Source organism: Odontesthes bonariensis, chromosome 17 (genome assembly GCF_027942865.1).
Source record: "Odontesthes bonariensis isolate fOdoBon6 chromosome 17, fOdoBon6.hap1, whole genome shotgun sequence".
Classification (NCBI taxonomy): domain Eukaryota; kingdom Metazoa; phylum Chordata; class Actinopteri; order Atheriniformes; family Atherinopsidae; genus Odontesthes; species Odontesthes bonariensis.
The window spans coordinates 18971191-19075023 of NC_134522.1; the positions used below are offsets into that span (position 1 = coordinate 18971191).

Genomic DNA, 103833 nt, shown 5'->3' on the forward strand with positions numbered 1-103833 from the left:
CAAATCTAAACACAACATGGGAACAATAGATTTTCTCAGTAGAGCAACAGCAAATGCAAACTTAAATCAAAACTACACTTTACCTATCCAGCGCCATTCTGCAGAGTTTTAAATCGACGATAAGGAGAGCATTTTGCTTGCACATTAACTATAACTCGAAGTTATACAGTACACAAAGGAAAAATGGCTTTTCTTGAACCTTATTCAGGAAGATACCATGTAAATGCAGCATTAATTGTAGTCAGTAGTAAGTTTGTGGCATCAGTAGGAATAGTTAATTGGGTTTTTCAGCACTTTAGCTATGCAAACATATATTGTGTGCTAGTTTAGCAACATCTGCAGGTGAAGTTACAGATTTCAATCAATTCAATATCCCTGACATCACTCCCCTCTCACAAGTATGAAGAAAATGTGGCCAGAAAACCTGCGGCCTACCTGTAGAGTAGAAATGACTGGCTTGTTCTAAGATAATGAAAACACGTGTGTCAGTCTTTACTGACACATGTCAGTATCAAATTTACATATGCGTAGGTACATTACTGTATCTATGCAAGCAAATGGAAATTGTGGAAACACACTGAAGATAAACTGTAGGGGGACGTGTATGAAAACAATGTATAACTGGTTGGTCACGTTGTCCACTACAGACACGTGAAAGGTGTAACTAATGAGCTTCCTTCCCTCACAACAGGAGGCATCCAGGAGGGTTCAAAGCTCTCAAACTCACTAAAAACACAAACACAATACAAGATTCACAGTGGATGGATGTGTAGAGTAGATGAGAAGATGAGTAAGAAAAAGAGTAGCAATTAGGTTGTAGCAGACCACCTTGACGTGCTTGTCTGATTTTAAGATTAGTAATGTTTTTTTCCAGATCCCAAAAAAAAAAAAATCTAAATCTCCCAACAATTTGTGATTTCGAATCAAAGATAAAAGTCTGACATCAACAGTATCTTCTGCTCAGTAAGAAGAACTATGGGTTTCAAAGGGAGTAAACGTACGTATGTTACAAAACAGAAGTAGCCCTGATGTAGGAGGTTTATGTAACGAGATTACAAGCTTAGTACAAGGGCCAATAACCTCAGAGTGATGCATGAACGCTGCCAACAGAAGTCTTTCCAGTTCTACGTCCTCTGAATCCAGCAGGTCTACAAGAAATAAAACTGAAAGTGCTGGAAATTTTTTTTTTGAAATACTCTGTCCTCAGAGTGATAGTGACACCAAGGCACCTCCGGCAGGAATATTCACTGTATAAATTAAACATAGAGCATAAATCAAGATGCAGTATCTGAAACGCATTTCTCATAGGCTAAAAGGAATGATCAATTATTTATGACTGTGAATTTCTTATTGAACAATATACACGGATAAAGATAATTTTTACTTTAATTGTGAAGGCTAATCAGATAATAGAGAGGTTTTGTACAGTACAATATTGTTATAATATTACAATATTCAAAGACTGCACTCTCATGTTAAAGGCGCTGATATCAAACTATTGTCAGATCTAATTAGATACTTAACACAGACTTGAGATCTGCCGGAATACATCATTTTCTGTCTTCTTTACCAGTAGCTCTAATTTCAGCACTGTCACAGCCACAACAATCGACCCTCATCAGACCTTATCTCCTCGTTCTTGTCTTTATCACATGAACCACTCTTACAACAGCAAAAGACACAGATGGATGACCTTTGAATGGGATAGAGATCAGACTCGCAGAGGTTTTGTGTATTCTTCCAGGGCAGCTATAAAAGAACAGCATCACTGACAGCACTGTGCAGATCCTAATCCATCCTTAAACACTGACATGATGTTAGAGTATACTCACATTAGTCAAACTGCTGTAACAGACAAGGCTTAAAAGCAACTTTTGTGTTTTCATTTAGGGGTATTCCCAACCAACAAACAGCTCTTTAAAGTTTCTAACCCTCTTTTTCAGAGGCTCCATCGTAATTGGACAAATTAACATGACTATAAATAAAATTTTCAGTCCAATTTTTAATATTTTGAGAATACTTTTTAAGCAGTGGCCGCCGAGAGCTTGGAACCCAAGCAACCTCAACAAGAATAGGTTTGTTCACCCATATTAAAGCTGTCTTCTAATGTTTGTGAGTCTTTACGTGGTTAGATTTATCCTCATCAAGTGAAATGCAGCTAGATTGGGTGATTGGCCTTTGCATAATATTCCCTTTATGAAAAAAATGCTCCTGGGATACTCCTGGGATATTTTTGGAGTATTTTTTTGGGGGGGTCTATGTCTATACTGTGAAGCATGGTCTCAAATACTGTGTCAAATCAACTTTGCTGCATTTGGCTGAATCTACGAAGACAGCCGCTACACTCTAGAGTCTCCCCCTGCTTCTGTGTTGGCTCACATCAGACCTGAATAATGATAAGTTTACTTTCTGCAAAAGTATTCCTCACTTCGTTGAAATGAGTTTTTATCTCACAATTTTGCAGTCATGGATATCCGTTTTTGTATATTATTTATTTATTTCCTGTTGCTGATTTGTTTTTTTATGTTGTGGAGCTCATCAGTCTGTTTTTGTTTTCTAAAAATGTATCAAACTGTTGATTTGGTCACACTTGTTGTTTCCACTATCTCTCTGATGGATTTGTTTAGTTTATCTTGCAGAAGGATGGTCTGTTTCTCTTTAAAGGAAAGATCCAACAACCAAATTTTGGGTCCACAGCAACTGGTTCAAAATGAAGTTCTTTACTTCACTTTTTTACCTACGGAACTGACGAAGAAAGTTTTTTTGAGTCAACTATTCAATTACATTTTAGCCCTTGAAAAACTGGGCTTTACATAAGAAAGACCATTTTTTTCTTCCAGTGTGGATGTGAACACCTTCAAGTTTTAATGTCATCACTTTAAGCCCACATGCATTATAGAATTAAAACTTGAATATGTGTAGGTAACCAGCTAAATTGCATTGTGTTAATTACGTGAATACAAGGTGCTATTGTTCTGTGGATATACTGTCCTGTATGTTTAACCCTCCTGTTGTCTTACGGGTCAAAAGTGACCCACCACCATGTTTAGCTGTAGAAAAAATACCTTAAACTATCTTTTTCCAACTTGAAATTTTATGACTTTTCGTAAAGGGACCCCATCATTAGAAAAAGTCATACTTTATTTTTGTTTATGTTTCCATGTGGGCTCAACATCACTAGGGTACAAAGATGGTCTTATGGGTCATTTTTGACCTGTGAATTATAAAAACATTTAAACACCAGAAAAAAGTTCACTGTTTTTTTCCCTTTCAATATAATTAATTCAGAAGTAATTACTTCAAATTTATATAATAGCAATAATAAACCTTTATTATGTAAAAGAAAACTGAGAAAACAAGAAAACTGTTGGTCCAACTGATAGTTGGTTTGTGGTAAAAAAAAAAAGTGTAATCCTGAAAACTGGGAGTAAACAGAATGTTAAGACCGCACAAGGGTTAATAAAGAAAATTCCCCTCAGGACAACATGACCCACCTGTCCTTCTGCTTAGTTGCTTTATCATTTTATTCTGTTTTCTTGTTTTTAACTTAGATAATTACTAATTACTAGTTCTGCACAAAAAAACCGTGGCGATCATACAATGACTGTAATTTTGAGCAACAGTTCAGCATAAAGCCTACTTTGGATGTGGCTCTGAGGGAATTTTACTATGCACATGTTCACAGATATGTCCTCTTTGGTGTGGTTTCCCTGCTAAGTTTGGTGGGATTTGGTGACAGCTTCCTGTCCCTGAAAGGAGAGGTCAGGTCACTGCTTACCCATTACAGTTTACTCTGCTGATATCTGCCTTTTTTAGAGGTTAGAGCATGACAGGACAGGGAGGATTCTCTACATCCTACATTGACATGAAATATCTGCTGTGACACTCCGTTGAGAGAGCAGGCATTCCATAAGAAATTCTGCTGATACCTGCAGATGTCAACTTCTATTACACAGCAGAGAGCAAGTCATTTTCATTGGACAGTCTCCTCCTGGACAGAGTCCCCTGTTTATTTCAACGGTATCCCGTTCTTCACTTTTATTTCCTATCCTCCGTTGCTTTAGTTTTCTGCACAAATAAGTGTTTTGATCACTCAATGCAATCAAAAGATTTGGTTAAAAGGATATATATTGTCCATTCCAAAGCTTTTTTCTGTAGTTTTCCTTTCTATTCATCATTCCACACGCTTTGGAGATTTTCTCTCTGTCCCCAATGTAATGCTCGACATTGGCTGGTTATGGCTCACCAGCTACCATCAGACAACCAGTGTTTGGACAGCAACTCCATGGGATTGTGATAAAAGACAGGAATGCCATGTGAGCTTTAAATTTTTTTTTTTTGCCTTGATGTCCTACTGTCAAAACCATCTATCAGTTCTAATAATTGAGATAATTTTATTTCCAACACCACAGCCCATAAACAACGTTCCAGGAGTCATACACCATGTGATTACTGGATGATTAACCAGGATGGGTGAACAGTTGGGAACCTAATAGATTTGTCTATATTTCCAGGTTAACTGTGACCTAAAACACAAGTACTAATAGTAGATAAAGAGAACCCAAATAGACAAATGAAGCATCCATACTTGGTCATTTGTCTATTTGGCGAACACTATGCAACGTTACATATTTATGAGTGGCATAATTACATCGGCTGTGACTCCTTTGTGCACCAATAACTAGAACTAAATGTCTCTGGTATCAGTTAATGAGTCCAGCACATGGTCTTGAAGGAATTTTAGTCCATCGAACTCTACTCTTCTGCATTGTCCAAGTGATCATCAGCAAACCGCAGACAATCAGCTCTTTTTGGAGAGAGGTGACTTTCTCCATTGTAGCTGTGCCATGCACAGCATTGTTTTCGAGAGCTCTGATGTGGGTCTTGTGGACATAAGCATTAGCTCATGTGACAAAAGTTTGTGGTTGCATAAAAATTATTCTTAGTTTCCCTTTTTTTTTTAAATAAAGCACTCTCACTTTTAATTGAATGATTTTAATTAAAAAAGAACGGACTTGAATTTCAGCAATACATTGTCTGCTGAATCTAGATCTTGATATACTTTGGCTGCTCATAGACATATACTGTCTGATGTCCGATGTCTGATAACCTCAACAGATTTAACAAAATTCGTATGTTTAGTTCAGCTGGGTTCTTTTGGTCTACTTTTGGGACTTCAGAGAGGTTTTAAAACATATTCATGTAGAAACATTAAAAAATTCTTCATACTAGTGCTTGGCCATTGAACATGCTTGAAAGGGATGAGGTTAAAGTATTAGGTATCTTCAAGAATTTGCAACTTTGCATATGAAGACAAAAAAGCCTACACATTAAACAGCCCAGAATTAACTAGAATATAGAGTGCAGCCTCCCACAGTAATACCACCCCTAGTGTTAATTTCAAGAGGTCTGCTTTATAACGACATCGGTTTTTCCTGTTTTTTCGGCACACATACATGGTAGCGGTACAGAATAATGGGTTTTAAATACAAGGCAATGCCCACACAGGGATTTCAAACGGTAGGTCCCAGCAGCAGCAGCAGTAGGCTTTTGGCTTTGTCCAGCTCAGCTTTCTTAGCTTACATCATTAATAACCTCAGAAAAGTGGAGAGAAGAACAACAGTTCAGTTACATTTGATTTATGGCACAGACTCTGTATCCAAGAGCTGTTCCAGAGTTCCACAACACAGATCCAACAGCGGTGAGTAAACCACAGTCCCTGATGTGCAAGGTCAAGGTTTCTTTTTAGAGAGGGCATCTCACTCTGGACCAGGAGAGACACATATACATAGAGAGAGGAGGAAAGGGTTGCCCAGAATGACATAGAGCAACACCTTACTGTTTTCCATCCAGCCCTGAAAGGAATTTGTCCCTTCAGTGACTCACTAAGTCTGTTCTGCTGCTATTTCAGAAGGAGCGTGTCTTTGGCTCGATCAATACATACCTTAAGCAAACAGCCTGTGGTGCCTATATAACCTTACCGATGCAGTGCAAGGTGTGTGAACTCCACAGTGTTCTAGGACACAATGTTCAAAACTGCTTCCTAGCAGAGAGGTTTCCAGGTTCCGGGAGATGGAGAGGGCTGGGTCAGATAGAGATTTTACATTAAACAAACAGAATCGCAGTTTTCTTTCCTTCTTTCCAAACTTTATTCAATCTCTTGAGTGGTGATATGTGACAAGTTTTTTCCAGGTAAAAAAAAAAAAAAAAGATGAGCGAGAGGTTTCTTTTCTTGACAGCATGAGCAATCACAACAAGTTCTCAACAACGGCGTCGGCTAATACTCAGCCTCGATATGCATACGGAAGCAAGGGTACAGGATGTCTGTCATAGTTGAAATAAGAACCCTGCTGTCCTGTCAGCTATTTTCCCCATAGCGGCTTTTGAGGCTTAGAGTAAAAAAAAAGCAAAGAGCGAGTGAGACGGACAGAGTGGGAAAGATAAAAATTTTTAGATATGACAGAGACTGAAGGGTATGTATGAGCAGTGGTAAAAAAAAATGGCAGTGAAATAATGATAATAAAAAAAGTTCTGAGTCATGCAAGAATGGGTAGATAAAGCCAGCAAATCTACAAGCATAAGCACAAGTACAAAGTTAAGAATTTTTGTTGCAGCAGCAGTATTTTTCTTAGATACCCTTGCTTCCGTATACATATCGAGTCTGAGTCTTAACCGACGCTATTGTTGAGAACTTGTTCTGACTGCTTATGTTGTCAAGAGAGATAGGTGGACAAGAAAGCTCCAGATTAAGTTTAGGTTTTGGTGGTTTGGGTGGATGTGAAAGTTCAAGAGGAGCAGATTGAGTCCTATATCACAGAAACATATCATTATTTTACATCATTAAAAAAATTACACGTAAAAGTTGTGTTGTTTTACTGTGAATAATGAATGTGTTTCTGTCTTCAGCAGTTTGACAGTTCCAGCCAGATTTAGTTTATGGAAGCAAACACGTTGCACATGCTTTTGAAATATTCCGGTTCCTTTGGGGAAAAACACCTGTGAACTCGATTCCTGTTAATTATCTAAATAATAAGATATACATACACACTGAGTTAGTACCAATTAAAAGGCATATAATTAGGCTTTCTGAAAATAACACCCTTCAGTCTCTCTTAAGTCTCCAATGCATAAAGTAGCCAGCATAAGCTGTAATGAAAATAATATCAATACACATTTACTGTTGTTTTTTACTCAAAACATATACAAACTATTGGGTTTATTAAGTTTTACTTTTCATAGCATATTAATCTATGACCTCTGTGAGCATTAATATTGGTGTGTTTAAAGGGTAGGTTCATAAATGCACACCACCTTTAATCATTATACAAAAAGCAACAATAAACAATCTAAAATAGGTATAAAATAGGAAAATAGTCTTTTTGCTGATTGTTACCCTTAACCCTTGTAAAACATTGTCTTTGTCATCGACGTGTCGTGTACATACTGTAGATGTATCCAATTAATTTTAATTTAGGGTGACTTCACCAGTCACTGAAAATGGCTTGATTATTCACTGCCATCCAAGTAAAGGTCAGATATCTGTAGCAAAAATGCTATGGGATTTCACAAGATATTTTCAGTCTCTAATGAATTCTCAGTCTCATTCTCTCCTTTAAAACTTAAACTTATTTCATTTAAAGACATCCCAAAACTCCTGCCCTCGTCTGACTTGCATTGTGGAAGATAAGGAAACTCTTTTCTGCAGTACTGTTTTAAGAATGAAAAGTTGAGCTTAATTTGTTTTAATTTGAAAACTTTATGTTAACAAGAGACAAGGCTTTATATATAAGGAATAAAAACACAAAACAGTGTTTAACTTGTGTTAAGGGAGCACCTCTAACATAATACTTAGTCCTCCTCAGAGACAGGCCTGTGGGGATCTTAAGAAGAACAACAGTGACCTTATACCAGGTCACCTGATTGGCCAGGCTGCTAAATACTTCCTTATTTAAGGAATGCCTCTTTACCAGAACACACAATTCTCATATTACCCTGCTGTAAACAGAATGATACATACTCTCTCAGCACTTTTGTTGCATCATACTTTATTACAAGGTTAACTGAAATGTCAGCTGCATCCGCTGTCGTGGCATTTAATGTCCCTGCTACATTGTAGTTCATGCATAAAAGTTCTCTTACTCAGTTATGGCCTTAAATCAGTAGCTATTCTACACACATGGATTCAAGAATAAAGAGCTATGTGGAAAAGAAATTTAAGATTAGGACTTGACTTTGAAAAATCTGCTACAATGCAAAGATAACATGCAGCATCATCTCTCCTTCAACATGGTTGTCACTTGTCTCTTCCTATAGATACCAGGAAAAAGAGCTAGAAACCCTGATCCGGGATATGTTACCTTATAAAGTTTTTTATAAAGCTACAAAAAATATATGAAACCCACAATCACTACATAATTGGTGGGAGATATATTAAGGCATGGGTTGTGGCACATTTTAAGCACCATTAACTCTCTGTATAGAGAGATTACTTTAAGGGTCTTGTTGGCAGAATGCTTTCTGTGAGGGTGATTTTTCAAGGGCCCTATCAATATCCAGTGGCAGCATAAGCTCTGAGGGCAGAGTGGTGAATGATGAGCACAGCACTGTCATCATGCAGGGAAAGCTAATGAAAAAACATTTCAGGGTGTGCTCCTGCATTGCATATATGATTACAGATGAGCAGTGACATTGTGAGAAATAATAGTTGATGACATGAATATGAATTTGCAGGTTCTAAGCCATCATATGAGTACCATAAATGCTGTAATCCGTAGCCTGGTACTTCTTCATGAGCTGTAAAAGCTTAGATTGAGTTACAGTGACCTGCCTGTTTCCCTGACGTGGCCTGCACAGGATGGGTGGGTGGTTTGTCGGGCAGAGGAAGGGGAGTATATTGGGGGATGAAGGAGTCAAGGTTCCCCAGAGAGAAGACTGGACTGTAATGTGGAAACAGGTGTAATTAATCTCCAGATGGGTGAGGGGGCGCTGGGCAGCAGAGTATCTGTCGTTCCGCTCTGTACTGGGGTGTTTCGTGATGGCCCCCACATCCTCCTCACCCTGGGCCCCTGGGGCCATCCTTCATTCTTATTTATGAGCTTCCACATGACCACTCAGCTCTGCTGTACCACCTCTGCATTGATCCCTCAAGGTCGACAAGGAACTGAGCTGCTGCCGGTGAGCTGTATGCATGAGCATCAACTGTATTAGAGGAGGAGTTTGTGTGTGTATAGGCACCGGTGTGGCCTCTGACATTATTTCTGTCTGTCCTGTCAAGAGGGGTTATACTATTGAGCAGCCATGCAGCAAAACCTCCGGAAGCCACACCCATCGTGATGCGGTACACCCTTAGGGCAAGGTTTCCTTACTGGAGACAGTGATAAACTGAGCAGGGAAGTGCAGAAGTTAGCAAAGGAGATCAAGAAAAAAAATCAATTTTTTAAAAGAGGACATATTGTAGGGTGAAATAAAAAATTTTCTGTAATTAAGTTTTAAGAATATTTGTGTGTGCTGTTCAGATTTGCAAGGGAGAAGTATGTCATTCTCCTCTCAGTCCAGCTTCCTCATCATTATCTTCAACCCGCTTGAAGTTCAAATGATGCTGCATTGGCTGCCACTCAGAAGTGGGAAGTCAAAAGTGTTTCTCTTGCTTTTTGCTTTTACATTAATAGCTAACTCTAATCAGGAGGTTAGATGAATGAAATAACGATGTTCGAGCAGGTCTTTGTGTAGTGTTTAATCGCAATTTAGCACTAATCTAACTCATCCTAGAGATCCAAATTGCAATAAAACACCTACAAAAATAGAATTTTTACTAAAGAGCCAAAATCAGTTTATCCATCTTTATTCTGGGTGACTTAAAATATACAAGCACTACAAATTGGCTGGGTTAAAAAATTCAACATCCTGCATATGTGTATCAAATTAGCACACAGCCTATAAACCAATTTATGCAGAGCAAGTTTTTCATAGAAATGGAGGTGCATTATTTGGTCCTCACTTTGCTCATTTCGGTTTATCAGAAGCACAAACTTAAGTAGAGAAGAGACATGTGTCATGCCTTGTCCCAATTGTAGAGGTGGTGTGTGGAATACTTAGTTGGTGGTTAGTCATGACGTCATCATTAAACTAACATGAATCACCAAAGTAATTATTTGTTCCTGTTGTTTTCCATGTGTCTTTAAAGTTTTTTTTTTTTTACTCCTGAAGTGCAACATTTCTATGATGGTTTAGTAAGTGAGTCCCCATAACGCTGGTAGAACTGAGCTTCATATCGCCAAATGTGCATTCCACTTGGTTGTCCAGTTGAGAGAATTACTGCCATGCTTCACATCATTTTGTTGCCAACATCTGTTCCAGTCTGTTGCTTCCGCTATAGGTGCAAACTCCTGCAGAAACAGCACCATAAACACGAGTTCCACGTCTCTGCATAGTAAATGAGCCGTCTCTTAAAAATAGTATTCGACTATGTGAGCCGTTCTGACTAATTGAATAATCGCGCGCATCCCTACCTAAAAGTACACACACAGTCCCACTTGAATATATAACAATAAAGAAACGAATACCCCTGTAACACTGTTTTATGTGCAGGTCACAGAACATTCAAGCAAAAAACTGCTGGTTCCAACAGGTTGGGTCTGTTAAGTGGGCCGCTATATATTTTGGGAATGTAGGTTACTGATGGCAGCCAGGAGAGCTAGAGCCTGTGTGGTGTGAGACATGAATTGTGGAAAGAGAAGATTAATTAATCACAGCTTACTGTAGTGCAGTAACACCGCATGACTCACTGACTGGTGATAGATTTGGTATTAAAATGATACCGAATGAGGGGATGGGGGGGGGCACTTAAGCTACTGCTTGATACTGATATACATGGATCAGCGGATGCTGGAATGGTTGTCGCCCTTCCACCAATGGTTTGTCTACATCTTACAACTCTATTTTCTGACATGTATCTTTCATAATGGCAGCCTTGAGCCTGTTTTATCGCTCTGCAACTTCCATGACTAATCTACTAAAAACTAAATACTTCTCAGCATTTGCTACGCTTGCCTGGTTGGTATGTACTGACTGCAAGGCAAGCAAAGTTTTCAGTCGAGCTGTGAGCAAAAGTCTGCTGTGTCAGAACTTTGTGCTCTTTGTGCCTATGTGAAGTCAAAGGTTAGCAGGAAGAGCAGCAGGATTCGAGATGGGGGACAAGGTCATTGCTCCATCAAGGCACAGAGATAGAAGCTTCGGGTATGGGACTTCCTGCACTCTCCTTGGGGGGGGTTAACAGTCACTGGGAGGGGGAATGACGCATAGCTTATAAAGCCCATGCGGACTGAGTCGCTTCATTTCAGGATCTTACTCATGCTGCTCTGGAGCATCCCCAGTGACTGTCAATCTCTGAGTCATACCTGCCGTTTCCATTTGTCTCCAGCTTTGACTTTCATAAAGAAAGATGATCATATGCACTTTCTTATAAAGCTTTCATTAAAATGGCCGCAACTATCCCTGGCGTCGCCATATCTCAAGGTAAAATGGTTTAGTGTTGTTGTGCGTTCGACTGTCACGAGAAACAAAATACTCATTCTGTAAAGACTCACGAGGCAATGATTAATAGGATGCTGAAAATATCCTACCGTATAAAAAATGTAATCACATGTTCTTTTATACTACCCTGTAGATGTCTAGTTCCTTTACTTTATGTAAATGCCTGTACTTAAACTACTTCCTGTATTTTCAATTATGCCGACCACCCTTTTGATTTATGATGCATCTCAGCTGCTATTGATATTTCAATTGAAAACCATAAATTTGGTCATTACTCTTCCAGCCTATATGAAAATACCTGTGAGGAACTGAATCATATTTATTGTTGAAAGAAAGGAAACCACAGCTTCTATTATTTTACTGCCTTCCAGCAGCAGTAAAGCATTCTCGCTTTTTATGGTTTATACGGACAGGTGACAAATTAAATGAAAAAACAACATAGTGGGTCTAAGTAAGATGGTGGGTCACCACATGCCACCAGAACAGCCTCCATGTGACTTGGCATTGATTCGATGAGTCTGAAAGGCGAACAAATCACAGGCACTCCCAAATTTTGTGTTTTTTTACGATCATAGTAGAGTGCATTGTCTAACATGTCCTCGCAAATCTCCCATAGTGTTTCAGCTTGATTAATACCAAGTGACTGTCAAAGCATACAATTGTGTGAATCCTAACTATGGTGATCCTGTTTCTCTTTATCGTTATTATAATTATTATTATTACGTACGTTTTTTTGGACTGTCAACTTCTCCTACATATTTTTAGCTACTTCAGCAAATATTCATCATCAGCATCAAAATATTCTACTATTTCAGGAGATTTGTGCTTTGATTTTTGGTGTTCTTTGAAGTTATAATACATTTTCAAAATTTAAAGCAGTAAAATGATTGGACGACACTTAATTTGTTGGTAGAGACTTCTTGCACCATAAGTAAGTGTCCCTGCATTCTTAGTGTCTGATTAGTCAGGCACTAGTATTATATAGTTTGACTTTAAATAATACACGTTGTATATCACTATTAAAGGTTCTTGATACCTTTACCTGTTTAAAGTTGAAGTATTTTTGTTGTTGTAAAGTAGTTAAATAATTGGAGAAAAACTGGTTAAACAGATGTCTAAACTGGTGCTTGTATACAGGAGAACCTGCTTCAAATCACAGCTCCTGCTCTCTACTATATGTCTAATTTTTGTTTTTAAATGAAAAAATTATTTATATAAAGCATAAAGGACTTTAAACAGTTTTTTCCGCAAATCACATTGCATTCATTCAACATCAGCGTTCACACCACTGTTTCGCAGGAACAGCTTTTTCAAGTTAGTATAATTTTCAAACTCATCAAACTGCATAGAAAGGATTCCCACCAGGGTGGCATAGGTGTTCAGTCTCAGAGGATGACACTTGTCCATGCCATTTGATTGGCACTGACAAGTGGCATGCATGAAAAATAATTGACAGCAGCTTGTAATTGCCTATTATTATTTTTTTATCATTCATAATACATTGCATTTTCCTCTTGCATCTGCCCTGTGATTTGAAAACATGACATGCCATAAAAATGTCAAGTGTAAAAATATTTGTGCTGTGCTGCTCTGAAATAGTTGCCATGGTGACTCCATTCAAACGAAGCCAATTTAAGTTATTCCTTGCATTTTTGTCCTGGCTCGCGAAATACTGTAGGAGGCTGATGAAAAATGCATTACAAAAACACATAAGGGAAATCATCCACCCCAATATACCTCGCTTCTTCTTCCACATGCCACAGTGGCAATGGGCCATTGCTGATGATTTTGCTATTGCTTTGATGCCATTTGCATTGTGAAAACTATCTAGCAGGCACACAAGCATGACCTCTATTTGAGTGCAACTCATGTAAGAGAACCATGAAAAGGAATGCTATATCACATACATTTGGCAGTTGATTGGAGAGTATGCGGTATCTTTTTTCTTTTTTGTGGTTCTTTTTGCAAACAGTATATTCAAAGACGGGCAGCTACCGTCCTGTAACTGTAAACTCTTGCAAAACGGGAGTTTACATGACATCATAAAAACAATTCATTAGTGTGGTAGTCTGTGTAAGTCAAACTACGCCTGCATATATACGTTCAATGGGCCTCAAATTTGGCCTTTGCATTTAGTGCACGTCCCAGCTTTGACCCAGAATCAACAGAAGATGACAGTGACCACAAGGGATATCATTTGTAAAAAAAAAAAAAAAAAGAGAAATTGTGAAGAAAGAAATTGTGTATTAAGTTTAAAATGGTACTAATGGTACTGTCAAATGTTTGGTCCACACCCAACTTGAAAAAAGTCAAATTCTAAGAAGCTGCACAGGGGCATGTCACCAAATATCATAAAGGAGGCTGAAATCCTGCGATTAATGAATTGGTTCTCCATCCGTGTTTGTACACTGGGACTAGGAAAGTAGTCTAATTAAATTGCCCAGCTAAGCTGTAACTGTAGCTTGACTTAAACATGCATGAAAACACACTATCTAATGAAAGTGTGAAGAAAATTTAACTAAATTTTATGATTATATATTTCACTGAATTATTTAAAGCAATAGTTTTATATTTTGGCAGAATATGTACACAAACCTTAGAATATACTTTAAGTAGTTCAAAATGAAGAAAGAGGAAAAAGTGTAATTTATAATAACAGCTGTAGGTCTTTGCTCTTTGTCCAAGACTGACAAATTAAGACCTTCAAGGGACACATTGTGAAATACATGACTCCATCCTGTCCTTTCATACATATCATGCATGCATGTATTCAGTTACACCAATATCTCCTCTCAGCAGTATTTGACTTGATCACTGTATACCAGCACCCAAACTGGCTTATGGAACCACTATGGCCGGAACATTGCATAGTGAAAAGGCTGGGCATGGGGCTTGAAAACAGCTTTGTGAGGGAAATTGAAGAATGCTGAGAATAAATGTTTGCTCTATAGGATGTGCTGGCCAAAGTGTGCTGTGTTGGTGAATAAATGATGAAGAGGAAGAAGGCCCTGTCCTGCTGAGCTTGTCGGTGTGTGTGTATGTGTGTGTGTGTGTACAAAGCTGACAGGATAGTGAGTCCTGGCCCAGTTAGTTTGTGTACAGTTACATTTCTGTGTCAACATATTGTGGGGACTAAAAAAAGACTTCAACATAACAGGAAAGATGAATTGATATGAACACTGATCAAATTCTTCTTTTTATCTTACACCAGTGAAGCATACTATTGTTTTGTCCGTGTTGTATTTTTATTATTGTAGCATCCATAACTAAGAGTTATTTCACACGGCCTGTGAAGCCCACAAAACTCGTGTGCACTGATGTAAGGGCATAGACTGTTGTCAGTGAAATGCTGCTTTACTTTCTAAACGAAAACTAAAACTTTTAGTCACAAAGCAAAGAAGGCCATGTTTAGGATTTAAAATGTTCTGCTATATTCAGATATTCAGATATTCAGATGCCTTTTCAAATATGCCAGGACTTTTACATATTCAAACCTGGACTGATGAACCTTTGTTATGCATCAGTGTCATACGTAAAAGTACAGAGACAGCACTGAAGGTGGAATTTGATCTGCTGCTGATACGCGGCTTAGATGTCAAGGGGGCAGTAACAGGCAAAACGGATTATATGTGTAAGGTAAGACAGCATTGCAGAACACACAACTCTAACATATGATGCTGTCATCACTCAACTGATTCTGCAATGCCGGTTTGATGTGTGTAGGCACACACTTAAACGGGGGTGACCTTCCTCAGTCTGGTATGTGTTAATTACTATGGAGGAACAGCAGCAGAATAACTAGGAATCTTTTATTTTTTCCTGATAAACCTTGGCTGAAATGTGAAAAGGGCTTTTGTTGTATATGTTAAGGTATAACATTTAGCTTTTAGAATTTTGGAATCCGCTCATGGTAATATCTTTAGGGCAGTTGTCCAGAAACAAAAACACCGGACAAACAACCACTGAGTTTTTAATGATAGAAGTACAGCAGCACAAGTGCTAAAGCTGCAGATAGAGTATACCATCATCTCTAATGCAGCAAGGAAACACACACAAGCTCTTCACTGTACAATCCAAACACATGACTTCACATAAGAATTCTGTAAACCAATAATGCGTCAGGCACAAGGTGGTCATGAGCCCTCAGAGGTTTAGTCGTGTTCTTCCTCTGCAGCACATGAGGCAAAGATGATGGGAGGTCAAGGTCAACATTTCTGCAACGAGAAAAGTTCAGAGATAAGGAAATGAGGCTGATGTCATTTTCTTAGGCACCAGTATGATGATATCACAGATGTATATGCAACATTCATCTTCCAACAAAGACATTTTCAATTCCTTACTAATGAAAACAGACAAATCTTCAAGTTCCTTCATATTGAAATCTATGAAAGAGGCGAAATGGCAGCTGATTTTGAAGAGGTCTAACACATCATGCACTTGCACCAGCAAGGACATCTACACACTCAAAAGTTGTGAAGTAGATGTGTGCGTTGTGCGTGTGTGCAGTAGTGTGATGAGCCATGGCGGGGTCACCTGCTTCTGCATGTGGCTGTGTTTCTCTGGTGTTGACAGGGAGAGAGGGGCTTTGGGATATGAGTGGCGACAGCAGTCTTTCCATCTGCAGCAGGTGCTGTCAGCCTATTGTGTTCCCTCTGTCTAACCCTTCATCTTTCTTTCTTGCTTCCCCACTTATTAGCTTGCAGGCAGGCAGACAGGCAAATGGATAGATGTTGTATGGAATAAGAAGAAACAAAGGAATTTAAGCTGACAGCTGTCAGTCAGTGTTTACGTTTGCACATCAACAAACATTTAATCACCCCAACTGCTTTTAATTCATATCCTATGAATATGTTATGCCACAAAGTGATAATATTGTGGTGATTTATAGTTAGCAGAATGGAGAAAAACATCTCTGTCGAGTAAGGCTGAAATTACGAAACCATGCAGTCCATTGCAGCACGACACCCTTTTAATGCAAGCATAATTAAAACTGAAAAATGACTGACTGCAATAACAATGCAATACAAGTCATATACAGAGGAGGGATTTAAATTTGAATTATGTGGAACTATTATCATAAATTTGCTCACTAATTAGATTCCTAAACTGAAATAAACACACTGGAACACACACACATTTATGAACGGAAAAATTAACTCAAACAACCGACAGTATGGTACATTATCTGAATGCTAAAACTGTGGCAAACCATACTAACCTTTTAAGGTAGTTGTACATTTGTCCATTGAGGCCCAAGTAAGGCAGTCTTGTTAGGGAGAGCAATTAGTGCCTTCTTGTTGAAAAAAAAAAGCCATCAAAGGACCGGTTCCCAGATTTTCAGCAGTATGCTCAGATGCATTGTCTTGAATATATATTGATCCGATGAGAAATGAAGAGGAAGAAAATCAATAGCTTTTACATGCATGCACAACAAGCAGTTTTAGTGAGTCGTATAAGCAGACAGAACAAACACACTGCAAATGCACACACACTCGAACACATGTTGTATGACTATGCATGCACTGACATGACCAGTAGCATGGCTACACACATGTATACTCACCTACAGGATATCCACAACACACAACATGTTCATGCTTACAATATAGTGTTCGCTGGGGTTCAAACGTCCAATCTTGTCCACGAACCTCAAGGAGCAGAAGTTAGGGCTGACGGCAGTTTATGCTCATTGTGATAAAAAGGTTAAAACTATCCAAGTTTCTGTCTCTCCCTAAGCACTGTATTCTTTTTGGCCTCCTTCCTGTCTATCTCTTTCTCTCATTTCAGAGAATTAAAAGACACGCAGAACAACCAGCCATGACAAATTAGTTCTAAATGACTTGTCATTATATTTGACCAATGGCCAATCAGAATAGAGGTACAGACAGGCAGACGCCTGAGCAGATCTTAATGTACTCAATGTGCTGCTTTCACAAAGGTCTACTGGTCTTGACAGTAATTATTTCTCATCCTACTTGGGTTCAGCAATCACAGACGGGTTTAATTTATATATATATATCTTATTCTGTTGCACTACTGTGAGGTTAATATAGTATTAATATGTTCATCCCACCATAAGGCTGATATCAGTGTTTTCAGACCGGTATCTTTCCATATAACTAAAATGATGGATAAAAAAATGACAGGCCTAATATTTTGAATTATTATTTAAAGCTTGCTAACGGCATTACCATCAGCCCTGTGTCTTTTAAGTTGTAATTAGAAATTAGAGTCTTCACACCTTGAACAAATATTTTAACCGCTAAATATGAGCATATATTCTTGCCTGGAGCTGAGCACCAAAGATTTGTGGTGAGAGTTTGTACTCAGCCATCAAAGTGACACATCAAAAGCTCCTCTGAGTTGCAGTAATCAAGAGAGAGCTCAAATCTGCCAGAGTGAGTAATTAAGCCTTGCTGGCATTACAAATGGATGGATAAATGTTTGGTTCAACTAATTCCTTCACTTTTCATCAGTGCAAACTTGTCAAAGTGTAGGCTGTGTTGTCTTTCTTCTCCTAAAGTCAAGCAAGGCAAATTCAGGCTACTTTTACTGTGCATTCCATAGCACAAAAATGTGGTAAGAGAGTGCTTAAGTGATTCTATGTTTGAGGGAATGGTTGCTCATTGACTATCCTCGACAGGGACAAAATCATACCCGCTGTTGTGTAGTTTTCAGCTTCGAATGATGATCAAACGGGTTTCTTTGATTAACGGAACTTTACTTCCCAAATGCACAGTATTACAAAGAAGTAGTATATATAAACTAAGGCAGGTTTGCGACTTGCAACTTCATCTCATGGAATCCGTCATGAGGCTAACGTAAAGCATTACTCATTACTTCCTGTTCATCAAAATAAAAGTATCTTCAGTCATCACATTCAAACTAATATAATTCTACCATCAGGAAGTAAAATATTCTCCACTATTCCCTGTAAATAATGTTAATACCTTCTCTTAATTCTTTTTAAACTAAACAATATAAATCATGTCAATTTACTATTAGATTCAAATAATAATTCACAACACCCGCAGCTGTCAGTGTTGGGTGTTCTGCTGCTGAAATAGAGCCAATTTACCAAATAATCAACCTTTTCAGTTGAAACTTGGATTTCAATATGATTTACTAAATCATGGCAGGGTGAGTGTCTTTTCACAAAACAAGTTTTAAAAAAGCCACCATTCTCTAAATCCCAAACCATCGGTAAAGGTTTCTGGGAAAGTCTTTTCCTCAGTTGACATACGTCTAGAAACCGATGACCCCCAACAGTTTAACGCTTGCAGATAGATTAGTCACAATAGAGGCATGCTTTGTCAGCTGGGTTAGATGGATTACATCACATCTGAATCACGTGGTTCTTTTCTGACCTTCTTGTTCATACAAATCAGATTATCAAGGTTTCTCTTAATTCACAAATACTGTTTACTCATTATAACCTGCTCCTAATCTTTGGTTGGTAATGTGTATTTGTTTTATTTCTATTTGTTTTGTTTATCCATCAATTTTACTTTATTTAGCTTATTTGACCAGGAAGGTCCAAATGAGATAAAGCCCTCTGCTTCTAGGGAGTCCTGGCTTTGTTTTGTTTTTTTCCTCTTTTCCCTAGCTGCAGTAAGGAGATGCACTTATGTGAACAATTAGATGCTGGTAGATCACTACTTTCCTCCAAACAAAATTTTAATTGAAAGCATGAATACATACCATAACAATGCTAGAAACTATTGAACAGCATCCAAACATGAAATGAGCCAAAAAAAAAATACAAATCTCATATAAACAGATTAGATGCACACTGTTAGTATGAAACAAAGATCCAAAAAATGACACCCTTTATGAAGAGTGCACCTAGAAATAATCTTATCTGAATTTGTCAAGCTGTTGATTGTGTACCTTTCTCTAACTTGGTTTTGACATTCATCCACTCATGGAACAAGGAGTAAACAACGTATTGAAATGAATTATTTCCCACTAAATCAGAGTTGCTCCGTAGATCAGTGATGTCCTCTTTAGACAAATGCCAAAAGACATCAAAGCAGGTGTAACAGGGTAGGTGGTCAGAGGGGTGCATGAACCCACCAACTGCTAGGACATGACATTTCAACATAGAAAGCTACAAGTAGGGGGCCAGAGAGACCTTGAACAAATTTACACTCTAGATCCCAGACTTTCAAATCAAACTTCAGAAGCACAAACACACATCACTTTAGAGGCCATATGAGCGTTCCCATAAAGCCATATGACGGTACGTTTTTTTTCTCCCTGGCACAACCACTGAGGAGCCTGCTCCTCTCTTCAAGAGAGAATGTGGACAGAGTCCAGGAGCAACGCTCGTTTTCTTAGACGATTATTAAACCCTAGCCACTGAATTCAACCAAGCCCTGGAAACATTTCACCTGCTGACCTCGCAATATAACTGAGCAGATTGTCAAAACACACACACACACACACACACACACACACACTCACACATAATTATAACTGCTCCTGTGACTTTTGTTTCCTCTCTCATTTTAATCTTTTCATACTGTTTTTCTCCCTAAGCTTGACCTAAAGCGTTTTGAAGTGCCTTTATGTATGAAATAAGTTATTTAACTTTTTTTCTACTGGTCTCCCTCATCTCTGCACCATTTTGGTTCCTCGGCAAGCGAGAACTTTCTCATCACAGTACCTGCTGCTGATTAAAGATACATGTCACCCTCTTTTGTGCCCGACCATCAGACATGCTTCACACTGTCTGGGATGTGATTTTCTATATACACGTCTGCAGTATGTAGTTGTGCCCTGTATGTGGGCTTATGACAGGAAGGGGAGTCATTTTTGTGCTGCGCTGCAGGCGTTCATACGCTCTCACCTAGTCTGTCGGGTAAGTTTGGTAGGTATTTCTGTCTGCTTTTTTTTTTATTTCTGCTTGACAGTTTTTGCTTCAGTGACGTTATGGATTTTGATCTAGAGTCCTTTTTTTTAAAAAGTCTTACAATACAAGAATTGAAGAGGTGCAGAAAATTTGATTTGTTGCTTATTGCAAATGTATATTATATACTAATAATACATATTATATACTATACAAATAAAAAAGAACTAAGGCAGCTCTTGGTTGAAATGCGCAGGGAAAGGGGTTTCCTAAACAATTTGTCTGCTGTGGATGGAGTAGGTGAAGATGATGTGGAACCTCCAAGGCCTGGACAAGTTTTTGGAAGTCATCACTAAGATCCTCCTTTAGTAGGGTGGACAGCTGAGGAGCTCCAGCTGACAGGAAAGGAAATAGAGGTGAGAAATTTGGAGATTGAGGAGGCCAGCGCCAGCTGAGTGTTAATCCCCAGTCATCTACCACAAATGACCTGTGAAATCTTTGACATGAGTCTACGTGCCTATGAGTCGGTGCCTGAACCAAACGGGAAGAATTTTAGAAGCTGTGTGAAAACTGTCATCCAGACATATGTTGAGCTTGTGCATGAAAAAGGAGCACTTTTCGACAAACGGTGTGAAGCTAGTAAGGTGTCAGACTTCGCCCGGCTACGAAAATTGATATGATGAGAGGATTTTAAAAGGTGTTTGCCAGAGCACTTTCTCATTGAACAAGGAATGGGAACGACACTCTCTGAAGCTGCAGTGTCCGCAGACAAGTTTGAGTTTTTTGTGTTACCCAGCCCATCATAAATCATCTGTTTCTGCAGATAATGCACAAACACGGTCCCAGATGGCATCCCAATGCAGATTTGTCACGATTGAGAAGCGTGAGTGTTTTTACTGTTATGAACCCGGTCACCTCACTGCACCTTTGATAAAGAAAAAAAGAATTATGTTAAAGTAAAAGTCCCTGTGCAGTAGGGCTGATCCAGGGCAACCCTGATTGGTCAGGACGTTGCTGGAGGCTGCCTTAAATGGGCTCTTGTAGTTGCTGGCCTTTGGCTCCTCGTCCTCCTTCCGTGTTCCCAACCCGTCCATGCTGAGATCATTGTGAGAGATGGGCGATGCTATGCTGATGCTGCTTATGTTTAAACTAAAGAGTTGAAAGCGAGCATGTCATATTTGAGTTGCCTGTGGTATGAAATGCGCTATATAAATAAAGATTGATTGATTGATTGATTAACAACCAGGTAGTGGTAGGGGTGTGAGGCCGATTTCTTTTTTAAATGTTTTCTCCCGTTTATGTTCTGGGAGGTATATCATCCCTGTATTTTGTTCAAATGTTTCTTTTGTTTCAGGTAAAGTAGTTTTCCTTTAAACTTTAGTTTGTTTGTTTGATGTTTTGGCCATGCTCACCCTGAAGATTAAATCTACCCTTTGTAAAATAAAAAATATTGTTGAGTGACTGCAGAAACTGATGTGGTGTGATGTCTTTCTTGGGAGGGAGTCACTTTTTGTGTTGCACTCTGATCACCCCTAAGCCGGGCATAACAGTGGCAAGCTTTAATCAATCCGATGCTACAAACCGGGGTCCTTAAAGTCTCAAAAGGGGATTCATGGCCAACGGTCGCCAGCACAACATCTTTTATTTCACTCCTGTGTTGACTTTGCAGTTTTTACTTGCCTAAAAAAGGATTCTGTATTAGTCGTGCAACAAACCAACACCAATGAATCACCTTTCCTAATTGGATCTGAAACATGTGTGGATCTTTCATGCACAACACAGTTCGCACTCCCTTTCCAGATATGTCTTCCTCAATTTATTTTATTCTTGCCTACTAACTAACATTCTCCCATCTGTCTTCGTGCTTTATATTCAGTCATTGCATCTTTTTTTAATGTTATTTTGTATCATCTTTTTTCAATTTTTTTGTTTCTATTTATTGAATTCCTTAGCCTTATTCACCTTGAAGTCTTCTGTCCTCCCATCCTCCCCCCCATTACCGGCTGGTTGTGAGAGTATCTGTTTCACAGCCAGAACCACAGAAAATGCAGCGACTGAGCTGAAATTAAACAAACCACCAATACACATCTCACAATACACCCAGCAAGCTACTCTTTCATTCCCCTTACTCCTCTGCACAGGGATCTATGCATGTGTAGACAGATGTGAATGAAAGTCATCTTGTCACTGACTAAGAAGCTAACTTGCTTCTGATCGGAAATTTAAATACCAGCCGTGTGTTTTAATTTTTTTAATTTTTTTCATTGGTTTAAGCTATCTTTACAGCTGTGAGGACAAACAGCATGGAAATTTACCGAAGTAAAGCAACGCTACAGGGTTTGGGCTTTAGTCTGCCTGCAAATAAGTTTGCAGTGTGTGGTTAATATGTCATGCTATAAATAACTGCTTTATTGGCTGAAAAATATGCAAGTGACCACAAATAGCACTTCCGTTATTGATCCTTAGCCGGTGACCCTTAATGAGGCATGCACATGAGGTGAGTGAAGGGCATTTAGCTGCAGTGTATTTATGTAACTGCATGAAGAAAATCCTCAGATGTTGGTACAAATGAATTATTCGTTCAGTTCTATGCATTACATTGCTTTCTATATGACTATATTCCCACTTCATTAATGCTATTGGACATCTTTGCCGTGCCTAATAGGAACGGAATGTAATGGGGCAAATCTGTCTTAATGTGTCTAAATCCACGAATAAAGAAAATGAGCCCTCAACCAGTCAACCAGACAGTTTTTATTTCACCCTCTCCTCCCAAAATGCATTGAAGTACTGTGAGATAGCACCTCCGGGAGGACTTAGCAGATACACTGCTTTCAGTGTGCGCTTATTCACTCCCATAATCCCTCTCACATTTCATATATTTCCACAGAGCATCAACTAGTACATTTGTTCTCGACAGTAAGTAACTCTGTTACAGATTTTCTGTTACAGATGTTCCATGTCCTCTCTCAAAGGTCTGCACAAGTGCAGGCTTGCAGGGTAACTTTAACCATTACCAATCTGAACCACAGACTACACAGATTAGTGAGCTTTTCTTTCTTGGTTCATTAAATGAACATTGGCTGACTCATCACATAGTTCCTTACAATGAAAAACCGGTCAAGAAATACAAAAGATATTTTTGTATCTAGGACATGATTAATAAGATGAGCTGTGAAACGTAAACCTTGCTCTTTATATTTGCTTCAGCCCCCTTGTAATTTAGGACTCTACAGGCGTGCATTTCATGGTTGATTAAATCATTAAATGATAACAAGGTTGTGCATTGACGCACATTTTGGTAAAAGGGCCATGTATTGATCAGCCTTTGATTACAATGAGGGTCAGTTATTGAAGACTTCCAAACAAGATCAATCTGTGCCCTTTAAAAGGTTCAATAGTACACTGCCTCAACAGAACAAAACCTCTTCATCTTGGTTACCATACGAAAAAAGAAAAATAAGGGGGCGGGGGGCAGCTAAAACAAGCTAGTATTGGTTTTGCCTGGGAAAAAAAGACACCATTGGAGGTATAGAGGTTGAAATGTTGCCAGTAAATTACTTGAGAAGCAGTAGCTGGTCTTCAAAGAATATGGATTTTGTTTTTCTCTCCGTGAATCTGTTTCTTGTTTGAGTGCTGATTTTTTTAGAAAAACCGCAATGAAAATACAGATCCAAAGTAGAAACTCTGCGTAAAAACAATGTATATGCCAGTGATCTCAGAAACAAAACTGAGCATATATCCATTATTTCCAATTAGCCTAACTTCACCAACATGTGTACAACCTGACCTGAGAACTAAAGAGTGTCATGGTGTGTTTAAGGGAGGACCCAGGTGCAGACACGGACGGGAGGCAAATTAAAGTTAAAGGATTTATTAAAAAAATATATATAAACAAAAGGCGCAGCAAAGCTGGAGTTATAAAAAACTAAACTGAACATAAAACTAAGAAAATAACAAAACAGACTTAAATACTTGTGGAAGGACTGACGAGGAAAAACCAGGGACCAGGGACAGGAGTGAGAACATAAAGGCAAGGAATGCAGACTTGGATTTCAGATCAGGGGACAGGGACAAGACCAAAGTGTAAGACGAGGATCCGGCGAGGACTGGTGGAACTAGAAAGGCATATATACTGGGGAGGTGATTACTGGAGCAGGAACTGGTGGCTGATTAGTAATGGGTTTCAGGTTAGAGTGAATGAGAGCAAGAGACAGACTGAGGAGAGAGAGAGAGAGAGAGAGAGAGAGAGAGAGCTGGCAGAACACAGGGGTCGAGGGAGAGCACACTAACACAAAGAATGAACAAGGACTAATAAAACATAACTGAATACTAATAAACAGAACTAAGGTGAAACAAAGACTGATCTAAATACAGAAAATACTAAGTACTGAATAAAAATAACACCAATAACTCAGTCCAAAAACATAACTAAAAACCCAGATCCTGACAAAGAGATCAGTTCGAAAGGGGATTTTTGCTAAGACAGAAGGTTGAGCTTCGATATCCATTCTTAAGATTTCAAGAGCAGATTTTTTATTCATTTTTTTGCTTCATTTTATATTGTTTCAGATTGCCAACTTTGGAAATGTGTAAATATTTTTACTGGGTTGTCTAGATTTTTAGGCTACTGTCTAATAAAACAACATGGTCAAAATGCACACGACAAAGTGTCCAATACAAGTTTTGTATTCTGTTTGCATATACACATCACAGCCTGGTGTACGTGCACTCAGATTGTCTTTGCAGAGTAATTCTACTTTTCACATCTTCCTTTCAAGTCATGATACTTTCCATGAAGGTCAAGAAAACGTGTTTGGGAAAAGAGACTATTTGACCATACATCAGATCGTTCTCAGTGTTGGACCTATGTTTTCACCATCTGCATATGTGTATTATGGCTTAACATCAAAAATATCTGATTATGAGACATCACATAGATGTGAATTAAATGAATATATGTATAAATTCAAAGATCGTGAAATCGACAGCTCAGTTGATATCTGAGTTTGTGTGACAGCCTAACAATGCGAAGGCTATTGCAAAATAGCGTTCAAGTTTAGACATTTTTCCATCGCTCCAAGTCGAGAGGGAAGAAGTCTGTCGTCAAAAAAAACGATACAAAGCAGAATGTTCTTAATTCTACAAACAAATACTCTGAACCGTCACTCTACAACATACATCATAGTCTAGTAAAAACTATCAACAATCTGTGAGTGAGTGTGGGTTTTTACTGTATGATTGCAACGCAGCCTCAGCACCCAGTCGAGGTGTTCCTAATAGGATCGCTGTGGGATTCCTCAGCACACTGTCAGCACTCAATACAGACAGAACCAGAGCCTGAAACTAATTGTGTGAATGCAGCTGTCACTGACTCTACCCACTTTCACAAATAAGAGTATTCAGTATGTAAAAACCACACTAGAAAAAGCTAAACAAATGCATTCACCAGCTTCCACTGAAAAGGTTTGTACCTTGTTAGCATGTCTACACCGCTTGTCTGTTTTCCTGAAAAATTCTAGGCGTCTTCCTCCTTGGAGCCCAAAAGCTGTTTTCTTTTCATCTTAATATTATCTTAGTATTTAGCATGCATTATCTAACTTACTAAATAAAAAACAATGTCAATTTGTTTTGCCAGACACAAGAAACACATTTTAGCTCATTACATGGGGCTCATTAAAACGCTGAATATAAAGTGGCTGAAACTAAAATAGAGTCTTAAAGGGAAAGTAGACAGAATAACTAGAAGGCTCATCTCCCCCAGTGTAACATAATATATCTCAAAGCCCGAGGAAGTGGCTGGTGAACATTATAAGAAGTAATTAACCAGCTCCTCTTTCCAGCTAATTGGTGATTGTAAGTGCGATAGTCATTACACAGCTAACATTTACTCACCATTGCTGCAATGCACATGAATAAGAGATTCAGCTATAAATTTAAAGGATGAAATTTGAATGTTGAGTGCTTTTCTTGTTGAGACTTTGGATACTGCCAGCTTCAGTTTTCACTCTCTCCCCACTGAACACCTGATTTAGCCAAAACACACAGGATAGATGATCGATTGAAAAACATCTGTGTGATCAAAAAGTAGCTGAAATAAAGATACTCTGTTTTAATCACACATAAAAAAAAAAACAGAAACAATGTTGAGGCTGGTTCATGGTGTCATTGTGTGTCTTGTTACAGTTACTATATTTCACGTGTAAATTATGAGCCTTAATATTTGTTTACTTTTCAAAAACGGGGTAAGTCTGGTTAGAAGCATTTTTGCCCATCTTTATAGTGAATATAGTTCAACTCAGAGAATGAACTCGTCATGCAACTAAAGTTGGCTTGGCATGAGATCAGAGCAGCACAGCTAGGATAAGCAGCTGCTCTGTCTGGTTTAATTTCAGTATGGTGCAGATGTTCAACTTAAGGAGCTATACTTGAAAGTAAAAGTTTTAACTTTCACCTCTTGCTACTGTCTGTCTTTCTCCTCCTGACTTTGTCACGGTATAACCCAGATATAACCGCTTTGTTTCACAATCTGTCTCTATGAAGTTAGAGACATCCAGGAAGGTCAGACTTCTAGAATAAAAAAAATTGAAAGACTTGACAGCCCTCTTTATCTTTTCTTTATGGCACCAGGAGGGCACAGATCTTCACAGCATAGATCAGAAACCAAGAGTGCTGTCTCAAATATTGCTTGAGTGACACCATACTTTGTAATCTATATTTATATACTGTTTATGAGTATAACATTATTATTGTGCTGCTAATGACAGTTAGAGAAACTGCACACAAACAAAAACAAAACAAAGCAGGTGATGTTATTATCATATGAGATGTACTCTACAAAATTTATTAGGAAAAAATCCTATTTATTGGTCCCTGCTTTGTTGGCTTTGACTGTGTTCCCTGTGGAGTGAATACAGTAGCCTCCCTCCTTAACTGCTTGTTTTGCATGCAGGAAAATACATACGGACATACTCAAACTGAATAATTTTAATGTCATTTCATATTTTAGGAACTGAATGGCAAAAAATAGGACAGATAACCTGACAGTTAGCAAATCTACACCTGCATGGAGAGGAAGCAGGAAGCGTTTTGTAGCTAATGCCGACAAGTTTTAAAAATGAATGAAATTGATTTCCTGCTCAAGCATCGGTTTGAAACCCTTGACCTGAGAAGAAAAACTGGAAATGAAGTGCTTTGGTCTGTGGTTTGTGCAGCCAGGCTTGCAGGGCAAAGTGAATATTACTACCATAATGGATCGTGGGTACAGTTGCTCCACTGAGCAAAATAATAAAGAGAGGAACAGGTAGGTGCTTAGTCTTATCAAAGCATCATCAAAGTCAGGAAAACGTGAAACAGCTCACCAGGCCTGAGTGCAAGCATATTTTTATCAGTGTGAACTGGTCACACGGTACTGGTGAAGTGAATTGACTGGTGTCTGTCGTGTCTCAATGCCATATTCCATTTGTTTACTCGCATCTCCGGGGTCGTCTTTGCGTTGCACTGTGATGAAGCTCTTTGCTGGCTGTCATGGCCGCTGCTTGAGTGAACTGATTGGGTTGTGTCAGATAAATATGAGGGTAATGGAACACTGTACACTTAATTTTAGACCGATACCAGAGGCAACGTGAAAACAGTTCAGTCATAGAAGTGGCTGGCATGAAGACGCAAGTCCTTCAGTAGGACTTCACTTATCATTATCATTAGTTCTAATTATCTATTTATAAAACTAAGTTCTGGCAGGACCATTCCTTAAAAATGGAACACAGGTTTGCAGTGTTTGTTCGCTTGTTGTTATCAGTTTTTGGTTAGGCATTATGGTTTGGTGATGAATTAACTGGTCAGTTTGTCCCTCAAGCATTTCTGATGTAGTGTTCCTTTGTCTTTTTCCAATTTTGAAGCATTTTGAGCGTAACTTCAGTTCATTTGAGTTAAGTAGTGAGAACAAGTAGCATCTCAGTTGAAATAACAATGAAATGAAACAAAGATTAGATCTTGCCAACCAAAACCCTTTTCTCCACACGGACACATGAAAAATCAAGTACAAACTCTTTTCACAGCAGCCTCCTTACATATGCACAGCAGAAAATACTCACAAAACATTCTTGCCCCTGCTGATAGACACACACTGCCACTGATAATGTTAATCAGCGTGTGACTGTAGAGTAGAAGCACCGTATGCACTATAAATAGTAAATATATGTTTAAAAAGCTCTACGTGATATTTTGCGTCAACGAGGAACACAATGTGGTGCTTTAAAGAACCAGGACAAGGTTAAAAAGGTGCTGTAAGTGTGAACCATTTCCCACTTACCATTTTTATGGGAGGGAAGCAAAGTAATGGTGGACAGAAATATAAAGCAGGAACTGTTAACAGTGTGCACGCTCGCTCGTATTTATACAGAATCTCACTCTGCTATTTTTAGTACTTATTACTAAAGGCTGTCAGGGCAGTCTCTAAAGTCTAAAGATAATGTTGTGGATATTTGTATTTCTCGCATGCAGGCAGGATGGAGAAAGTTTAGAAAATTTCAGAGCTGCAGTGTGTTTGTGAGAGCAGAACAAAATAGATTACCGGTGCTAGGATTAACTGATAACTACACTAAATCAACAAATGGATGAATGTGGCTGTGAACCATCTATTTCATAGAGTAGTGCCCAGAAAAAGACACATAAATACGAGCACATTTACACACGCAGCTCATGCAACAAAGTTGGAGAACTACCATCAAAAGCTTGGAAAGCAGCCACGTCACCCTCTGAACACTGTGTTCAGGTACATATGCACAAATCAAAATGCAATGACAAATAATGGGTTGAAAAACACAAAATATACAAGCAAAGACTCCCAAATATAATGCACAACCAACACACAGTATAGTACAAAGTATGACCTTTGGGAAATCATCGTACTTTTGCATAAATAAATATATTCTGTATTATACAGAATCTTTGTCATCTGCCTGCTGTGACATTAAATTCATTTCCTTTCTGAACTGAGCCAGGAACTCAAGATCATTTTGCATTCACAGTACAATGCTGTGAGGAAAGATCAACTAAATGAAAAAAAAACAAACATCTGTTATATCCAGGACTTTGGAGGTTTACATCAGTTGTCTCATTGCTTAATGACAGGATTACTCCCCACACCCTCACTCCTTATTTTGTAAAATCCGAGGTCCTTCCCTTTTTTTTTAGGCTGTGTATTTTATGTGAGCATATTTACGGCCCAAGGACAATCGCACAACAAGCACACCTCTTGTCATATTCCTGTCCTCTCAGGGAATATATATGTGTGTCCATGCGCGTGGTGTGCGAGCACATGTAGTGTGTTCCTGTGTGTACATTTGTGACATCCTGCTGCTCCTCCCAGCATCAGACACATATCCTCAACACCTCCTCAAGGTCACAAATCAGGCCAGGTGGCCATTCGGAAAGATTAAGGACACACTCCTAATAGAGAGACACGTTTGATTTATCATATTGTATCTCTGCTGTGGAAGGGCAGCAATGAGGAGTTATGTAGCTGGGATTTCAGCAGACACCCAAGAGGTTTTAGGCTAGACTCACAATCCCTCTTAAAGCCCTTCTAAATGTTACACCCCAAAATGCCGGTAGTGAAACAAAAGGAGATGAGAAGGGGGGAGAGAAGGGAGAAAGAAGGTAAAAGGCAGAGTGTAAGTGAGACAGATATATTAAACTCTCACTAGACCCCTTTGACAGATGCCAGCTAGGGCGGCATGCCAGGGAGGCACAGTCTTAAGGTGACAGGCTCTGCCATGGTGAGCAAAATTGATAATGCCATATGGCTAGAGGAGGGCAGCTGTGGATTCCAGTCACGAAGTCACGAACGAGGAATAATCCCCCTGCTGCTGTTGTAGGTTTTACTGTCCTGAGTGTAGGAGGTGGATTGGGAAAAAAGAATGGGATAAAGGTAGAGGAGATGGAAGGAGGAGGGGCATGCTGCAGGAAAGGCCACACTGATGACCCCCGCCTTTCTTGTTCTGTGCATTCTCTTTCTACCTCCTAACTGTGTCAGCTTCTTAGGTAGTTACACAAGAGCTGACATAACTATTCCTTGTGCGATTAAAATCCAATAAAACCTACTGGGATTTTAAAAGAAAGCAAGGCAAGCGCCATCGAGGATCCCTTGTCCAAAAAGACTGCAGAGAAGGGAGTGTGTGTTGTCACAGCTGACACAGAAGCTTTATTGAAATGGAGAGTGTGCAAAATGCCGACTCACGGTTACCTTTTCGCCAGGTACAAAGGGTGCCAGAGCAGACAATGGGAGGTGGTGGGCTTTTTCTGTGGCAAGCAGCTTTTAATTTGGAATGCACGGCACAGGGAACTGGGAGGTTAGACTTAAATGGAGCACGGCCAGCAAAAGAGCCAAGGCTTAATTGTTTGATTGATTGGCTACGACTGCAAGGCATATTTCTGAAGCCCCTCTGTGCCGATCAATGAGTCAATGAGCGCCTCGCCAAACCTCGCAGCTTCACAGCCTCGCAATTCAATTATGTGGAGGCCTTGGTGGCCCATGCCTGCAATCATGTTACAGACACTGGAGACAAGCCTCTCATGCACCCCCCAATCCCCCCTTTTCTCTCTCATTGAACTGGGAGCTCATTGCGGCAGATAATAGCTACAGGGGGCAACGTGTGTAGAGGAGGAAAGGGGTTGAGAGGAAGATGCAAAGGGGGCGGGGAGGTTGACTTTATTAGATTGGTAACAGACACTACATACTGTATTGGACACAAATCAAGTTTCCCTCCTAATCTGTCATTTAAACAAATTATCTTGGGTGGTGATGCATCAGCAGTATCACTGCTCCCTAGGGGGTTGAGGGAGGGGGAGGGATGGAGGAATGGAGAAAGGGAGGGGCAGTGATGGAGGGCTGAGTGTAATAGAGACACGAAAGAGACTGATACTTTGTCAGGAAAGCAATGAAGGGAGAAAGAGATAGTGAATAGTCATTGGGAACAAGACTTTAGGAATCCTTCAGGATACATTGTATTACTTCAGTCATTGTCATGGATATCCTAAAAGAAAATAAATGAATAAAATCAGATTAAATAAGATCAAACAGAATTTTAAAAAAGCTCTAAAACTGTGCACCATTTGCATGTGATATAAAATAATTATAAAAGAATGAATAAAAAATTGCCAATTTTGAAAACTTATGTAGGACCTGTGGGACAGTGGAATATTCGCTCTTACGCCATGAACCTGAGGAAGGTGAGGATGGCATAAAAACAAACATACAGTGGCTTTTAATATGGCTGACAGTTCTGACGTGTTAGGTCCAGGTCAGGGTCAAGGCTGAAGCCACCATCACTGAGAACTGACAGGTTCATTGGGGAGTAAACATGAAGATAAACAGAGATAAACTCTGGGGCTGCTCCAGTGGAAACGCATATAAAGGTATCTGCAGTCACAGTGTTGTCTGACTACAATAGAAAATTACATCTGCAGTATTGTCGAGTACTTTATCATTTTTTTTAAACTAGATAGTCACAACTTGTATAAAAATGTTCTAAATGCAGTAAATATGCACCTTGCCTTTATCAAAACCTGTAACTGTCAGTGTTGGTGGGTTGGCAGGACACGGATGCGGACTCAGAGATGTAAAAAGCAGACTGGGTTTATTTTCAACTTTAAGACAAAACAAAAAGCGCAGCTGAGCCGGATAACAACACTAAACTGTGGGATAAATACATGAATATAACTGTGACAAAACAAAACAAAAGACTTGACATGACATAGAAAAAAGCACTTAGCTTAGCGAGGCTTAAGTCGTGGCTGTCAGGTTTTGGGGTTGGGGGTGAAGGTGGGGAAGGTAGGACACGGATGCGGACTTCAAAAAAAGAAAACTGGGTTTATTAAGAAAAAACAAAGTAACAAACAAAAGGCGCGGCTAAGCTGGATTCAAAAGACCAAACTGTGAAAAAATAAAGAACTAAACATGGCATGGATAAATAAATACTTAACTTTTGAAAAACGACATGGAACATGGAAGTACCGGGAATCAACACAGGCAGGTCAGGTATGAATGGCAATGATCTCACAAAGAACACAAAGGACTGAGAACCTAAATAGGGAGTGAGAGTGATTGGGGACAAGGTGCAGTGAGTGAACTAATTAACAGAGTGCAGGGTAACTAAAACATGACTAAAAACTAAACATGGACTGAAACTCAAAAAAGTGACCTAAAACATGAAACTAAAACCATCAGTCCATGGGCGTGACAGTGGCGTGGCAAGGGAAAGGTGAGATCGGGGAAAGAAATCACAAACTGAAAGGGGAGCTTGGAAACTAAATAGTGAACTGAGAGTGATTGGTGACTGAGTGCAGCTGGGGACAATGAAAAACAGGTGACGTGAGTGACAACTAATGACCTGGCATGGGAAGTGAGGGGAAAAACAATGGCAAAACAAAATACGAAAAACTAAAACTAAACATGAGCTAGAAAACTAAGACATGAAATAAACTAAAACATGATAACAACACAAATCTAAGAACTCAAAACATGGGGAAAACCCCATGGACATGACAGCAACTAAACCAATAGAGTTTCTTGGAGCCAAATGAACCTGAACAGAAAATTTTCCACATTGTCCAATGTTGCAAAACATTTCGCCCACCATGCAATGATTCACAAGCTGAAGAGCAAACAATCACATAGTATCTAAGTGCTTTAATTGAATTATTTTACATGTTCAGTTCCAGCTCATCTTTGCAATGACCATCTCAGACTCCTGCAGCTGAAGAGAGTAGATAGCTCGTCTTTGCTGGTTGTACTTGAGTAAAGTGTGAACTGAAGTAAGCTATAACAGCAGGTTACATCATTTCCTCCTGGTTGCTGATAGGAGCTATAAATGACTGGCTATTTCTTGACATGCTGAATACAAATGACATCGTTAACTTGTTTGAGTGAATGACATTTAAATAACCAAAGCAAATAATGTATCAGTGAAACTAGATATGTGCTTTGACTGACATATTATTATTCACGGTATATTTATCCTCTTCTGCTATTAACATAAGATTTTAACATCTACATGAACGTTTCCTGCTGACCACGTAAGATATCAAATACACTCAAGAATGTGTAATGAATCTAGCTTAAACCTAAAAAAAAAAAGGCATCCTAATGTTCTACCCTGGATAAAGGTTCAGCCAATAAGAGAAACATTTGTGCTTATTAAAAAACATTATTATCTGTCAGGCTTTAGACGTGCTGGTTCAGATATTACTGACTGTAAGACATAATGAGTGATTGCGTATGGCAGTGATTTATGCATGCCTGTGCGCATGCATAAATCTTGGACAGTGCAAAATTCATTTGAATTACATGAAATTAGGTTTTAATCTCACAGGATTGTGGTTTAGCCGCACCACAGCTGTCTTTCCAGTCAATTTTATTTTCTAAATCCACATCCTATCAAACTGTCAAGATGCTCTCACAAGAGAAACCGCTGATGAAAATAATAAAAAAAAAAACACAAGCATGTTATGTAACAAAGAATATGGGACCTGGAGATCAAGACAGGGCTCGGTGGCCCAGTGCCACGCTTTGACCCACCAATCTCTGGAGCTCCACTTAAAGATTCCCAGCTCTTCCCATTTCCTCTGACTCTTCAGCTGCCTCTGTATCCAGCCATGAGATGCTGAGTGCACACTATCGAGCTTTGCCAATTCAGAGAGGGGTCAAGGAGCAAAGGTCACTTTTAAGTCTTTGACCCCTGCTATTCACATGACACCAGCTTCCTCAGCAGAGCTCGTTTCCTGCTGGGTCCATTGCTTTTTCATTAAGTTTTAATTCAAACAGCTCTTTGCATGCATTCTTCTTAGCATGCTAAATGTTATATTACATTATTATCTGCACTGGAACACTTCTCTGAGTGTGTGACATACTCACAAATACATTAATTATGCATACCATTCATTATATAATGGCACCGCCATTCATTATTGTGTAGACATAATAATTGACTGGTTTGACATGATTGTTAAGCATTAGTAAATACATTTCTACCAGTTCTGAATCAATCATTGGAGCGTCATTACAATCACTCATGACTGTTAGGCACTGACTATTTATATTATTCAGTACTTAAACAAAAATATATATTTTTAACAAAGACTGAAGAAAAATGGTAACTTGTATTTAAAGGCTTAAAAATACTTTAAAATATGGAATGTAAAATAAGAGTTTAAGTGGAAATATAATGCAAACTTAAATGGAAATTCAGTTTTGTACGAGTGTTTCAATTTTGATACTCGGATGCAGTACTTGAGTAGGCAAACTTAATTCACTGCAAAAGAGCCACTACGAAAACATAAACGCAAATTGATGGTACAATACAAACATATACATTCTAACAACTATTTCAAGTATCTCATGGCTAATGGTCAATAAATGGAAAAGCTGAAAGTATTTTGCTAACTGGACAGTAATTTCTGAGTGTCTGACCAGCAACCATCTCAAGGCTTACCGAAGAAACCAAACAACACATCAACATCTGAGTTCATACTAGAGTGACAAAAACTTATAATTATCCTGATTAGATTTGGGAAATTTTCCAGTGGCAGTACTAAATGGATTCCGCATCTCAAAAATAATCAACTCCACGGGCAAAGCAATGAGCTGCAACTCTGCTCGCAAATGAGATTTCATTTAATTTTCTTCTAATTGCGTCTGTGCATTGAATAAGTTAGTAGTTTTTAGGCATAATGTGGCAGTGTGCATCTGAGTCCCGAATATCACATTCAATTTATTTTTTTATTTCATGAGTGGAAAAAAACATCGGAGTTGAAAATAGCTGGGCTCTGTACACAACACGGTCGTGTAAGCAGACTGACTCCAGAGTGAAATTGTATGTTTGATGCAGTGGGACCTGTTCTCTAAGTGCCGTGGTTAGTATTTATGTGTGTGCATGAGCATGTGCATGAGCATGTGCCCTCCGCTCAAAATGAATCTCAGCCCAAGTAGCGTTTGAAGTATGAATGTATGATGTAAATGCTCTGCTATCCCACTTTCACATTGCTTTGCGGTTACTCTTATCGCAATGAGCTGTGACAAGGGAATTCAGGGAGAATGGGTTGGCTTGAAAAGCCATTTCTACTGTCACTAATTGTCTGTCATCCCAAGCTGATAGGCAGCAGGGCACTGACAACACTGAACACTGAGACTGGACACAGTAAAAAGGAACTCATCCCAAATACCCAATAAGCAAAATTCTTTTTATCCAAGTCTACACCTGCAACAAATGATTAACTGATCAAATTGGAGTAATTCCATTATTTAATGTAAGCACAACTGCGGTCTTATTTTCACATAAATGTCATGTAAAATGTAAAATGAACCATGCAAAACAAAATAATTAGCGTTATCACATTATTAACGAGACTAAAAGTAGAAATCTTAATGCTGGAGTTGGCTGAATTGGAGCTAGTTTTTAACAGTCTAATTCAAAATGATTTTGCCTGATCCTCAACAGCAAGATATTTCCAAACTGGATGTCAAGACCTACCAAACGACCACATTAATCAATCTGAGGGGTTATGAGGGGATTAGAAGGAGGGAAAATTATTTGTTTTTATTCATCTACTTAATAAATAATCAAAAACAAAATCTTCCCTGAGAGCCTCAAACAGTTACACAAAAAGCTGGGTCAGACTTTTAGCAATGCAATACTATGTATGTATGTATGTACATAACTGTGATGTTGAAACAGTTAAACAAGAAATGTGTCATGTCTAATCTGATTATATACTGAATTGCAGGCGATACTGAGATGAGACTTGCTGCATGTTTTGCATTTTCATGTCATTCCCGCCCCCATTTATACTTTCTATAATTTTAGTGATGAGAGTGAGGATGCTCCATATGGCATTTCAATTTACTCTTAACCCCCAAAAGTCAGTGTTATATTTACACTCAATGACATCTGGTGGGTACTGGATGACACCCCTTCGCCTGCCGTGTTGGCGTCAGGCCTGGCTGAGGTGTGAGAGCAATACAGAACAAAAGGACAATGCAGAATGGAAAACACCTGTCTGGCTTGCTTACACAGCCTGCAGTAGGCTGAGACGACACCGAGAGGCACTCAGGTCAGTTTCTGAAAATATCCCTAATACCCCCGTGTAAGCAGTCTGGAGAGATGTGTCTGAAAAACATGTAATGTGTGGCATAAACATCATCAATATTTCCCTTTGTGAATGTCTTAAAGTCTCACGTTAGAGATGGTTACTCATATGCTCATTACTTTTCCTCTTTTTTTAAGTTTCTTGGTCTGTCCTCTTATTTCTCAGTCTCTCAGTCAAGCTTCCTTTTATCTCTTGAGTTATCTCCATCTCTCTGTAGTGGTGTAGTCATGCTTAGACAGGAGCAATCTGTGTGTGTGTGTGTGTGTGTGTGTGTGTGTGTTTTTTTCTTCACCTCTTTGAAGATCTGTTGGATGGGCAGCTGACCCGATATAAATCCACATTCTGAAAGCACAGGGACTCTTTAAACCTGCATTCAGGCTGCGATGACAGTCCACCCTCCCTTTTGCCTGATCTGAGAATAAGACCAATGCTGTTGTTTTAGCTGCATTGCAGTCATCCTGAATACATCCATATTTCACTGGGGAAAAGAAGATAGATTAAAGAACAAAAGGCAGCTGAGGACAGTGCTGGAGCTGACGAAAGTTTTGAAAATACACCAAAACAGGACCACTAAACCATATATTGATATGCCTTGTGCATTCCTCAATCATTTGTCCGCCATGGTTTGCCTGAGATGTCATATGTTGTTTGTTGAAAGACACAGAAAGGACATTTCCACATGTTGCTTCTTTAATTGCAATCAACCCTTATGAAGTATTATGTAAAGACAATATATAAAGACCCAAGTCTTTGTCATTCACTCCGTCATTGGATAGACTTCTGGACACCTCTGTTTTACAATTCTTGCCATCCAGTGTGCAAAGCGGCACCGATTATATTCCTGCAGTCTATAGTTGGGCAGACATCAGGCATGAACTAAGAGCTGAACTGTAGCCGGTATCTCATTCTCCTCACCCCCTTAGGGAGAGAATTAAATAAGATAAACCTGAAATCGCCAGACAGTTGACCTATAAATTTACAAGTGGGCCATGGGTGGCAAGGGGAAAAGACAGAGAGACACAGTTAAAGGAAGAGTGAGACAGAGAAGTATAATAAAAAGAGAGGTCAACACAGATGGGAGGTAAAAACAGAGAGAGACACAGGAGAAAAAAGAGACGGACTCATGTAGGAATATTATTGTGTCCTTTTTTCCCCCCTTCATCTGTCAGGCAGGACAAACACCCACAGAAGGGTGTGTCCTGTTCGGCCCACTTTCAGATCCTGTGAATGACTAGTGTGCCTGGCCCTAATCCTCTCACTGAGAATGACACTGTTCCTGCACACTGGATTTTTTTCCCCCTCTCTTCTGTACTTTTACACAATAACAGGTTAATGGAGGACATGTAATCATCCCATGAGGATAGAGTGCTTTCATTCTTTTGACAATTCCAGCTGAGAGTTACTCAGACAGAAGAGGGAAAGTGAGGCAGACAGAATGGAGTGGCGGCATAATGAAACAACTGGTATTTTGATGCTGTGAGCAAGTATTAAAATGGATCACGAGAGGCGAATAACATTGAGCTTATCTGTGAATGTGATTAAAAACCGAGTGCTGGGCCACAAAATGTTTAACCTACATACCCTATCTCCAGTGATTTCCATGGAGAAAGTCCCTCTTATCTGCTAATAGACCTTAGTAATCCCTCAAACACGCATGTACTGCACACTAGCAGCGTTTAATATAGACCAAAAAGAGTGTAGTCCAGAAAACAACAGATAGTTCATGCTTAAGTGACAGGTCTGCACACATCTGCCAGAACTCATGATATCGAATGCACTATTTTATCAATGATTCTTGGTCATTCGAAAGCTTTGACAACACCCAAAATATATGGTTCAGGTTGCAGGACAATTGTACTTCCTGAAACAGTAAATACAAATCTTAGCTATTAAACTCAGTACAGAATGTGGTTGCAATACATAATACAGAAGCATAAATCAAATTCAAATCATGTAAATAAATCATGACCTTTAGAACTACCTGACAGACTTGCAAAGCAGTGACTTAATAATATAAAGTGATGAATCCCCTTAAACCTGATGAATCATCAGCATGTACACCCCAGCTTTACTTGGGCTGTCATTAAAACATAAACATTATGTGAAAGGAATTACAACACCCAGAAAGATTGAACTGTTTATTTTACATATTTTACATCAAATTTCCCATTTGAAACTAGCCACTGAAAGTTGTTATACTTTGGATACTCTCACCAGATCAAATTAGCGTCAATCAGTTACTTCCTATAAGCAATGCAGAGAGAAAGTGTGAAAGAGCAGGCTCTAGGGGATTTGGGCACAAAATCAGAGAGCAGAGAGAGAGAGATTGCAGAGAACCAGCAGTGGAGATCAGCAGTGTGACCATATCCAGAAAATTAGATTAACTGAATTAGAGGGATTAGATTGACTACAGCTGGATTGCAACTGATGCCTCTAAGAAAAGAGGGCGATAGAGTAAGCGCAAACGAGAGGGAAACAAGAAGGAAAGCGAAAGGGAGCATAACCAGAGGAGTAAGATAGCAAAAACTTTCTTTGGGAGTTTGGTGGAAAAGTCATATTGCGGTAGAGAGAGGAGCAGAGGGGAGGAGACAGCTCAGCAGATTTAGGCATCCTGGGTAACTTTTAGGGGCTGGCACTGAAGTGAGCAGCTGACGCTATCTTGATTGCTGCACTCCAAAAGGTTCACTTGGGTTCTTCAGCTTCACATGACTCAGCTTAAGCTGCAGTGCCCCTCAGTGGCTGAATATGGCGACATGCTGAGCTTCTGAGCAGGGGAGGTAAGGAGGTGAGAAAACACTACACGGATGCAAAAAAATTGAATATTCTGTTAAGTAACATTGTCTTTGCTGTTATAACGTACTTGATGCATATGACACCTGCTTTTACCACTTATTCCTCCAGTGAAAAAAAAAAAGATAGCCCCACTAATTTGCCCAAGAAACATGGGATTACAATCCATTATCAGCTCATTATTTGGAGCAGATCTAGTGTAATTTGTGAAAACAGGTAAGATGTGTGTGCCTGTGAGTATTTCGGAATGGGAGAATCCACAGCACCAAAAGTCAGAGCTCTGAGCAGAGGTGATGGAGCCTAAATCAATGTGATTAATTCATGTTAATTGCTGCCCTCTGGTGTTAGTGCCACGCTTGTCGTTACTTTGCTGATATACACGGTTTTCGGTGCCGCCCCTTTGTCCGGAAGATAAATCTCTCAAGTCGATTTAGAGACAGATACAAACTCCTGCTGCCTCGCAGCTTCACACTGCAGTTACTCCGGCTAAGACGAAGCAAAAAAAGGAAACATTTAATAAAGAAAAAAAGGAAAAAAACTCAGACCTCTCCTTGCTGCCTCTCCAATTGTCTACTGGAATATGGAGGATATTAATGAGGCTGTGGTGATGTATCATAGACAAACAGGAAGTGACAGGTTTTGCTATGAATTCTCCCTCCTGCATATTCCAGAGTAATTTAGAGGCCTCACACAGCCTGCGCTGCAAAACTGCAGGGCGTTGTCTGCATACTGATGTCCTGCTCACACGATCGAAGGAAACGGATGTATTAAAGGCACTCCTAAAGGCCTCACTTCAAAGGGAAACTCAGCTCAAAAACAGAAGGAGTGAGACAAGGTGATGCAATCACCACTCCTTTAAAAACGCAGCATCTGTGGTAAAACTTCCACCCTGCTCTGGTCATAGATCACTGTAAACTGAGACCAATGGGAGCTAATATTTAAAGATGATTAATGACCTGCAATCAAGCAATGCCATGATTGTGCAGTGCTCATGTGTGTGCATGTGAATCCTATTACACAGTGTCATACAGGCATGGGTCAACTTAGTAAATGTGTTTTTTTGTTTTTTTTCCGTTTGAAAATAAAACCTTTTCTATTCAATGTTCTCACATGCAAGTTCGACTCACCTGCAGCCATTACACAAACATCTTGACCGAGGGCTGACTCACACGATCATTCCTCTGAGGTTACAGAGGCAGAGTGCTCCCGGAGGAGTAAAAGATTGCATGTCACTGCTTGTTTGAAGCCAATCCGTTTCTTCAGTCAACTCAATATTGTAACAGCTGGATACTCTACAAGAGTGGACCTCTGGCTTTAATAATGACACCATGTTGTACCATGACACTCGTGGTGGTTTGTTATGTGTCCATAAAGACACACATGACTGCCAACAAAACAATTGATTTTTTACTATAGTACATGGTGTTTCATAAAAGTGCGACAGGCTTAAAGAGAGAGGCTTTGCTTTGTTTCTCTCACAAACGAGATGTTTGGCATTCATTTTCTCTTTCGGTGTCACAGAAACAGTTAGTATCCTCAATGCTTTATTCCCTGTTTAACAAAACTAAATCAGTATATAGTGAATTGTGCAGATAAATGTCATAGAAGGAAGTGGGGCACTGCAGATCTTTTCTGTCCATCCCCATTTGTCCTCCGAAGCTAATTTCCAGCAGGCACGTATGGTGATATTTATACTCAGAGAAGATGTGTTTTTTTTTTTTCCTTCCCAAATATCTCTTTGGGTTTATTAAAACAATCCACCAAAAAGCTACTCAAACTAAAGCGCAAATTAATTCCGAAAACAAAAGAGGTAGAGAAAGCGAACGCTTTGAGCAGCAGCAACAGGATTAATATTTGAAAGAATGTGCACCCTCATAGAAGTGCGAGAGGCAATACATATCAGCATAATAAATGATGATTCCAGCACATCTGACATTGCACTCCACAGGAACTCAAAGGCAGAGAGGAGAATTGGAAGAATAGGCTGCTCAATTTAGAACAAGCAGCTGTTATGCGCTTGCCTCACTACACATCTGCCAAGTCACTGTGGGCAAGCACTGAGGTGACCCAGGTTGCACCAGTCTACTTCTACCTTTCAAATTCTCTGCATTAAAACATGTTTTTCCCCTCCTTGTGCTTCCCAGTTGCAGTGATTAGGATTCATACAATTACAAAGTTGAAAAGGAGCTCTATTAATTGACAGGTCTGGAATGCGGTACTCAAGGAGCGCTGTTAAGGTGTGAATCCCTCCCTCCTCTTTTTAGCTTATTCAAGAAGCTGCATCAGATGTGCTGACTTTGTTCAAGTGAGATGCAGCTCTTTTTTTTTTATAGATGCCATGTGACTATGTGTGGCTCGGCTCAGCAGAGGTAAACAGTGTGTCTTTACTGTACTCTGCCTACACTGCATAAAATCAGGCTGACCTCTCAACCTTGCTGCTATGAAACCTTTTGTCTGTTTTTAATGATTTTGATGCTAGAATCAATTTTCATATATTTTGGGAATTACTATTAAGCATATTTAGTGGAACCAACAGGGATTGACAAATCAATACAGTTCATACAATTACAAATCCTCCACATAGGAGCGTTGCTGATTTAACTTGGGGTGGGGCGTGAACAAACATTGCAGTTTTGAGATGAAGAGACTCTTCGCTGTCTGTAGATGCAAATAGTTCAACAATTGTTACGTTGACATGACTCTACACAAGTGAAAAATATTGATAATATTACTGTGTATTTCTGCCATTTATAAACCCTCAATAAAACGACTGTAACACTGACTCTGGTTATATGCCTCAACTCAAAGCTTTTTTGCTTTAGACTTGGTGAAAGCTGAATGGTACTGTATGTCTTCACATTCTGGGAATTCAGTCCGAATTCAACAAAATTCCCAAGGCACCATTGTGTCGTTGGCAATCCTCCTGCCAAGCGCTCTATCACACTGAAAACTGACAAATGGAAAGCCATGTAAATTTGAGGCTTTGAATTAAAAAAAAAAGAAGCTCTAAACATATTACAATTCACAACTAAGTAAAACTTGTAACAGGTAAAGTTTATTCCTGCAGTATTAAGTTACATAATAGCTTCAATGCATTACTAATTTAACCAAGTTCTGCGAAAATTTGGAGTGATCAGCTTGTAGATCTCTTATCAAGGCACATTTCTCTGAATCCCACTCTCCAGAATACCTAAAGGACACAGGCAATATCCTGCTGCAGTTATTAGGCTTTGGCTTTGAGGTAAAATCGAGTTCTAACTAATAGGACAGCTGAAAAATCACTGCAGAGATTTGTATGCGATAATGAGAAATACAAGCGCGGTGTGAATTCATTCGTATTTCCAACCTCTAGGTGTAACCTGTAATTACTGCTGTGGAGCTTTTCAGACGTTGGCAGATTAAAAAGGAGTTACCCTGGGGCCGGTTGGCCAGCCACTTAAGTCAGGCAGCCGCCAAGACTCTGCTGAAGCTGACACTCTCTGGATGACAGGAATGCCAATGCACCTCTCAAGGTGACACCTGACCGGATATACTGTCCAGTCTTCTTCTAAGGTCACTCAAGAATTAAGTTTTCGCAGTGTGTCATGCCTGGCAGTCTTCCCTCTTCATGTGGAAATAATTAATCACAGATATGGGCAGCAGTGACTCGAGGGGAAGCAAAGACATCCACGGGTCAGCGTGTTGGTGGCTGAACCCACAGCTTCCCCCAGTCCACGTGTGAGGATTCTGAACCCAACGTTCTGCGCTGCTGTGTGTATCATAGAAATATGCTCGATGTGTTGAATTAAAGTGCTGCATGAAAGAACATGACGTGTGGTGCAAAGAGCTTTGAAAAAGCAACAAGGCTAGAAAAGCACTACAGAAACATAATCCATATAGCAGTTTATTTACCAAACGTAAATACATTTTTCCACTCAGAGTTGTATGAAAATAAAGTGCACCCTCTTTCATTTGTAAGGTTTTAAGTATGTGGGCATAATAATGTAAAATAATCAGAATCATTAGAAATCATCTGATCTTATCAGGTTGTACAATTAGGTAAATAAATACTTAGATGAGCAGCTACAACTTGACGTATAATACTGTGTCATTATTTTTTTTTCTATTCTAAAAAAGCAAAAATGTTGAGGTGGTATTTAAAAACCTAAACACACATCATGACTTAGAAGCTTGTAGAACTACCTTTATTCCTGTGGGGGAATACTGACCCACTCTTCTTTACAGCATTGCTTCAGCTATTTGAGGATTGGGAACATTTGTTCATGCACAGCTCTTTTCAGGTCCCATTAGAAGATTTCACTCAAGTTTAGGGACAGACAGCCTTTAGAACCAAAGTGGTCTAGAGTCAAATGGTTGACCCAATAATGGCAACAAGTGTTACGCCATGTGACTGCAAAAATAGCCCAAATCATCAACCCTCCACCGCTGTGCTGGACAGATGGTATGAATTGTTTGTGCAAATATGCTGTATTTGGTTTTTGCCAAGCCTTGGCTTGTATGTTATGGCCAAACACCTTCACTTAGGTCTCATAAATCCAAAGGACATTGTTCCAGAGGAATTGTGGTTTGTTCAGATGCAACTTTGGAAGCCCAAGCCATGCTGCCATGTTGGGTTTTTTTCTCTTGGCAACCCTTCCAAACAAACCACATTTGTTCAATCCTTTTCTAATTGTACCATCAAAAACTTTAATATTCAACATGCTGAGGCCTGTAGAGTCTGAGATGCCAACTCCTGGGTTGTTCTTTTTAATTGTTCTGAGGTTTTCCACCAGTGAACAACCAGGGTTCGAACTACGGGGGGACTCGGGGGATCCGGGACCCCCTGAAACTGACACGAGACCCCCCGAAAACACGATTTGGGAAATGTTGGGGGGTCTCTAAAATATTGGCAAAATGTGATTTCCCCTGATGAGTTATGATTGCAGACGCGATGCGTGTGTGGAGGGTGGAGCCTGTGTGCGTAATTGGCATAAAGCTGAGCTGTCCACGTATGATTCTGTATAGGCTTCTCATGTGTTTTCGAGATCCGCGCTCTGAGTCAAGCGCAAGCAAGCAACGCCCCCCCCCGCCCGAGAAAAAGGGACCCCCCGAAAATCTCGGTATAGGCTGCAGGTCCAGATGGTGTCAGCCCCCGAGTCCTGAAGGCCTGTGCAGAGCAGCTCTGTGGGATTCTGCAACACCTTTTCAACCTTAGCTTGACCCAAGAGAAGGTACCACTGTTGTGGAAGACATCCTGTCTGGTTCCGGTACCAAAGAAAACTCACCCTTCAGACATCAATGACTACAGACCTGTTGCCCTGACATCCCACATCATGAAGGTCCTGGAGAGACTCCTGTTGACCCACCTGTGTAAGCAAACCAGCACATATCAGGACCCCCTGCAGTTTGCTTATCGCCATGGAGTTGGAGTTGAAGACGCTATCATACACCTGCTTCAACAAACCCACTGTCATCTGGACAAAGCAGGCAGCACTGTGAGGATCATGTTCTTTGATTTCTCCAGTGCATTTAACACAATTCAGCCTGATCTGCTTCGTCTGAAACTCCAGAAGACTCAGGTGGAGGCCTCAACAATCACCTGGATTAATGACTATCTGACAAACAGACCACAGTTTGTCAGACTGAAGAATTGTGTGTCTAACCAGGTGATCAGCAGCACAGGAGCACCACAGGGGACTGTACTCTCACCATTCCTTTTCACTCTGTACACTTCAGACTTCCAGTACAAGTCAGACTCCTGTCATCTACAGAAATATTCAGATGACTCTGCAGTGGTCGGGTGTATCAGAGATGGACAAGAAGCTGAGTACAGAGAGCTGGTGGACCGCTTTGTGGCATGGTGTGGGAACAATCATCTCATCTTGAATGTTAACAAAACAATGGAGATGATTGTAGATTTCAGGAGAAACAGGGTCAGATCAAACCCTGTTTCCATCATGGGAGAAGAAGTGGAGGTGGTTGAGGAATATAAATACCTTGGTGTTCATGTGGACAACAGACTGGACTGGAGACACAACAGTGAAGCAATCTACAAGAAAGGACAGAGCAGACTGTACTTCTTGAGGAAGCTAAGGTCCTTCAAGGTTTGCAACAAGATGTTGCAGATCTTCTACAAGTCTGTTGTTGAGAGCGTCATTTCCTCTTGCGTCATCTGTTGGGGCAGCAGCATCAGAACCAGGGACCTAAAAAGACTCAACAACCTGATAAAGAAGGCTGGTTCTGTTCTGGGGACGGCTGTGGAACCTCTGGAGACAATAATGCAAAGAAGGATTTTGCATAAAATCAAGAGAATTATGGACAACCCTGAACATCCTCTCAATGAGACTGTTATCAGAAAACAGAGTCTCTTCAGTCAAAGGCTTCTTCAGTTTGGATGCAAAACTGACCGCTACAGGAAATCTTTCCTGCCCACAGCCATCAGCATCTATAATAACTCCTTGATTTAATTGAGCTACATCAACATTTAATTTCCCTCTGGGATAAATAAAGTATTTTTGAATTTGAATTTGAATTGAATTGAACACTGTGAGCAACCTTTCTCAATGAGGGATTTCAAATGATCCTGAAATGGCCTTCTAGTCCCTCTCAGATTGATGAGCAGCAACGATTGCCTCTCTAAAATAACTGCCAACGTATTTCCTCCTGAGTATTGTGTTAATACACATCTGAATGCTACAGACCAGCAAACTGACAAGACTTCTGATTTTATAGAGGTGCTCACACCTGCTGATGATCAGTTAATCTGATATGTAGCACCTGGCTGCTACTTACCTTAATTCCTATGGAAGCAATAAAGATGGACTGTGTTTCACACATTTACAGTTAGCTTTTGTCAACATAAATGACATAGTGTGTGTTGTTCATCCAAGGTATGGCTGTATTTATCTAACTTTAAGACATGGTAAGGACCAGATGGTTTGTTTTATTATATTCTGACACTAACATTTCAATTAAAAGAGTACATTCTTTGTTTTTCACATTCATTCCACAGAAGGTGGTTTATTTACAGAGCAAGTTGTACACTGAAAATTATATTTTCAAAACCACACAAATCCATCCAAAATAAACTTCTTTGGTCACAGACAGATATCAAATAGGTATACATTAGTGCATTAGAGATACGTGTTAAGAGAGAGCATTAATATATGCATTTATTGTACGTGCAGATACAACAACTGAATCCAATGCGAAGAAATACAAGGGTTTTTTCCCTCTAAAAAGGTGCTTTCAAAACTTAAATAGCATCCTCTACATATTAGGGATCTCGTTCTGAATTAATCTTTGCAAAATAGTACTGCGGTAATAATAATAAGTCAGATCTTAACTATGTGGTCCTAAGTAGTTTACGTGTACTGACCAACCTGCAGGATGGGAAAATGTGATAGTCTTGCTGCCTACTGGCTGTGCCGTGTCATTAACTGCAGCAATTACTGACATCGAACGGTTCTCAGCCCTTAATTGGCAGATTCGATTGCACATGTGATCAATGTACACAAACAGAAATTACACACTGAAAATCAGCACTCTATACGCCACTGGACAGCAATGTTAAATGGAGAGTTGATGGTGCATTTTTTTGAAGACAAGTCCACCCCCTAGTGGTGAACAGAGATGATCAAACAAGTCTTGTTGTAAATGTAAAATGTGCAGCGGATTAAAAAAAATGATTTGTTCACCCTTCTGGTTTGGATTTTCAGTCTAATAAGAATAAAGAAAATCATGAAAATGCTTTCACTTGACCTTGTGAAGAGTGAAACAGAAGGGCTGTCTTATTCATCTTCATAAAACACACAACATTTTGTGAATCTAAGATAAAACATACGCCAGTTCTCACATGAACCAAACAAATCTTACAGTGTCCGAGACATGACAGAGATAAAAGACCTGAACTTAAGGTCAAAACTTATGGACAATGTCTTGGACCTAAGCATCAGTATGAAGCTGGGAAGGAAAGGGAGTGGGGACCTGAAGAACTGTAGGAGGATTTTAAGAGGGAGGCACGAATGATTCATAGAGGATGGCACAGTGAGTAATTGTAGGACTCCTGTGCAGGGGCTTTAGCCTAATGAGGTGCTTACTTCCCCCTCTCTGGTACTAAAAGTTATAGATCATGTATTTCAGCTCTGTTACTGTGCTAACTGCCTCTCTGCAGGTCAGATGCATTTGCATTATTAATTGGAAGATTAAAATACTATCAAATGGAGGAACAGAGGGGGAAGTAAACCCAGATGGCAAGATAATATTGACCTCTGCCCACTTGGCCCTGCTGTGTATTTCAAAATGCTTTATTTGGCCTTTATTTTCCCCCTTATTCAAAGAAATCATTAAATCTCATTCATGTCCATCCACATGTGAATTTTATTGAAAATAATCTAAGAAAGTCCCAAGAAAGAAAAAAAAAATGTTTAGTTATTCTATGCTGTATGTGCATGATTTTTTTTATTTATTTTGCCAATAACATACAAGAAATCTGTATCTGTGTAGACATTTTTTTAAAGAAAAAAAGACAAAGATTTATGTAATTTTTTCACCCGCACAAACTTACTGAAATGGGATAAAGAGATCTGTAAACACAAATGCAACCTGATTTGAAATAAAAGGTTGTTCAAAAGTTGACTTTTCACCTTTGGGGCTTTTGAGGTTTAATATTCAGCAAAAAACAGGCTTCCTGTGCAGAAAGATGTTCAAACTTGTCACGATGAGATAAAGTCCTTTGAGTACTTGGAGGAATTTCAAAGCCTGTAACAAGAAAGCCTGGATGACAAAGTGGAGATGTGTCCTTTGAAATAAATGTATTTACCACATATGAAGTATATAACCAGGACCTGCTACAATATCCTGCTGCTTATTGAAACTGTGGCATTCAAAATTGTTAAAGGTAAAGCTCTATTAGAAGACAAATCTGTATCATTTGCTTTAAGTGTTGTAGTGGTGTCTGGTTTTGTATTGTGACCACAGATTGTCCTTTCAAATGACACCACATGAGGGCAGACTTTGATGGAGCTAAGCTCAATGTGCATATTTTCAGATCCTATCATACGTGCTTCTGTAGTTGAAAAAACTATTTCATATGAAGCGCCTTCATCTTTTCCAAGGAAGAAAAAAAAATCCTTATTTTGACAGCACTGGAAAGAATTAGCAGAACACGAAGTGAGGTCTTTACTACTCATTACGAGACGAGCACAAATGCTAGAATTACAATGTTCCCATTTACTCGAACATATTCTACATCTGCAGTAGATAATAAACACAAACTGTAAAGTCAGTAACTTCAAACATTATTTAAACTAGTGAAAGAGATCCGATATTAGCATATAGAAAAGACTGAACTATTCAAATGTATCATCATTAAAAGCTAATACTAAATCTGCACAGGGTCATTTTCTATGTACTATAAACAACACTGTGTGCTTTATTCACATGAAGCCAAAACACTTAAGTCATTGAGTTGTGAATAATTTGAACTGCTGGATAATGACTTATCTGCAGACCGAAGTAAGATCATCACATATAGAGGAACTAATGAGGAACCATTTCCTGTGATTATGGACTGGAGTTTATTTCAAATCTTACAGAATTATAGAGTTGAGATCAGAGTGATAGGAGCAAAGTTAAAGCATGAAGTGAAACTGAGCACATCAGACAGAGAAGGTGACATATTGATCTTTGAGACGCTTAAAGCTATCGGCACCTTAAAGTTTTTGAGTGGGGAACATCAATGCGAGTTAAAAGCAAAAGTGCAATAACAAAGAATAATCTATAAAATAAATGTACAACTCTGGATACCAATCGTTTCACAGAACTATAAAAGCTGGCAGTAAAAATGACACAGAATAATAAAAATGAATCTTTATATCTTGTTTTATTAAAACAATTAACATCCAAAGTGTTAGAGAGACATAAAAGCACAATAAAGTTAGGCAACTGGAACGTTTCTTTAAGAACTCAACAGTGCTCTGCGACATAAAGTTATCGGTGTACTGTAACATTGTGAATTATAAAATTCAAATATAAAAAGAATCAAATACATCTCAAGTGTGAGGGTGGTATCTTGCCAGTGAGAAAGCCAAGGCTATACAGTCAGTGAGGGGGACGACAAAGGAAACGATCACAAGCCGCTGCTTTTTGAGACACTTTGCCCTCTATTAGCATACACATCATTATGATAACCAACTCAAATAAAAAAAAGAATTTAAAAAAGCCCAAGGTGCGACTATTCGATGTTTGAAGTTGAAATACAGCTCGGATTAATTCCAAAACGTCCCATGATCAGGGACAATTAGTTCTACAGACATTGAGATAATAGAATATAGGTTGCTTTTTACAATGCAGAAGCTGGTTTACTGAACTGTCCCACTGTAACACAACTTAATACACCGTGTATTTAACATACTTAAAAAAGAAAAAAAGCTTATTCTTCAAACAATGTTTTTCAAGTACACTTCCAAAAAAGTTGGCAACCATGTATCTTAGTTGCTTCAAATTATAGACAAGGGGCAACAATATTTCAACATCTATAGATAATTTCGAACGGCCGCCCAAGCTGTTCTATTCAGCCTCATCTGCACTTTATGAAATGGAAATATTACGACTAATACTGTAAAGATACTTTTTGAGATTAAGAACAGAGCAACAGCCCGACTAATCTCAAGAGTCAGAATAGAGAATCGTAACTTTAAAGATATATAATGTGGATTGATTGATGGGAAGAGATACTCTTTTATCAACAGATTTTATCATTCCTGTCATCTGAAATCCTACCCTCCCCATATATATACACATGTATGTCATATATCTATGTGATTTACCTATATTATCCCCCAGTCCAAAGTAAAACCCACAAGAAAGTCCCTTCCTCATAAACAAGGCTGAAAAATCATTATGGTGCTCTTAACAATTGAAAACAAGCCGTTTCCGGTCTGGGAGTGATTACTGAGTCAGCTTGTGCATACTCACATTAGTATCTGGGCAAATTAAAATAGAAAGTGTACTGAGGGGCTGTCATTAGAAAACACGGTCATGGCTGGAACTTTTTGGCCAGTGGATGGATGAAATGTTCTGCTGAAGCAGAGTTGCTTACATCTCTTCTTCCTCTGTGTGAGATGCGTCACCATCATTAGTAGTGAGATGCTCCAAAGTACAATAAACCAAAACATTAAAATGTTACCACTGTTAACAGATATTATTCATATTAAAAATTTTAAACAGAATATAATCTGGAATCCTTCTCCTGTGCAGCGACTGGCATTTGAACCCCCCCAGCCCAGTTGGTTTTGGCAGTGGTCTAACACTTGTGCTTCATGGCAAGCTGTAGAAAAATTGGGGTGGGGGGTTACAGGATAATACAATGAGAAAACTCAAGAGAATAACGTCATGGCATCAGTCAATTACCTTCAAAGCTAAGTTGAAGGCAACTATAACCAACTGGATACATCAGACTGTTCAATAAAACACAGAATGCGAAAACATTTGTCATACAATTGACCGAGATAATCCCAAAGAGGAAAGAGCAGTGAGCCTGGTTCTTTTCTAAGCAGGCTCTCTGCATATTCATCTCCCTCATTAACAGTGGTTCTAATGGGCTTTACGGGGGGTGGCAAGGCCACCAATCTAATACAAAACGACAGGGTGTGGAAATGTGAAAAGAAACACACACACACACACCAGAGTGAGAATGGAGTATGTTGCTGTGGAATGAGGAGAACTGAAATCCACAAATCGATCAAGTGGGGGCAGTAGAGCAGCACAGAGAAATTAGTGGTTTTGATTCAAACTGAGCAGTGCAGTTAAAGTGTCTGCTGTCAGAAAGTGCAGGAATGAGATTGCGGAGATTGACTAAGAGGAAAAGAGTCAAGGTGACTCACTCACTGTACTGCAGATGCTTGCTGCTGTACTTGAGTAGAAAGCAGAGATCTACTCCGTGCTCTTGTCTACTTAGAACCAGTTCTGGAGGGTCAGAACTGGTTCTAAGTGGACAATATGTTATGTAAGCAACTTACAAGATGATGATAATAATTTGAAGTTACTAAGAAATAAGTGATAATGCAGGCTAGTACCTCTCATCTGCCTGTAAAATTAAATCAATGTGCGCATTGCACAGTCTACAGCAGCAGCTTAAGCTGCTTACCTTCGGCCGGTAACCTCACCAACACATGCAGAAGAGTTGAAAAGTAGGAAGACTCAAAGCCTTTGGCTTTCTATCCTCCTCTAAGGTTGCCACTTGCATGTAACACAGAGTTCTCTGACAAACAGTATGTGTCTGGATGACACTGTGCAAGACAGATGATGAGTTATGAAGACAAACATGTTGCAGCTAATGTATCAAGTGAAATGAGAAACGGCAGCAAATGAGGGATTCTTTGTGGGGGGGGAGCATGCAGTCATTTCCTCCAGAATCAACGGAAGACACAGCTTTTTTTTTTCTCTTCTTATCGCAGTTTTGTAATTCATCACAGAGGGGAAGCTCATCTGTGAGGAGTAAGACGGTCATGCAAGGCTTTTCAAATATCTTTCACTGTCTTCAGCATGATTCAAGTGGTCTTTTCAATGGGTGGTGGACTGATTTGATAATAAAGTCAAAGAGCATGCAATTAGTTTTCAGAGCAAACAAGAGATGCGTGAGTGACGGATGAGAGCACACTATAGAAAGCCACCAGAGAGAGATGAGGGAAGTAAAACACTATTATCTCTACACGGCAGAGCACACCACTGCTAAGAGAGTTATGTCATAATGAAGCACTTCTTAAAAGTATCCTCACGTTAAAGGACTAACAGCACACAGTATTTCTCAATATTTGAGGTGAGACTTGAAGATGGCATTTCAATGTAATTTATTAAAATAAGATACAGTGATCCCACCTTGAGGTTATGCATTTAGCTTGCATATCGTCTCACCTTTTGTGCAGTGACAGAAAACTGTTCAGCACTGTTCATCATGTCTGCAGTCCTTTCCTCAGCCCGACCTAATCGCTCACCACGCTCATTGAGGGCTTGGCTGGCCTTCTGTACAGCACTCGTCACACTGTCTGCAGCTGAATGCAGTATACTGTTACCTGTAGATAAGGATGGGAGTAAGGCAGCAAGCCAGACATAGCAAAGGCAGGCAAGAAAGGGAGGTAAAACAGAGAAAGGACAAAGGGAGAAGAAATGGATATTAATTTCATAAACAGCATAATGTGAGTGACCTGTTGTCGTGAAATAGCCGAACATGGCTGTGGCACAATCAGTGTCCCTGAGCATTAGTGGTAATGGTGGAAGACAGACCCATAAAAAACAAAATGGTTACCAGCAGGTGCAGTGTGGGAGGGTGGCTAACGAGTTTTCTTCAAAGTTGATTTACTTCAAGGAAAGAGCAAGTGAAATTAACCTTTCCAAACTTGAAAGTATGGAGCAACAATTCAAGTAGCTCCAGGATTATTGCATCCTTGCAGGAGGGTTGTCATTGAATGAGACATTTCCTCAATTTTGAACTTATAAAGTCAGCCCTTTTATTGCTCTCTTTCTAAAGTGCAGTGGGGTGTTTCACTGCATGGGCCACCCTGGAGACCCAGCGGTGGATATAAGACAGAGAACACATCCTCAGATAGCTGTGGCAGCCTTGCGGATGTTTTCTCTGACAAGCCATTAATCTACCACACGTTGTCGTGCTGTTAGAGAGCTGCCTCACAACGAGACTAGGAACAGCAATCTTGCTGCTGATTTCCTCTTTTTCCGCAGTTACTTTGCAGTTATATTCGTTTAATAACTTTAAGTAGATGGAACATACAGAAGAAAAAAAAAGTATGAAGGTACAGAGTGTATTAACACCTGACAAGCTCGATTCTACCGTTTCCCACAGGATACTGCAATGTTGTAAAAGAATGTCTCCTGGCACAAGGCAGGTAGGCTGAGTGACAGATAATTGGGACAGCTCCACTGCACCGGATTATATGACAGCCCAAAAGCAGAAGGAGAGGCCAGCTGGCGGTTCTTCAAATGAAGTTAACTTGATAAGACTCAAAGTAATTTATGTCGAGACACATCCATGCTGCAGACACACAGATGGGTGCACATATAGATGTTTATGCTCACACTTACACTCACGCAAAAATAAAAGGAAACACATGCACAAATACAAGTCCATCCTTCAGTCAATTTTTGGAGAGATCACACTAAATGAATCACACCGCACATGTTAAACACATCTGGACCGATGATTAAATAAGCTTCTGGGCTCTTGAGAAAATATGTGCAATGATCATTTAATGTGATGCCAATATGATTTACTTTAGACATGGCTGAAACCCTTTAACAGGAAAACACACTTTCTCTCTGAGATTGTAAGTCTTCACTAGGAAGTTTAAAACCTTTTAACCTCGAGAAAGATTTATTTTAATCCTCTCCTCCTCCAGGGAAGCCCAGGGAATTACTCCCAGCATCCTCAGTACAACCCCCACACTTCAGTCCACACCTCACAGTAAAAAGAACATCTTACTGTATTTCTCTGCCCACTATTTTCCTTTTTCTTTTGCCTTTCCTCTTTTATTCTCAAAAATCAGCGGCTGGCTGTAAGCTGGGCTGCCCCCAAGTGTGCTGCTGAAACATAATTAGAGAAATGCAGGCTGGGGACATTATGGAAGGGTTACGAGGAGGGAAATGAAGCACAGACTGAATGAAACATGTGTAGGAGTTTGATATGTGGTGCCATCTCTGTGATTCATATTGTGTCTTTGTGTCTCAACTTAAAAGTAGAAGCGGATCAACAATCATTATCAGAACGAATAACAGATATATTTTATTTCTATTCTACTTTTATATGTTTAAATTCACAATGTAAATGAATAAGATAGGAGTTTAAATTATTTTCTATGAGGACAATGATATTGCATAAAAAAAAAACTAAAAATAAAATTAAATAAATTGCGATCTAGTCGATCTATGACATGCCCATCGCGACAATGTACAAGGAATTTTCTTTAACATTCTTTAGGATTTCTCAAACAATGGAGATTGAGCAAAAAGGCAAGTTGTTCTCACGTAACAAAATATTCCAGAAAAAAGAAGCTATGGGCAAAGACGAACAGAGGCAGGAAGTGGGACCCCCTCCTCTTTTGCAATTGTACAGTAGATTCCAAGCAGCAGATTACAGACTGAACTGCTGTGACCCTAAGAAAACAATCTGATGGTTATTAAGAGGAACATCACGCTGACAGCAAATTCCCTTTCACTGTTAAAATATATAGAATTTATGAGGTTCCAAGGTTAAATTAAAAAAAGCAAACATACCTACACTAAAGGCCCATGAAACAATGCACGCTGTACTTCCTTTAATATTTTCATTCTGGCAGTATGTGTGATCATATCATGACTGTGCTAGGGTAATGGTGGAGGGTAGCTATATGTGTGGGAGTCTTCAAGAAGAGTGTACCACATGAAGATTTCTTTTATGCAATAACATGCCTGTGCTTATGACTACTCCAACAGGCTCCATCAAAATGTCTCTGTATTGCACAGCTATCATCAATGACGCACACATTATTTACTCAAAGAAATGCATGAAGCATTCTGTCGAGGAGTCTGGTGAGTGATCCTCCTCCTAGTTATTTTTTATTTTCATATCTATAACTTTATTATTGCTGTTATTCTAACCAGCAGCAATTTATCCCAGTTTTTGTTACAAGGGAACCATAATCAAATGAAGCTGCTTTTAACTGCATACATGTCAACCAAATCAGTACATGGCAGGGTAAAACAAAGGCAAGAACTAGCCAATCAGCTATACTTTCAAAGACTATATGTTTCTAAAAAGAGTCAAATCAGCATGAAAAATATATATTTTTAAAAACTGACTAAATTGAATTTCTTATTGCTAGAGATTATAAGAAAGTAGAGGTTAAGCAGCCCTGTGATGGACTGGACCCATTCGACGTCCAAATTCTAACAATGTAACAATATGCCTACTAAGTTAAAACACTGATTCTTTAAGTAACTACACTGCTACTTCAGTCTTTCCAATGAATTCATTATAAAAAAGAATCCGTAGGAGATCGCTAATAGACATGACAGGAGCCTATAGGCAAAGCTATACTGCTACAGCAGCAAGATAAAACTCTGCTGCAGTTTAATTAATGCAAATCTTGACATTACCAGTAGCAGCATAATGAAACTATAGCAGAGGATCAAACAGAAGGGGCACCCCCTCCTGGCTCCTGACACACTCAACTATATTTTCTTCGTAGCGTGGGATCCGGTTACTTTGTTTTTTTTCCTTAATCCAATAATTTTTCTACATTTTACTTCTTCCTGCAGTTTCTCCCATTACAGTCAATTCACTCTCTTTCATAACTTATGCTCGAATCACTTCATCAAGCAGTTCTTTTCTCCCTCTCATCATTTCCTTCCAAATCGTTTTCATGCATCTCTGTATTCTTTTCAAAGACTCTCTTTTACCAGAGTCAGTTCCACTCTTAATCATAAATGTGAAATGTGTTATAAGGTTTGCACAGATCTAATGAATAGTAATTCAGTATCACCCCCCCCCCTCTCCAGACTGATATAGCATTTTACTTTTTTTTAATTACTCGCATCCTACAGATATAATTGGCTTTGATTCCTCCTTCCATCACTTGATGAACCACTTAGCTGGCCTTTAGTTAAGTCCCTGTCACGCTGTTTAAGAAAGGCTGTTGGGGACAAACATAGAACATTATGTCCTGATTGCACCAAAGAGCTGTTCAAGTGCTGACAGAAAACTACTAAAGTATTCGAGAACAACCTCCTCTTAGACGCTTTAATCATCAGATAAATGTCATAATCACACCATGAGTTAAAAGCCATTACTTCCATCATTATGGTCTTGACTAAGCTTTATCTTTTATTAGGAAAATGCTACACAAGTAGCACTGAATACCGAGGACACCATTAGTTAAGAACCCTGCTGTATCTGTACTGCCCTTGGACAGCAACAGGCGACACACCTCCGAACAGGATTTGTAAGTGACTCTGCACACTGTCTAACAGTGAGGGTGCAGGGCAATGAGCATGACTCACATAGCCTTTCGATCTAAACATAAAATTCTTATTGGCATGCGCTCAACCCCCACAAAGAAACATATGAGGGGAAATATGCCCTTGTGCTCAATGAGAGCATATAGAAAAAACAAAAACAACATCACAGGTCAGTTACTGGCCTTGAGAGCCAGGAACAAAGCTTACTTGTCAAAGGGAAGAGGATGAGCTTTTATTAATTCTTCTTCTTTTTCTGTTTATCCAAATTGAACAAGCCACACAGCTTTAAAAAATTAAATTCTTATTTTTTCCCAGATGGAATGAAGAGCATACCTCTGATATCCTTGGTTTGCTCTTCACTCAAAGATATTGCAAAAAGTATATCTATTCCAAACAGGCAACTATTAAAACTAATAACTTGTGTTATGTACAAATCAGCTATAACGTCATGTATATTGGGCATAAGATTTGATCAGTCTTGATTCATACCAATAGCATCAGGTCAGCATCAAAGCAACATCTGTATGAATGCCGGGACGTAGGTTTTCTTAGCATCGGTGGTTTTAATGTTATGGCTGATCGGTGTTCTAGAAACTCTTTACGACACCTGGAAGCCAACATGATCATAATAGAAAACACACTTTTGTTTCTTACATTTTAATTCATGCTTACCTTGTCTTAATAGATGGCCTTGATGTGAAACTAATTGTTTCTTCATTCTGTTCAAAAAGACCTTGCAACGGAAAAAGAGCGAACCTACAGCTTGGTCTTCTGTGATGAGAACATATCAGAAATCATATTCAGCTTTGATGTTCAACAAATGATGCAGTTTGAAAATAGTTGGATGGTTAACTCTTTTTTTAAATAGTATTGTTAAATTAAGAGTTAGGCAATCAGAAGTTTAGTTCATTATGAAAACCATGCAACTATAAAAGTGGTATCATTCATCTACTGAGTAAAACAGATCACACAGTGATTACTGTAAGATTTGTTACGTTGTTAACTGGTTTGAAACTCAAATTACAATAATACTTTAAAAAAACAGGTTGTCTTAAAACTCTGTCTGAGAAGGCTAAATTCTAATTCTGCTCGGGAAAAAAACTTCACACACACAAATCAGTTTAAACTAGGCGTAGACTATTTAATTATCAATAGCAAATGGGAGTAAGAGAGAAAAGCTCAAATGTGGCAAATAAGGTTATAACAGTATATAACCTTGTGGGCAGCAGCCCCAGTCGGTCTGATAACAATGCAATTAGCAAATGAGCTTTTATTTCCAAACCAATTATATGCCTAATCAAGGATCAAAAACACAGATCTGCAAGACTAACTTCCTCAAACATGGAAGACTTCTTGAGCAGACTATATCGACATCTTAGACTGAGATGTGAGATTGGACCTCAGACTTGGATACGACATAATGTTTAATGTTTGTAGACTGTATGTTGATAACATCTTCTGGATTGGAGGCTATAATACACAGCTGCACATCATCCACTGTTTTTTTTTTTTCCCCATACGACATCCCCCATAAACAGATATTCTGGTGATGCAAACAAGATTTTCTTCTTTATTTGAATCCTAAACATTTAATTGTACAAATTTTACCTGCATCTACTGCTTCTAAGCTTCAATTTGTTTAGCTTTTTTCACAATAGCATCAATGACCATATGTTCATCGCGTCAAGTTCCTCCTGGAGGGTTTGTAGGTGCAAGTTTGAGCAGCATCCATCCTGGGAGATAATCATTCTGAACTTCGTTTTTGACTGTTACAAATACTAAATTAAACCTATCTCACAGAGCAACACAGGACCACTGTCTTGCGGTTCTACATCACAGTTTGTTTATAGTTTGAAATCCATGTAGCACTGACCAAATACACTGTAGTTTCAATAAACATTGTGAGGAGAGCAAAAGGCTCAAACGCGTCGGTGTAATTAGATTCGCCAAAAACTATCTGTGATCATCTGATGACGAAGATTGTTCCCACCTTAACAGAGTACCAGTTAGCAGAACAGGAAGGGTTGACCTGGATAATTGCTGTCCATTGTTATGATAAACACTTGCAGCTTTAGAAGCGAGGAAATATTGGCCATTGCCCGCTGAAGGTATTGTTACATGTTAACAAGATTTCTTCACAGACGTATTGCTTGGAAAAGCTAGCAAGTCAAGTACCGGCAAAGCTCAAACCAAGAGCAAAGCCCTTCTTTCTAGAACAATCACTTACACTTTTCCTTTCACTAAAATATATATATTAGTATGCTGTTACAGGCTTCTGCTTTTATTGTCACAAGCCCGTTGAAAGCTGTCATTGTCAAGCACGTAGTCCTGAATGTGAGAAAACCCTGAAACTGTTTGCTGAGGCAGTTCAAGCGGAACAACCTGTCCTTTGACTATCAAAACTTTGTGAATGCATTCTCCTGGAACCACCTAGAAGTTGAGTGAGCTCATCATCACAGCCAATTTATTCCCCATACTTGCTGTAAAAGTAGAGGTACAACACTCACCAGTAAAAAGAGACTTCCTCTGTTTATATGCTGAGTGAATGCATGTGTAAACTTGCACAAGCAGCAACAGCATAGACTTATTCATCACTGATATTGTCCTAGTTCCCAGTTTGACATTTTTCTTTACTGCATGCACACTAAATGAGCAAAGGATCCCAGTTTGGGAACAACAGCTGTTTGGGGCTTCCTGAGAAAGTCAATTCATCAGGAACTTTCTCAGGAAAGTTCATTTGGCAGTAACAGCCGTGTTCTAGTTTTACTCTTAAATGGCACTTACTTTTTTATTTTCTGTACTGCCTGATAAATTGTTTGTACTGCACTGATAAGCACATCTCATTTTGTCACCATGAGATGTGACAAACTGGGCAGTCATTAGGAAGCTATTTCATGCTCTCCGGGATCTGCAATCTGGGGTATTTCTGCAGCTAGAGTCTCCCACAGTTATGGTCCCACACCTGAGCAGCGTCATGATTTTTGTTTTGCACTGGTGTGAGACTTAAACTGGAGTGGACAGAACTGGCAGAAGGCTGGCATCCTCCCTGTTCTTCCTGTCATAATGTGCGTGGTGAACTGCCATGTTTTTCATCAGTAATGGACAGCTTCCCCCACACTTCCTGAGATCAGGGAGGTAATGATCAGATTAGTGGCCAAAGATTGAACTTGATGTCAAAAGCTGCTTCTACAAAACCATTGCTTTCGGCACACAAAAGTCTCTTTGTAATAGAACGAACTGCTTTCATTGATAAATTCCTTCATATTACAAGCATTTATACCATTGGCATTGCAACTATCAATAAATCTCCAAGAGTTTGTGCAGCTAAAACAATGCTGCAGGGTCGCTAAGTGTAATTTTCTGGAGCTGAGTGGTTGAAATGCAACATTTGCACTCCCTAGTTCACCGCTTCTCTAAAAAGCCTCAAATTTCGCTCTCTTTGGGACACCACTACCTTCCCACCTACACATACAGAGACGATAATACACACCAGGGTCAGCTGAAGAATGCTAAATATGGACTGGGCTGTCAGTGTAGGAGGAAGGTCAAGGCAATGTAACAGAAGGTTCAGGAGACAGGGCAGCTTTATCATCAATGAACAGATAGTGAGTTCCCACACACAAAGAGGGAAAAATAGAAACAGAAAAATTTGTTCGGCTTCAGATGAACTACAAAATATTCCCAAGATGGCAGCTCAACAGTTGCAAGTGGGGGAAATGGACAACGTACAGGAGGAAGGTTAGGACATGTTTTCATGAATAATCTCATGAATAATGCAACATGCTGAAAGATGTTCGGAGATGAGGGCTGTGTGTAGATGGATCAATATCTGATTAAGCCACGCAGAATGCTAAATTCTCACCCGTACCAACATCCTCCTACAGCAGATGAACCGTTGCATTTTCCATGTGTAAAACTTTTGGCACTTGATTGCGTCATGGCCTCTTTGAGGGGCTTGTCTTTACTTATTAATTGGGCATGAAATCAAAATCTTTTCACGGAAGACACGTCAAATTTAAATGGACTGTTTTTCCACAGTGACTGATTTAGTATCAGTGTAAGAAATTAAGTGACCGCTACAGAAACAACTGAGGTTTTATGTTACTTTGAGGTATGAAAGTTTTCAAAATCATTAGTCTCAAACATCAGGCACACAAGGAAATGTGTCAAAAACACAAATTAGAGAGAGTTACGGTTGAGTGTTGTGCCGAATAATTCTCTGTGCTGTAAAACCAGTTTATATATGTCAGATGCTTTAAGGCAAAGCTGATGTATTTTGTTGGACACTCTCTTTGACATCGCTCCTGGAGAGCACACAACAGATGCTGTGTACAAGAAATAAGCATACATTTTCATACACACCAGGTGCTGGTTGTCATCACACATAATTAGATTCAGACTGGCTTACAGCACAGTGTGATAGCAGTGAATATGGCACTGCAGAGTCACTGTGTTCTGAATAGAATTAGTAACAAATGTTACTATTTTACGACTATATATATATATATATTTTAATGTCCTACCCCCAAGCAGTTTTGACTGACAGTTGATAAACTCTGGTTTCCGTGCTGGGCTGTAGCGCTGGCAGGTGTGGTGAAGAATCTGGATAAAGGTGCACTTCTCTCCTGCTGAACTAGCAACCCACTGGTCCAAAGCATTATCGAACGTCAGGTCAAATTCTGGACAATCCTTAGAGAAAGTAGCAAAGGATGCATGAGTTAGAGCTAACATGACGGAGCAAGGATAGCATGTGGAAAATAAATGGGTATAAATACTTTTGTTAAATCTGAAGTCATTCCTGGCAATATGATCGTAGCACAAGTTGAAGGAGAAATAAGAAAAATAAATTCCTGAACATACTTTGTTTGGGTCAATGCCGTTGACCTGTCGTAGCTGATCAATCGTCCACTGTGACCTTTTGATAAAGGCAGAGGATCCTTGGAACTGCTTCACCTTAGTGATGGACACGCTGGATGGCTTCTTATTAGTCACTGTGGAAACAAAAGCAATAAAAACATACAAGATGAACCTGACGCATTAATCATTAACGCTAATAAAATTCCGCAGTGCAAAGTTAAGAGTAACTTGTAGACATACTTAATATACGGCATGGACAGTTCAGCACATAACAAATATTGGACAAGCTAAGGTCACAAGCTTTGCACACAAAGTGATCTTTAACAATATGCAATTTACATTTGAGCCAAAAAACCAAAACAAATCCCATGATAAGACACAAGCCCTGTTAAGCTGACTTTGACTTTATCATTTAATCAGAACAAATTGTATGTGCTAATCTTTTTTATTAGAATTTGCAATGAACTTTTCCACTTTAAGAAAAACGGGTACAAAGAGAACTAAAACTGCACTTCCATGACAGCATCGTTATTGGGCACCATCAACTTTTCTCAGTTAATACACACATTATTTAAACAGCAAAGGTTTTAACTTTTGTAAATGCAAAATAAAGTGATAATTTGGTGGAATGCAAAGAACTCTTCTCTGATTTTTCAGTTCCTGTTTAGTGACAGCCCCCACCAGATGTTTATACAGGACTACCATCAGCAAGGGTTCTAGTTCCAAACAAGTGTCCGAATCTCTGGATGTTTTTGTGACCAGATTCTGAGACCTTTTGTCCTTCCCAGGGTCAATATGCTCCTGTGTTGCTTTTCTAATCCAGACAACAAAATTCTTCTTCCGCTTTCCAACATTTGCCATTGTGTCATCTCAAAGAGGAAAGTGATAGGGTCACTTTCACTGCTGTTTCTCATCAACCCTCAAAAAACCAATACTTCCATGCTGACTATTATGTTCCATTTTCCCCATTGTTCAGGCTTACTTAGCGGAGGATGCACCGCACCCTTCTCTGGAAAGGATTCTGAAAATATAGGTAGGGCCGAATGTTACGTCGGGTGATACATTCACTGTGCAAACTCCCACGAGATAAGGGATGTTTGGTTATGTTTTGTGTATCCATTTTGACAGCTGCTGCTAATACCGAGGTACTGACCTGTGGTTCCAGCCTGGAACAAACAGACAGAGAGAGGAAGACAGACACTAATAAGCAGGCAGTCTAGTCTTCGTGATCTTTTCTTCAAGAATTTATTTTCACTCAAGCAGACAGGCAAAGCCATGACAAACAGATGAACTGACTGATCAAATCTGTCTAGGGTCACACGGATGATTAATTGGAGCTCTAGAAACCAGAAAATTTCATAAAGAGGATGACATCTGGGTGTAATGAACCAATGTGTTGAAGGACAGGAGTCTATAAGCTGAGGTCATCCAATCTGCTACAAGAATAATTTGTCGCCAAGTTACACTGATAGTAATAGTACAGAATAACTCCTATCCCAGACTGATTAAACAGAAATGATAGCTTTTCCGTCCTTATTCTGTAAGGTGAAGGACTGATAGGTGAAAGACACAAGTAGGAACACATGTCACTGTCTTTTATGCAAAAATGCCAAACACTGCAGGGACAGGGACTAATGTTATTCTCAATACCAATCAATCTGATGTTTTTCAGTGAACAGAAATATCTCTGTCTACATCATGAAATGGTACTAATGCTAGTTTTAATCCCCCAGAGGCAAAGGTTATGTCTTCAAATACCTTTTTCGATATGCCAGTCAGAATACATTTTTTATGGTAAATTACTGACCTATCATATTAGCAATGTCCTATGTCTGTGTGTGGCCTGGCTCCCAATAAAGCCAAATCCACTTAGACCTACACAAACACAGGTATCAAACCCACTGGAAGAAAAAAAACAACATAACCAAGGTTGGAAAATGAAAAAAATAAAAAATAAATGCCTACAAAAAGTAACATTTGAGTTCAGAGGTGAAATGCTTGAGAACACAAAGACATACTGAGCATCATGATTTCAGAATTTTCCATTCCTCCTGCTGAAGCTGCACATGTGTATCTGCTTTGGTCTCCCTAAAAGCTGCGTTTTACTGTTTGTCAGTTTATAAAAACGTAGCTCTGGGTTTTGTACCTCGTCAGCAGTGCACCCCACCACACAGAAGCTTTAAGACATTTCACAGATATTGCTAGCGGATGAAAGTTATGAAAAGGCAGCTTCGTATCATGTAAAAAACGTCGAGCAATAAGTTGTTTTTCCCATCCAGTGCGGGAAGGACCTTTTTGCACGCCGTCTCTGTTGTTTAATCATAAAATGGCCAGTGACTGAAAGTAAAACAGCCAGTCACAGACGGCCAATGCAACATACTGAAAACCCACCGACAGCACTTTTACAATACACAGCAACAATCAATGGTGGCATGGCTCAGTGGTTGTTAATGTCGTCACCTGTGGCATACTATTCATCATACAATGATAAAAAAAAATACAATAACAATCATGAAAGAGTAGGAAGTACTTAAGCACGAGCAGCTTTGACGGACAAACTCCGGCAATACGCACAGTCAACTCACAGCTTTCTGAGCGTGCTTTCAACACTATGACACACTTAGTCCACTGTTAAAACAACAGTTATGCAACACTGGACAAATGGTATTAAACAGGAGAGACACGTGATGAATGCACTCTAGGTGATCACTTGTTCATGTCGAAATTACAACACATTTAACCTGTGTAGACAGTGCGCAGCTTTTTACCTTTTATCAAATCAATCTGTGACATTGCATTGAGACCCAATCACTGAAATGGCCGAAGGCCACGGAGAGAGCTCATCCACACATCAATACAGAGGTCTTAATCGAGATACAAGACACCTTTAAGGCTCGAAAATCAATTTCATATGCAGCTGTTAACTTGTTTAGGGAGATCACAGATTAGCACAATCACTGAAAGTCAGAACAGATGGCCTTATTGAAACAGCAATCAAGAAAAAGAAACATGCTGATAAGCTTTTTTCAATAAAATGCAACTTGATGATGCTCTAGTGGTATATTTAATCAAAGCAATATTGTTTGTGATGAGCAAAAATGTAAAGAGGCAAAATTCTAAAAAAAATTCAAATGACAGCAAACAGGATACCATTTAAACAAACAAAAATCATAGAATGAAGTTTGACATTTGTTTACAGCATTGGCAAGACAGAGTTTATTAATATCAGATGTCACAGAGTTCTCCAGTTGCTCTGTTAACTGCATTTCAGTTCTTGAAATGATCCAAAGACCCTTGAAATAAACTACAAATGTGAAAGTTTATTATGACATGCCATATCTCCATAACTTTAAAAGTAGAAATCATCCCCCAAAAACAGGCGATCTAACACATCAGTCATATACAAGAAAAACCTACAACCACTAAAAGGTTGCCAAACACGTTGTTTCCATGTGGGCTGAGTGTCAGGGGAAGGCCATGCTTTTCCTGTCCCGTTTCTTTCTCATGCTCTGATGGTGACATGATCTCCCTTCCTCTAAAGGATAAATCCCTTGTTGTGTTTGGCTATGCGTGAATACTACAGCCTGAAGGGAAACTCGTAGTGTTCCCCTCAGACTGCGGACATCACAGAGGGAACATTCCCAGGATCAGCTCACCCTCAAGGAAATATTATCACAGTTGTGCTTGTTAACATAGATATGTGAGTAGCAGCACATGAATGACACGGTAAGTGAACCCACTAGGACCACCCACATGGGCACATATTAAATGCTTCCTTTCCCTTACATAACACAACATGATCCTCATTTCAACCCTGACGCTTATCGAAAATCTCCAACCAAACGCCAGAAATACGATAAGCGTCAACATCTTGGGCCGTCCAAGCAAAGCTATGAAAATCCAAAACTGCAGAATAACAAAAGATCACATCAGATATGGAAGATAATGAGAAACTCTACGGTCTGGGAGACACAGTGCTGCTGCCAATTCCTTCTCTGGCAACAATCGTAAGTATCGTAAAATAAGTTGTGTTGCTTCTAGAAGTACAAAAACATGTTGCCACACAGATCTTTCTTCATATCGAAACTTCTGATTAAAAGGTAAAAAACTTCTTGTTAGTATATCTGAAAAAAGTCTGAGTATGTTTATAATTGCTTGGCTCCATTCTGCCCACTTCAAAGAGGCATTTCACAGCCTCTACCACCACTAGGTGGGCTAAGGATCTCTTGACAAATTGAGCGTTTTCCATCTGAAGTCAATCTTCTCTTTTCAGGCACAAGTGGTTACCATGGTGATATAATTTGAATGGATCAGAAACACACCAGAGAGCCAAAGGCTGGCACCTGACAAGGTTCACACTGGGACAGCGAGATATGAAGACAATGAAAAATAAAAAGCAAATAGGTGCTCAACTACAATGAAATGCGGTACTGGTGTTTGTTTGGCTTGGCAAGGGGCCTCGTCTCCATTAGTAATATAGGAATGCTGTCAAGGGATAGATCATGTGTGTTAGGAAAAAACTAAACGGATGAGGCCGCAAGAACCAAGTCATCGGCCCTGTGCAACAAATTATTCTAAATGCAAAAAAATAAAAAATAAAAATCAGGAAGGAGTTCAAAACATGACTTTTACTGGCAAAAACACTAAATATTTCAAAACTCAATCTCTTTGTAACAGCCTGAAATCATATCCTGCTAAGTTTACAGATTGATAAGTATTCAGTAAGGAGCTTGTGTGTCTTGGCACAAAGGGCACATTCTTGAAAGCTACACATCCAAACAGTTTGCCTAACAGGTTGAATTTTGTAGTTTGTTATTAGAGCTGCCAACTGAGCATGTCTAACACTGTTCTCCATCTGAGTCTATGATTACAGCTCTATTTTTAAGTGGTCCCCACTCTGTAGGAGCTGGAACACACTGTTATCTTCAGAAAGAAGCTGTCACTGCAACGAACCACAGCACATGCTATACTGGCAACGGCGTCCTGAAACAAAGACATTTACAGTCTATTCATGGGTTCAGAAACACTGAAACTGCAGTGTTCAGGGCCTTTTCAGGCAGGATGATGCCCATGCAGTGACAAGGCACCAATAGTAAAAAGGAGTGCATTTATAATGCAGCACGACAGCCAGGAGACAAAGATGGGCTTCTTACTACTGTTGTGAGTGACGAGTCACTCATAGAACAGATACAGATACCGTTGGCATAAATTAACCGCAATAATGAAGTAGTTCAACTTTGTGTAACAACAGAGACTTTATTTAAGATGGTAACAATACAGCTTCAAATCAATTTTTTATCAATTCTTATGAACTTCATATTATTCTTTAATGACTAATGAAAAGATCTTTGATCAGTAAACAGGAGGCGGAAACCAAATTCCTAAGATTGTTTGTTTGCCCTTTTTTTTATATTTCAGTTGAGAATGTCACTGCTGCCAAAACCCCTGGAGACGAGGGTCTTTTGTCAAACGGATACACATTGTTGTGTTATTTTCTCCTCCGACAAAAGCAGCATGTCTAAGTTTATACTGAAAGCTAAATTAAAAGCAAAATTGACTTTATATGGGACCTCATGCGTACGCATCATGCTCGATAAATATATTAAGAGTAAAAAAAACAAAACAAAGAGTCTTTTGAAAGGCACATAATTCCTTTTATCTGAGTTCCTCTAAAACCTACGAATTCCACAGCCAAATACGCTTTTAAAAACAACGCCTGTGGTTAAACCAACCTCTGTCCAATTTTAACACTCACACAAGGAAAACACATTAAAAGGATACTGGAGGCTTGACAAATAGCGTGTCAGCCATTCAGAACCAAGACTATCTTCGGAAGCATCAGACAGCCTGTAAAGTTGATGATTTATTTTTATAGATATCTCATTAATTAACGGGTATGGAGAGTATATTATGACGACATCATAAAAGCACTCATAAGAAACACCTCTGTACAGAGTGAGTTCCCTTCTGAATATCTGAGGCAGTCCACAGAAATGCAGGATATTTCATGTCTTATAAAAAAGTAATAGATGGTTTTAGACCCACAACGTGTCATGGAAAGATTACATTTAATCACGACGAAGAAGGTATATACGACTTCATTAAAAAAAGAATACAAGAGAGAACCAATTTCACCTTTTACAGAGGTAGGTCATAGCTTTTCCCTTTTTCATTTTTCCTCTCGCTCCTAAGTGCATCTCGGGAGAAACCCCAAGGTCTATATTTCACGTAACCCCTCCTCTACAAAACTTGTCCTTCACTCGGGTGCTCCATGGACCACTTAATAACCCAGCAATGCAGACAGGGTCCCAGCCCACATAGTCGACATTCCTCTAAATTCAAAGATCATGGATACAAGGACATATTTAATTACACTGGGACACCTACCCGAGGCGTCCCCACTGAGATGCTATGGGACTGATTTAACACCAATTCGCTTGTCTCGGTTCCCTATTGGCCATGTAACAACCTGGATAGATAGTGTTTCTGAATGATTCCGCAAGACTCAAGGGTAAAATTTGACACGTTTTAATCTCATCAGCGTTAATTGTTGACTGATTGGTATTTCTCAAAATCTATGCTCCTCTTCTGAGGTTAAAAAACAAGATGTTAGCAGGGAGAGGAGGGAGTGATAAAGATGCAAACATGTCCGGTCAAATGTTCCAAAGCTAAACACATAAAATATGTAATAAACAAAGCAGCTATCAGAAATGTCATCTGGATATCATCACAAAACAGCATGCGCTGGCATTTCAAAGAGTCAAAACAAGGCGCATTCCTCAACAATGATCTAAAATGATGTGCCTGGAAAGAAAATCCTCAGAGCAAAATAAAAAAAAAAAAAACACCTGTGTCAAACCAGGGTTACATATTATTTGAAAGAACTTTTTATCCAGTAATCACTGGTTCGTAAGCTCAGATGGCTTGAGTCAAATATGTCGTACTCATTACAGTAGCATATACAGTACACTTCTAGTCTAACCTTAATCCTCAGAGTCCTTATAAGAAAAAACCCCAAAGGCACCAGTTTATTGTCTCATTCTTCGTTTTAAACTAGAGAAAATCCCTCTTATATTTCATCCCCTGGAACATCCAGTACACTTCAGTAGTTTAAAGGTAAATCTCTCATCCAATTAGTCTCGAATCTAAGCAATTAGGGAATTTAAACCTCATCCTCTAGGTACAGTAATTCAACCATCATCCTATTTTATGCTGTTCACAGATATTACCGAAAGGTCTGGCTGAGTTAAATCAATGTGGTCGAGTCCCTGCAGTGAGTTTCATCTTCAAAAGTTTGATCAAACATTTCATTAAGACATATTATTACTGTATATAAAAGATTATTAAAGGTCCCACGGCATGCATTTCCATGTTTTCTGGCTTATCTTCAGTGTTAAAATGATTATTTGTCACCTTAAACATCACCCAAAGCTCAGAAAAAGAAGCATGTTTTGATATTGTTACGGATAAGGAGCTCATTTTATCGAGACGTCTTAGGCTCTCGTTCACAAGACTTTTTTTTTTTTTTCACTCATACGTCACAGTGAATGAAACGCAGGATTTCCTTTTAGCCAGCTGGTGTCCATGGGAGCTAGAACATACGCGTTATCCCTTGCGGGCATTTTAAAAGCGGAAATTATCCCGCTGCAAGGAACGAATGAGCCGCTGGTACTTTTCAGAGCACCATACTTTCAGTTCACTTCAGACATATCTTCAAGAAAAAGTGTTCTTGGTTGTGAGGATAAGTTTACCCAGAAATCTTGGATCAGTGCGGGCAGTTTCTTTTTCATGGCAAGCAACACAGTCGGGAACAGGTTTGAATTAGTTCACTACACTTCACGACTTGGTAGGATGCTGGCTATGCGGGTAGACTGAAGATAGAAGTCGAGCTCCATCGCTTAAAGGCATGTAAATTCAATTTTCTACAGCCGGATTCTTACAGTTCAGACATCGACTCCTGTTTCTGCACATTTGTTTTTCATCTATTTTGTTGGGCATTTTAGTATTTTCAAGACATATTGCTTTGAGTTTTCTGTTCCAACACTTTGATGCCTTCTTTGGTCAACCTTCCTTTTTTGTTTGCTTGCTCCAATCGTTTGCCACTGCTGACTGGAAATAATCAACATATTTTAGCAAATCCTAAGTTGAATTACCTTCTTAAAGTTTTCTAAGCCTTTCCCTTTGATAGGTCTTTGGTTCCTGCCAATCAGGCAGTATTTGTTTTAGAAATGTAAATTACAAAGTGATTCCATCATTTCCTTGAAACATATTTGGAGAATATTCACCTCTGTCTCTCTAAGTGATGTCATTATTGTTCCACGAGTGAGGCTACTTCCTCTAGCAATGCTGCCCGGTCAGCAGTGTCAGTCACTGCTGTGCACAAAAACTCCTATTCCAGCATTGATGCAACAGCTTTATTTCTCTCAAATGAGTCCAAACCAGTGGAAGGCTTCACTATAGCCAACATTAAACTGATTAAGCTAATGTGTCTTTCTGTAATTAATTCTGCTTTTTTGCATTTTTAACTACTGATTTCAGCTGAATGCGACTCACCAGCTATGAAAAACTTTTAAGATTTGTACATAAAGTTTCAGTCGAAGTGCTTTCCTTCACATGCATATTCCGCAGTGTTAGTTTTGGGTGTAAAACGCAATGACATCCTGCAGCTCCGTCAAAAACTTGCCGGCGTTTTGTTTTGCATGTCGGACAACAGCATGATCGAGGTCATGCAGACAGCCCAAGGAGACACAACTGTCATGCCTTTGCATGGAACAGAAGGTGTAACTAAGTATGGCTCCGAAGGGACCGTATAAATGCGATTAAAAAAAAGTGTTCCAAGTTCAGGAAACTGAATTAGCTTTACTGTCATAATAACCATACACCAACATCAGCCCCCCCATTAATGGCCAAATAGTCCCCACTCCTCCTACCTCCTACTCTGGGGTCACCGATTGGACTATTCTGGATCCTGATCCACCAATCCCTGGAGCAGCTTAGCCTTTTAAGCCCTGTTCTTTCTGCTGTTTGAGGCCGCTGTGATTTGGTGTGAGCAGCTTGTGTCGGCATTTCATATGGTTGGAATTGTATTACTAGGTTTTTGGTGCCACTTGTTTGTGGCCTTGGTGAACCATTTGTAGTTGTCATTCTTGCCCGTGAGGGCTGTAAGCCTTAGATGTGATATTTGTTTTTAGTGTAGCCTTCGTGTTATAATTCTTAAGAATCTTTGTATGGGGGCTTTTGAGGTAGAGTCAGGCATGGTTTAAGCCGCTTTTGATACAATTTGTTTTTCCATTTTCTTTTTCTCATTTAACAGCCCGTTAACCATTGAATTTATGTTAAGGTAGTTGGCCCTTTTGATTTACTGCTTTGTTTTGGTTTTTTTTTCAGTTCAATCAATTTTGAATAGTTAGTGTCTGCTTTTCGGATTCCTCTGATCTGTAAACGCCCACAGGCTCCGTTTTCTGTTGCAGTTCTGCTTTTGCTGTTGTACATCCAATCATTGTTGTCACTAAACAATAAATTACTTTTCCTTGTAACACTTTGCTAGACAATTTTCCCTTAGAACGGCCCCTCATTTGTTGCCTCCATACAGTATAGTCATCTCCAAGATAATACAGATGACATAACCACATCTTAAAAATGACGCATGATGACAGATGTGTTCACTTCAGTAGATTGCAGGACACGTGTATCAAATGAGACTGGAAACAGACCATGTTTCTTTAGTATTTCAAGTCAAGTAAACAGCTAAAAGCATTCTTAACAAAAGGGTCACAAAGTTCCCTTAACTTTAACCATATAACACATCTTTGTCTTTCCTGTCCTTTATGATTATTATTATTCCTGTTCTCAGTAACATTCGGTCAGAAGAAGTTGAGAGGAAGATGATTAATGCTGTGATCATAACAAAGAGGTTATAGAAGAGAACAAAGTGGTGATCTGGCTACGTAAACATACAATTGTCAGCGGTGAACATATTTGTGCAATGACACATTATGCGGGGATTAAGCATGACACATGGCTCTGTAAAAAGGCCTAGATCTCAGATGTATCAAAAGAATGAACCGATTCTGAGCATGAGTTGCTCGTATCGATGGCAGAAGAGTACTGAGAATCTAAAGGAAGACACCTGGGTCGATCAGTGGGCTATGGCTTCGAGTTATTTGTGGACAGACATTAAAAGCAAGTATCATTATGCTGCAAGCACAGTAATGAGGAAAAATGAATAACATTATAGGAATAAAATTAGTCTTGGTAAACCTCAACATTAGCTCACCTAAAAACCAGATCAATATTCTCTTCAAGTATCTAATGAGACTTGTTGGCAAACGCTGGATATTTCTATTGATTTGCAGTCACTGTCTTTTTTGGTATACCTTTGTGGCTGATCTGTTAGACTTTCAGTTTGTCTGAAGAACTAATATTCAAGGGGGAAAAAAATGAGGTGCTCTTGTTTATGTAGGTTCAACTCAAACCTCAAGTCCAAACTAAACAAAAACAAATGCATCACGGGAATAAAGTGCACTTAAGCAGGCACAAACTCACACTACATCACACTCTCTATCATGATCTGGAGCAGCCAGCCAAGGAGAAAAACTTCTGTGGTGGCCACTGGCACACTCTAAAGCTAATGTTCCATACCATAAAAACTTCATCTTAATAATGGTATTTTCTAATGAGTTTGCCTGCCGGATTGTAAAGATGTAATGCATTCTTATAAAGGAGAATTAGGCTTTTGGGTATTTCATTATACAATGTATGGTGTATAAACATGTATGTACTTTACCAAATTATTGCAAAAGGTTGCTTTCTATATTTTTAAATCAGACTTTGTTTTCATAACATGATTTGGGCTTTTAGGAGTCTGCAGGGCTGTTATTTTGATATCATATCAGTGTGTGTTGCTAACTTCTCCCAAGGGCTACGCATCCTTTGCTTTGACATTAGGTCCCTTGACACTTGCCAGGGGACTGCAAGAGAAGAGGATGGGTCTGCATTTGCTACAGGGGTTTAAACCTAATTTTAACAATGGGAAGTAGAGAAATAACTAAAGATCTGGCATAATGAGCAGGAGTGAGAGTTGGAGAGAGAGATACCATTCCTAACTGCTAGGCTAGCAGACGAGACAACACTAATAGAATGGGTCAAGTACAAAAAGAGAAACATATTTTGCACCAGCTGCTCAAACAGTTAGCGCTGTTACAATCTTTGATGTCATTAGAAAAGCAGATAATTCCATAAAGTGAAGCACTCACTGTGTTGTGAGAGCGGTTACAACAACCACGACTTTGCTCTGGGCTCAGGATTTGGACAGCAATTCTTAGCTGTGTGCAGACACTTTCAAAGAGATTCTGTGTTGGCCCAACTGATAAAGACAGGCAGGTTTCTCTGTCATTCTGTCAGCATTCAAACCTGAGGTTAGAAGTCATTAAATGCACACTAATAGAAGTGTGCACCCAGTCACTGTGAAAAGTGTAGCAACCTTGCTGCCCTGACAGGTTGGCAGAGCTCAAAAGACTTTCTAAACTCAGTCAAAAGTTGTTGTTTTCTTAAAATCCAGTCAGCAAATTAATATTATACATACTTCATGGCCAAAACAAACAGGTTACAGATTTGCTGTGACATCATCTTGATAAGCATTTACAATGTTAAAACACTCATTTCCACCCAGAGTTGCACTATTTTTTGTTGCTATAACCCTGTAGAGTGGTAGTGGGACCGTTGCATTGAAGTCTTCTCCAGCACGTCCCAATCTGTGGTGACCAATCTGTGAGGAAAAGTACGTGTAAAGCTCCCCGATTAACTCTTTCACAATTTGAGCCTGATGAATCCAGGGTTTGTTGTCTTGGAATATCAAGGAAGAAAAAAAATGCAGGAACTAGAACTTATTAACTGAAGCAACTCCATATCCTTTGCCTCATCAAATTAAGGTGGTGACTTAATTAAGGTGGCCAGTCACAGTATATAGATATATGGGTGGATAGAATGATGGGCACAGATTGTTGCTCTACCAAGCTGATCAGAAATATGCAGGAAAAAGTTTTATTTGTTCCCTCAGTCAATGGGTTTCCGTCTGGTCTTTCCATGGCTGATGTTCCATGTTACAGGAAAACAGCTGGAGGACGTGAAACCGATATTACACAGTGATATCATTCTTCCTTTCCTTTCATCTTCAGCATTGTGTCGGGGACAAGCGAGAAACAAAAGGAGAGCCATTGCAGTTTTACAGTCCCAAAAATAAATATATGTATGTATATTCATTTGTCTGCACGTGTGTGCGAAGTATCTCACTGGTACAGAATGTGTATCGATGAAGCACCGTCAGGGAACCAGCAGGGGTGCTGAGCAATGCCCTTAATGTGAAATACCAGAGCAAAGCCCACCCTGGGCTTGACAGAGGAAGTCTCAACTAAAACCATTAGAGTGCCTGCAGTCTGCTGTCATCAAGCCTGTTCAGCCACACAGCTACCTGGAGAGAGGGAGATGCCAACGTGCCAGGCCAGATCCTGTCTAACCTTTAAATTCTGAAAGACGCTCATCTTTAAGCTACCCGACAGCCTGGTGTTGGCCTGAACACCTGCTAAGAAAAAGTCATGCACAGAGGATAACTTTATAATAATAATAATAATAATAATAATAGCCATGCTCAAACAAGCTTTTTCTTACATGTGAAAAGTTTGCATTTCAGAGATGAATAGTATTCAATCAGACAGCAACAACATCCGACTCTGGGACCTATGATGGACATGTTTCTGTCCCCGCTACGACAAAAAAAAAAAAAAAAAAAAGAAGAAGCTATGAGATAAAAGAGAAACTGAAATGCAAAGGTATGAGACAAGTGGTTGATCTTTAGGTGCCAAGCTTTGATGCTCCCTTTGAATTAAGACTCCTATCAGGACAATTCCGCCAGCAGCCATAATTGAATGAAAAAAAAAAAAAAAAAAAAGATGTGCGGGGAGCCACACTAAAAGTAGTTATATATATATATATCATTAAATGCCTACAGTAAAGGCTGCACTGTGCTTCACCCACATTAACATGAACTAGTTTGTGGTAGGTGCAAAGTTTGGATGAAAGTCTATGGTGGAGCTAGAGTTGCACAACTGGAACAAAATGCTTTGCACCAAATAGATCCAAATGCAACACATTCATCGATGTGCTCCTCTGCACAGGATTGGCAGGGATGCATTTCAGGCTTAAATGATCTGAGGAAAGTTGAACTTTTCACATAGTGTCAACTGTTAAAAAGTCATGTCTCTGCAAATTTACCAACAACCTCGCAAACTTTCTCTGTAGCTGTGAAGTCATGGCTCTGAAATACCTTCGAAAATGTGCTTCAAGTTAGGTGGATGCCATGCAAACTACTGGACCACCGTCTTAACATATAATCACACTTACATCACGACGTGTGCGCTGCTTTGTCTTTGCTGGACAGTAATTCTCTGCTTAAAGGATTGCAGCCATATCTGCTTAAAAACAAACTGAGCATTTCAAAGGTGTGTTTTTCAAAAAAAATTAAATTCTTCGGATTCTTATTCAACAGCGACGACAATAAAATAATCCACACCTCAAATTGTGTCTCTACAATTCTAAATGGAAAACAGCTCCTTAGGTTTGTGTCAGTCAAGAGAGTTCTGTCTCATTTAAACTGAATTTGCACGGCCGACCTCCCTGTGTCTCACATAACTTACACGGCTTTGGGCTCTGATTGAATTTCCCAGTAGCAGGCCTGAGAGAGGTGTGAGGGCGTAGGTGGGGAGCATATGGTGTTTTCTGATGTCCTGGTGAGACATACACTAGGCAGCAACTTCCCAACTGAGAGTGTTGAAGACACAAAGTAGGACTCCAGCTGCTCCTCTGGGCGACCTTCATTATCACAATTAATATGCATGCCACTCAGAGACACATTAGGCTTAAGAGAATGTTTCAATGTAGAAACAGCCAGCGAAAAGAAGAGCAAAGGGCATCGTGACGCAGCTAGACGGTGTGTGTGAAAGCATGAATATGATTGACAGATGTCCCATTAAACCCAGAGAGAATTCAACTGTTCAAAATATCAACAATTACATCGATTACGTAATCTAATCAATTTTCGTGGCAGAATTTGACACGATTCACTCCTTCATCCATCCCAAACAAGCGTTCCAAAACTTCTTTTTTTTTTTTTTTTTCCTCCACAGAGACCTAATAAAACAGTGATTTGCGCTTTTTGCAAAGCGGAAATGGCCTCCCACAGCAGCACAACTGCTATGCACGAGCCCCTAAAAAGAAAACATTCTGGTGCTCTCCAACCACTCTGGGTGTAACGGGACAGTAGTTCTCCCAAGAAGTTATGTCCAAATGTTGGTTAGTGTCAGTGTTTGGGAGTTGTCATTTCGTGATTATCTATTTCGTTTGAAGAAAAAAATAAATAAATAAATAAATCAGTGTTAAGTCAAGTTAGACTCCATATGGGCAAACGGATTGTATGGCTAATCCTTCGATTTCAATCACATTTGTAAGCTGTAGGCAGTTTGTTTTCCGGAGATTAATTTTCTTTTATTTTTGTTTACAATTAAAGCCTTCAACGATGATGAACACAAGACAATCAGAATAAAGCGCTAATTGTTCAAATGTAGTGATACGTACAGTGCACCCCTTTCACAGTGGCACATTTTTGCTAATAAAGCCCAAACTGTCTCTGTGTAGATGTTTAGTTCCACTCGAGTCAACAAGATCGATAGGCCGTTTGTTAACAAACCGTTTAGAGAAAACCAAAGTCAGAACAACTCATGGAAAGTTTCACCAAAGTGTGTCTTTGGTCCCTGGATCACGGAGGGTTACCCTCTGTAGAATCAGTGCTGGTCTCAGGAGGTGCACGAGAAGCCCCGGGAACTCCCATCTGCACCTGCAGACCTCCACAAGTTCGCAAGACAGACTTCACAAGCAAAAGCACTCCGTCCCCGTCCATACAACTGACCGACTATTGCCCATTTCTAACCACAGTCATGGATGCATTACTCACACTGCTGCTTTTTTTTAAAGAAAATATGTTGTTGTTGGTGCTTTACAGCTATAATTGATCTAAAATTATATCAATAAAACAATAATTAAAAACAATATTTTTCAGAATAATAAAATAACCACGATAATAAATGTAACTGCAAGCAGACGCAGCACAGGTGGAGAGATTTAAGAAACTTATGGTTAGAATTTATTGGTAAATTAACCAAAATGTTTAATAAACTAAACAGAAATGAATTGATGATAAATCTAACTTTTAAAAAAAAAAAAAGGTCAATAGATTAATCAATAAAAAAAAATAAAAAAAAACTGTAGCCATACCGATTGCATAGATGGTACGTCATTACAAGAGATTGTTTCTTACATACAGTGTCACATGTTGTCATGTTGTTATTTGATGCATTGTTGCAGAAGGACTTTAAATACTAGGTCTATGTCACATACTAATTCTAATGAAACATACAGAAAAGACAGAAAATACACTTATTTGCCAATATCCAACACAATAGGCTATGTCATTCAGGCAAACTGAAACCATAGTTTAAAAGAAATCAATACACAGGTTACAGAGTATTAAATAACTATCCCCTGTGCATCCCACCGGGCGCGGTACAAAAAGAGGTACAAATCAAATGGACAGCGTAGAAAATAAAAGGCTTCTTTCTCATTTCTCTGCAAGACAGACAGCCATATTTACCACTGACATACTTGAGCTTTCAGTGAGAGCGAGTCATTGGGGTTATCAAGTCAGCAGGTCTCTTACCAGTGTGCATAAAACCCTGACAGTCCAAGAGGGCAGGACTTTGGTCTTTTTACTGTTATTGCAAAATGAATTCCCACAATAAACACAATGCAAAGGGCAGTCATATAATTTCACAGATTCATAAAACTGGCAGCTCCTGGTCTCCCTGTGGCTGCTCTGTCATGGCTGCAATAAAGTCACACACGCAGTCCTTAAGTGCAAAAAGGGAAGGAAAAAAAAATACTGACAGATGAAATCATATATATATACAGTATATACTGTATATATGCCAAGGTGAAAAAATATCTTGTGCACATAAAAGCAAGATGTGAATCATAGAGGGGGCCGTGTTTGATTCATATTCTACTTATTTCCTGAAAAGTACTTCGCTATGGGCCATTTGGTTCCCATCCAACCTGGACGAGAGCTCGATTTACAAAAACTGTGACAGTTCCGTTGCCATTTACCATATTTTCTTACCTGCAGAAGGTCCATGCGATGCTTTGTTAGAAAAACGGGGATCCCATCCATGTAACAGCCAAGCTGTGTAAAAAGGCCTTTATATATCTTTTGTTTGAGCTGCTCTGAAATATTTAAGGTTTGAGTTGTTTAAGATGGCAACATTATATCTTCTAGGAGCCCCATTCTGAGTAACCCTTAGAGCTCTGACGGCTGTCTTCTGCATATAACCAACTACTCAGAAATATTTCACATAACCTTAAAAAAATAAATGAATCAATAAAACAGAAACTCAGCACAAATTAAACACTAAACCTGTATCACTTTTCAACCTAATCCACAATCCTTTATCTTTGAATAGTAACTGCAATTACCAAAGGTCTCTAAATGATAGATGAGTGAATACACCCTCCAAAAATCCTCAGAAATATTCATTTTCAGGGGTACAAGGATCAAACTCGGACTTGACTGCGTTTTCCAGATAATAGATCCCAACTATAGTCATCTCCAGCCATATGTTTGCTCTAGAGTGCTCTTAGCTTTCACTGTAACTATGCCCCGTGCATTGACCCACAGGTGTCATTTCTAGCTGACCCGTAAGTCGTCACTGACCAACACACCCTATGAACCCACACCTTTAAAACTAAAAGTGGGCTCATGTCACACACAGCGCTCTATTATGTAAAACCACTCAGATTCTTTACCAGTCACTGAAGTACATGAATGTACACTTGCTCCGAAGAGGCAGGAGAGCTATATTTAGTGAGCTGCAAAGCCTATTCATATATCCACTGATCTATCAGACACATGGTTTTAATGTTTCCTCACAAATGTGCAATTAGTTTGATGAAACTCAACTTCAACCCTAAAAGCTGAGTTGGATCCTTCAAGAGGCTGGCAACAATTACAAACATGGTGCTTGCAAAAAAAAAAAAAAATCAATATGAAAACAGCTAATGGAAACTTTATTTGGGAGCTTTTGTTTGCTGTTCTCAAGCTAATCAATCAAGAAGCTGAGATCATTAACTCCTATTTTCCACTGCTTTCTAAACACATATCCATTCATTTACATGCCTGATCAGGTCCCTTGGTTCAGAGACAAGGCACGCAAAAAACACTGCTTAATTGGTCGGTGAGGGGGTCAGACTTGTAATGACCAAACCACAGTTCTACTTCATTATTCAGAAGCCTTCCCACGTGTATTGATCTACCTTGGTGATTATTAAAACGTACGGTGGAAGCTAATGAGGGCACGTTTGGCTGTCCAGGTGTGGTCATTAAAGGTGAAGTCGGTACTGGTCACAGTAATGATTTTAAAACAATTATCTGGAGAAAAAATACAGTAGACTTCGGGATGCTATTGGAAACCATAATAAAATAATTGAGCATACATCAAAATTATATCTCACAGAAAATATATGCAAGATATGTTATGAAACAGTAAAATGTGTTATTTTCTACATGTGAAATTAACATTTTTAATATTCTATTGTAAATTAATTATACGTTTATGCAATTTGCACCACAGTGTAGAAGTTGGAAAAAAAGAGTTGGCGCTCCCGCCTTGGATCAACCATCAGGCGGAACCCTGGCTGTCACAGTTAGCCGAGCTAGCTTATCCTGTGTTGACAGAATGAATTAAAGACAGAGATTAAGCTAGACGTTGCATGATATAGCAGTGAGATAGATGGCTTCATGCTGGATTACAGTTTGGGAAGTGCACGCTGGCAGATAGCAAGCACACATACTTCTCCAATCTCCTGCAAAATCAAGAGCCTCAACCGCACGCCCCTCTTTCATTGCATTTTTTAAGAGAGAGCTTAATGGATTTAATGCATATTTTCAGCAATCAATCAACTAAGCATTGGTTGTTGAATTAAAGTCCTAATCTAACTGGGCCTCAAAGGGAAGCCTTCTTCTATTTGTCTTCTTCAGTGTCACATAAAAGCACAACAGCTTGTAAATATGATAAGAACCAAACTGAGAAAGGAGGTGTTCACTTAGATTTAGAAGTTTCATGGGAGGTACAACAAAGTTAACACCATCTCAACTTTTATTAATTTATTGAAAGATCAAATAGAAGGAAAATGTGGATGAGACTGGAGGAAAGTTGATCTTTGGGCATATGAAACACAAAACCAGCATGACGACGCGAGCATCTTAATAAAAAGACATTTGTGTAGCAGTAGCACTCTGGAGAGTGGATCTACATGCCATACAAAACAGTCTTTTTTGTCAGTATTTTCTGTCTTTATAATCAAAACGTCTCGCTTTGATCTTCTCTTCCAATTCAATTTGACAATTCTGATGGGTTTCTCAGAAAAGAGCAGCATCAATTTCACACCCACAGCCTTAGTTGATTTCATGATCATGGTGAAAGGCCACGATTAAAGAACATCCCAGCTGAGACGTGTTTAATAGACATGGTAACACTTGCCAATTATGAGGACCAGAGTTCCCTAACATGCGTTTCCTTTTTTTTTGGGGGGGGGGGGGGGGGGGGTTCAAAGTACATATATGATTGTACTAAGCTTATTTATATTTCTTCTTTTCATACTTTATTAAAACATAACACTACAATAACACACCATACCAAATCTATCCCAGCCTGTGTGATCCTGACCTACTTACTGAAAAGACACAAAGAACCAAACTGGAATTCGGAATAAACAGTTTCTAATCTGTCATTGAATGTAAACAAATGGGTCTGAGAAATGAGATGTTACCACAATGTGCGGTACCCACCACATTCCCTCCAGTCCCAGAGAGCAGTCCAAACTTGGCATTTACACCAGTTATCATAGCTTTTTTTTCTTTTAAGTCTGTCTCTGCACCATGAACACACATCCACACAGAATGTACATCCCTCCATGTCAGTAAAGGACTGCTGTAGGGATAGTTAATATTTGTAACTTGCACTGGACGTCTGGCCTACCTGCCACACATAAAAACCAAATGCATTCTGGCGAAGTATCCTGTACAGCTGTGCACTTTATGTCGACACAGCCTGAAATTTGCACTTGGTGACTTCTCCAACTGCCCTACATTGTCATTCAGTCTCTCCAGCATTTTCCAAGTTCTCACCCATGCTTTTCCCCTCTGTCTGCTGCTTGTTCAAGACCTGTGAGAGGGAAAGGATTAGAAAAAAGTCAAAGGTCTACAGATAGGAAAGTGTTTTCAACATTGAAAAAAAAAACAGAAAGAGGTGAATATGACGAGATATTCTGCGTAGTTACGAATCCAGCTCCTGCAAAATGCAGCTGCTCGTGGATTTGCTTGGAAAGCAGAATTTTTCTCCATTTTGGGGCCAAAGATAAATCCACTCTCCCCTTAAAGACACTGATAAGAGTTAAATACAGATGGACTAGCTCAGCAAATCCATGCGCCTCACTTCGAAATCAATACAAGCAGCTTTAAATAATATGAGAATCATCAGCCTCAGCGAGCATATGCCCAGAAATCAGATACACCCCCAAATTCATTACATCTGATGGCATCAATCCCGCTGTACTTCATTCAAGCCCTTCAAGGAAATAACCCTTTCCTTCTCCTCCTTTTAGATCTTTGTTCTTTTCTGACAGAGATAGACTTAAAGGTAGAGTAGTAAGAGGTGAACTTCTGAAAATAGGAATTCATGACATGAATAACAGGGTTAACCAATTTCATAAACTCCTTGCCAGTCGTCAGCTTCGTATAATAGCTACGTATTAATATTTAAGTAAGTTTAGTAAGATGACTACTGACAACAGCAATATAGCCCAGACATTTTATCAAAGAGTTTCCATAAATCAGGTTTATGTAACAAGTTCATGAAATTATTTGTTATATATGTGTGTGTTCTGTTATATGTTGCTGGCAGGAAGTCAGTCTATCACATTGCCAATTCAGAACCTTTAACATTTCAATGCAACAACACTTCTGCCCTATAAAAGGCACGGCTTTCATTTATCACACACTGAGAGGACAAAGCACAAAGCAACTATGGCACACAGTGGAGATGCTCTCTCTGCCTGATGATTTGTTGCTATAAGATGTGTCACATCACAAATATAAATACCAGGGCTGCTAAACTTGGTTTATACGTTATATTGGTTTCTTACTTTATATTTTGAGTTTTGTTAAAGGAAAAGTGAATAAATAACTTGTAACACAGAACAAGTAAAAAGAAACTCTTTATTTTTTGTTAGTCAATACTTTATTATGATCGCAGAGATTATTTTTTTATGAAAACAAACAAAAAAACACTTATTTGGTATCGTCTAAGAAAATGTAGGAAATGGTCACAGGATCCTCTAACTGGTGGTGTTTCGTAGATCTAGGTGGTTACTGTTAACCAAAATAAGTCATCCAATCAACTGTCATCTACAAACCATCTAGCACAAATATTTGTAACACAGCTCTTTACTTTAAAAAAAATAATGTCAAATTCATAAGTAAAATTCAATAATGATTGTAACCTTGATCATCCCACAAACGATGTCCCACATTTTGATCAGCCCTTACTTTTTTAAAAGTCAAGACTGCACAGTGGTTCATTTGCAGATTGGGGAAGAATATGACAAGAAGTGAAACAACAAGTATCTGGGGTTCACCACACTGTGTAGCACTCCTATCACACAGCTCTGCAGTCTGTGATACTGAGGAATACAGGAGTTCAATCAGACTATCGGTAGGACTTGGGAAAGTCTTTATATGTATATGTATGTATATATATATATATATATATATATATAGTTGATTGTTCTTACTTTCTAAATTGGGCCATAAAAACTTTTTACTTAACACAAACATATTAGTCATCCCACATTTGGTTGGTAGAGATCCAGTCGCCCCCTCTCAGCCTTTTCACTTGGTCTCTTTGATTAGACATAAAGGCTGGAAAAGCAGATACTTAAAACCATCTCTTTATCCAAACTGTAACTCAGCATATGCTGTCTGCACCAGTTCTGGTGGAAGAGTGCTGAACAAATCTTTGCTATGGAAGCTGAAAGAGCTTTTCAGCAAAGAAGCGTTTATCAGTAATGTTCTGTTATTGGCCCAATTACTTAAAGGCAGTTAATAAGCCAGCTCTTCTCCCAAAGAAATGTAAAAAATATATAACTTTAATAGCCGCCAAGTTATATTTAAAAAAAGATTATAATGCCATTATTTTTCACCATTTTATACATTTATGTGGGTATGAAAAATCCAGCCATCCATCCATTTTCTATGCTCCTTCTGGAGCGTATCCCAGCTGTCATTGGGCGATAGGCGGGCTGGGTACACCCTGCACAGGTCGCCCGTCGATCACAGCGTGGTGGGAGGAACATAGAAGAGGAAGACATACAGAAAAGCCACGTTCATCTAATTTCTTGAACTCCAAAAACTCAAAAAGCTCTGCATGAAGAACAATCGCACTCACTTGATAAAACTTTCATACACTCATGAAACTACAATACAGCTATGATATTCAAACAGCGGAAAAGGACAGCTCAAGAATAAGAGCCTGTTGAAGCAGAAACCAATATCATGCTTCTTGTTAAGGATCTTCAGCTATGCAGACAAGTCCCTCAGGGTACCGCAAAGCAGTTTCAGTCGTATGGCATTTTGTGTGCGTGTGTGATTTTCTGTGGTGCCATTTTAAATACAGCACGCTTTCAACTTCAGTAAACCCCACCCCCCCATGCAAGTTTACAGGGAGCTGACCAAAGGCATCACAATGAATGAGTAAATAGGTGAAAAACTAGTTAAACTGTATCAAAAAGAAATACATCAAGAGTATTGAGAATAAAAAAGCAAAGTAAACCAGACTACTTACTTGTAAGTCTCCTTCATAACATCTATCCTGAGAAAGTTAAGGAAACAGAAGAGCAATAAAAAAAAGTTGTGGAGACTGAGTTTTATTGTTGGTAGTGCCACACAACAAGACTGCATCGACACTTAGAGACAGAGTGCAGACATGCACTGATCGTGACAGAGGGAGGAAATATCTGACAAGAAAAGCAAGACAATGTCAGGAAAAAGCTGAAAATTATGATTTTTTTGTGCTCCCCCATTCAGGTTTGGACAAGGACTTCTTAAGGCATAAGGCTACGTTCTGCATGTGTTTTCCACCTACAGGTATCTGCTTATATCAAAACAAGTGCCTTGCCATTTCCTCATGTTCTGTTGCTACAGAGAGAAATTGAAAAAAGAGCTGCAAAATGCTTTGCTGCTGCAGATGATCCATGACTCCTCTTCGTTAGAGATTCCAGGTAGTTTTTCAGTTCCACTGACCAATTGGGAATAAAATGGCCTGACAATCAACCTGTTCTGATGTTGCCTTTTTCTGGCAACATATTAGGAATATATGACGTAGCAGAAGAAGACAATTATTCCTTGAATGAAGGGAGATTCTCGTTCTTGGCGTACTCTGCTCCCACCGGTGTTGTGTAACACCTGCGTGTCCTCAGTGCAGCAACTCAGTTTTGACAAAAGGCTCGAAAAAAAATTTTTCTTTGGTAGTAAATAACGGCATAATTGGCAGTGAACCGCACAGCACAACGCTTAGTAAATCACTCTGATATTCACTGTTTTACACCAACAGATTTAACTGGTGGAATGCATTAACAGATCTACCCTGTAGTTTTACAACTTTTACTTTCCATTAGAGATCTTCCCTCTTTCCAGTGAAGACCGTCAAGAGGTCAGGACACTTGAGATCTATCCCACCCTTTAATCCTACACATCTCTGCTGTCTGTTTTACTACACAATGTCCCCTCCCAGTCTCCTCCTCTGCCACGGCAAGTCGTTACAAACTGCACTTAAGAGTTCCCCTTTTCTTCTTAATCATGTCACATTTCTCAAATAGCCTCCAAAAAATCATGAGTTTTTAATGACCAAGAGAGTCACAGCGGGCCTCTTGACATCACAGATTTACTGGCTGCATCTATAGGAAAAGACAGAGGATCTCAGCCAAACTCAGACTGGTTATTTATATCCATAAAATGAAGGTTATTCATGGAAAATTGGTACAATTCAAGCTTTTGACTTCTGCAAAAGAAAGGGAGATCAGAGAAACTAAGATATTATCTTTTAATTAAAATGCAGTCATTTATTTTTACTCGAATGCATATCATTGCAAAATATAAAACAAGAGGAGGAGTGACTCTTTTTACACACTGTGTACAACTAAATATCTCACTATACCCATGGATCTGCATCATCTGGCAGCATTGAAGTCATATGTCGAGGATGAGTGAGCTCTCCTGTCCACTAATTGTTCCATGCAAATCAATGTTTTAGTGGGAAACCCCAGAATTACATTATAAATAGAAGGATCTAATAGCTCTCTGTACACAGAGACTGTGATGAATCATGCTGCCACTCTATAACTAAACAACTTGTACAGTCGTGCAACAAAAAAAACACCTCATGATAAACGTGAATAAAACCAGAGCTGTTATTTGATTCAATAAGTAATAAGCAGCAATGCACCAGCTTTTATACGTGGTGCACCCATCGATCAGGTCCGTTCTTATAAATGCCACAACCTACATATTGTTAACTCCCTGATTTGGGTACATACGTGCAGATATACTTTGCTCAAGGTTACAGGAGAGATTATACTTTTCAACATGGTTGAGACTGTAAGAAAAGGTAAAACATGTATGTTTTTCTGTTACCGTTTATAGAGAGCATAAGTATCTACACGATCTAAGTGTGGTACAGTAACCCGTCTGTAAAGATTTAATGTGAGTTAGTTGCTTTGTAAAGACTGGGGCAAAGGCCACGCTCAAATCCTGTGTTCAAAAGATTCAAGAGAGACTAAGCCGAACAAGAATTTAGACTAAATATTTGAAGAATTTTGCCCAGTTTCATTAATACTCCCTTCGTTCACAGATATAACTTTTTCAATTACTGCTGGGGGATCAGACCACTGCATAGAAACCTCACACACAGGAAATGAGTGCAAGGAAAGACAGACAAATGCAAAGCAATATGCTGCAGGTGCATGCCACCTCCCAATCGCAGACTGATGGATGAGAGTTTTTATACAGCAAGAAAACAAGAACACTGCACTGTTATCATCGCAAACCCATGTATATAAAAAAATAAATAAAACAGGTAAAGCAAAGAGCACTCTGACAGGACAAAGAATCTGAAGAAAAGGTCTAAATCAGATGTCAGAACAGGCATTTTATGAGTAGTGTTTTGCACATTGAGCATTTATGTAATCACTATCATTTTTTATATAGACTGCAAATTTATTTTCTCTGTTAAATTACCCCACATTTGCTTTTTAACAAGTGCAGCAGAACATTTTGCTTAAGGAATTCAATTGCTGTTTAAAATCATCTGTTATTTCTGTTCTACAGTTTCTTGCTGATTCATAGGCAGACATATCTGCTGGGAACAGTGCGGTTACATTTTAATGCGATCTAGCACTCCTTGAACTATCCGTACAACTTATTACAGACTTATTACATGTGGGATTGTGATGCAATTCCAACATTTGTCTTTGCACAATGTCAATAACTGCATACTAAAAAAAATTGTTCTGTTTGTTTGACCAAGACACATGAATCCTTCCTAATTTCATTACACGCAGACACAGCTTTAATACAGCTAAATAAATACAGCGGTGACTGACTTTGATTGACTAAAGTGTGTTATTAAATATTTAGTTATGAAGACTCTGAGTTTAACAAGAACAGGGCATCAGCTAATTATACGAATGGCCATGCACTTCACTTCTGTGTCACCGTTCTTCTTTCTTTTGTCTTCTCATCCACCCTTTTTTCCTTCATTTCACACCGAAGAGATGAGAGGAAGGACGTGGGGCATAAGCTTTGTTTGCAAGAAACAAAAGCTGAGAACACCACATATATAGATCCTTTTTCCCAGTCCAGATATTTTCTTTGTTAGTGAGCCAATATATTTGGGAGAAATAACTATCAAAAACAGCTGTAATGTGATCCTCTTCTCTAAAAATTGCTTCCTCAAGGGCCACAATACCTCATCTACCCAGGCCATTTCCTGCTCGCTTTGTGTCGGCACTACTTCCAGAAACAATTACACACCCAAGCAAAGAAACCAGACGGAGACCCTCTTCAATCTAAACACTTTTGTCAAAACAATACAGAATAGCCATAAATGCTTCAGGTTAAGAACAACCACACTGAGTTCTGGAGTGATCAGACTATTTTTGTAACAATAAGAAGTCTCTGTCTATGTCAATAAAAACAGAGTAAGACTGAGAAAATGAAAGACGCACATACACATTCTGAAATTAAGAATTATTCTGCATAAGATTACCTAATTTCAGAAGTATGTATAAGAATAGGAAATTCATCTCTACGCAAATAAATCCAAAGCATTCAGATCCAAGCTTAACCACAAATAACTTTCTGAAGTCCAATATAATCTCCAAGTATGCAAGATACAATCAAAGAATAACTATGTTCAATGTCATCTCTTCTTCCAGTGTTAACAGGAACACCACAGAATTCCAACACAAGGAATCCATGGAAAAGCGTGCAGTTACACAAATAGCAGCTGAAGAGAGGAGCACTAGAGCTGAAGGAGTCTTCCACACCCACAATAGTGCAGTGTCTCCCCTACAACAATCATCACATTCACGTTAGACAGAAAGCACCCGACTGCGTCTGCTGAAAAATGAGACGCACCTACATGAGATAAAAGCAGCAGAAACTCAACAGCACGCATGCGGCTGAACTGTGAGGAGATGCTGATGTTAAACAGAAGAAGTATTCACAGTATGAACTGAAGTCAAGCAGGATGAGTCCAGTAGCAAAGGACAGGACGAACTGATGCAAAATGATGATAGATCGCTTGGCTTCAGAACAGACAAGTGCTGTGAAGAGAGCCAGACAGCAGAACCACTGGAATGCTCTGATTTCCCAACATACACACTCACATACCACACTTACTCTTCAAAGCCTGGGCATGGATGCTCTCTACAGAAGAAGGCATTGTATGAACAGCCCCACACACAACACTGTCTGCCTGCTGAGCACCTGAGCCTTTCATCTATCAGCTCCACCTGCTGTGGGTGCAAACTGTTTGAGAGAGCAAGTGGCAGAGATAGCAGAGACAAAGCACACATGCAACTGCAAGGCTGTGTTCTGTTGGTTTCTTTAAGAGACATCTTCCTTCCATCTTAAAACTGGACAAGTTCGGATTGGTGAAAGCAACTTTTGGTTGTGTAGGGTCTACAAAAGAGAACACATAGTTCCTAAACAAATAGAATGTAAAATGTTGGAGTGCGATGGATCCATAACAAGGGGCGGAAGTGCTATTGGAATGTGATAACATTTGATAACAACACAACATCTGCAGGCAATCAAATGTCAAGGTCAGACCTGTTGCAGAAGTCCTAATCTTTTCCGTTATTTCTTGCCTAACAAAAAAAGATAAATATGCAAACCGAAACGTGTTATTTGTGCAGATGCGCAGACTGAATAATAAAGAAATGTGCACCAACTCCTGTCATGTAACACATCTTGAAAACATTGTTCGTTTACACTTGCAGACCTGCACATACAGAGAGATGGACATCCCATCTCTTTAATCCTTTGTCTTATTTGGCCTTTACATCTCTAACCTAATTTTCTCTGCTCAGATCACTCAAGCTCTAGATCCTTTCTTATAACTTCAGCTTATCCTGGGGATATTTGAAGCAATGGGACGAGGAGAAGGTTGACATTACAAGGCAGGCAATTATAAGGGGTGACGACAGTCCATGTCTAAGAGGGTAGTCAACCTCCCACATAATTTGCGTCAGCAAAGGGAGAAAAAAAACACTTATTCTTGATGAAGAATGCCAAAGCACACTATTATACAAAGAGGCTGTGGTATGGATGGCATGAACATTAAAATGCACAAACACAAGAAAAGAACACACACATCTCAACAGGGAATGCAGTCTTAGAGTCATGCTGAAGTATCTGGTCCTATGTGAGTGGGCTGTTATGTCTCTGCTCTCTGTAAATACAAGGAGGCCAACATCAGTCACAACTGCTACACTGGCAAACAATCTTCACAACAACACACAGAACACCCACGCCTGGCTAACAAGCATTTATCCAGACAGCGAGATGTTTAGAAAATTTTATCAGGTCCATGCAGGACAAACTGGAACATTTTGTTAAGTTCAGCACATGGTTTAGTGCTGAGGTTAACAGCCAGTCATCCTCAGAGCCACACGTTGCATCTCCACTTCAGACATAATGAATGTGCCACAGAAGTCCACAGCTACACATGTATGACCCTGAATCAATATTAATTCAAATTTGTTGTTACATTCCAGCGATCTTGGTTGTTTACATAAATCTGCAACAAAACTAATCACTGTGTTCTTTTTTCTTTTCTTTTCTTTTTTTAAAAACCACCAGCTATGTCAACAAGTGTCCATTGGTTTACTTTAAAGTTGCAAAATCAAAGAGTTTTTCAAGCCTTAAAAAATAGTAATCAATCCCAAACTATCGAAAAACCAAAAGCACTGCGAATCAAGGTTGTGATGCTGAAATCTTGGCAAAAAAACTCACAGCCTGAAATGCATGTATCTGAGTACAAAATGTTAGACTGGTGAGTTTTTGGATGGAGCAGCTAAGGTCGTTAATGATCTGCCTGTTTGACTGGTCTGAGCTCTTTAATAAACCAGTGAGCTCCACAGACTTTTTTCACATTCATCTTAACCAGCTAATCAATGATGATTAGACTCTTGTGATGAATGGAGTGAAGTAGAAAGTACACAAATGAAAATGCGAAGCGTTTGCTGTGGCATTTTTATTCTTAGGGGACTGGGGGGGGAAAAAACATGCTGATATATCGCTCTGTTACTGGTTGCATGTGACAGAAAGCAAACAAAGAGGCCTCAGTGTTGACACACGGATGCTAGATAGATGGAAGTGACAGTAACATGTGCAGTTGTTATAAATCCCCAGCTCCAGTTCAAGGTTTGAAAAGTCTATGTGTATTCCATAGTATCACATGATCAAGCGGCTCATTTCTGCACCGCATTGCTCTCCAAAGACCGAGATTCCAGCATGAAGCTCTCTGTATATCACATGAATAAGACGGCCTACGCATAAAATTAAACAGGTAAACCAATCCACAAAACAACATGCCTGCATAAACATGTCATGCACATAACACCCATAGCTATGTGCTTCCCACATGGACATTAACATAGAGCATCAATAAAGCCAAATGTGCAAAATGATATTCTCTGATATGTTTCAGAAACAAACAGATGTTTTTTTTTTTTTTATTTCCTTCACTTAACTGCAGACCCATTGAGGTTGGAGCAAAAATAAGAAGTAACAATGAAGAAAATGTGTTTTGTTCTAAGGGTTAATGGGACAGAAGAGGAGGAGAAATGTGTTTTCCTCTTGGACGGGAATATTTTTTTTTAATAAAACCGGGTAGATTATTGGGCTACACTGTGCCTTATCTCATTCAACTGGCCTTAAATCTACCCTGCCAAAAATTCTGTGGGCGGTCCAGCGTTTCAGCCCGAAGGTCCAGCCATGAAAGCACCACGGGAAGCCCTGTGATCAAAGAGGAGTCTCACTCACCAACCTGGTCCGTGTTGAGCTTCTGGCATTGCTCCAGCACACTCCTTTGTCATCAAGACCCCTGATGTTGTTGTTAAAGCGTTAACACATGTTTCTGCGCAGTTGTATGTGTGTGTAAGATCAAAGACTTCTTAGAAATCTCAATATAAACATGAAGAGTGTTTGGTTTTTAACTAAATTTGGTACAATAAGCCAAAGATGAAGGAGTCAAATATTTTGGACCCTCCCTTAAAAAAAAAAAAAAAAAAAAAAAAAGTTACAAAATACTTAAAAATATCTCCTTCTATTTCGTGTGCAAATATGTTTGCTTACGTTGATTCATACCAAATAAATACAAGGATTGAAAATGGCTGCTCACACAGTTTAGCTTTATTCTGCTTATGCACACTGGCTTGTGGAAGAAAAAAAAAGAAAAAAAATCAGTCATGATGTACTTCAGGGAAATGTGCTTGCAGGTATCATCTCCCCTGGTGTTCACGAAGAGCTGGCAATGAAATGATGAGACGGCAAGAAAGTTATGCAACCTGACTTCTGACTACAAGATGATGATAATTCTCATTCAGCATCATCAGCAAAATGATCTGTTCAGGCCTTTTTTCATTCCACTGATAAATGCTGCTGTCCACCGAAAACAGCCATACGTTCAACAAACAGGCAATTCAAGAACGCACAGTCACCCGCCGTGGTCACAAGGTCAGCTGCATAACATCCATATTACACGCATGCGGAAGCAGCGCTTTATTTCTAATGGTCGTGATTTTTTAAACTACTAGTGTGAGACTTTTCATTCATAAGAGCATAATGTTCAGCCAGATCTTCAGACAGTACTACAGCTCTTATGCTGGAATTAGAGCTGAAGTAATGGTCTAGTTTTTCTTCCCGACACCCTGCTCAGCTTGAGAGTGAGGCGCCTGTGGCCGTCTCTACCACACAGCTCCTCACACTCTAGGCTTCCCTTAGCCATGACATGCCACAGATTGCATAACCCTGCCACTGCATGGCCCTCAGGCCTCGACTATCTGCTACTGTAACCATGAGACTGTCAGCGACCGCCCCCTCACTCCACCCCCCACTGTTCCATACACACACAGTGCAGTCACATGCACACATGTTTCGCTCCTAAAGTCACAAGTCGCACTGTATGCCAAATGCCCTTTGAGGCATGTGCTGGCTGCTTTCACACTGATGGTTTTTATCATATAGCACACACCCACACACACACACATAAAACCCAGAACAATGCTTGGCTGGGAGAAAAACACGAAACTTCATAACAGTGCTTGCCTTCACCACTGCGATGCTACAAAGTATCAGCTGAGTCAGGAGATTGTTTAACAGAAAGCAAAAAGTCATACAGACACACCGAGGCTGGACATATTATATTTGTGCTATGGTGGCAGTGCTGGTGAGGGTGGTTGTAAACATCAAGCAGGGAAGTTTTCTGACTTGTCCAATGTTTCTTCTTTAAAAAAGCTTTTTGTGTCTTAAGAGCAGCAAATGCATGGCAATTAGTTCTCTCTGTGCTTTGTACAATAAAAGGCAGCCGTGGAGTCAGCGTACTTCTTCTGTAGACCAAAGCAGAAAACACATCTATTCAGCTGGGTTGAAGTGAACCTCCGCCAGTTAAATTGGCTCCCAACTGTCGCGTCTTTCAGAGACGCATTAGCAGAGTCCTAAATGCTCACACATGAGCTGTTTTTATGAAATAGTCGAGTGAACTTTTGAAAAGCTTACAAATGAGATATTGGTGTCGGACGAGTTTCCCTTAACAGGTTTGGCGCAAACAAACTCAGCAGCCAAATGATATCAGAAAGTGGTGGTACAGCCGTCGCTATGCATGGCTGTAATAAAATAAAGTAGTGGTTTTCTTACTAGACACCACACCTCGAGGAGGAGGACAAAAACAAACCCCGCTCTGATAACTGTATGTGAGAGAAATGGAGAGAAAATATGTTTATTTTCTATTTCTTCTCCCCCCCAAATGGGTATGTGGTGATAGTTATTTCAAGTCAACAAGTATTGGCTGTGTTTAGTCTTTCGAAGTGGAAACAGCTGATCATTCACGGGATTAGTTGGAGCAATGCTTTCAGTACGTCAGCGTTTATTCAGGAAAAGGGGCTTGGACAAAAACCACTGAGTGCACATTAAAGATATTAAAGATAGAAACCAAAAAGCTGCGGATGGGAACGTAACATGACTGTCATTGCAAGAAGTGAATATCAAGTGAAATCAATTTCCATATGAGAGGAGTCATGACTCATCATGAGTCCTTTGGAAAAATAGCCTGTTCTCTGCATTAATTTGGGACTTGTGCTTTACACAGTTGGCTTTTATGTGTCTCTACTTCAGAGTATAAACACAGAGGCTCAGTGTGGAGTAGCTTGACTAGCACCAGGTAATCTAAAATGTGAATCTTTGAGTCTACAAAGGCACAGCCTTTCTACACTTGGGGCTGTATCTAAAGTCCTCCTCATCAACATTAACTAAATCTGAACCCTTGGTCATGGAATCTGCCACAGAGGAGTTTAATCTACATTAAAACTGCTAGACTAATAAGATGCCGCTGATCTTCATACGCAATCCTGCAGGCACCAAAATTAATAGGCTTTAGTTGTTCTCCTCATGAACAGTATGGCTATTTCAATTAAAAACACATTGTATCAGCTCATGTTCCAACGGCAAAAAAAATTAATAAATGAAAATAATCTAAACCCCACTTCCCAGAGAAACAATTATTCAGCTTTGGTTTAAATGTAATCTATTCAAAAAGCACCGACCTGTGGCCCAGTGAGTTAATCTAGCACAGCTTTCATCAGCATAAATATTAGTCAGAGAATTAAAAGACACAAAAGTTATTTGAACAAAGTTTTGAAAGATTCCGTTTCTTCATACCTGAGACGCAGATGAAAGTCATGTAATCTCCCTGTCCACCAGTGGCCAGGAAGGGGATCTTCTTCTTGGTCCTCCTCCTCACCTGCACGGCAGCAAGCATCTTCTCATCGTGAGGTGTGAAGATCTCCTTGCTGATGACTGACTTGACACTCATCTCTGACAGAGGTGGGAAGTGAACAGCTGGCGAACTGTCCTGGTGAATTGATCCAATTTTCACTAAAAAGGGGAACAGAGTAAAGAGTCTTAGCAATAAAAATTAAGTAAATCCTAAAATTTTATGAGGTTTTGGTGTCTTGAACTTGTATTATTCTAACTTTTTTTGTTCTTGTTCTCTTTTTATAACTACATGTGTATTTTACTTTGTTTCACTGCATTGTTGTGTTTATTATTGCCGACCCTAGTTGCTGTCTATCTTGGCCAGGACACTTTTGGTAAAGTTTTATTTCCTGGTTAAATAAATAAATCATCACCTCACAGTTAAATGCCTCCATCACTCAGTAAAGATAACATTCAAATCCCCATCTGTCTTGTTTGGACTCTTATATTATCTGGATATAAATGTCATCACTTCATTACATATTCTAATTTGTGTGAAATGTTGTCATTACTGGCGCCTGAATTCTTGATTTATGGCCAAAAATGCTTTATGTGATCTTGACCGACCTCCACTCCACGAGGAAACTTGTGCCAGATGAAATGAAATGCTCTCAAGGCCGTCCTGCTATCAGCATTCACCAAAGAGGTCACAGTGAGCTTGGCCTTTGACCATCATCATCTAATTAGGTCGTGCTTGAATCCAAAGTGAATGTTTGTGCCAAACTGAAGAAATTCCCTGAAGATGCTCAAGTGATAAACAACACCAGTGACTCAGGAGACCATTACTGCTGGAGCAGATGGTAGAAATTATGACTGTCACGCTGTGGCAGGAGATCAATAAATATGGGCAATCACGGTGGTGCTGGCTGAGGCCATTAAAAGCACTGTGTCTTGATTTGTTTTAGAGCCTCCTGCAACATCTATTACAACATGTCGAACAGTTTCAAATATGACATTAAGATGCCAATTATATCTTCTTTTAGCATTAATACTTTGAATCGGGAATGCTTTTTATTCAAAGCAGGAACGCAGGTGGTAGCTGGCACGATTGCAACTGCATTTCAACAACGTTACCCTGATGAGTTATTGATCTGGGATAGTCAGATATCCAGAGTTCTGAACTTCCCGGATCGATATCCTAAAGGAGAAGAAATGCACTTCGTGTTGTGGAGAGAGGTCGGTGTTGGTATGCTGGCATTTGTGTGTATGAATTAATCAAAAGGTCAGAAGACATCGCATGGTTTATGGTAACTCGAGGTGAGGCGCGTCCGGTCCGACAACTTGTTGGCTGTGTCACAACAATCTATGCGGCTGTGCAAATTACAAGTACCATCATATCGCTATAGCGTGACCTGCACAGAATCCCATACATCTGAGAGTGATCAGCCGGTCATCGGTCATACATGACAGAGTTGGAAACTGTTTAATCCATCTCATCACACTCGCACAACACCTCTGAATTTGTACATTTTCTTCGGCTCACAATGTAGCAGGTTGAAAACAGAAGGAGTAAATGTCTCCCACTGCACCTCCCAGCAGCATTTCTCCATTTTACAACCAGCCATCACACTCTATAGCTCTATATTATTTAGCAAATGTTCTTTTTTGAAACTGGAAACACATCCTGATGGACACAGCAGCATGTCTGATGGTGTCAGTGAAAGCTGTGCTTCCGTGGCCTGGGAGCAGGAGATCGTAATAAAGAGGTGGGTTATTTTATTTGGTTCCAAATGCTCTCCTGAGGCCTACGGAAACAAATCAGTCTCAGCCACACACCTTCATCTGAGCCACATAAGGGTTCACAACCACATACCGCACAAGCCACCTTGCTGCTGACGAACCAATCTATCAGTGTCAACCCTTGCATGAATTACTGTGCTTCAAGGCCCAGCAGGGCAGACGGCAGAACAATGTCTTCATCAAACTGACTTCCAAATAAACAAACGCTAACGAACACCATTGATGTCTACAAACAGGGCCGCAAGCTTTAAAACGTGTGCTCAGCAGCTATTTAGAAGCAATTGTTTATTTATTTCTTTTTTTTTTCTTTAAAAAAAAAATGCAAAAGCAGGTTGGTCGTGGCGTAGTGGGTTGTGCAGGCGCCCCATGTACAGAGGCTACAGTCATTGCTGCAGCTGGCCCCAGTTCGAGTCCCGCATCGGACGGCCCTTTGCTGCAGGTCATTCCCCCTCTCTCTGCCCCCTGCTTCCTGTCTCTCTTCAACTGTTCAGTCCATTAAAGGCATAAAAGCCCAAAATAAGATTTTTATTAAAAAGATGCAAAACCTAAAGAATTTGACATGAATTTGCAATTTTGAACTTCCCAAACCCGAGACTTACTGGCCGACGTTGGCGATTGGCAACAAATGGTTATTGTTAAACTAAGATTACGTCACACCAGAGGGATCACTTAAACTGCTGTGGAGCAGAAACACTTTGGAAAACGCAGTATTGTCCAAATATAATGCAGTCAATTAAATAAACCTAAAGAAATGACTACTTCCATGGAGCTTTTGTTGTTCTTGTTTAAGTGCGTGAGTGCTACAGCCATTTATAAGAACAGAATTTATTGTATTAACGCCGGATGGCTTTACAGGTGTACGGATGCTTGCCGTTTCATTAAGTTTAAAATAGTCAATATTAAACCTTTAAATTCTCAGGGTTTTTTCCTTTAATATATAACTAGAAGCACAGTTCAGCCAAAATATCAATACCACTGATGGACAAGACAGACAGCTATGCATACTCAATCAACTGAGAATGAACATTTAATATGATAAAAGAATATAAGATTTATCATTAGTATCAGTGGTAATACTTGGTAGTGAGAGTAGTTTTACATTTGTTTTCCCACAAATTTTCCAAGTATGAGCACTTAGAGAGCTTTCCATCCATCTTCCGCTCTACATTTTCAACAAGTCGTGCCCTCACAATAAACAAAATCCTCTGCCAAGAGTTTGTGGAGAGAGTCATTGAAAATACGCCTTTCTGTGGAATTTAATTAATGCTGAACATCCCAACACTTCAGTGAAGAAACGCATGTAAAGTTTACAATAAAATTAACCGTACGGCTGTTTTGCACTCAACCCCCTGTCAAAAATGCTCAAACTATGCCTCTCGCTTCTCACTGAACGATTGATACACCAAATAAAACAAATCCAAAGAAATCAATATCAACTTCTGAAACTCAGTAGCAAAATCGGCAGAGCAGAGCTGTTCTCTGTGGAAGCCCTCGACTGCAGAATCTTCTACACCCTCCTGCAGCTAAGAGGGAAAACTGGGTACATCTCCCCTCAAGCTTTCACCAGCGCAGATCCCACCTCAGGTGGCCCACTGAAGCATGACGGTGGGGGAGGGTTAAGGAGATGAGGACGAGTGGAAGAAAACAAGAAGCAGGGATATTCGGAGGAGGGAGGCAGGAGTCTCCCAGCAGTGAAATTGGGTGCAGCTTATGGTTCGACTTTGTAGTCTTATGCAATGCTAACAGTGGAGGGCTGAACAGTTGTAGCCATGGAACTCCTGTGGCAGTAAAAGCAATGCACATATATCCACCAGCGCCTCATCACCCCATTTTCACGCAAAGCCTATTTCAAAAACACTTCATTAACTGAGACTGTGTAACACAAAGCAGTCAAAGGAGCAGTGCTGTTCCCGCGCATTCCCTCGCTCCCCCCTTCTTGCTTAGTGTGTTGACGTGAAATATGTTCAGTCAGTGCTCACTGCTCTTCTGGGACCTCGCTGAAGTGGGGCCTTTGAGTTAGCTTGCACAGCCGCTTCTTTAAGCCTGAACACAGTCCTTCACTCCAGTCTGTGCTCACAAGTGAGAGCAAGCTGGCACACAAGCAGGAGGAGCAGAGGCAGAAATAGAGGAAACAGATAACAGACCCTGAAAGATTCAGCTGAAGGTGTGCATTTAATTTTCTTTTAGTAGAACACAAAAGCCAAACCAGCTCCTGGCAAATGGTTATTGAATCTATTCAGCTGTAATCCTTTTATTCCCAAATACCCTTACTCTGCTGCTCCAGTGTGGAAAAGACTTAATGGGTCCACAAGAAAAAAAAACAATCACATACATATAAAGATTTGAGGCAGACTAAGTGACAATTGACACTTTAAGGTTAAAGATTTTGTAAGTACTTTTCATAACTTCAGGCAGTAATTACTTTTGGACCAAGAGAGGGAAAACACTTTTGAAAAGTGTGGACGGTTTGTGTAGCACTCAAAGTATTCTCAATAAAGGCTCCCGACAGGTACAATCTCTCTGATGCACTAGAGGGCAGTAATATGTATTTCATACAAAAAGGGGAACCATAAGAACGCACAGAATTTAGTAAAAAAGTTAAAAATGCTGTCATGAATCATGACAGCATGTGCTTTGTACTTTTCAGTAATGTCGAACAGAGCTCGTCTCCCTAGAGTCCCGATTATCAGTTTCTTCCTTCCACAAGGACGTATTGTTGTCAAAGTACCACTTGTTTTGGCTAAATGAGGAACGTCAAATGAGAAGTGATCGCATGTGACACGTTTAGGCAGGCGTTTGCTTTCTGTTGTCACGGCTACCTTACTTTCTGTGCACATATTCACAACGCTGAACAGCCAACAAGAGTGGGCCTCTCTCACCAACGGACCCAACACAGATTCTACATGTGGAATCGGCTGAAAAAAAGACACTGACAGAGTCTGACAATGGCGACAGTGAGCACATGCCAAAAATACATGAGAGGCAGACATTCACCAACGCTCCAGACTTGCCAAACAGATTGTTGACTTGGTGTATAAGGCCCCTTAGATAAGAGTAAGGGCAGGGATTAGTTATGAAATTGTAAATGCTTAAGCAAGAACATATAAGAATGTTGGTTCTGAAGTAAGTGCGTGAAGACATAGGGATATTAAAAAAAAAATAATAATAATAAGTCATAAGTCTCAAGAATTTGAAAAAAAATAGGAAGAACTGCTTCAGTGTTATTCCTGAAACTAGCACGTTCAGTAAACATTCAGATTCACTGCACTGGTGTGTCAACAAGGATTTTTTCCCCCCGTTTTTTTTCTTCCTGGTAAGCATGCAACTGTACTGAGAATATGTGTCAACCAGCAGCAGAGAAAGAGGGAAAGCCATGTTAGATATGTCGCTCGCAGTGAGGTTGTAAACTGAACACGAGTCCAATTCATTTGATTTACAAAACAGGTTCATTGGAAAGTACAGAACATAATAATCCTGCAAGATAAGCAGCAAGATAAATAATAAATCATCCTGAGGAGGCTCATATCTACTCCTCCTACTCATATTTCATTAGCTTTGAAAGATTTCATAGACAAACTAGATTCTCTCATTCCACACTGCACCCACAAAGTTGTATGAAAGAAATAAAAGACCTTCGCCTCATCTGCAGCTTCCCTACGTGTCTTTCATGTTGACTCGCTGCTTTGTAGACCTTGGAAAAAGAAAAAAAAAAAAAAAAACTCCCACGGTGCAGCCATCTTCAGAGGCTAAATCTTTGGAGAATGATGTCATTCAACAGTGTCACTTTGAATGAGCAGTATCCAGCATCGCCACCCGAAACAGATGGCGAGTGTTACCTCTCATAAAATAATTGAGAGATTACACCATCTATCCTGCTGTTTCTGAGGTGTCAGTGCCAGGCTGGAATATGTTAGAATTAAGTGCTACATCAGCACAGCACTATGCAAAACAAATAAACCAAACTAAGCGCTGTAATCCACAGAGGAGAAATTAAAAAAAAGAAAAGGTTTCTGTTACAAATATCTGTTGATAATGGCCAGTAACACTATGGATTATCGTGTTGTACTGCTACACATTCCAGTTCATAAAAGGAACAACTTGCTGGTACTTCATAAGACAAAGACATGAAAGTCATAAAGTCATTTTTCTACAATGTACCACCCCAGAAGATGCACCCAGAGAATAATATCTGCATGTCTGTGTATGACAACAGCCATAACTGGCCATTCTGTGAGAGTCTCCTGTAATTTATAGGCCACTTTATTCCCACTTTTCTGGAAATACGTCAATTAGATCAGGACTGTTTCTCTGCCTCAGGATCAGGATCAGGCTTGCCATCTTTCTTGAGAGCAGCGCATTTTATTTATTTTCCCCCACACACAGATACTGTGGCACCAAAGGGACAAAAAGTAAAGGAGAACATGTGAAGAGATGATGTATGTCCCACCGATGTCTCTTTTATGTCATGAATAAGAGAAACTATACATCATAGTAAAGAATAGCTGTCCAACATAGCAGCATGCTGAGGAGGAAGGGGTCTTTTCTTTCAAAAGGAAAGATATGTAGGTACCTATTCATTTTTCTGGGTGACTCAGCTGCTGGTGAAGGTTATAGAGTCCCAGGGAGGCATGGGCTTAACCCTGAATCAATGAATGACACGCCAGGCCCCCAAATGAGCTCATTCTTTATGGGCCAGCACCTTATAACCATAAAACATTTTAAGGGAACTGAGTAAACAGAAGAAAAGCAAATGCACCGCACTTACCAACAGATGTCTCAGGATCATTACCACAATGACTCTGTTATACACTGAGGCCACAGCACGAGGCTTTAACAACGCAAAAGCAAATGTGCATTAAGCAAAAGCTCCAGCATTGTGTCAAGTGTACGGCGGCTGAAAACATATGAATGATATGCTTGGAGTAATAGTCAACAAAATTTGCAAGGTAGAAACGCACATAAACAGAACCAGATGAACCGGTCGTGGGTGAGTATATCACAAACATAGGTGTTACATAAACGTTGTAGCACAAGCTCCATCACTTCTGTAATGCAGGGAAGGAGATTGCAGCCTCGTAAATTTAGATTGCTCTGGGACTCCAAGTATTAGCATCAATTTGTCAGGAACACAGACAGGCTGCTTTTGTTCTTTGCCCCCCCGCCCACTCCCAACATCTGACCCTTTGAAGAAACAAATATCTTTATGTCTGCAATAAAGGATGTGTTTTGTCTAGCAACAGAACAAGCTGAGGTTGTGGACACGCAGGGAGGGAGCCAGCTCAACAGTTTACTTTATGCTGACTGTAACTGGACACTGAAGAATGGGTAAATGTATAAACTGATCTTTCATGGCTTGCCAAGGCAAATTAACCCCAGTACTCCTGCATAGGAAGAAGCAATATCTCAATGTAAGTGGGTTACTATAAAGCCATTGGGGAGCCTCACAGCTAATCTGACCTGAGCGGTCATCCCCGTGCCAACTTGTCACAGAGATACAGGGAAGGAGAAATGTAGGAATTGCTCTTCTGGGAAAATCTCATCTCACACAAATAAATGCGGTTCTGGTATTTTTGGGACAGAATCAATTCTGATTGATTCTGATCTTGCCAAAACACATATGTCTAGGTCTTGTCAAAGCTTCTTTGACAAATAAATAAATGATTAAAATGCCAGATTGTACCTCAATCTCTGCTTAAAAAAAAACGGGTTCCAGAGACAGCTCACATAATTGCTCATCAGTACGAGCCTAAAACGTTTATATTTGATGTGGAAACTAAATGTTGAGAGGCGTTTAGTGTATATTTCATCACACATACAGTTATATAATGTGATAGGTTGAGATAACTGTCATTTGATGGGCAACAGGCTGGTGATAGACAAGCACAGCCTATAGTCAAAATACTCAGCTATTCTCAGACTGGACAACACCCAGATTCACTTTGCGCTGACAGGAATTTCACCGGATTATTTGCACTTCCAAATGACCTGTTTGACAAACATATTTTTTTTCCCCCATAATAAAGCATTTAAAGTTTGTCCAAAACAATGAAGCATATTTTAAGTTTAACTGTCGACACACACACGCACACAGCGTGACGTCATATTTGATCACAACAGTGTAAAAATGAGTAAGCTGTATTCACCTTCATTCAATAGATTAATTACGATAGTGACCACTTTTGAGACACAAATACGGAGAATTATCTGAATTTTGACCAAACCAAAACATTTCCTTGCACCGGCTACTTCCGAAGAGCCTCACGGAAATTATTAGAAAAAGTTCATCTCTTAAAAATCATGAAAACGCGACCTTAAGTAATTTGGTTAGTGAAACAACTCCACGTGAACGGTTAACAAGCGAGATGCGCGTGCATACACGCGCTGACTCCACCGCAAAGTGGCAGAAAGGTTGTTGACGCAGTCTGGGCCACTCGCTCATCAATAAAACGACGCACTATACGTTGACACAAAAACAGCGATTAAACCTTTTTTTTTTTTTCTGTGCAGTGAAAAAAAAAAAAAAAAAGTTTGATATTTTTCGACAAACATTGGTAACGCCTGACGTTAACTTACCGACGTGTTTATGCGAGCTTTTTCCACGTGCTGCCCACAGTTCCCTCGGTTTATTCCTCCAGCTGTCACAGTTCACCCGCTTCTTTCCGCAGCTTTTTCCTTATTTGTCAGCTGTCCTCTCACACCAAACGGTAGCATTTCGTGCCTGACATCGCGTCGACTTCTCGTCTGTGAGAGTTGTGGGTCTCTAAGCGGCGGTAGAGGACTTGTTTTCTCCTGCTGCTTGTACTGTGAGCAGCCAGCGTGTCTGACTGTGGCCGTGTGTTTTGTGTGTGAATGGGAAACCAGTAGCAGGTCCCCCAGACACACAAACACGCCCGCCAATCGCGTACAGTGTCACACTCCAACGTACCCTCCTCTGCACGTCTGCAATTTGGAGAAAAGACGAAGAAGAACATTCCAAAGCCAGTTCAGTATAGGTGTTTATTGCGGTTGGTGAAGTTATAAAACATGTTGGCACAATTTCCATCCACAGGGATATATTGCTTATTTAGAACTCTTTTTTTCCCCCGAAGGACAACCCAAGAAGTGGTATAATTTTTTTATCAGTAGCAGCTACACTGCAAACTGAATTCTTATTGACAGAACAATGTGAGTCTCTATGACTCAGACCTATGTCTGGTTACACTATGGCTCCCTTCACAGGAGTTAGAGACATTCACCATGGTCACCCTAGCCTTAAATTACTATTTTGAAAACTAAACTATTGTATGACACATCCACCAAACTAAGGCTGTCATTATGGTGACACTTCCCATCTTTATGGGGATACAATAAACCTGAAGCGTTGGAAAAGGTTCATAATTGTTTTTGTGACTTTAACATCTTTTGAATCACATGTTCTGAAAGGTCTACGTGGGACGAAGGCTTTAGGCCCTGGTGATATGCTACAAAACAACTGCAGCGGGAGTGAAATAAAAAGTATTTTACGGCCCAGTCTGTATGACTCAAACTTTAAATATACAAGCTAATAGTCGGCAACCCACAATGTGATGATCATAACTCTTAACATTTCCCAAAGTTACTATAAAAAGCAAAAGTGTCTGAACTACTTCAGGCATGTCCCCGCGACTGAAACATGTCGCTCATATTAGTGTCACCATACGGAAATGTTATAGGCTATCACTGTGTTAAAGATAAACCTTACTCAGATTGTAGCAGGATTCCTTCAGCTTTCCCTAAGGTCGCCATAAAAAGCTACTTCACTGCTCATATTTACTTGTTAGACTTGCCTGCACCACCTGAAAAATTTTTTCTGGTTGCGAGTCGACCAAATTCCCCAAAGAGCTTTAATTCCTCTCCAGATAGATCAGCCTCCATTTATGAGCTCTTTGGACAGACTTGGACGCTGCTGCTTCACCCGCAAAAGTTCATGTTTTATGTGCTTCTGTTTTGCTTTTTTTTTTGTGCCTCTGCAGCCCATCATTTATGTTTTAGAGGGAGCTGATCGTAATTAATTGCACAATGATGCAGTGGAGGAAAAGAATGGAAGAAATGTTTCCTCAAAAACCAAATTTAATTGAAAACACTTTGCAGGAGTTTTCCTGCCGTGACCTTACAGAGGAGGGATTACGTACTGCAGCACTTTTGCTCCTGTAATCTAACACCAGCTGTATTATTTGTAGATATATGCCCATTGTCCACTGATGAATACAATGTATTTATCATCGCGTCAACAACAACTAAAGCTAATAGACAGATGGATTTCTCTTGCCAGATGGCCCACCAATAATCAAATATGAATGTTGCTTAAACCTTCCTGGGCTCGGATTGCACTTTGTCGGGTTTTGTGATTCCATACAGCGAGCTGTTCAACCATCTGCAGCATGTGCAAATAATTCATATCAAGAATCTTAGATTGGACTATTTCTATTAGCTATTAATTTCTTTTTGCTCAGCCCTTTGAGACAACCTGCGACTACGCTCAGCTTCAGACGATCCACTCTGATTTACCGAGGCTCTGCTGTTGAAAATAAATCCGTATCTGTATCTGTTTAACCGCTCCGGCACACGAGGCCTGAGGGACAGCAACAAGAAGTTTTCTGTCACACTGTAATGCTGAACTGTACCTCTGCACTCCACTAGGTACGTGAAACATTTTCACAGTAATGACTCACTCTTTCCAGGTGGATGGAAAATGAGACGGTGGCCAAACTGAGGAGGGGGGTGGTGAAGACACTTGCAAACACACAATCTGAGAGGGCTAAAAGGGTAAAAGGTGTTTCCTGCTGGTGCATTTGGGATTTAAGGCAGCTGAATCTCTCCAGGGAGAGCTGGCCAGTGCCGTTGAACGAGGCAAAACGCTGGTTTTGTACGGCACTGTCAGTCTCAGCAACAGTCTGGAAGACTGATTGCTTAATAAACATGTTGAAAGTTTGTCTCTGCTCATTGCTCAATTCAGTGCTGAGGTAAGCTCTTTGGAAGCATGACACACAGCACGGAGACTGGAACACCCTCACGGTTGGGCTTGTGTGGTTTTGAAGTTTCGGGGATGCGTTGTAACACTGGCTGCCGTAGGGGAAGGAAACAGTGGTGGAAGATTGAGCAATCACAGCTATTCGAGTGAGTTGTTTAGGAAAAACGGTTTTTGATGCACTGACAAAAG

The 103833-nt window shown here is 39.6% G+C and overlaps 1 protein-coding gene across 2 annotated transcripts; it reads right to left on the reverse strand.

The window, feature by feature from the left end:
• Nucleotides 1–49156: 49156 nt before the first annotated feature.
• stxbp6 (syntaxin binding protein 6 (amisyn)) lies at nt 49157–101517 on the reverse strand. 2 transcript variants are annotated; one of them, XM_075447694.1, is made up of 7 exons: nt 101229–101517; nt 92820–93035; nt 61166–61296; nt 60829–60994; nt 56978–57076; nt 52214–52371; nt 49157–50627 (listed from the first exon to the last, which is right to left on the reverse strand). In XM_075447694.1, exons 2-7 carry the CDS (start codon nt 92971–92973, stop codon nt 50604–50606), a joined length of 732 nt encoding a protein of 243 aa, XP_075303809.1. In that variant the 5' UTR covers nt 92974–93035; nt 101229–101517; the 3' UTR covers nt 49157–50603. The 2 variants fall into 2 exon arrangements, with proteins under 2 accessions (XP_075303809.1, XP_075303810.1); XM_075447695.1 differs by lacking the exon at nt 56978–57076 and having other exon boundaries at nt 101229–101513.
• Between the last annotated feature and the right edge of the window lie 2316 nt (nt 101518–103833).

Excerpts from the sequence above, each read along its gene's own strand:
- stxbp6 (XM_075447694.1), bottom strand. The coding sequence starts at position 92,973 with ATGAGTGTCAAGTCAGTCATCAGCAAGGAGATCTTCACACCTCACGAT. Across the intron at positions 61,297-92,819 it reads GACTTTCATCTGCGTCTCAG|TGACTAATAAGAAGCCATCC; the intron begins GTATGAAGAAAC and ends TTGTTTCCACAG. Across the intron at positions 52,372-56,977 it reads AGGCCATCTATTAAGACAAG|GTAACAGTATACTGCATTCA; the intron begins GTAAGCATGAAT and ends CCTTATCTACAG.